The following is a 121,896-nucleotide window of genomic DNA, read 5'->3' as shown; positions in this document are numbered from 1 at the left end:
AATTTTTCCAATAAATCGTGACGAAGAGTGGAAAATTTGACTTGTCCCTACCAGGCTAAAATCGATATTAACCAAAGCCGTTAATTCCGAAAACCATAAACATCCCAAGGGCCACGAAACGCTTCGGTGACCCTAGTCACATAACCCGGCATTTATTACGAAAGATTCTGGAAATCCATCGAGCGCTAAGGGGCATCGTACCCCGGCATAGGCTAACGCAGTGGTTACCCTGGACCGTACGAGAGGCATCCATTAACTAAGCCTGTAATCCCTCCAGTTAAGTTAGCACATGGTGCGACGGACCATCGTCCATCGTACTCACACCAACACGTAAACCCTCCTGTCTTACGAGCAATCTTACCCTCTCTATTTTCTTCGGCTTCTTTGTAGATACGTGATACACTCATTGCTAGTGATTCCCTTATCCCATTCTTTATGGGCTGAACCGTGTAAAATACTCTATTTGTCTAAATCAGCACCTTTGGCTATCTTCCGACATAAATGGTAAAAAATGTGCTCTTAGCACGACTGTTTTTTAGGAAAGGTAAATTTTGCAGAAATCCGAGAGCTTGTCCGAGAGCACACACCACCGCGATAACTCATCAGCTGCCTCGTGTCATTTCTAGGTACGACGGAAACGAAAGTCCCGGATAAAGGAGAAAATTGTTTAGCAACGCGTTCAAATCTGTTACGAATTAACAAAGCAAATTAAATTCGTTAGACAATTTAAAAAAAAAAAAACATATTGTTGCTCTACCTTCACTCGAAAGATATCTGAACAACCGATTGTAAATAGTTTTTGTTTAATAGTTTTGTTTAAGTTTCTATCACGCATCTTTAATGTAATTAATATTTCATCGGATACGAGCAACGCGACGCCAGAACAAGGCTTAACGATTACCTGTACTCTTAATGATGAAGCGGAGTGTCACATTCTCATAGTAAGTAAGCCAACGATAGGTAAGATGAGCCGTTTTACTATCGGATGAGAAATTATTCGTGAGGGTGCACTCCCGATGCGTGCATACCTTATCCAAATGAAAAACAAAATAGGAAACAAATTCGTGAAAGCAACGAAATATTTCGACAGTTTATACGTTAATCTCATTAACAATTCAGGAATGTTCACCACTTCATATTACGAACGGCATTAAAAGCTTTGACACCGCTTGCCTGTATGTGCCGCTTGAATTAATTATCATGCAATTTATTAAGAGGATTTACGCGATATGTTGAAGTCACCCGACGTCCTGATTAATTTTGCATTATCAATTAAAAAATAATTGCTGTGGATTATGTAGAGGCTCATTATTATGCCACTTTAGATCAATAAAGGGCTATGTTGAACGCCCATCACGCGCCAGTGACAAGAATTTGCATAATATTTTGAAATTAATCGACTTTTCTGCTAATTTTCAATGCCAGATCATAAACCAATATAACCCTTTGTTACTGACGGTATCATCTAATATCGATAATGACTATCTCATCATTTACGAACATTTTGTTACATCAATGAAATAATTTGTCATATCATCTTGCTATTATGCATCATAAATATGTTACTACAGCTACTAACTACAAGCTATAGCACAGGTTTATAGTATTCGTGTACCTCACGCAAAATAAATTAAAAATATTATTAACAGACAAAACGTAATATTCAATAATGAAAGTTAATGACAGCGGCTATTACGATATAATTAACTTATCAAATTTCTATAGATTTTATATTCATTTTGTAATTTTTTATGCAGGTATTCCTCCGCATATGTTTACAATTTGTATCTTATTTAACAAATTTTTTAAAATTTATATTTTATAATTAAAATTGAAAAAGTGTCGTGATTTTTCAGTGTTTTAATATTCTCGTGTTTAGCAACGCAGTCCAATTGCGTCGTAAAGCATTTAAGCGGCGGCTCGTACGATCCTGGGGCATTACGTACAATTTTCTTCGCATTATACCTAATTGACCAGCTGATGTCAGTGCGTCCCGTCTCTTTCCGTCGTATATCGATCTCGAAATTATAGGGCGATTATACGGTGCAGCCATATTGCTAGCACGATTTAGTGCTGTGCTTCGTTTGTTGGTTTTGATGGAGCCAAATTACTACGAGTCGATGAACGTCGTCTCAACTTGATAAATAATGCATGATAGTAGCGCTCGCTTAGCAATTGAATATTTCTCTCCAGGGGATAAAAAATTCAACGTTTAAAGGTTTCAAAATCAAGTAGCTTTATAAATAACGAATTCAGAAAGATGCTTATAATAAATGATATAATAGGGATACTGTGCCAAATACGAAATTCAAAATTTAAATAAATTTATTTGTTTGCATCTGCTGATTATAAGCAGAGAGACACTCTAAATAATTTAATTGGCTCGACGAATAAAAGTTAACGACATATCTGCGCTTTATGTCACGCATACACACAGCTCATATCGGCGTCTAGTCGCGTGTTTATGAACAATTTATCATTAGCTCCTGAGACAAGAGAGAGAAAGCAAAAAGAATGTATTTGAAGGACAAATATTCTCCACGTAGCTTATATAACCTTAATTAATGAAGTACGTTATATATATTTACGATACCGTATACGACGATAATGTCAATATAAAAGATTGAAGACGAGAAAATGAAAAAAAACTTCATTAGTCATAGCATCGTTTCGTGACTTCCTCGTGACTTCCTTCTCCATGGTACAATTCGAGAAATCTTGAGGGTTATAAGCGGAAGAGATTAGAAATAATTTCAGATCGCGTAAAAATCTATATAATCACCATGTAATAATGCGACATGCTATTGTGATAGATTATTAACTGAAGGCTGGAGAAAATCGTGACTCACTAGTTTTACATCTTTTAACATAAAATACGTAATTAAAAATTACGGTGCTCACAAAGGCGGGTCAGATCTTAAAAGAGGTGTGACAAAGTAACTTTACTTTATGCTTGTTCATTTACCCTTGATTACATTGTACTTGCATGCCCGCGTGGTGCGATACCACTAGTAAAATCTAATTAATCGAGTATAAGAATAGTCGCGTGTGAGTCGCTTGTCTGAGAACGGATCGCCAGTAACTTGATTGCGATTGAACGCGCGCGGCGTTGAAAGCTGGCGAAAATAAAGCGTATGGTAAACACGATCGCGAACAAAACATTGCAATTGCAGTATCGTTCTCGCATGTATCTATATCCATTTTAATCGGCGTGCCGCAACGCAAAGCGAACGCAGGGCGCGTTTGGGATATTGCAAGGTTATTTCAGCGTCTCGCATGGAATACGGCGAATGCTAGCGGACGGCAATCGGCAGATGAAACTGCAGCGTGCGCAATCCGCTATACTCCTGTCGATATATTCTTCTTCATAACGACCGGGAATCAAGCGGATAACGTACCCAATACCGACGGCTCTCCCCCTCTCCCCGTCTCCAAAAAGGAGGAAAAAGGTGGAATGCAAAATGAAGCCGCATAAATCGAGGAATCTATGTTCCCTTAAAAATTTTGAAAAACTTCACTATTATGAATTGAATTATGCCAAGAGAAAATGTAAAATAGTTAACATTGGGAAGAACATTTGAAAGATAAAGATCTGTGCAAGATTAAATGAAAAAAAATAAGACTTAAATGAAGGAGCTTTGAATAAGAAAGGGCTATTGTAATGTGTTATTTAAATCATAATTTCGACGTTCCTATAGTAACATATTAGTAAATCTATCCACGATTCGTGTTTGTTGTTGGTTCTTGTTAGCTATGCCCAGTATTGAATTCGTCCTTGATAGACGATTATCGTCATCGCATCGATCGACAATCGTAACGAACGAACTTTGACATTAGTGAACCATTCAACGCATATTTGGGGTCAACCGAGTATAGTGTCTTTTTAGAACGCAGTTGAAATAAAATAAAATCAGTCGAGACTATTATAAATATATTCTGTAATTTGACAGAAATTGATATTTTGAACAAATTTGAATATAAACTTTTTTTCATATAAATCGATATAATTGACCTTATTCTATACCGGGTAATACTTAATACTAATCAATATTACTTTGTATTGGAACGTCGCATATTTCAAATAAACTTTAAATATACTGGTGAATAAAACAACATTTATTGCCGTCACAATTTTTCAATATTTTATGACAAATGTCAACATAAACCAAAACTCATTACAATAACTAAATAATAAAACAAAAATACGATATTATATACATGGAATCGTGAAAATTCAATATGAAATTTTAGGATATGTAAATACTTGCACAAATTCTTGCATTTTAACGTGCAGAGCGCAGGGGAGATCGATACTAGTTTACATATATTCTTCTCATCGATATGTAAAGCAAATTGTCCGATATATTAAGAATAATTACATCATAGAAAACAATAAAAAAAAAGTAGTTTATCTAAAAAAAAATTCATCTCTTCGAAAATATTTCGAGAATTGTGCGTTAATGGCGTCGGATAATCGCGAAGTGAAAAGTCCAAGTATTTCGCAAAGAATGCGAAATTGTACTTTCGTCGTTATTTGAAGACAAAGAGCGCACGTCGATGCCGAGAGAAAAAAAACTCAATAGGATACAATGGATATTTCCGTCGGAAATCGAAGCAAAGTACTCCCAGAGTTAGTGGCTACCGTGCGTGCCTGGTCGGCCACGCGAATCACTTACGCGGGGTGTTAACCCTTTTTGCTCCGACGCGGCCGGCAGTCGCTCGGCGGAGCTTATCCCTGACACTTACCACTCGCAGTAGTCACCGGCCGGGAAGGCGATACGAGCGCGTACAAGCCCGCTCGCTTGGCGCGATGCGCGTACAGCCTGACTATACCTCTCGTCGCACTCCTCATCCTTCGATTCACCTGTCTGACGCCAAGCGTCCGTCCCTACTACGCTCCACGGGGCTCCCTTCTCCTCGCCCGTAGTCCTGCCCCCTCCACCGAAATCGATGCTACTCGCGGATCGCGAGTTCAGTCTGCGACTGGCAACCGCGCGTGTAACGTCGTTCCTTCCTTGTCTCTCTCTCTCTGTCTCTCTCTCTTTCGCTCTCCCGTCCCTTCTGCTCTCGTCGCACGTTGCATCGCGCGAGTTTTTGAGTTACGTCGTCGGGAGAAAAAGCGGACAGTTCCCTTCGTCGTTACGAGAACTTGCGGTGTAGGACTTGCGATTAAGACGGTATTTTTTTGCGAGGAGAGAGAAAAGGTGAGATAAGGTGGATAAGATGCGAGCTGATATCGTGTCGGTGACGATCTCCCGCTGTCAGATGCATCGCCGTCGCGCATTATCGGAGCGATCTTGAGGCGGTCGGATGTGCAGCGACGTGGGGGATAACGATTCGGAACGGACTCTACTTCTACGCCGGCAGAACTGCTGATTCGGTGAGTATAAGTCGATGAAGTCTCTCGAAATCTCAAGTGATGCGTAACGCATATTTAAAATACGCAGACTCGAGATATAATAAATGTAAAAAGGGATAAAAAGCAACTCCAATATAAATATTTCTTGCGTATCAAATCTACAACGAAATTGTATTTTGATTTTATATACTATCGTTCAAATGTTAAATTTTCCGCGAATTTTTCCTTCTATTCTATTATGATACGACATTCATAAAAATATGAATATTTTTATGAATGTATTTTTTTTTCAGATTTAGATTATCTTTTTCCGAGTAAGATAAATTTGATAATCTGAAATTTTCATAAGTTTAGAGAGAGACAAATATGTTTTACGTAGCCAAATTGCAAACGCAGATTTATCGCAATATTTTATCGGTAAAGAGAAGATCACCGTGCGTATCAGTATCCGTCGCAAGTAGGCAAATGCGTGATTGGTCAGCCTGGTCGGCTTTACCGTGGACGTTTCAGTGACAGTTTCCATTACGGCTCGCCGTAATACTCCGACAGGTCCACCCATGGTGGTTTCTCTCGTACGTTCCACCGCAAGAAATTTCATTCCTCCCTTGCCCTCCCTCACACGGCCCTGACAATCTCGCTCTCTCCTTTGCCCGTGATCTCCGCATCACCATGGTCCACAAGTACGGTCATACGAGTACGATACGGACATACGCGACCCGCCGGAACTTTGTTAATTAATTGCTTCGGAAATATAATCCACGTCGAGTGTAACTAATCAGCGAGAAACTCGGTCGGACGTTGACGGGCATGTTTGCTGCACCTATCACGTAGCGGGATGGAAATGTAATTTGCCAGGATAGAGTTAGCCCCGTTGAATGCCGCGGCCAACCTTCAGCCTGTTTCTCCACCCCCTTCGGTGCCAGTCCCGCTCCGAACCAGAGAGCCCTCGCAGCGGCGTGCCGCTCATTGATCGCTATTCTGGATTTCGCATGTAAGGATCCAACGGAGCAGTCCGTTGCGGAAGCATCGCTCTGTGCACGCGCCCGCCTGACTGCTGTGTTTCGACGAGGATGCGCAAATCGACTGGTAAACGTTACGATGCAAATACGCGCCATCGTACTCCGCATTGGCCTGACGTGCGCTTTAAAAATCACGATCCCTTCCAAAAGGCATTTAATAAGCCGCAGATTGTCCCGTGATATGATAAGTCTGTATTTTTTTCAGAGATTTATTTTTACAGATTTATTACAATCTTTTTTCTTGGAAACGTCGAAATATCGATGTCATTAAATATCTAATGTAATTGAAAAATATTGAAATTTAACAAAGAATCTGATTTTATAGCTTTTATGAACTTATTTTTTAGTTTACGTTTCGTAAAACTTTAATTTTCATAATTATTCATAATTCAGAAACTTTTAGCTCTTTTGATATTTTTTTATAAAAAAAGTTAATTTTAAATTGATGAACAAATTTATATATGCAAAGAGATATGTTGTATAAAAAGAATTTTGTATCTTGACTTACATTGCATATAAGAAATTCTTTATTATAATGTACGGTAATAATGCATCAATTAATAATAACATAATATAAATATAGCATATTTAATCTAAGAATAACGAGCTGCGAATCTTAAAATTTCAAATTAAAGTTTGCTTATAAACTGGAGAAAATCCAATAATATATCGCGTAAGGGAATGATTAAAATTGCCAACTGTTGCAAAGCTGTCACGATTCTCATAAACGCTATTATATGTGTTAATATTCATTTAATATTCAACATCACTCGTATTAATTACGCACATAATTAGTTCTCTTATGAAGATTCTTTCGCTCTCGGCGGGTGATCGTTTTTGCATTTAAACCGATATTAATAATCAAATCGAATTTCATTAACTTTAATAAAAAAAGAAAAGAAAGAACAATAAGACTTTATTGTGGAAAATTTTGGAAAATTTTGGAAATGAAAAATTTAAAAAGCGTTTTATCAATCGTGAGATATCGCAATTTATTTAAGAAAAGGGAAAATATCTAGATGAATGAATTGTAAGCGGTAAATAACTGGCGACAGGCGATGGGAAGTAATCGGACGTGCGTATAGAATAAGCGAGGGGAGAAGGGGGGGGAAGGGGGTATGGAGTTTCGAGGATTACATGAAAACGGTTTCAGTGTCGGATATGTCGACGAATTCACCGGATGGTTAAGCCAGCAGTTACGATTAAAAGCCGCGGGCTTCCATTGTATCGTTCATTCGCATATAGGGAGTTCTCACATAAATTGTTTAAAACGTTTACTCGATTGTCACGAAGAAGGTACAAACGGAAACTGCGAAACTACAATTGGGCATTTAGTCGGCGCGATCGCCCAACGCAACACGGCAGGACAAACGTATTCAAATCCCGCGAATTATTACGCGCGCGCACACATGCGCGCACGCGCGCACCAACACACACACACACACACACACACACACACACACACACACCGCGCGCGCGCGCGGTACGGCGTAATAATAAATAATAAATATAATACGCGTTTCGCGACGATACACGTGGATGCCACGAGACGTGTGAGTGATCAAGATGTCGCATTCGCATCATGAAGAATAAAAGGCACTTCCGAAATACGTGGAGTTGAACACGATATTAGATTGCGACATTTGTACATTCGTGACTGTACATATGTCTAGCCTTAGTATGCGGTATGCACTATGGCTGTGCGGTACGGTAATACAAATAGGGGTTGTTCCCGCGTGCGACGCCTGTACGGCGTAGCTTCACGCATCGCTTACTCATTGCTGAACATCCAGTCGTAGTTGGTGCCGCGCTCTTGGGACACGCGAAATTTACTTTAGCCGCGAGCATGACTTTAAAGCGGTGTTTCGAGGACACCGTCTACCGCCGGCAAATAATCCGTTTCAATCCGTGTCACAGAGTCAACGACGTCCTAGGTGCCTGCATACTCGTGCAGGGGAGGGGGGGTGCACACACGCGAGTGGCAGTGCACTTCGATGGCGTTTAATGCCAATGTCACGCCACGGAATGCGCAAAGTTTCAAGCCTGTTTCGAATGCAATTTATTGTCATGTACAGCCACGAATTGTACGGTCGTCTATTTTAGCAAGTCTGAAAGCAGTTCTGTTGAAAGGACAGCCGGAGCGTTGTGCGCGACGATATTAATAAATTTCACCGGATTTAGAATTCTTTTTATTTGTGTAACAGACAACGTTACGCTGACACAGATAATAACAATCATTAATAGTAATTGATTGTTATTGTTATTATTTATATACATTATTTTTTTTTTTTCATACGGATACATATGGGCGCATTACATTTTATCATTTAGCAACAGGACTGATTGCGCAGTTTTTTTACCGAGTTTTAAACATGACTGTTAGAGTGCGTTACACGAAGATACAACATGATAACATAATGCCCCGCGCAGCGGAATTGCTTTAAAAAAAACTGGGTCATATGCTACACGTTTATTCATATTCTCCTGCATAAATACGTCTCGCATATGAGAAAGCATACAAAATTTGTTTTTTATATGAGAAACGTTTCATCTTGTTTGTGGATATGCATAGATATCATTTTACCTGTGAAAAAATGCAATTCGGCAATTGCGCGGCTTGAAATGTGTTCTATACATCATGTGTTTTATCAACGTAAACACATGCTGCTGATTATTCGAATATTGCCGCACGTTAATGGAAAAATTGGGGAAAATCAGTAAAATCGTAACGGTCAAAAATTTTCAAAAAATATATCACTAACTTTATTATTACATGGTTTTAATTTTTAATTTCTCAATTTTTATCATATAGATAAAATCAGTTATCATAGATAAAACAAATACGAAATTCAAAGTAAATATTTTCGTATTTGTTTTATGAGTTCGATTTCAGATTAATTAAAATAAGATCAACGATTGTTTTATTTTGCCATTAATAGTAGGAAGTGACATTGGCAACCAATTTCGGCATTTAAACAGCTTTTCTAGCTATAACGGGACGTGATAGTTTGTTACTGGCGTGTCATTTAATTATTTTCTCTAAGTGTTACACACAGCCATAGAGTAAATTTGTGCACGTGCCAGTTTGGTTTAGGCAAAATAATTTTGGTCATCTGTTGCATCTATTGATTTGTAATGTCTGCCGATCATTACTGAGGAGCACGCAGAATGTATTGCTTTGTAAATAAAATTCAACATCGGCAAGTTGCGGTGACAGTGTTTCGCCAACGTTAACTACAATCAATAATTATAATATAGCGAAATTCGTTGAATTTGCGACATGTATCGACTGAATTGTCATTCTACTCGCGCATAATTGCGTCGCGCACTTTTGTTTTCGCCAAAACAACAATTAACAAGAAACGTCCGCAAGAGTTCACGATTGTGTAAATAACTACGTGAACAAATACTGCTCGACCGTGACTAGTGCACTCTACCAGTCTGACAAACATGATCCCTAACTATTGCGATAACTGACGTAGTTCATTTCGTTTGAGCGTAAATATCCAGGTATTGTGCTTGCCAATATAATATACGGAACACGTATCTCGTTCTAGTCCCCAATTATTAATATCACCTCTTAATATAAGATAATTACTATTTTCATTATACAGAAGTCATCATCGTATAATGAACGAATTATTGCTATTTATATTAATAGCATTATCCTATATGTCATTAAATTAATAGATTAAATTAAACTAAAAATTAAAATCATTAATAAATATTATTAGTATAAACTAAATTATTTCTTAGTATTATTGTATAATTTTAAGAGTTTACGCAAATTATCAATCAAATTGACCGTTATAAAAAATGTTTGAATAATTATATAAACTTAGATCTTAAAAACATTAATTTAAGCCATTATACATATTACCACGCGATTTTATTTAAGTACAAATCATAAAAACCACGTGTAATACTCATTATATTTAATACGATCAAAAGCATATTTTAGTACACTCTCCCTCTATACGAATTAAGATAATTAAGTTTTTAGTATAATTGGACATTTCCAATGCAAATGATTAATAGGAAATGTTTTGTTCCCCGTAGTTAATAATCATATTGATTCTCGATTTCCGTCCATATTACTTCCTTAGCCATCGATCAATGGCCTGACGATGATTAGTCCGACTCGCGTGTCATTAGTCCGCTTCGAGGCAACAAGCAGTCGAGCTTTTCCATTATTCGCAACACGTACGGCTGCTCCTCATTGGTTTTCATTTTCCGCGATCTATTCATCGGTGTAGTTCTCGTCAAAAGTTTAGTGTGAGAAGATTAGACGGCTAAAAGTTAATAAACTCCTCTTACTCGTTTGCCGGCAAATCCATTATATGCCAGCCTTTTAAATACTATCATGCGATGTTGCGTGTAAGATTTGCGTATTTAATAATTGAGTCATTGTTACGATTGAGCGATTTTACAAAAATCACAACGTTAATAGTGAAATATCGTGCGATCCTCCTTCGTACTTTTTCATTTATTTGTATTGTAGGTTATTTAAAAGTTATCGATTCCATTCTTAATTTTTCAGTCTTTTCTTTACGAGAATGAGTTATATATATTTACACATATAAAAAACAAATTAAGTAAGTGAGTTTCAAGTGCAGCAATAGTAAGAAAATGAGAATAATTTCGCGATCAAATATAGTACGGTACGCAAAAGCGATTTGGCCAGTAAGATTATGGCCGACTGAATGGATCTAACTTGCTCTGTGCTCGACAGATAAAGCCTTTGTTCGAGAGGTCAGACTTTCGAAAGCTGTCTTACCGATGTACGTGTACCGTAATAAGGGTTTAAGATCCGCTAGAAGCTCGCTCCGAGGTTGTTAAACTTCCCAGCTTGCGAACTAGAAGCGCCTGTCTACGTCGTTAATATCGTTCCACGATACCGACTATCATTCGGGTCTCTCGTAGATCAACGCGATGTTTCGGTAAAACGATCTGCGAAATTAGTCAGAGGTCCCTTATCTACATTATTTCCCGTATAATGTACATTCGGTGTCATCGTCGAACGATGTCGTCATATGTCGTCTTTACACTATCATTATTACCGCTCGTTATAGCGAATCCCTGTCTTGAACCTGATCTCACCGCGTTGCGCGCGAAACAAAAACCATACAATACGATGCAACATCGTAATCGTTATCGTGACAATTTGGCCGGTCAATTGCTGAGTGTCACGACATATATGATGTGATAAGACAGGCTTCTGGACGGAATGGTTACATGGAATCAACTCGTGTTCCACTTTCCACATAAGTGGACTTAGAAGCTTCGTGTAGGGCGAATCGAGTAATAGCGGCTTAAGACAGGCTTCGAGCTCGCTGGAGTATGTCGAACTTCCGTACTTCGGGCCAGCGATCGTCTGCCTCGTTAAAGTCATTCGGCGATATCCCTGGTATCCACTTATGTCGGAAATCGAAATGGCACCTTGTAACCAGCGGAACGATCTGCGAACTCATATACGTGCCCGCACGGTTCGAGGTCTGTGAAATGTAAAATAAATGTCCATGCGTAAGCGTCAGAATATAGAACTGTAGAAAAATACGTTGTATATCGTTCGTGAACATTTCCGGTGAACAAATTTTGATCAAACGGACGTGTTTATACGAATTATTTATTTTAAAAGTGATATGGAGAATCGAGTTGTCGAACTATTGTTAAAAATGATATTTGTGAAATCTATAGTGCTTTAAAGCTTTATTTTAAAACACTAAACCTTTACTATATTTTCAAAATAATTTATTATTTTAGTACAATTTTAGTGAAAAATTTTATCTTTGAACTATCGTTGGAATACATTCATATTGCTTCTAATAAATTTTTACCAGCCACGCTTTTGGCAAGTGCTTTTTGGTAAATTTTTTTAAGTTATCGAATGCTATTCGATTATAGCGTTTCTTAACAATAGCTTCAAACCGATTTCAAGGGTCGTTCAAAAGTGCTTAATTTCTCTCCTTGTCGATCCCGATCGTTAGACTGCTCACGATATGCAAACATCTATTAAAGTTAAGGTTTTTATATACGTAACAATTAAAAGACTCAAGATTCAATCACTAAATATTCAGGTGCAATCGGAGTTTAAATCCTAATTTTGTCTAATTATATAAAATGCAATAACAAACCTACGATGCTTTAAAATTAGTACTCTTTCAATCTTTGTATCTATAATAATAACTTTGATCAGGTTAATTAAAATAAAAAAAAATTTTATATTTTTTATCGAAATAAAACTTTATTAATTAAAAAGTTAATTTTTTAATGCTTTTAATAACAGTAATTTATGATATCATATGAATTAAATATTTATGCAATAATTTTAAAATTATTAAATATTTTATATAATATTTTAAAATTATTTTGTATAATATTTAATATTTGATTAACATAAATTACATAACACAGTTTAAGAGAGAAAAAAGAATGTGAAAACACGACTTGATATCTTTGGAATAAAATTCAATATGTCAACTCGCTTGCGAGCGTTCAATCCATCACATCTAATCGTCTCGGAATATTGCCTTCTATTAGATAGTAGAATAGCCAATTGCTTCTATTAAATTGTTCTTTAACATAGACACGGTCATATGTCCTCTTTCAAACGAGAAGTAGCATAAAAGAGATCAGTGTAGCATAAAAGAAATCATTCTTTTCTATTATGTATGTTGACAGACATTACAAATACGTCTCAATTTGATATCGGTAATGGCCAACACTTCCAATATTTTTGACTGTCCATAAACATACACATACATCACACTACATACAGAATAATATATAAATTTAGAGATCCATATTCTGAATTCTATTTTACCGATAAAAATGCCCCTAAAATTGGCTTATAAGATTTCTGATTGGCTATAAGCTACTTTTAGAGGTACTTTTATCGATAAAAGTGAGTTTAGAATATGGGTCAGAATCTTTTAAAGCAAATTCTTTATATATAATGATACATATTAATTAAAATTAAAATAGATTAAAAATATCGTTTTAATTTAATATTCGTAAATTCGTAAATTCGTTATGTGATCATTTTATGAGAAAATATGACATTATATTTTACAAAATTTATATTTGTTAATTTTAATTCAATTTTATAAATATCTCGATCACATTTTGTAAAATTTATTATTATTATATAAATTTATTATTTAATATTAAATTAAATTCGATCAAATTTAATTAATACAACAACATAACAATTCTCAATAAGGAGTCGGACCGCGCATAAGTACGTTAGTTATTGAAAACTATGTGCAAGAATATTTGCTATATTTCTATACAATTTTAATGTTTTCAATAATAAGTAGAACATACAAAATAAAGTGCTTTTATCTTTGTTCTCAAGAAAAATTGCGAGTAAAAGTAGCTTTAAAATGTTCATGTATTATGTAATAATAAGAATTCTTTTAATAATAACATTCTGATCGATAGCACATATTTATACACGATAACGATATTATATAAATAATTCTCAGCTGCCGGTTAATGTAATAAATTAATTAGTCGGCGCGACGTGGACGAGCAAAGGATAAAAGCCTTCCTCATAAGTTTAATGGGCAATGACGCGCGATAAGATTATCGGAATAATGTAACGTGAAATTGCATTAAATTTAACTCGATATTCCTCGTGCTGAAAAATGCTTGAATCATATCGGTGAATCGCGCAACGCTAATGCCCCTTTTTCCCATCCCCTCTGGAAACTCGGCGCAAGGAAATATTTCACGGCTGACGCGAAAGTATTGGTCGGCGGAACTTAATTTTATTAGCAATCTAGAATACGCTATGCTGGCAAAAACGCACACGCAGCCGCGGAAATCGGTGAGCATGAATCTGCATTAACTAAACGCCGAAGCCGATTTAATTTTAGTTATGAGTGCAAAATAATTGTTTTGCTGGGGTGGAGACGAAATATCCGATACATAACTGCTCTGAAAATGGATAAAGAGAAGTAAATATATTTTATGCTTTTCTCTTATTTTTCTCTTAATTAAATTTTGTCTTGCAACACGTATAGAATATGATCAAAAAATAAACAACAGTGACATAAAACAAAATAAAATATTACTTTTAACTAACACAGTTAAATTTTTATAATAATTCTTATGTTAATTTATCTTATTGTACAAAAAAAATTTATGTGTGTTATTATTAAGAATAAAATTTATGAAAACTGCAAAACTTCTCAGATATTTAATATATAATTACATTTTTTCGATATTGTTATATTAAAAGAAATTTAATTTATTATTTATTTATTTAGTTTATATTAAACAGAACTTAAATTATTTTTTGTAATATGAATATTTTTTTAACATAACATGCTGTTATATAGGAAATCGTTTTTACAAGTCATATAAATTGTTATATCAACAAGATTTTTTTTTTTAGGATGGTTAAAATTTTGTTACGAAAATTCTCTCAAACAGTTACGATAAGGATGAAAAACATATCGGTTGCTGGGCAAATATAAAAACCAGACCGCGCCAGCCGGCAAACGTAATAAAAATAATCTATTTACTACTAGCATTAAATCAACTGCATTGGTAAATATAGCAATACAAGATGTATAAAACCATTGTTTGCGGACTAAGATAATGATACAAATTATTTATTATATGTGGTCCGAATAGTCCACGAATAAAATTCGGTAATTATATAGAAGCTAGTTAATTAGTAACTCGGTAAATTGCAAAAAAAGAAATACCGCGCGTAATACGTGACCTCTTCGCAAAGTAAATCGTCTTCGACGTTATATGCTCTTCGAGCGTTTCTGGAAATCCTCGTAAAATCTCGCGCGAAACGTTCTATATACGGGGCAAAAGCCAGCTCGGTTGCTCTTCCGAGTTCTTCACGCCCGAAGAAGATGGATCCGATATCATCCTCGGGCAATCACGCCGCGGCACGAAATCTGCAGCGGCCTTATCGGTACCAATATCTATCCGCCGAGGCCAAAGAATCATAGTGGGATACGATCGATCGCGGACTGGCAATCGGAAACAATCTGATAAAGGTACGGAAAACGTAAAAGCCGAATGGTGAATGAAATTCCTCGGCATGCGTGTCGGATTTTGTGCCAGCGAGATGCATTTTAATATACCTCGATGACAATCAGAATATAAAAATATTGTTAGGCGCCATATGCCGCGAGATAATTCCATCTTTTATGCATTGTGTATAATACGATTGGGAAAATGTATTCGTATAAGAATTTTTACGAGTGCAAAGTGTCGTGTGCTTAAATACGAAAATTGCGAGTTTCAATTATTTTGTGCTTAATTAGTATCATTCTAATTCGAAATTTAAATTCGAAAGCAAATGCAAGAAGCTGTGATGCAGACATTATAAAAATAATTGTAATTTCTCGGATGTTATTTCTAGATGTAATATAATTAAAAAAAAAAGTACAGGAAAGTATTTAGCGCTGTTTTTAAAGATGCGAAGTTGCATAAAAATCTTTTTTACGTGATTTTACGGACGACCGAATTATGAATCTAGAAATGAAGTATATTAAATTGTTTTACTCTAGTCCGTAAAAGTCAATCCATGAGACAGCGTTTCGATTGATGAGACAAGTTCAAAATCGTACTCAAATATGGAACAGCTTATCCAGTCCACGGAACAACAATTTTTCCGAGAGAACCGTCGAGAGAACGGTACAAATGTTACCGCAGAAAATATTTACAGTTTCATGTTTCAAGAATCCCAGGCAGACTTTTTTCAAAATAAAATCGCTCTAAAAGCCATTTCTCTGCTTGCGTCCTAGAGAAACGAAATGATGATCGATGCACTGAAAATATGTTTTCTTTAATAAGTATATATATATATATATATATATATATATATATATATAAAAACATTATATATATAAAATTTATATATATATATAAAAAATTGTATAAGTTGTGTTCTCTTTGTGAATTTTTTTAGCGTTACTTGCGATATTTTACACCGGAGAACAAGAACAAGAACAAAATATCCTGTCTCACATGGTCAGAACCCCGATAAATTTTTTAGAAAAATAACCTAGCGGCCTAATTGACTGGAAAACGCAGGTTCGCTCGTACGTTACGCGCCTCTGACGTGCTGGACGGACAATGGGATTCGCATCTATATGTGCATTATTCCTGTTGGTGCGCACGACTATTGTGGGTAGTTGCCTGCTACGAAAAGTAACACGAAGGTAATTCGATGTCTCGCAACGTCGCTAATCCGACATGGACGATGACGAGGAAACGTCGCACCTCTTACTGAAGTTCGCGCCTTAGGCGAATTTAGCATTTGGAGAAGTTCTCCAAACTTTAAATTCGATGTACCGGTAGTATCCGTCCGAGAAAATGTAATAATATGCAATAACGAAGTTCCCTCGACCAGCCGCCTGACACGAACTGCCGCCCGCACTGTTATGGTGGTGATATAAATTTTCTCGAATATTCTCAACCAAAATAAAAAAGAAAAGGAAACTTGTATCTCGCACGATTATGCTGATATAATGCGGCACAATATCGCACAAATGATAGAATAAACAAAAGAAAAGACAAGACACAGATCTTACTATAAATCTTAATATTTAAATATAAATTTGATTATGTTTGAAATGAAAAATAAAAGACTTATGAACGCAGTTTTATGAGTGTAGGATAAGCGTTTTATTTTATTTATTTTTTTATTTATTTTAATTCTGGTCGTTCTCACGTTTCTTTTTTTTTAGTTTTAAGATCTCGCGTCAAATGGAGTACTGCGTGGCACCTCGAGGCCTTTCGGGCATATTCGAAAACGAGCGAGCTGGCAAGCGGGTATCAAAAAGAAATGTGTGTCATAAGTTGTATAAGTTTCTTTTTGGAAAATATACTTTTCTTTCTTCTTCTATATTACAAAGAAAAAAGTGAACATTTAATGCACTCATATCATTTCCTCTAGAGAGAACGACCACATAAGTCTTTTATTTTTAACTTTTATATTTATCTCTCGAAGTTAAAGTAAATTCTGATCTGAGAAACATCGATAAGTTCCTCATTATTATTTTATAAACATGAAATCCATAAATGACAGATTCAGTCTTTGTATAAATGAAATATTATATTTAATGTAAAATTTGTGTAAATTATTTCAAATCATCGTATTTTCTATCTTATCTTTTTTGTATTCTTTTTCTATTACAATTTTCTTAATTGTAATTAATAATACATCACGAATAAAAAAAACAGCTTCTGAAATTTGAATAGATTTAGATCCTAATATATTGTAGCTTCTATTTTCGATAATGACTTAATTTTTATTTATTATAACTATAAATCTGTAATAATTAATTTCAATCAAATATTTAAATTCTCAATTAGATATTTAAAAAATACACTACGTTTAAGTATTACTAATATTATTATTCTATATTATCATTTATATAGAAAAGAACGTATTTATTTTTTATATTTACAATAATGCTAAGCCAAATCCGATCTTAATACATAAAAATAAAACATTTTAAATAGTCTAAAGTGCTTATTAATATATATGAATTTGAATTATCGACAAAGAGACGATGATTTTAATTTAATATTTGTACTAAATTTGAACTTTCTCGCTTGCCCCTGTTTTGCACAATTGCAGAAAATTTTAAAATTAGATATGTATATAAAATAAAATTATAAAGATATGAGGTGAAATTTTCCGTGCTATCATTTAATAATCGTATTGTTCATTAAAAATCTAAATCTAATTTTTTCAAAATAAAATACGTATAAACGTATTTTCATATTTTAAATTGCATAAAGAACAAAATTACATATATAATTACATATATAATTGGATATATTAAAAAAAAATCTACTTGTAATTACGTTAATAATATCTAAAAATGCATTTTTTAAATTTTTGTTCTTGTTATATGTATTCAATGTTATATATCATAGTATATATACATATTTTTGCAACTTTAAATTAAACTCAAATCTTTGATTCAATTAAAATTTTGATAAATATAATAATTGTGTAATCATATCAGAAAATTCTCTCAGAAAATGTAGGAAACTTATGACAAAAATAGCAATTAGCAATTAAATATATACGACGGAAACATATATAAAGTATTTACCATATGCGTAGTGGGTAACGTGGAAACTGACGGGTTAGTAATTCGATGTTTCATAGCAACTCTAATCTGACGGAAGGAAGAGCCGTCGCGCCTTCCGGGAGTTAAGCGCCAGTTAGACGTACTTAACATCCGTGGGACTACTCGTCGAAACTTTAAACTCGATTTGAACCACGCTAGTCACCGCGAAATTTGTTCGCCGATCGTCTTTCGACTAACTCGAGCTCTGCCAGCGTGATAACGATCGATCGATGTCTCCCCATTTCCATGGGTTTCTCTCGGAAATATAAATTTCCCTATCATAATAGTCATAATAGTAAATGTTATAATACTACTATATATAAAACAATTGCAATTAAAAGTGATGTACGCGAGAAATGGTGCCATCTCTGTAACAAATCTGTAACACATTTTGTTGAATTTTATTCATACTTTTTTATAATAATTTGCACATTTATAATTACGTATAATATAACGTTACTGTGCAATAATTACTTTTGAGATATAAAGAAAATACACTAGTGCACTTGCGGCTGCATAATGCGTCGAATTAATTATACGTAGGTAGAACAATATAATGTACACTGTACGCTTTTTTTATCAGATGAAAATATTTAAGCATACTCTGGTCAACTTTACATTCAAATTATCAAATTGCATTTTTTCTCTTAACGTTATAAATTATTTCAAATTAATTTTAATCGTATTATCAAATGTACTTTATGATATTTGAGCAATAATAAAAATTAATTTACAAACATTACAAATTTACAAATTAAGATATAATATACGATATATGAACACATGCTATGATACTCCTGCTATTTAACTTGCGAGGGCTTTTTATTTTTTTCTCGATATTGCCGCTGATCATCTATCTGACTAAATTTCGAACGATTAAGCCTCTGTAAGTGACGGGCACAAATTGAGATCCATATTTAGAGGCGCATAACTCCCATGAGATTAATCATCTGCGCACGGACGTGGAAACGCTGGAAAAGTGCGTGGGGAAAAGTAAATAGTCATAACGGGATACTTTGTACGAATTACGCGACTTCTGACGTGAACTAATGGCACTAGCGAGCGCCGAACCATGCAGACCCTTCCGCCTCAACACCGGCGTATATACCGCCTTTCTTCCTCGGTTTTAATCTCGTAGACCCATAATGACGTCTGAAAAGACGTAATGTTCATTACTACTATGGAGGAAAATACTTTCAGACGCGGCAGCCGGTACTTTCAGAGCGATACTGCTAGAAAAATGCGCGAAAATACTTATCTCCTCCGAGAGCGCGGCTCGTATTTCTCTCTCAATCGTGATATTGTAAGATGCAAAGGTGCCTAAGTTACGGGACGTTGGTCACCATTTTAAAAATGTTATTTTCGAGACAAGCAACACCATACATCCCAACGCAGTAACAATTATCGATTGATATATAATTTGATACCAATGTTACTTAAATTGGAATATTTGATGTTATTATTTTTTCCATATGTTCATTAATCTTTCTCAAAACAAGAATTTCTTTTATGCAATTGATGATTATCGTCAAAAGAAATATTCATAAATAGAAATTACTGCAACAAATACTAATTTGTACGCAACATCCATAATATTTTCATACATATTTTCTCATATATGCTTACCATATGTATTAATTATATAAACTATGGGAAATTGGCAATACTGTACAGTTAATCAAACATTTTACTAACATTTTACTACTTATTTTTAAAATTGGAGGGGAGAATTCCGGAGATAAATATTTCCGTTGATTACAGTCGTGCCACTGACACGCGCTATTACAGTTTATGCTAGCGATTAGCAAAGTAATTCCCGAAATTAATTATACCAGGCTGGAACGGGGAATTGTGCGGCGCAAAGGAGGAGGGAGAGAAAAACATTGGGAAGAGCGGGGAAAAATTAATGGCCTCGGTATAATCTGCGGTTTTTGCCGCTGAAGTTATAGGTCAGTTTTGTAATAAGAACGCGACGGTCAATTTAAGAAAATGCGCTACATCGAAAATCCAGTATTAACCATCCGATAATGGTCGGTGGAAGGAAGATTACTCCTCAGTGCCGACCATATCCATTGTTTAGGAAACAGGAAAAGAGGAAAAAGAGGAAAAAGCTGCTAGCTTTATATGCGTACTCAAATGTAAACCGAAACCGATGAAAATTTTTTTCGCAAACTCAGCAAGATAGTTTCGTTGTTTCCGAGAATTTTCACCGATGCTTGCGTAACCAGTGCAAATAACCTACAGCTCTCATACTTACTTCTGATATTACTTCCCTAATTAATTACGTGGGTAAAGTAAAGTAGAAGTGGAATAAAAAGCGACAAGGAATAGTTAAATGCGGTTAGAGACAAACAAGAACAATGAATTTCTCTGTTGAAGTCAGAGCAGATTAGATAGTATAACACATGATCTTGTTGTCTAATGGATATTTTGATTATATTATTGATTAATTAAATTTTACAATATTCTCTAATATTGAATATTTTATAAAACATTTCTGTAATCTTTATAATATCGAAAAATAATCTAAAAATAATATATTCCAAATATCCGGACGAAAAATGAATAAGATATGTAAATAGTATAGAATCAGAATTCTTTCTCTATTTTAAATCACTCGTCGAATTGATTAGCTTCTCTGAAAGAAATAATTTCTATATGTTTTTTTCGTAGAACGCACGGGTTTCCGAAAAACTTAAAAAATAAATGGACCTTCAACATTTCAAAAAATGAGGATAGCGATTCTTTTTAAAACTGATTGGAATTCTATAAAAAAGTCAATTTGTATGCATTTTTTATAGAACATCAATGTAGAACAAAATATACGGTAACAAAGAAAAAAAAAGTATTTACGATAATATCGCGTATATATAAACGGGTAGTTTAATTGCCGTGTTAAATTATGATTTATAAAATCATGTATTTATATATTAAGAAGTCACATAAATTATAGTATACACAATTTACTTTTAGACAACAACAAATAAACGTTTATGGATTTGATAAAATCAACTTTAATTTGCATCGTACATAATTTTATTTTTCTCTACATAATTTATTTTATCTATCTTTCATCGCGCGCTTTTATTTTAGGGGATCTATCTAAACTTTTCGCATATCTGATCTTGGTATAAAAGCATTATAAATTGCATGAGCGAGAAACCACGTTGAATGAAATAATGTAGGCATTGTTTAAGCGTGAAACATATTATCCTCTCTCATGAGTAAAAAGAGCATATAAATATTTTAAATATGGTTTGTCTTACCATGCTTTTTTCATCTCTCTTTCTGATGCCGCGGATACATCTTCTGCTTGCATATCTTCTATTCGAATTTCATTCCCGTAATTAATCACGGTTAGAAATATCTATACGTCGGAGATTCCTAAATTTCATGCACGTTTCCGTTGGCATAATGAGAAAATGACCACAGAATGCTTGGGATAGTTGGCGAATTCCTTGTGGACCTTCGAGTGAGATTAATTGTTGTTATCATTGCACTGACATATTTTTGTTTAATTCAAATTTGTGCATTGTGATGAGAGAATCTGACAAATTGTTGCATATTCTAACCGATCCGACCACTCCCTACTCATTTGGCTAAAGTTACGTTCAGCCACTGCAAAGTTATCTTAATGACTTTTTTATTATTATGTTCGCGTAAGTTTCGAATATCCCCGCTTAATCGGGTTAGTTGACCCCTCGGCACTGAACCCAGTGTTTTATTTGAGCATATCGTGCACATCAAGGCATCGCAACACGAATTCTTCCGTCGGGACACGAATTTTAACTGATGGCAATTACACTAATTACACACGCAAAACTCGTGAAACCGATGCGAATCTAAAAAGAAATGAACGAGCGATGTCAAAATATTATTCTAACCGCATTGCCGCTGCGATCTTTGGTATCTCGTCTTGTCTTTATTATATCACTTTTACAGAATAAAAATGTTTGCCTGTGTTGCATAAACGAATATTGTATAATAAAAATTAAGTATTGATTATTTATTTGTTTATAATACAACAGAGTGCGTGTGAAATAAAAAGGAAACACAACGCGAGTATGAAAAATGAAGATTTTTTTCCGCACAAGTGAACCTTTAATTCTGCGTAACAGTAAAAAATTAATCGCGTGAGGGCTTGTAACCTGTCGTGGATAAAATGTGGGGTGGAAAATGCGTAGGTAGAAGTAAATAGGATCGTATTCGCGACACCATTTGCACTACCAAAGCAGTGCTTTACGAAAAGGTACGATTCGTGACGTTGACGAATGACATGAGAATAGGAATTCCTACACTCGTTGGTGTCTCTTTCGTATCTCTTCGTAACTTTTCCTTTGTGTTTTTCTCATCGTGGAATAAAGTCGCGCGGGTGCCAACACCGGCAACTGATTCTTATTAATGTGCATAACATAAGAGATAAATATATTTACTTTTATAAAATTCTAATTGATATGTATACAAAATATTTTTGCGTGCGATTTAAAATTTGCGATAAAAGACAAGGAATATTAATTTTTATATCCAATAACAGTTAATAAGTAATAGTTACGCGTATAATTATAGAAATTTTAAAAGTTATTGATTTGAAGTGCTATTAATCGCCCTCTAAACATTAAGATCCTTTCCTCGCACCTGAAAGAATTACGTAATTGAACGTGAAGAATCTGATGGAAAAAAACGCATGAATAAAAATAAATAGTACTGAATTAAGGGGATCGCTTTAACCATTATTGTGATATTCTGAAAAGAAGCGCGGTTCGCGACATTGACGAATGGAGCAGAGAAAAGCGCTTCTGTGCCCTTCGTTCTTTCGCTTTCTCCCTCGTTTCCTTCCGCGGCTCCTGCGTTCTCTCTTCGTTTCACCATTATGCTACATAATTTAGTACTAACGTGGTGGTGGTGGTGGTGGTGATGGTGGTGGTAGTGGTAGTGGTGGTGGTAGCTACACCACCATTGGCAGCGGCAGACCACTGCCACCCCACCATCGGGTTTAACCGCCAAGAACCGCGACCAGGAGTCGGCGAAAGGGAGGAAGCTTGAGGTCGACGAAGGAACCTTTGATCCTGCAACCCTCACGGACTCGATCACTGTATTTGTATTGCCGTGAGAAGTGGGACACCGGAAAAAAGCTCCTCCTGCTCTATTTCACCCTCCACCAGTCTCACAACACCACAATTGTGGGTTTGCTTTCAGCTCCCTTGATATGACTGTTTCCAACCGACTTCACATTTTATTTGTTACGAAAATAGGATGTCTTATATCTGTATGTTATTGCAAGCGTGCCAGTTATTGCAACCAGTTATTTCAATCAACCATAAAAAACTCCGTCATGATTTGCACGTCATTGCATAATTTGTATATCATCGCTGTTATTTTCATATTTGGCTCTTCTATAAAATATCAGTAAAAAGCAAATTTAAAATTGCAAAAAGTAAAACACGTGTGGTTATATCCAGTGCTTGTTTTGAAGGATTTTATATGCAATACTCATATTTCAACGTAACGCTTTTTACAAAGCTTTTACATTTTATGTAACAATAATTAAATCCAAAATGATAAAATATTAATCTTTTTTAATATCTCGTAATGATTAAATTTATCATGAATTTATTAATATCAATTTTGATATAGTAATACACATGAATACACCCCCCCCCCCACACACACACACACACACACACACACACACACACACATGCGCGCGCGCGCACACATACATATTATGATTTAAAAAAATAATATCATAATTAAAATATTCTATATATTTATTCTCAAACATTTTCATAAATCGTCTGAAGGCATAGTATCCTTCTCATAAGATGAAAATACCCATTTCTATTTCATAGGGATGAGAAATTTATCTCGCGTATATATATATATATATATATATATATATATATATATACACCATGTGTATCAACGATAAAACTAATCATCTGAAACGCCATAACAATGGATCATAAAAACGTGATAAACGACATTAACATTCAAGCACCTACTTCAGTGCTATGCTGAATTTGACATACATGGCAGATAAACGACTTTTCCTTTCTAAAAAGAATATATAAAATGCTGTTACGCAGGCAAAACGCCAACATTACAAGATTCAATTACATAAAAGCAAATTTACCCTGATTACAATAACGTGAAATATGTTGGAATTAATTTTCGTATTAACATAGTGTCATTCAGTCTTCACATTTTTAATAAATTAAACATCTTCTCAAGTATCATTTAAAAGGACGCATATCTTTGTCTATTTCCGAAAGCAATATTTTTCAACACATCTACTTTTTTTTACTAATTTCGTGAATTTGTTCAACCGTATTAATCGAAGATCGCGTGCCACAACGTTATGACTAAACGTGGAAAATATTGGTCGATTTTCAGCGGGAATATTTAGTGGTCCTTCGACCGCTTACCGAAGTTTCCTCGCAGTTTGGGGTTGTGGCTGATACTTTATCGTGTAACAAATGGCAGTCCGATCGTACGTAAACATTTCAACCTCCCACGCCGCAGAATTGATAGTGTTACAGAGTATCGCGGTCGCAGCTGCGCTCTTCGCCTCTCGAGATACGGAATTAATAGAGCATATAGTAAAATATTCATGAAACCATACTAACTTGCTATATTCTCACTTCTTTCACTTTCATCATTAAATTTGTACATATCTAATGATCGAATGACCAATTTCCTTTTATTTTATAAGTTTATAATTAAAAACAGCTTATTCGTCATAAGAAAACGAAATTCCTTAATCAATTTCAACGTATGAGCAACATTGAATATATCACAACTTTATATTTTAATCGTGGGAAAAGTAGCGCGATTTATGTTACTTTTATAACACTTAATTGCCTATACGTGACTTTCCGTAACGCCGAACCGCGATTTAAATTCGAATTCGAATAGGATTTATTAATTATATCGGAGTCGCAACATCTCGATCATGTTCATCCTTTGTCACCCTTGGAGAGAAAGCTCGGCAAAACGGAGTTTCCTCCAATATCGCCGTTACTACGCGATGAACGCAGAGAACGTTGACCGTACGGCGTCGCTCTTTCCCTCTTTCGTTCATGTTTCTCCATGGTGGATATAATGTAACGGTGTGAGCGCCCGCACTTACGCGTTCACGCGTGGAACCGAGAAACAAGAAGCAGCGCTGAACCGATTTGCTCGATCGAATGTAAACAATGTTCAATCGATGTGGCTCGTCGCTTCCTACCGCCGTCGCCGTATTCGTCCTCATCATCGTCGTCGTCGTCGTCGTCGTCGCCGTCGTCGTCGTAGTTGTCGATGATTATGCATCTCCTCCTCTCCTCTTCGATATACATTTCTCTCTACCTTTTCCGTGCAACTCATCTGTAAAAGCAAAAAAAGGGAACGACACGACGTAGTCACAGGCGCATTTGTCAAATAGTCGCCCATTTCGCGCAAAGAGCTTGGAACATTTATCATTATTCGATGTAATAGCGGCACACTTTTTTTGCGACTAGCTCGTAGACGTGTATCGTTCGGTTTCGGTATGATTACAATTTGTCAAGCATGGAATTATTCAAAATTTTGTTTAATTCTACATTGAAATGAGAAACTAATTTGTACGTTCTCTCTTACAAACAATAAGCGATTCTTAAATACTTGATTTACAGAGCTCGCTCGCACGAATGCACAGAGTATTACGTACAGCGTAAAAAACAGTTGTCCGGAAGATAGTTAAGAAAGCTTTTGAAATACAATATTTAAAATTGTGATATCCATATATGTGTCTACTAATTGCTAAGTGCATTTGTGCAACCACGAGAGTTTCAACGAAAAAGTTCTAGAAGGCAGAATGTAAAAATGTGAATAACGTTGATGGAGAGGAAAAAGTATGAGAGAGAAAAGAAACAAAGAATAGAGAGAGAAAGAGAGAGAGAGAGAGGGGGGAGAGAGAGAGGGGAGAGAGAAAGGAAAAATGAATGAAAGAGAGAAAGAGAGCTGGATGGAAGGGGGACGCTGGGAAACAGAGAAAGAGAAAGAGGAATATTGGACTTTTAGCACCGAGTGGTCCTTAAAAAAGAGCTAGAGCCATATACGCGATGCCCACTTGCTGCGATGAAACGTCAGAAGCCGAAACTGCAGCTGCAACTCGGGGAAAAAAAGCGTGCGCGATGTACTCGTAACTACAGCGACGATAATGCCACTCTACGAATGCATCCAAAGAGAACTGACGAAGCGTCAGAATTTCAAAAGCCGCTTCTGACTGAAATACATTGCGGGGAATCGCGTTCCCGTTTTCTTCTTCCCCCTCTATTTTTTTTTTTTTTTTTTGTGAACGCTCTTCCTATACTCCTATACTCCTCGTCGTACAGCACGCCCTGCCACCTGCGTCGCGCTTTTTTCAAAGTGGAAATGCACTTACACGTGTGTACGCTCCGCGCGAACATATTGCATGCTCGACCGAGTGACGAAATGGACACAGGAGGAAACGGAGATACGGAGGTACCGGAAAGTGGTATGCTGCTTTTATTTCGTTAAATCGGAACAGATACCTTTCCGTCCGTCCAATTTATTCCCAGAAAGAAATCTAGTAAAGGAAAACTAGGTATTTCGATAATGAGACAAAAGCGATAGCTAGACGAATAATATTTTAATAACTATAACTGTTTTAATATTTTTATAACTGTACTCTCAGTATAACACGATTTTCTTTGCAATTGGGCAAATATTTATTTGCGGGAATCAACAGCAATTTGGAAGACACGACAAGACGTAGAAATACAATCAGTTGGAATTTCCAACTTGTTTCTTCTTATTCGCATTATGTCCCATTCCCATCTACTTACGGCTCGCTACATAGCTCTCTTGAGCACGCAGCAATAGTTTTATAGATAAAAATAACAACGGGCGTATTTCGCGCTTCTCACTTTTGTAGCGTTACAACGAGTTTATTCGTTTCGGCGTGAGAATACTTCAAACATCCAGCGAAACTTAATTCTTTTCCTCCGCACACATCCAACCTTCTATAAAGAAAAATCGCGCGGAAATGGTCGCCGTTTTTGTAAAAATCTACGTGAGACGTGCACACAATGCGCTGGCGTTAATGTGTTGACTTATGAACAGTTTGAAGAAATAAATATTTGCTAGCACCGACAGATAGCGATGAAATGAAAACTTGGAAAAAAGAGTAGATAAGGATAGAGAATGAGAGCAATGTGCTCTCATTTGAGGAAAAAAGAAATGAGGGAAACTAAGAAATAAATTTATTAATATAAAAACGAGGAAAAAGGAAAGATGTAACTTTTTTTAAATCGCATATACATATGAAATGACGCAAGAAATAAAAAAGTGACAATGTCAATTATAATCAACCCCGAGTTATCACTTGTAAGATATGTTGAAAAAACACATTCACGCTTAGACATACTCAAGTAGCATTTTATGTCGGCAATGTTGTTTACGTTAATTTCTGAATTAATACCACTATTGTCGTTTACCATAATCTTCTTTCTCATTTGCGAGCTTAGATCCTGCATCTCATTAGCCTGCTACTGAAATTCTCTGATAATACAAGCGTCTCGTAACCGCGTCATAACCGCGACATGTTTCAAATAGCAGGAGAACGTAAAGCTCCAATTATAACGATTAAAGCGAATCCATACACTTTGACCTAAATCTAAAAAAAATTGGAAATGACTACTTAACCTATTTCCACCTCATGCATACGTACAGTGACTTATACAGTAATTTTCTATACTACAGCGATTTTCTATCTACAGTAAATCTTATTATAAAATATAAGGAAAATATTCTCTTCTACATTAATAATACAAATAATTGCAAAAGTTTTTTAGAATTTTCTGAAGATATCAATTTAAATAATTCAAGACAGAAAGATTTCAAGTAACGATGTCAAATATATTTTATCGACTATTTCGTTATTGATAGACGTGTATATGCAAAAAGAAACGAAAAAGAAACCGAAGCGAATCAAAGAAGCCATCTTTCATAAATTTAATATTTCGCCTTCTCTCGCTATCTCATTCATAAGGATGTCCGGGGTCACTTATTAAACTCGTAAATCGAAAAATCCCGATATAATGCGACAGGGAAATTATTCCGAGATTTCATATAATCGCGCAACATACAAGTTAATCATCATTCCCGTGGCAAAGGTTTCGAAACTAAAGCATAATATTTCAAAGGCGTCCTGTCGGAACCATAATTATGAAACGAGCGAGACGAACTAAGCGGCGATCCTCGGACTTCGCGTTTGCAGCGCTTTGTTTACGTTGCCCGATGTACGGAAAAAAAGGAGCCATAATTTGTCGCGATGGAAAAAAGGATTTGCGTTACGAAGAGGCGTTTTTTTCAAAGCGCGAAAATTCACGAAGGGAATAAAGAGCCATCAAGCTAAAACAGGCGTAAAAAAGAGCGCAACGGTGGTGGCCAAAACGTACCGAGCATATTTTTCATATCTTATCGTAATGGTCGCCTCATGCCGAGAGAAATTCCCTCGTTCGGAGCGACGAGTACAGCTGATCAAACGTCTTGTTTGGATGATAACTTATGGGCCACTTTTGACAATGTTAGACGCTAAGGACGCGCCAAGATACAACGACGTTCATTGATGTTACGAGGCACGAAATAGCTTCCAAGAGCGTTTCATTGTCGGTGAAAAGATATTTGCTTACACTTGATTTAATCCAAAAGGATTGTTATCATCTGTTAGATAATGTTAGAAAAGAACGTATACATAAATCGCTATGGTTATGAATAATTTATACAAGATTCTTTTCTTTAAGACTACCGTTTTTTTCCTCTAATAATAATTTCAGGACGGAATTCGTGATTGCTTCTAAGCAAATAAAAATTTGCTACATACACATAGGTAAATAAGATTATATTTATTAAAGTAATGAGTATTGTCTTTAACTTTTTTAATGTTATAACTAAATAAACTTATAAGGTAATTCTTTGGATATCATTTTGATACAAATGTCTGTAAGATAAAAATAAATTGGTCGATCGATATCATTTCGGAATGGTACGACATATTATATCTTTGCTGCTATTATTTATGCACATTGACGCTGTTGTGTTATCCGATTCGTACATCTTCAACACATATACGCCGCATTAATGATTAAATGTAACTGTAGTAAATTACACGTTGCTTCCGGCAGTACTGCCGTCTAACAGCGCAATGACACGAAACTCAACGCACGGAATATCTCGCGTTATTTTTAAAATTTGTTTCTCATTACGCACACGGATGTTTTTCGATTATGCAAATGGTAATTACGTTCATCTTTTAGATTGCCTAGCAATTATTATTGCAACGATCATCATGGGCAACACATTTTTCAATCGATATACAAATCTCTCTGTGATATATATATATATATATATATATATATATATATATACATAAAAAAAAATTCGAAATGCAGATTAGCGGGCGTTTTCGTTTCTCACGTATGCGACATTATTAATCCGATAACGTCTACGTGATCTTCCGTTTCTCTCTTTCGCAAATTCGTAATTTGCTTTCGCGCGTTGTAAGCGCGACCGATATCTCTTAATGATCGGCTCTAACACGACCAGGGTCGCCGACGATTGCGATAAAGCATGGAAGATAGGGGCGCGAGGGGGCGAGACGCGGGAAGGGGCGGCGGAGGGTGCAAGGTGGACAAAACGCAACGGGCACGGCGGGCGAAACGTGTCGCACGCGTTTCTCGCACTTTATCATAACTCGGGATCGAACGGTCAGAGGTGCCGCTGGTACACGAGTGGCCGAACGATAACGTATGCACGCTGCTTCCGACTACGCCCGGTCGGATACGGCGGTCAGACGTATCGGCGTCGCTGATAAGCACCGTTCGATTCTGCCTTCTACTGGAAAAGGCGTACACGCATACGCAAACAGGCACACCGCCTCGTTCCTTCGTCCAGCGGCGCGAGGGATTTATCGCGTGGCTTTAATAATTTATTAACCATCAGGAAAAATGAATATTTTATGTGTGAAGGTTAAGGAAAAATAATATACAGGGGAAAATAATATGTGGAAGCTAAGGAAAAAAAAAAAAAATCCCGCAACGTTAAAAATATATTTTGATGTTACCAGGATGTAATAACGTATTAAACACTCGGGGAGAGTATAAATATTCTATATATATGAAAGGAAGTCAAAGAGAAGTTGAATGGAGTTAAAGAAAGTAGTTGAGTACGCGAAAAAATATTTTCTGATGTTGCCGATTTATAAATAAACTGCACTTGCATTTTATTAAAATGATAAAAAGTTGGAATTAAGCTTTTGCTTATATGTTAATTGATATATCAATGTAGAACGGCTCATTTTTTTCATTGTTCATTTTTCATGCTAAATAGATAAATTCTTGCATGCGTATCTTTTAATCAATGATTTATACATCGCATGCACTAAATGATTTGCAAGTATTTTAACTTGATTCATTATCATGTTCAGTTGTTTTCCTTTGATCTCGAAAATTCAGTATTCTTCCCTCGTGGATTTTTTTTCGAAGTAGACGTGCTTTGGGCCACAACATCCTGCTTTAAGCGCCCTAATTAAACACGCAGTTTTTATTAGCGATACCGGAGAGGTAACCATCTCGGATGAGATCTGCGCGCGATGGTTTTAAAGTAATATCGCCGCCGCAAAATCCTCGAAAGCTCCTTTCGCCGTGACGGACGTATCTGTGTGACGAGGAAACTCTCGTCTCCGCCAGAGATTTATTAGATACCTTCCGGTTGGAGAATTCGTTGACAGTCGCGGCGGTGCCCATAGCAAGAAAACAAGATCTCCCCGAGAAACGTGAGCCGTGCTTTGTGGTCCATAAAAGAATGGCGTATATCCGACGTCGTGGAAGAACAACGTACGATGTACAGACGCGGACGATGACGGTGGTGGTGGTGATGGTGGTGGTGGTGGTGGTGGGTGGTAGTAGTAATGGTGAAACGTGTATTACGCGCTCTTATCGCAATGACATACTTCGTACGGAAGAAGGAGGAAAATTGTATCCCTTGAAACGACGCGAGGTTAACTGAACAATGTAACGATGCCGCGTGTATCGTTTCTGATGCCGTCGCTGCCGGTGGTGGCGACGTTATCGGTACGAGAAAGCATTGAATGCACCACGGAAATGTGAGAGTGACGATGATAATACCACGGCGACATCATCGTCATTTCGTTTCCGCGCCCTGTCCGTCCGCGTGACGCGCCGTGAAAAGTTTCGACACGCCGACACGCCGATGAATCTATTAAATCTTTTACGAGCCCTTAAGAGAGAATCGCTGAAAGTCGGGCAATTAAAAAGTTGTAACCGACAGCTTTAACACCAAAGCGCGTTTTATGTACGCAACGGCACGAATACATTAAGGACCGCGTTAAGGTGAATCGCCGCGTATCGAGGACGTTTCCAGGCGATGTAAGGACGCGATGAAGAAACATTCACACGATGACGTATTGGCAGACGGCTTATTATTATATACGTTAACGTATACACGCGAGTTCCAGCAACTCCGGAACGAGAGCAGACTGACGCATCGAGGGTATCGTTTAACGATACACTAGCCATTTGGGACGCACGTTAGTTCAATGGCTCGCGCAACAATGAACCATTCTGACGTGTGTTTGTTACGCATCGCGCAGACAACGCGAGAGCTCCTTCTCTACATTTAATTACACCATCGCGCCTCAGTCCACGGAATTTCTTCGTACCTCGACCCTAGGCGTCGGCCCATCGATCCTCCGCGTCGGGCGTCCGAAAAAAATGTAGCGCGATGACACGCGAAGGTGCCTTGAATATCTGAACGGAGCAGATGCCAGCCGGCCGCAATTTCGTTCGTATCCGGGCGCGCGCATGCGGAAATCGAATTAAATAAATTTCGCGCATTGAATTCACGATGAAGTTCCGCGTCCATTATGCTTCCTTTTACGGCAGAAAGTCCTTTTATTCCGCGCTTCCGCTTTACGCAGATAACGCTCGAATGGTACGTGCAATATACGATAATGCAATGTTCCGGGGACGGTTCGATGCGCGCGCGCGCGCGCGCGCGCGTGCACCCGGTATGCAAACTTTTCCGCTGAAATATTTATAAGCAGGATGTTCGTTACCGCTCGCACTCTTTCAGAATAATTAATTACTCGATGGCGCGGGATGTATGGCCACGCGGCAGATGATTCATTGGTAGACGCGCGGTAGCGGTAGCACTAACGGGGACCATCCCCGTTGGGAATACGATCTCTTTTTTCCAGAGAAAAATCCGGTCGCGTTCGGACAAGCGCGCCCCGCCGGATAATAACGCATGCTGTACCTTACGCTACGACAATTGAAGCGGAAACAACGGAACTTATCGAGGATATCGTTTATCGATACTTTTCAACGCTAGGCATGCGAGGATGCATCAGCGATAATACTTCGACATCGCCGGGGGGGGATGCCGGGCCCGCCGCGGGGATGCAAAGGACCGAGCGGCGATGCGACGCGACGCGACGCGATTCGACGTGACGTCTCGCTTCTCATCCGTTATTAATCTATCAGAAAATGACGATCATCCTCGTCAGTCCACTGAAGTATAAACTTGATTCGCAATTTATCCGCGAGGAACTGATGCGCGATATTATGTGATGTAATTCATATCGAAATTGTCAAACTTTTAAACATCACCGATACGAACCGGTATTGACAGCAAATGACATTGTTAAAGGAATTGTTGGATGTGATGGATATCATGAAATATATTTTATGTATGAAATGATACAGACTTTTATGAGATGTTCTTTGATTATTATTAAGTCACATATCTACAATAATGCAATATGCATTATGTGTAAATAATAATTTTTTATTGTAATAGCATTACCTACAATGATCTATCTATCTTTATTTAATTCTATAGTACTTAATTGATGTTTATTATGTAGAAAGGATATTGGCTGTTCTCCAAGCTACACATATATATATATATATATATATATATATATAATTCGTTATTAGAACTTACAATTATAAAATGTTTAGATCTTTGAGAAAATACATAAATTTGACATGGTATTTATTTCTGAATCTAAAAATTTTAATTTTTATATTTTATTTAAAAAGATAAATTGCTTCTCTTGTATAACACAAAAATTGTATAGACAAAATTCTGTATCTAGGATTTTGTAGGCAATAAGTCATGTAATAGCCTTAACATCACGACTGTGAATACCGACGCAAAATTTGCATGCGTGAGTGGCACAGTTGTGCCGAAAAAGGGGCACAAGGTAATGCGGATTGTGCAAAAGTGCCCGATGTAAACCGTGTGATTCATATCGCGATATAAATATGCATTACGCCAAGGAATATACAGCGTCGAATATTGCAAAAATCGCTGGAGCTTGTGAACACCATTATTCTTTCGGAGCGTAATACCTGACGCTAGCCAAACGAACACCGCAAAAGTAACCATGGAGATGCCGTATGTACATTTGTATTTTCCTCGTTGGAAATCTTCCGTGGAATATAACACTGAAATAAGAAGACATTTCTCCGACTGTACGCGACTCGCGAAATAAAATAAATGGGCTTGACAGACATGGCTTTGTCCCGTATAAGCGATGTCTCGTCGCCGAAAGATATATATATTGGACATATCGTTTAACAATATCGTACAGCACGATTGCAGTACACAACGAGCGACTTGTGTCATGCAGTAGTGGAACGAGAATAACGTAGATATGCGAAGCCGAGAAGTCGTCGATATTGTGACACGTGGATTTGAAACTGCACAATCGGTAAATAATTGCTCGGTTAAGAACGGAAAAATCATTCATTATTTTTAATCATATACGTTACGTTACGATGAGTCCAGGAAACGCTTGAAAAAAGGTTACACAAACGTTTCCGAATATTTATGTCTTTTTCTAAAGACGCTAGTTTACATTAAATCGATGCTGCGGGGGCAATCTATTGTGCCAATACCGTATCGACATCGCATGAAATAATGAAGTCCGTTGCGTTTACAGGTGTCGATAAATGTTCAGCCAACAAATTTTTTCAAAGTGCTGTTTTGATCATGATATAACGCGTGAAAAATGAATTTGCTTGAAGAAGGTCGTTACGCAAAAAATAGTGACGTTTCCGAATAAATCGACGATGCATTTATCATCGCCCGGAATATCTTATCTAATTGCCTAGATATTCGTGTATTGTGAATTAACTTATGCTGAGACACAGAGACGAAGATTAATCTTACGCTCGGATACACAGAGACTCTCCGAAACTCCGGCCTCGGAATATATGTCTTAGCTGGCCTGGATGTAGTTCAGGTTGAACCGTGAACGCGGCTAACCACGTGAAATATTACATCGTCTCGGTCTTTGGAATACGTCCGCACGCCATATCGGTAAATGCCTAACACCTTGTACAAACAGGCTAGCGTTATCTCGGCCGGGACCGTAGACGATGGAAGGCTGCAGGACATGGTGGCACCGGCGGTTAGAAGATCCTGCACGATGTCGGAAGATCCCGGATATATGCTGTGAAGGCATATCCCATGAAGGGGATAGGTGTGGGTGGGCAATACCATCAGGGAGGGCCAAAAGTTCTCTTGGCACTCTTACGTGCCGCGATAGCTTAAAACCGCAGGGTATGCGATAATAGCCAGCGATAGGTCCACTGGGATAGGCGGCGTTCCACCGGCTATTCAGGACGAAGCCTCCTTTGGGATTGCGTCTTTACATGCGGACAACCATGAGAATCAACTCTGTCCAATATATGCAGAGATACATGTATATATTGCGCAACATCTCCGCGTTCCGATCGCGCACGATTCCGCGCGGCGAATCCGAGCTTCCGAGATGATATCGGGAGAAAATATTCTTATGATTTCCCGTACACGTACGCCGCGGCACACCATTTCCACACGCGGAAAACACTTTCCGTTATTCTTCCGATCGAGTCCTTTCGAGTATCCTTTTACGGGAGCCAGCGTCAAGAGTTTCTTTACCTAACTGATAGCTTTCACAAAACTATATCTGAGTGATATCCTTTTACGTTGCTTATTTTTATTCTAGTCGTGGATGGACAGATAGATTTTAAACAAACGATTTACTATTTTCAATTTTCTTTAAAATTCGTTGATTGTGATTACACGGAAAAAACAATTTTGCTGGCAAAAGCTAAATCTGAAAATAATTTTGTTGAACCTTTAAAATTATTATATAATACAATATTCAAATTGATAGATAAAAAATTTTCGCAGTGTTGTTATCATATTTAACGTTCTACATAATAGTTTTGATAATCAAATAAAATTATTTTCAGATCTGTGTCTGTGTCAAATTTTTTCTTCAGATTTCTCAGCAAAACTGTTCTCTCCGCATAGGAATTTGATATATATAGACAATTTTGCAAGCGCGTTTTGATTTTTTTATTTTCGTTTATTAAATATAATGTAAAGCGAAATTTGTTTAGTTCATTGCGTGAAAATACAATAAATCAAAGATCGTAAGTGTACATCGAGATGTTACATGGAGAACAGATTCCGTACACCGCAGCAGCATTAGAATAAACGAGCACTGAAAGTCTAAATGGGATTCTTATGGGAATTATGATAGTTTTAGATAGCTGATGGCTAACTAAAGTTAAGTAAGTTATCCTCGCCTACAATTTTCTACCGCACAAACTCATATCAATATTAAGACAAGCGATTCATTATTTTGTGGGCGGCCAAGTTATAACGATGACTTAGTATCATGTTTTACTAAACTTTCTCGATCAGAGAAGAAAGGGGTTTGTTATTTATCAATAATTATTTGTATCGAGGAAATTTATGCCACAGACAATATATTATATTTATATTCGAAATAAGATAGGAGAATATTTAATCGTCAATGATTATTAAATTGCGTATAATTTAACTAACATACAACAGTAATATAAATCATGATGAATCGTACGTGAAACTGATAAACCTTAAATGTTTAAAGCAAACATTCACCTCAACCTCGTCTTTTGGGATTTCGAACATTCGCCTCATACGATCCGCAAGTTTCACTGACTCTAGCTATCGAGGTCCATAAAATCTCGAATGTATTTTGCAACGGCAGCAGGAAGAAATTGCCCCAGAGTTCTTGTCATTACGGAAAAGTCCTTGGAAAGTACTTCTGAGTCTTGAAAAATTTCACGAGGTCCTCCTTGTCATTTTCTAATGACTAAACTGTTTTGCTACGACCGTCAGTTTAGCAGTTCGTAGAGCATAACAAAGTCTTAGATCTTTTATTAATTAATAGTATCCCATTCTTTAATAATTTAATACTACGAAATTGAATAGAAAATTATTCGCAAAAGATATTCGAATCATTTAATAAGCCATTAAGTCATTTGATTTCTTATAATGACGAACAAATTACAAAGAAACGCGTAATTATAATCAGCAACCATATATCACCATTAATTATTTATTAAATAAAAATAACGTTTAAATTTTATTTATACTTACTGTCACTTTTTTTTTAGTTTCTTTTCCTAGTTTCATTAGGCAATTTGGCATTTACCAGGATATCGCGTTTAGTAATTCGTCGCAATGGATATGCGTAAAGGTAATGTTTAATCACGAAATCCGGGACGTCCAACCAGCATAGCTAATGAGGCAAAATGTCTTCAATTAAGTGTATCACAAGGTATCGACATATCGCGCACAAGATAACGAGGCACAGCCGTCATATGACGCGATCGATATATTGCACTGCCAGAGATCCCTTTGAGCGTGTATGCATAGGGACACGTATGTGTACAACTGATAGAACGAATGAGGTGCGTATTAGCAAACATCAAGCGGCCTAATTTAAAATTAACTAATCACTCGTAGATGCAGTTATGGCATCACGTCGATATGTAAATTAGCATTAAGTTGCTAATTGCCTATGCGCGGATTAGACAATTATGAGGTTAATTATGCAATAAACTAAATGTAATAATAGATGTAAATATTATTATACTATGTATATAGGAAGTAATGAAAGTATCACGTTGCTCATTAAGCTTTTTTTCCCATTTTCTATAATAGAAAAGTAAGCTCTTAGCACGTAAAAACGGAGAATTTTATTTTATATTTTTGTGAGGATATTTTCATGGTTGTATATAATTGTTATTTTTTGCATTTTATTAATACCGAGTATTCGCTTGATATTCCTTCGAAACAATTATAACAATTGTTTCCGCGTTCAACGTAAATTGCAGCCATTATGAAGTAATTAGCAGCGTTTCTACGATATATACATATATATATATATATATTAATACGAGATCACGATTTTCGAGTGATATGTTTATCAATGTACTTTAGGTGGCTCACTATACACACAACACACACACACACACACACACACACACACACACACACACACACACACACACACACACACACACACACACACACACACATATATATATATATATATAAATTGGTACCGATTTAATTATCAGGTCTCTGCTATTGGCAAACGCTTGCACACTCAGCTTTGATCGAAATTCTCTAACAAAGCAGCCGCTTCGCCTCTGCATCTTAGAGCATAAGAGAGCAAATAGCGTTCTCTGCGACGCGTACAGATCGATATGGATGCACGTGTGTATACACATATGTCAATAATCAATTAAATTATCGGCAAACGCGTCTGGGTAGACGCCGTCCTAATTTGCGCCTCCAATGTCCAAATCGCTATAGCGGCGTACAGTTATAGGGCCAGCCGTTTGCTAATTATTTGCGGCAGGCAGAAAACGCGGTCTAAATGGGCGACACCGCGTCGCGCGCTCCGTGCGAGGACCGTTAATGATATTTCGGTAACATCAGGTCGCAAGTGTGCACTAATTAACGCTGTGTCGATAGCAATGCTACATGTCCTGGTACGCCAAGAAACACACGGGCGTACGGCTATAACCGTGGCGTCACATTGCGTTTACAATCTATCAAAATGCGATAAATCGCTCACGAAATTATTCGTAAGTCGCAAAATCTTTGTTTGATAACACTCTATCCTACAAAAAAAATCAATATTATAAATAACATATTTATTATGGAAAAAGAATATATACGAGGAAAAAGTCGATAAAATGCATAATATCAAGTATGAGCCAAATTTCAGAAAATTATACAGAAAATTATATTTAAAATTTTGCATTACACATTAATACTTTGCTAAAGTTTGTTGTTTGTTTGTCAATTTATCAAAATACAAAAACAATAATTACCAAAATGATATTTTTAGTAACCTACAGTCATAACAATTTTCATACGAAAATATGGCGCGAAATTGTCATATATTAATATTTATTGTTTCGTCGTTTAATTCTTTGTCTCGCGCATTATCATTAATATCCGCTTCTCTAATAGAATACATAAATAAATATCTCTAAATACGTAAATACGGCGATTCGCAGTTGCGATTACATCCGCGGTTTATTCGCGTCTGCATGCACACTCATGCAAAATCCCTTCGTGTTCGCATCAGCTCTAGTGTAAGCGGATCGATTTTAACCACAGAACTTTCCTACACACAACACCTATTTTTGTTCTGAAATTAATTTTTATCCTACCTTTAGACTAAGATCGCTCGAGTTTTCGTTTATTTTCGCCCGTTACCGATTCGGATGGTAAATAATAGTAACTAACTAGAGCGCTATTTCCGTGTCGTGTCGTGTTCCCGCTGGGCGCTGGACCAAAAAATTCGAGATATTTATTATGGGTAAATTGCCAGTTGAGTTACCCCGCGAGAGATATTAAATCGCGTGACGGCGTAACATCTCTTCCGAGCGAAAGCAATTAATTAATGTCGATTGATGCGAATTCCTTTCGCGTGGACATTTACGACTCAGTTACGGTATAAACGCAGTCAGTGCCATGGACGCTGGGTAGCGTCTAGCAAGTTAGTTTCGAATCTTCTATCTGCGATCAATTACTCTTCGTGCAGTTAATTACTCTTTGTCTAGCTTCTAGCAGTACGTTACTCTCCTTACTCTCCTTACTCTCGCCACATTAGGAAAGCGTTACCTTACGATCACATGAATTTTAAAGCACGTTTTCGTTGGAAATAACAATAAAACGGGAAGAAAAGAAACTCTCTTATCTTATCCGCTTCCAAGACTGCTACGTGATATCAAATAATCATTGCTTATTTTCTTCTTTATAACGGCAAATCCATCAAAGATCTTTATACATGGAGAAAAAGAAAATATATATATAATATAATAATATAATGAAATTTTATTCTACTTGAAGTTTCTTACGATCCTTCCTTCGTGAACTAATTTAATAATTCTTAGTATTACTAGCCACGCTCATTCAATTTCTTCAAAATTGGCTAAACACAAAAATAATATTTCTCTTTTTTCCTCAATCTTTTTATAATTCTTATCTTTTTCTAGTTAACTAGAAAAGTTTCCTAGCAGCTTTATTACTTTTACAATACACCGTCGACTTATATTGCTTAACATTCTTAAAGTTTTTTCCGAAAACATAATAAGTCCTTTCTTCCATAAGTCCTTTCTTTTCCTCTTATCGCGCTTTCTTTCGGCCCTTTCCATCGTGAGGGACACGCGGACGCAAGGTTGGGCTAATTGAGCGGGGACTCGATTTCGAGTGGATCTCTCTATGTTTTCTCTAGGCGACGCACGTACCGCGGAAACCACCGAGGGCTGACTGGTCGTCCAGGATTGTGCCAAGAAAAAGGAATACGTAGACGCGTGTAGTTTTACTCTTAAGTCGATTAAGTTCCTTTTTACTTGACCCTCCGCCTCAGGCGCTGGGATAGAAAATATTTCGAGAGGCGGTTTTAAAATCTCCGGGGTGCTTCGTATAGAGACGTGACCGAATAGCGATCGAAGGTTTTATCCGGACGGAAAACAATGGCAGCAAATTGGAAGACAGGCAATATCACGTGGACTTCCGAGGCACGAGCAGCCAAGTCTGTCTTCTCTGCTTTAAATATTGATCCCGGAGATTGGCGAAATCAAACTGGAATTCTTTCCCCCTTTCTTCCTTTTTGGAAAATCTGTTTTGACTACTGTCTCGCAAATACTGAAATATTGTCTCGCAACGGCAAAAATGTAATTGTATATAAATGTTAAAAATTGGAAATGATATGCATACCCTAATATATCTCATAATTCTGTTTACAGCTATTTATGGAATGCTCTGATGAAGTCATCACTCAACGGAGAACATGAAGGCCAATTATTTATCGATAATCGTTAGATTCTGTACGTTGCTGATACTATTTGGATCTGTCACAGATGTCCATTCACTCGATATACGTAAGTACAATTCGCAATAATAATAATTAAATAGATATATCCAGATAGAGACACAAGCATTGCATAATTTAATGATTTGTAAGTACAAAATACATATTACCTATACGTAAAATGTTTCAAATTTAAATTTTCATCTTAAAAATTAAGCATGGCATTTTATAAAATTGCCAATAATACGACTCAAATACTTTCGCTTCTTGCATTGAGAACTTCCACGCTTCGTTCTTATTTATAGAATGCAACATTTAAAGTGCAGCAATCGCTAATTGTAAAATGATATTTTTACCGTTACAAAAAAATTGATAAAGCATTCTTCGGGCTGGGATAACCGTGCAGTCGGGCGGGTGACAGGCAATAATAAAGAAAGTCTCGTGCAGTCAGCTGCGCGAGAAGTCAAACGATGTGTTTCCGAGCGAATTCCGGGCTATTGCAGCTGCGGAAAGCTCATTCTGCAGAGGTGCTATCCTTACCTTGCCCCATACCGCATCCCGCGGCTTTCTCTCCTTCTCCTTAGCTCGCTCCTTCTCCGCTGTCAAATTTTTCATCGGGAGCAGGTGATTTCCGAGTTTTTATTTTCCTCCGGCCTGCTACTACGATGAGGGTGCTATCACTCTGAAGTAATGACTCGCTATTCTCCATCCACCCGGGGGATCAATTATTTTGAATCTAATGCGACAGGATAAATTGCATTCCCGCGGAAGGCTCCTTGCGCCGCCCTCTCTTCTTCGATTCCTCGCAACCCCTCCACGGATCGTCGGCGATGGGAGCGGAGCAATTTTGTGCTAAAAGGCACGCCGCCTTCGGAAAACAATTCCCTCATTACCCCGAACCGAGCAGGCCGCCATGCAACTCGACAAATTCAGAAAGCAACGTATATTGATTGTTCTACTTGCTTCGTATATACTGAATATTTAGAATTCTTTCGAAATCTTATGATAAAAAAGTTAATGAGAAATTTTATTGTCACGTTTAGGCGATATAAAAATACGACGACTATTTAATACGTCATCTAAATCTATTTATTATATTTTTCTTTAACATAATTTTTATTGTGTTTTGACTGAAAATAATGATAAAATTACCATTTATTTTTGATGAATAATATTAAATAGATTAATACGTTATGTTGTCAATTTATCACATTATTTAGTTTCATTCATTTTATTCGATATCAATTTGATATACCTAAATCTTTCTATGCCGCGCTACATAATGTTTAAATGATATTATTTGTAACAATAATGTTATATTAATTACATTATTTATAACGAGATTGTAACGTTTATGCGTAGAGCGGTACATTGAAAATCATGTATTGATTTATCAACAGAGATATATATGTCAATGCGATGATTCTTGACTTTAAAATCATAAATTTGATATTTTTATTTAAATAAGATTATGCAAAGAGAGAATATATATATAAGGAAATATCAGACACGCTGAAAACATTGAAAAGAAGAAGTTTAAATCGAAAAGCTTTCCGGAGTATATTCAACATCATCCGAGTTGGAACGCTCCGATGATTTTGATCAAAGACGATCGTTGATTTGCGTTGAGATACTTGAGCGGAGTGTCTTTTTTTGCGGCATGAAGCTCAGCGAAATTCTTTCTTCGTCAATCGATTATCGGCATATAAAGCGCTATGGTTTCCGAAAGAACGTTCAAGTCGCTTAAGAAATTCCCGAGATTATTGATGTTTCCGCGAAGCTCGCAATAAAGAAGCTCGTCTCTATTTCCGCTTTGCCGTGTCTGTGTAATACGATCCATGATGATGTACGTGCCTAAAATATCGTTACTCCAGAACGAAGCACGCGAGTTTGTGTAAAAGCGTCATTTTCGCTCGAACGTTATATAAAGACCTATCCTCTTTTCTTCTCAATTTTTGATTGTCCGAATAATACGTCTTTGTAAACCATCTGGTATCCTTTAAATTTATATATTTATTAATCGAGCGAGAGTACCAAGTCCCGTAGATCATCCTAAATGTGGAAAATGCATGTACACTTGCGTCATCGTTACATGTACGACTACGTCATATTTTACAAAAGGTCAGCGCCATTACTCTTACACCTTCTTCGTGGTAACGACTTCCTCGAGAGACGACTTAATGGACGAAAGGTCGTAGAAGCGGAGGAAACGACGAAGGAACACCTAGCACGTAGAGCGCCGTTGACACAAATGCTCCGACTATGATTTAAGGATGTTTTCCACTTAGGTCTATTAAAATAGTTACCCAACTTTAAAGTGTGTGCATAGTTAGATAGTAATACGTTTACCAATAAAAAATTACGCTGACGGTGATTTGTCGAGATCGAAGTTTTAACGTCGTTCTAAGGCTTTTGCCAAGTGTTGTATTAACGGAAATAAGATTCAAAGAAAAACGATAAAAGGCAGATCGTAAGCAGATATGAGGGGTAAGTGTATAGGACGGTGGGGGAGTGGAGGGCAAAGAGAAGGGTAAACGGACGACCATTGTTGCGAGCTTTTGTCGGTGTTAGGTTCTGCCGGCGTTTTCCTCGTTATGGTAAATGGTCTTGTCTTCGTGGTTGGGCAAACAGTTACACAACGATAAGTGCTAGCGTCGGGTGTAGTCGGCCGCCGTCTCGAGACAGTTTCGAGGACCTCTGCTCTCTATTCTTTCGCCCTTTGAACGATAGTTTCGTGACTGTCATAGCCGAGATTCTCGAAAGGTGTCCGGTGTGAGCTCTAAATGACTGCTAAGGATGCACAAAGGTTTCCATTATCCGTGAGCAAATCATTCCGTTTTACGTCATTGAAAAGTACACGAGTACACGCGCATTATTACTTCATGAATATACCTGTCTCGGCATACTGATAGAACGACGAGATAGGCAGAAAGAGAGAGAGAGAGAGAGAGAGAGAGAGAGGAGATTAGAAATAACTATTAAACTTATATTAGAATATTAAACGTTTGAATATACATTTGAATATACTTCTAATGAAAGTTTGTAGATTGAGAAATCCAAATGAAAATTTTTTATTTTTAATTACTTATTTTTTTATTCAAATGATCCAAAAAATTCAGTAATTTTGTGACAAGTTCAATTTAAATAATTTAAATTAAATATTATCGAAGGATTGATTCAAAATAGGCCAAAGGATACAGAAAATGGTTCAACAGATAGGTTACTGTACGAGTATATACTTTATACTATTACGAGATCTGTCTCTTCACCGAAGAAAGTTATGATACTTATGATACAAACTCATGATTTGAATATGCAAATCACAATAAGTTATTTTAGCAAAGATATGCAAGCGTGTAATAAAACTTTTTAATGAAATCCTTCACAGTTTTTCTTAATACATTAAAAAAAAATTCCATGTAAATATGTGAACGATCGTAAACCTGTAAAATAATCCAGCGAAAAAATGTTTTACGTCCTACCGTAAAGGACAAAAAACCGGAAATCGAAAAAGTGTCCCGAACTCTTGCATAATGATTTACAAATTTTCTTCCAAGTCATTATAGCTCGTAGTTCTATGCGATTTAATATTCGACTGCGATGTCAAATATGATCGTTTAACTTCATTCCAAAGCGCTTCCGAAAAAACCCCTTTATTATTCCAAACGCCTATTTTCATGCACGAGAATCCGTTCGAGGGTGATCTATATATTTTCTTCAACGGGGCTAGTCTCATAAGTCGACCAGGGGCGTTTAACAACGTTATAACTTCGGTAACTAGGGCAAATTTGCCGGCAAAGGAGATTTCTACACGTCGTTCTACTTTCTCGCCGATAACAAATTAGCCAAGTTCAATATTTGACTTGGTAATGATTTCGGCATCGCTCGCATTACTTACATGGCCTATCCATATAGACACATAGCGCTCGGTGACAATTTACCTAGCTTGCAAGAAAATCAATCACAATGAGTATCATCAGTTCATAAACGAGACTTATAAATTACGACTTATAAACTTTATCTGTTTGTTATAGTTCAAAGTCAATATATATATATATATATATATATATATACATATATATATAACAAAATACTATTAATTTTAAACGTTGCAACGTAAAAAGTCTTATAGCGTCAAAAACATTAATAAATAATAAAAAAATTAATTGAATTATTTTGTTAATTAATATTAATATTTTTGCTAAAATATTCCGTATATTTAATTACAAAATTACTCTTCAATGATTGAATGATTCCTTCAATATTATATAACTATCAATAAGCCACTTTTATTATATGAACCAGCAAATGCAATGATTCCACGAATTAATATTAGCCGCTTATAATCGTTATTATCCTTTGTAAAATTTAATTGATTTCATTATCAGGAATTGCTAACAGAGAAATTGTATTTGTAATATTCAACGTGAGCATTCATTTTTCATGCACGCGATTATATTATAGAGGATAATTTAATGAGTGATCAAAGAACGATTTAACTGTCAAACAATTAGAGATGATTCGCTACAGCAAAATTATAGATTAAGATGAAATTATCAGAAAGGTAGTATCACTCCTATTGTTCCTCATGTATTCCTTCGACTTCGTTTAAAATCCAATTCTTCTTCGCCGCCTACCACGTCATTGCCGATAGATCAAATTCGCTACATCTTGGCGGTGACTTTGACGCCCCGAGTAAAAATTCCTATTCTCCTTCTCGTAGCCACCCTCGCTTTCTCACGTCACCCCGTTTAGCCCGATATCGCGTTCGATCTTTTTCCCATTTTCCACTAGACGATTCTTCCGCCTAGTCTTTCAATTTGAAATGTAGAAGAGTTCCAAGCATTCCCGTCTAAATCCGGAATCGTGTTGTCGTCGGTTAATTCTCGAGTGTGCTATTTTTCGCGCGCAACATCGCTTTTCCACTGTCAATTTTTCCTGTCACTGCTAAAAAGACATCAGTCACGTTACGAAGAATACCGATGGTACCTTTTTTTATAACTGAATTTAACATTTAGCCTTTTGTTTCAAATTAATGATATTTCAATGTATTGTATTAATACAATATAGTATCTATTTATATAATATAATATCTATTTCAATTTCAAGAGATTTTCACTAAAGTGTTCATGCCATTTTCAAAATAGACAACTTGGTCGATAAAATTGATTAAACAGATATTAAAAGATTTTCTATTAAGTTTAATACGCGAGACATATATAGACATATATATTATATATTTATGATATATAAAATATGAAAGAGACAAAGTATGTTATTTACATGCTTATGTCCAATTTGCGTCCGTAGTCACATTTAATTTTCAGATAATAAGCGATAAAATATATTCCATGACATAGCAGAGTCAATGTAAAGACATTTTCTCAGTTTCCGTTTGTCCGAGCGTTCTCATTCTCTTTTCTCCCACCATCGTTCAGCTGAATCGACCATCTGCGACAAGAAGCAGCCTGGCTTTCCTCGGATTTGAAATGCAGAGCAGTTTTCCTCGAGAATGAAAACCCACAGTGAGGTGGAAACATCGTCTTGTCCAAGTCTAAGTTGCTTCGTCGGTTAATATCTTCGAGTCTTATCTCCAGAGAAATAAAATAAAACTTGCCCACGATGTGGCTCATTGTCTCCTTGGTCGGCATCTTTATTCGCGATTACCTATGCCATCGCATTACCTATACCATCTTTTTACCTTGAAATCAACTATTCCGCCCCGGAATCATATTAAAGGAAAAAGAATTTGTAATACCACATTTAAAATCTCAATCCGGATTTAACAAAAATCTTACAATCTCGAAAATTATTCAAATATCAAAATGTGCTTATAAGTTTTATAAGAGATCAAAAACAACGAAGGCAAATATTAAATACGTTTATAATATCGCAGAATTTGTATAAATTTTTTAAAAAGCATTTATTAAATTAACATATTTTGTACTCTTTATATTAAATATATAATTTTCGTTTCGTATTAAACAAACTCAATTCAAAACTTTTGATATTCAACTTTTGATAATCAATTTTATTTTTATTATTAAAATTTATCAAATCTTTTGTTATAAAGATAACAAAACGCTCTGATTTCAAAAATCTTATTTATTTGTATTAAGCAGGTTGATTCTCTTTGTATCTTTTTGTATTTTTAAGAGAAAATCGATTTCTTTTACAAATAAGTATCAGCGGATGAACAGGATATTTCTCGTAGATCAGCCTTCAACTTCTATCTCTGCAGGGTTGAAAAAAAACGTCACGCCTCTAGTGGTTCATTGTCTTTTCAACTCATTCTCGTTCGTTTTCTCTGTCTACCGTCCAGTTTTTCTCATCTAATCTTCGTCCAATACGCTCGGTAGCTCTTTCCTAGGCGAAGCAACTTGGAAAAGAGAATTCAAATGAGCAACACGATGAAAGCCAAGTTATAGTGGCATGGTTGCAAATGAAAAAAGAAAGAATTAAAGCCATCCTTTAAAATGAAAAGATTTGACCGAATTTATCTTTGAAATCCATTGAAATATTAAACATTTCTTTTTTTTATTTCATATACAAACGAGAGGAAAGTAAACGTGTTCATTGTATTAAGATAACTCGTGTTTCATGCACCAAAAAATACCGCTTACATTATGCAATAAAAATACCTGCAGTGGAAATCTCAAATTAGCAAATTATTCGCGGTAATGGGAAAGCTCTCTAAAGGACGATAAAATAATATATAAAACAAAGATAATATTACATAAAGTTAAGGGAACAATAACTTCGCGGATTCAAAGAAATTATTACTTTTATTTTTACAGCACGAGGAATATTTTTCTTTCGTAATTTCGAGCAAAAAAATGTTTCAGTTCTTTGCTAGCCAAAAATTTCGAAACCAGGCAGAATGTAGATTTGACTGTATTATCTCTTGAATACCAGAAATACGCGGAACATATTCGAACCGAGCGCAGTTCGCTACATGTCGATGTAAGTAAACGCGATGAAATGTTCGCGGGCGACTAGCGAAGTGCAGCCGGAGTTCGGAATACGAGTATGTTGAAAACCCGTTCTATTTGTTGCGTCGCGAAAAGCACTCATCCCCTTTCTCACATTCAAAGTTTCGGCCGACACTCCGCACTTGGAAATCGACGTCGGCTTCGATCTGAAGCCGCGGTAAGCGGCTTAATCTTTGATTTTTATCCCAGGATAGATAAGAGGGAACTCAGCTCGGCGTACGCCGATTCCCATTGTCTCTTTAGTCACCATCTTTCTGTCCCTGTCCCCTCTCTTTCCTCCTCTAATCTCATACCTCGCGGACTTGGTTTTCTCAACATGCCCCGGAAAAAGGGTTTATACGACGGCACGGGGTTGAAACGTAAGAGCGTAAAAGGACATCGGGTCGGAGGAAGGGACGATGGAAACGAAGGGGTGGCCGCTGAAAACCATCTTCCGGATAATCGTATTACCCGCTGGCATTGTCTACGGCTAGCCAATTCGAAGTAATGAGACACAGTCGGTTGCGGAGAACAATCGGGCTTCCACGGCGTGCAGGCGCCGCGACGTGCCTTCCTACCTTATCCCGTCTTCCTTCTCCGCTCGTCATCCTTCCCATCCACCATCCACCCTCGCCCTCCACCCCGCGATCCGTTGTCCTTCTACACTTTCGCGTCTGGCTCCTCCGTTAGTATCTTCGCCTCGCCCTTCTGGTTTATAAGGAACACGTCAATCCTACGACCCGTCGTGCACGTTAAGTCTCATCCTATTCCGTTCTCATTCCCCGCCAACAATCGAGCTTCGAGCCGCATGAACGCCTTCTCTTTCTCACTTTATCACGGAATATTCATATTCCGTGCACGTGAGATACACCATACGTATCATGAATGCGTCGACAATGAAAATTAAATCAGAAAAATAAAACAAAAAAAAAAATATTTCATTAAAAATGCATCGCGTTTAAAGTATTAAATTTTATCATATAAATTGACGATTATCATTAAAAAAAAAATTTTTTTTAAACGAACGTTTAAACATGATTTCTAAGAACTTCTCAAGTTCTTGTGTAAGATTTAACATAACTGAAATGGGAAATATAATATTTTCTGATCTCACAATAACGACATGGTAGTCAGGGGAATATCTTGTTTGTGCTCCTTGCTTCGCGTCAATCGATTTCTTCTCATCGCATTTTTCAATTCTAGCTCGTAAGAGACATGTCAATCCCGCGACCCATCGTACACGTTAAGTCTTTTACAAAAGCAACCACCTGAGGATAATTCCTCTTTTTGTTCCATTTTTCTTTTCCCTCTGCAGCACACCTTTTTTCTCTTTTAACGCTTCCTACCCTACGTTTGTAAATCTCATTTCATCGTTCCAAGACGTCTGATTGTAAAATAAGATTAGCGTATTAAAACTTCAATGACTTAAATGCGTTTAATTTTAATAAATAATTAGTACAATTTTATGAAATCCTGTGTTTTCCAGAATAACTTGTAGTGGCAGCGGTATTTACACTCCACGCATATTCGCCTTCCGCTGTTTCATCAGTACGGTGTGATATCTGTTAGTTCGTAAACTCTCCCAACATGCTCCCCTTTCCTATTACTTTCCTGGCTACTGATTTCATCCGGGTGTCGCTGCTGCTAATTAAAGTACACGATAGGAAGTCTGTCATTCTATGATCGTGAGTCTTTTAATGTCATAATAAACTACACGGTACGTGAGTTGGTTGCTACCGATATGTGGTGCAGCAAAATAAAACGTAACGAAACATCAGATTTGTTAATAATATTTGACACGGATGAAGCAAGGAGCATACATTCTAGAGAGTAGCTGGCACTACTAATAAGAAACGACGCATGTGTGCATAAATATATTTTGAATTAATTAGTTAAACACGAAACGTGAATATTTGGAATATTTAGCCAGATATAATTATATGATTTGCAAATTTACCCTTTTAATCAGCCCGAGTCGCTTTACCTTCTTCCAGATTTTATGTGCTCTGGCTAATAGAATTCCGTCCGTATGGATCGAAGGAATTTTCTCGCAGTGCCGGTGATAGGAGTTCCAGCTTGAGATTCCGTTGTAAAAGATGTTTGCCGTTTCGCCGAGCCATTATATCGAAGATTATTTTTCTTATCACGCACAAAGAGAGAAGACAGAAGATGAGAAATACGGCGTGCGTGCTTAAACAAAATCGCCGGCTCAGGGGTAGTAAATCGAGGGAGATTTATTCTATAAAACTTCGAAGAGACACCACTTTCGTCGAGGCATTACACTTTTTAAATCTCGCGTTACTCGCAATAATCTGCGGTAAGCTATGAGAGGGAGTGAAAGCTTCGAAGCATTTCCGAGAGTGGACCGTACGTCCATTTCGTAACTTTACGATTTACGATGTGCGGAACACGTAAACTCGCGCTCGCTCGTATCCTCCATATGTTCGAATACTGTATGGGTACTACCAACCAGAAACTGTGCGTGAGATTGGGAGGCGCGGAAAAGCTGATACACACGGCAAAATATGCAAATTGCGTTATGGATGACACGTTAATGTACGATGTGTGGTACATGAGGAGTTAAAAAATACTGTTTTATCATATATACGTATATCGAATCACAAGCTATTTCATTTGTGCACAAAAACATTTTTTAACCGAACGACGTCACCTATTACTATTTTTTCATTTATTTTATATTTTTTTCCCTTTATTTTAGTCTATTTATACAGCTTTTATTTTCAAGGGACGAATTAAAAATGATAATCTTACATTTTTATTTTTTAAGAAAATCCTTCTTGAACCATTTACAAAAGTTTATCCCGGAGAAAGATCTGAAATCTTGAATATACGAGGTATACCGTTCGATATTTGTCGCTTCTTCGAGCTCCCCAACTGCGAGATTTTATGAATACGTAGGTAATAATGACAACACTCGGTCGAAAACCATTTCTGCAGTGCAAACATAATGCCACGTAATCCGGGCCATTCTTCGCGAAAGAACACGAACATTAACTGCGAATAATGTTAATAACCGGCCCTAAATTAGTGTCACCCGTTTAAATTTAACTGCCCCGTTGAAAACTGGTTCGGAATTGCTATACGACTCCGTCTGGAATTCTATTGTAGTTCCTCTGTAATACACAGGCGTGCATTTGGTCTTTAACTTTACGACGTTCTTCCGACTCGCTCATTACAATAAACACGCCGTTACGATGGACGCCTCAGAAGCCACTACTGCACAGACTCCCGGCCTTAATATTCCGACAAAGTAGCCGGGAACAATTTCGCGACTAACGCCGTGACATATTAAAATGTGCGCTACTGCTTTCGCGTAGCTTTGAAGTTTGGAAGATTCGTTAAAGGTACTGGCATACCTTGAAAAGCCGCGAATATGAAACTATTCGCTTTATGCGCGCAATAATACAAAATGTTTAATGCATGTTTTAGAATGGTATTGATTAAACGCGGTGCAATTAAAAAAATCCCCAATTAGCTTGTTATTTTATTATATAATATGCGATTGTTTATTCATTTTATTGTAACCCGCGTATTTCAACTTGATTACAATTATTCGTTGGCTTCTGAATCTGCGTACGCATTACAATGATAATTCGGCAAAATAAATAAAAATGGTAGCAGGTAATAAAGGGAAATTCCACAAAACTCCGCGGAACGCTGCCTGCTGCGTAACACAGGAGACATGTGATATTTTATACGTGAAAAACGTAGAGCACGTACGCGGTATAATAAAAATCCTGACGAACCGGATGCTTGCATATCCGCGAACTATAGGAATATACGTCGCGTTTCCCATCCTATTCATCGATATCCCCGCGGATCGGCAGTTGATATCACGTAAGAAATTCACGTTCGGCCAGACACATCCATTTACGAGGTAAAATATAGCCTAGTAGCGTGATGGTTTTCCGAATGGCGTCGTCCCCGCGACATCGGCGAGAGCCCAGACCCGATGTGTGGATGTGTGTGTGTGTGCGCGCGCGCGCGTGTACGTGTATACGTACATAAAACGCGGCTTTATGTATTATTATATTTACATACGTATATGCGTTTTCGTCTTCAAAAACTCTCGCACGGACGGGCCCATCCCTCCCGTAGTGCCACGCAGTGCCTGTCTTCCTGTCGAATTGCCGACGGGCGAGGGTGTGCGATGGGTGGAAAACGGAAACGTGAACGTGTTTCGTGTTAACGTTGCCGCAAACACACTCGCAGATGGCGATCTACGTATCTCACGGCACGTAAATCCGATCCCCTACCACCGGGCGACCAAGGGCTGTTGCGAAGTTCTGTCGTGCATTTCTGATGGCTATCATTTGGTATTGTAATCCAGACACCGGGACGAGAGCATGTACGCGATGATAATGGACGAATAATCGTCCAGTCCATCGACGTACACCGCTAACACGATTTTCGAATTGCGCCTCGGACTATGCGATAACGAGCCGATGAAGCGACTACCAATTATCTTGTAATAAGCTTGATGAATTTTGTCCGTAAACAGAACGATAACGCTCGATCCAGTGTATTCGTTCTACCGTTCCACCCTTAACGGTGTTTATTAAGCCGGTCGATGCGATACAATCCTTGAAAAATTATTCGGCAAATCCTTAGTTCTTTACGCACCGATCCCTTTGATCATGAAGATAAATAGAAATAGAAATCGATTAAGTCTAAAAATGACAGGTGGGTCAAGTGCGGTTCGGAGAAACATGGCCACGCTGTCAGCCAGGATCGGACTATCCCTGCAGTTCCATTCGTGTTTAGCTCGGAGGATTATAGGCGGGACACCTGACGTACTCCCATCGGTCCGAATCGAGAAGCAGATAGAAACAAACGGGAAAAGATAAAGTAGAGAAAGGGGAGAAAAAAAAAGATTTCGCCCTACCTACTAGTTGTGTTCGACCAGGTAACATCGACCCTCCAATCCGGAATCCTTATTTCAAACGAGGACAAACAGGAGGGGTCGCCGTGCAAAAACGAGACCCGTCGGTCACCGTATGCCGTTCATCCGTGCGAACAAACGTACCCGAAGAACGGAGAAAGCCGATTGTGCAGAGAGCATCGCGACAGGAAAGTTTCCAAGCCGGATTTTCATTCGATAGTAACAGGAGGCAAAATGGACCAGGTGACGCGGAGAACACCTCGCAGGGAGCTTTACGATATTTGTGTGAAACGTTAACGTGCGCACGCGTACGGAATTAGCTTGACGAGTGCGTTCACCTCGTAAAACGGGGTGCGATACGGGTTGGCGAAACTTGATTTTTGGAAAACAGTTGTTTCGTACGAATTGGCAATAAAATTAAAATGGAACAAAAGCTCTCATTTTTCTACGAGATTTTTAACGAGAAAACGTTGTTCTCCGCTGCGAAACAATAGCGGCAAGAGACAAACACGTTGAATGCGATATACCATGGTTCCGAAATGTTGCAAGAGCTAAACGATAAAATAAATATAATGTGTATAATTTGAATTGTGTATTACAATGATGTAAATTCCCTCGGTACGACGTCGTACGGATACATTTAACATTGCGAGACGCCGAGACTCGCACCCGCGCAGTTCTGAAGGTGTCTTCGTGGCGCTGACTGTGGCCGAAGGGTGTCCGGATTTCCGACTGTCGTGTCCCCGGGTTCGCCAAATTGCACGCCACCTAGCAAGACGAATAGTTCGACGTGGAATGCGTCGCAATGAATCCACGAAACCCCTCGTATACCACCGACCTCGCCTCAGGATTCTCCTATCTGGACAATGGCGCGAAGGTTGTTACTTACTGAGGCTCAAGAGAGGCGCATGGGCGTTCCGACAAGCGAGATTTGAATTATAGAAAAGACTGATTCTGGAAGATTATACTTGACAGATGTAGGCGGTTTAACAAACGGCTTGCCGGATTCGTTTCCCCGAATATCCGCTCTCTCCCCCCTCCCTCCCTACCGATATCGATCTACTTACTTTATTCGAGGTCACTCGATATTCTGAATACTTCAGAAAAAACGAGTCGTACATCAATTCGAAGCGTAATATTTTAATGCGCCCTCATTCGTAATTCGTTCGTCGACGTTTTATGGCTCCCGTGTCATTTCCCATGCGTATGATTTTCTTGTCGCTCGCAAAGTTATCATCTTCTCGTTGCTTATTCTGTTACACAGTTTCGCGTGAAAACAATATAAACGACAAATGGCAGCAGCGTATCGCTTCTCTCGGGGTTTACGTTATTTCACGTCGTTTTGTGACTGGTGCGTCGGCTTCCACTGTTTTCGATCGAACGTTTGACATGTGTTTCTTTTCTCTTATCCGCTCTATTTGTGGATTGGAACAAAGCGTGAAGCGGAAGAATATTTGCGCAAACTGGTGGGAAAAGATGGAGCGCGAGAATTCTATGAATACGTTTCCAAGTTCAAATGCCCATGCGATTTCCATGTGTCTCGCAGGTGCAGCCTGCATTTGTGGAGTGGTTACAAAATGCCCCTTGTTGCTACTCTTCGTAACGTAAAAATCCGAACGCATAAAAACTTCGTGTAAAGTCATATCAGAGATAAAAAGTTATGATAAATCGCGTGCACTTTTCAAGTCTCTCTTACACAATTTTCTTTTAATTTAATTTAATTTTTCAAATTAATCTCGCATCGCGTCACATGTAACGTATTATTTCTCTCGATGCCGAGCAATTGCGACGACGATACTGAATAAATCGATAAACATTTTAACACTTGCTTCCATATAAAGATAGAAACTTCGCTCGATGCGCGCTTCATTTTCTCGATTATCGATTATCGTTTCATCACTCTTCACAGAGCGCGTAAAAAAAAGGAAAAAAAAAAACAATTATAACAGACGAATACAAAGTCAACGGCACATCACGGGTCAATGTTATTAAAATACTTCCGCTGTAAATAGCCGTCGTCTCGCCTCGCAAACTAGCCGGTCAAGCCCTCGTGAAAACGTTTCTCATAGCGACCCTTTGTCATTTTCGCTTTCCTAACACCGCAAAGCTCTCTCCCACGAATTTTCGACTTACACCACTGAAAGATCTATGAAGTTTTTAGTGGATTTCGTTGTAACGACGTCTAGTAGATTTTGATAGAGGCACCCTTTTCCATGGCGTTGCTTTCGAACGAGCCATGGCAATAACGACAATCACAATGTTTATTGCCCGAGTCCCTGATTTTACCTTCGTGAGAAGAAATTCCTCGCCACTCTCCCCGGCTCGGCTTAGCTCGATCGTTTACTTCTCGGGGGTTTCTCTAAGAGGGTTGCCGAACCAACATAAACCGTAGAGCTGACAGGCATGCGAAAAGATTTAATCGACCATACGCGCGCTCACGTTCGATTGTACGCTGCTTGAGACCAATAAGAACAGGCTCGTACGCGAACGATTCTTCCTGCTCGTTGATTTGAGAACCGGAAGATACATTTCTGCGCGTTCTCCTCCTCTTCCCCCTCCCCCTCTCCCGCCTCGAACTATTCTTTATTCCGCGTAGATGCCACCGGATACCACCGCACACCCGAGAATAAATCGCACGACTTTAATGTTTCCTGCCACTCGATTGTATCGGAAACATAAAAAAACGAATATAATCCTAATTGTAATCAATATATACTGTAAATGGAAATAGCATAATCTCGTTTCTCGATCGATGAGATTTCGAAAGGAAAAATTTCTGAAAAGAGCCAGATGAATTTAATCCGTATAATAAAACAAATATATATATATATATATATATATATACAGGTTTGATCTTTTCTTAATTGCAAATAAAATCGCGAGGTAGATGGATCGCCGCTCGATCTCGTAGAACAAATTTATTCAGGGCGATTGATCCTCGCGCGGCGGTATGAAGTTTTCCGACGACGGACGGAGCTTCGTTCGCGCGCCTCAGCTTTTTGTTGTCTAACGAAAACTTTAATGGAAAGATTACAACCGAATGACAGTAAACGTAACGCGAATTGAAACGTGAATGAGATCGCTGAAAGACTAATAAGTATAGTGATTGGATAATATCCCGGCGGCGATGCGCCTCGAGGCTTCGAATCATTTGCCACTTATCCTAACTTCGCGAACAGCGATTGCGACGACGACGCCGTAATTGCTGTTTACGTTCGTGATTCCCGCGGATACACTCCAACTTTAAAGAGTTCTATCTCCTGGCAGAATAGTGCGGGATATCACGCACTATTGTTTCTTTTGCCCCATTGTCTTTAAAAGACCTCGCATCGGGCGATGCGTCGCTTTTGCGGAACGTCGAGATTACGAAGATCTACGTAGCCATAGAAAAACATCATTTGCATTTCAAATAGCTCGGTCATAAACAGTTTTTAATGAACACTTGATATTAGCATGAATAATAAATTGCCAATCAGATCCTGCGAATTCAAAATAAATTCCGATAAATTCATTTGTGTGGAATTTAATTGCATAAATTACAAGATTACCTCTGAAATTATTACGCATGTATTACGTTACTAAAAACCTCATTATGTTCCAGGATCATGCAACCAGTCCTTGGGGATGGAATCAGGTGACATACCAGATTCAGCTATCACTGCGTCCTCATCGTATGTGACGAATGTTGGGCCGCGAAATGGCCGGTGAGCACATTACTTTTACGACCAACTACTATCCGCAACGTTAAAAGATACGCCACTACTATGTGTTTTTAATGTAATTTTTTTTTAAGAGGACAGATCCAATCATTTATCGAGCCGCGAGTTTAATGCACTGGTATCATCCAGCGAATGCGCCATATGTCATTTTTCGTCCCTCCACGTATCTAATCCCCTATATTTTACGAGGCTGTCGCGTGCGTTCTGTTTATAACTCAGCGATCCTATTCATCCATCTATCTATTGCGAAAGTGTTTTTTCCGAGCAGCGGCGATATTGATTCAACCCACGCCGGGATTTTAACTTATTCAAATCTAATTTCCTTGAAGTTACATGCCTAAGTTACGCGCCTGTGACTATCAAGCGCGCAATCCGGTTACGAGAAATTGTAATCACGTTTTATGGAAGATACAAGACAGCGTAACATTTCTGCGAAGCAATCGTCACTTGAAAATGATACTTTCTAAATGAACTATGAAGAGAGAGAATCAGCTCGAGAAAATTATTTAATTTGATTATTACATCACATTACTTAAAAAGTAATAAATATAAATGTTTTGATAAAATATATATTCTATATTAATTTTTTTATATTTTTAATTAATCGGCTCATTCAATCAACATAAAAATTAAAATTACACTTTCTATTTGCTACACATAATAAATATTTTATCGACTCGTGATCGATTGTGTAGTAATGAAAAAATAGGAACGAATAAGCTATTTAATTTAAAAAAAAAACCGTAAAGCCTCGACTGCGAATTGTTCACAGAAAGAATAAAAATTTATTGCTAAGTGCACGAATTGAGCGCACTGTCGTCATAATCAAGTAAGATATATACGTTATATAAATTGAGAAATGAAACCTTTTCGACAGATTATTACGTTCGAGCAGCGGATAATTAAAGCAGTGGTAAAGGCGATCATTGATCAGCCGTCAGACGCGCCTGATAAATGAGTGCTCCGTCTGAAAGTTTAAATACGTCAGATCATCGATCTAAGAAAGCTCATACATATACAAAAGCAGTTCTTATATATTCTTTAGATGTTGTTGATGAATAGAAAATTCCATATTATATAAGATTATATTATAAAATCAATTCTTTTTCTACGCTACAACGTGTGTATTCACTGACTAAAGTTTTGCGCATTAAATCTTTGAATATAATATTTAACAAAGTGAAAAATAGTTTGATATTATACATAATAGCGCGGGAAAGCACTATACGTTCTACAGGTTCTACAGGTTCTACACGTTCGCGGCTCTATGATATTAATAGAGAGCTTTGTTCGTACTTAGTTGACACTCTTCACGCGTACAAAGTTTGCATAAGATCGCAGTTTACTTAATTATATAAAATTTCTATCAACTATGGGCTGTTCGAGACTTGTTCCTCTAGTAATGAAATTCTTTTGTATCAAAGTTACGTAAAAAAAAAAAAAAAAAAAAAAACTGCAAATGATAAGCGAATTAACGTAGCACGAACACCGTTCGGGAATCGTTGGCGAAAGGTGGCTGGAAAAAGCGGGAATCTTCTTGATCTACGATGAAGTTAACTTTGTTATTAAGTACGAGATGCCACTCGATCAATCAGAAGTGATTGAGGTAGTAAGACTTTCATTAACGCCATTTAACACAAACGTAAATAATCGACGTATGAAGAGAAAACATAAGTGGAACAGAGTGGAGAGGTAGGTGCGCGAGTAAATCACGGATTCGCTGTTTAAGTATACTTTTAAAAAGGTGGAAGTTCTTAAAACTCAGAAATGATCTCGTGAATTGTTCTTCTTAGTTGAAAAGATAGTAACTGAATTGTACAATATAATTGGCAGACTTTTTTACGCTCGAGAGGACAATAAAACGATAATTCCGCAGCATTTTGGAAATGAAGTCTAACGACCCTCTTATGCAGAGTCCTTCGTTTGCAAAGTATCGTATACGATTCAGTAATTTCGTACATTTTTAACGGTTACATTTTTTGCGGTCTCCCACTCGTAAATTACGGATCACCATTTACGAAATTGTCGTACAAATATCTCTTTTCGCGAATAATTCATTTCATTTCTAAATATACTTCGTTTCATCTATTAACTTAACATTCGAAGCATATTAACTTTAAGCAGAATGAGGTTAAATTTATTGTAATAAAAGAGAAATATTCTTGTATTCGGAGAAGATATAATTTTTCTATAAAACCTTTAGAAAAATCGTATTTTTGAAATTATACATAAGCATCAGTTACAAGGAAAAATTGTCTCTAGCTTGCCAATAATATTTTAGACTCCGAAAGGAGACCGCCGGCGGTGCTTGGTGTCCAAAAAGCCAAATAGAGAAAGGAGTTCGCGAATGGCTTCAAGTTGATCTACAGGGTGCTCACGTCGTTACTGGTGTGCAGACACAGGGCCGTTACGATCACGGCCGCGGTCAGGAATACGTCGAGGATTACACTCTAGAATATCGACGTCCTGGCTTCACTCGATGGCGTCGATATAAGCGTTGGGATAACATAGAGGTAAGAGAGAAGACAGACACGTCTGGTGATGATATCTAGGAAAGGGGACGCAATTTGCCAAGTTCAACGCTCCCTTTTTGTTGTTTCTTAATTAATTAGCATTGAATAGGTTTGATTACTCCACATTTTTTTATAAATTAATATAAAAATTAATTAATATTAAAATTATATATTAAATTTTATAATTTAATATATAAATGAATCTTTATATAAATAGAGAATTTATAATATTTTTTCATGAATATAAAATTATTTAATAATTTATTTTTTTATAATTTTATTAAATTATTTTATTTAAATTTTATTAAATTATTCTATAATATAAACATTTGTTATACCTATGTGGCTAATGTATTTTGATTAGTTAGTACACACGAAAAGTGTTTAAATAATATTGCATAGAAGAGAGTGTTTAAATAATATTATAATTACATTATTCTATAATATAAACATTCATTATATCCATAATGCGGTTGATATATTTTGATACTAGTAGACACGAAAAGTATTCAAATAATACTGCATAGAAGCAAGCAATTACGAAATTTAAATACAACAAATGTACGATTGTAGAAGTGTTGTACGCTAGCTATCAGGAATTTACACTGTGTCTCAATTGGAACAAACTCAAACAAACGCAAACACGTAAACGATACGCAGAACAAAACCAATTGGAATTGCCCACGCGTCTGATGTCAAATTGGAATTTTATTCCGCTGAAAAATGCAAGGGAGCTCGAAGTCGCTTGTTAGCGAAGTCACAGTTAGAACTCTACTTGGCACTCGCTTAACGATGCTTAATTGATGGAACTTTTCCTATGTCAATTAATTATCCGTAAGAAAATTTTATCACGAGTTAAAGTTCCTTGTAAAAGATGAGCATAAAGAGAAATGAATAGTAAGAAGAATTCAAATAATGAAAGAAAACAAAAGCAGATAATGAGTCTTTCATTGCGATCCGCTACATGATTATTAAGCCGGTAATTGCATACAAGTATCAGAATGGATTTATAAATTTCAAGAGGAATTCGAGGAGGCGAATATCCAATATTTTATATATATATATATATATATATATATATATATATATTACAAAATTTGATCATTAATATATTCACAAATTTATTAATTTAATTAATAATTTAATTAATATATAATTTAACTCCCGTTTATATAATGATGGGAAATACAATTTTGAATGTTCTTTTATTTACATTACTACCGTATAGAAAACCAATAATAATTACCAACTATCTCTCAAACAACAGAGTATCCGGTTTAAATGAAACATATCTTCCCACTGTAATATCAAAATCCTTTTGTTTCACGGTCGATCGGGCAATATTCTCAACTTCGATTTCGCGCGGCCCTTCTCCTCACCGTTCGCCGTTTAGATCCCAGAAACAGAAAAGTGAAAAGCAGCAATCGATAAGCGATCTACTCTTGTGAGGGAATTGCACGTAATGTCTTTGCACCGTAACGTATGGTTAAGCGTCGCTAAAAGTGCAACTACTCCCTTTCGAAAGCTAGACGTTTTCATTTCTCCTGTTTCCCATCTCTGCCAGCGCTCTTCTTTTCTCGCACTCTCGAATATCGCGTTCAAGATTGAATCACGCATCGCTGCCTTCGACATCGCGCTCTTCTATCGCAGAATTATTTCTCCCTCGATCTCTGTTTGTATCACGATATCGACGTAGCTCTTGCGTAAATGTGTTTTCGATTATTCTTTCGTTACGCGACAATTTTTCTAACTAGATATATTGGAACAAATGTATGATATCATAACAGATGACGTGATAAATGATAACAATTTTATGTTTCATTTGATGAAAAACATAAATAACTTTTGTTATCTCTCTTTGCGCTCTCTCTCTCTCTCTCTCTCTCTCTCTCTCTCTCTCTCTCTCTCTCTCTCTCTCTCTCTCTCTCTCTCTCTCTCTCTCTCTCTCTCTCATATTTTAATACTTGTATATTTCACATCGCGCAACATTTACCTCATTATATAAAACATTAAATCCTCTCTTATTAATTATTCATCGCGGTATCAATGCGGCTGATCGTAAAATGTAAAATGAAGCGATGGCTAATTTAATGACATAGTTGTTGTATTATATTTACGCTGAATAATCTCTTATCGCTTAACCACGTGCCCATGTGGCACGATAAATAATGAAACTAAGCTGAGATGAATTGAGCTGAAGTGGTGGTACCACGAGTAAGTTTCAGATAGATAATTGAATGCCGGAAATCATAATGCCTCGCTACATTAATGTCAATACAACGGAAGTTTACCGAAACGGGATTCTGTCGAAAAGTTCGTATTTAATGTAATGCATTATCGCCGAGATAACGCGGACTGCCATCGATACCAGATGGATATTCAGATATTTCCAGCCGGGAAAATTAATGGTGCTGCACATTTAAGCGCGCATACATTCACCAATATTACATTAACTCGATCCCAAAATCGAGATGTCTATAAGTGCCCGGAAATTTCTGGACGGAAAGTCCATTTCATGTAATCGCATTAATGCCATATGGTTCTCACAGTAAGAGTCATACCATAAAGAATTCACAGTCGCCTGAAAAAAAAGATTTCATTTTTCTCGTCAAAACTGAATAAAAAAAGCTTCATTATTATTTAAATGGTTGACGGTGTTATTAATCAAATATCGAATTTCACATTAATTGACGCGTAAAAAGTTGTCTAATTTTGTTTCCTCACAGTTGCCATTTTAATAATGTACATGACATTGATCCACAGGTTTTAGCCGGGAACAGCGACACCTCCACCATTGTATCGCATAATTTGATTCCGCCTATCTTCGCCAGTCAAATCCGGATCTTACCGCACTCGGAGCACAGGCGTACGGTTTGCCTTCGTATCGAGCTGAAAGGATGTCGAGACACGAGTAAGTAGTTTATTTATAGAGAAAACGTCGTATTCTAAATATGTTGTTACGTTTTTTAAATCGACAATTTATTATTAATTTTCCAATTTTTTAAATCAATTTTCTTAGCACTAAAATCTTATACAAGATCAATTTAATTTATTTTCTCATAATTTATCGACGCATAGTAAAGTATTCAGTTTTTTTTACTGTATCATCAGTTTGATTTTTACTTAATATATTATTAGAATAAATAGAATAAAATTAAATACATCTACTATTTTACCAACATCATTTAAATAAACGTATTTTATGATATGCCCTTCATAAAGTAAATTGAGTAATTTTAGCGACAACTGGCGCGATGATGACAGTTGTCGATAATATGTTCATCGAAAATTCTCTTACGCGGATAAGCAAATGTTTTCATTAGCCATCATCTCCCGTCATATGAATTTTTGCGTGCAAACCGATTGCTATTCATAGCGAACTCATTTGGATATTAACCAAATTATCATTGAAAATGACATAACTGACGTAATACGCATCGAATATTATTACTAATTCGTGAGTGTTAAAATTGCGTGTGTTGCTAACCAATCAATAGGCACAACAAAAACACGGAACAAAAACAATTAACTGCAATGTTAAATACTTGGCGAATGTTTCTCATTTCGCAGAGCTTATGACGCTTTAATTTTATCAAGAACATACAAAGTCGCGAAATAATTTGAGATTGGAACCATATGTGCAATCGCGCTTGTACACAGCTGCACGAGGATGATGCGATGTCGCTTGGACATCTGACGATTAATTTCCAAATTGCAATTTCATTCAATTTGCCGAGAGACGCCGTTGAGACGGCTACGAGAAGGCAGGGTGCCGTTGAATCTAACTATAGTGTTAGAGCCCATTAACGTTCGTAACAGCGTTATACGGACGAGCTCATTGCCAGGTCGGCTTGGTACATTTGTTTTCGACCTAGTTCTCAGTACTTAATGTCTCTTATATAATCAATGCACCGTTAACGCTTGTACAGTACGAATACACACGAAAGCAATAACCGAGATGCCGTGCAGAGAAAATTTGAAAATACCATGACTCTTCTCAATTTCCTCGACTATTACTCCAAATGGATAAACGCCTTCCCTAAGAAAACTAAGCGAACAAAAGAGAAATAAAACGAGATCGATGTAGGAAAAAAAATCATATAATCTTTATTATTATTTTTATAGACATTTAATTTGCTATTAAAACACATCTGTAAATATTAGCTACAAATAATTCTCTTTACTAATATCAATATCTAATATCAAAATATAAAAATGACAAGTATCATGTAAAAAAGAGATATGTGCAAAGAATGTTTTCACAATTCTTGTAATATTTCTAATATCTTATTTATATTAGCCAAAATTTTTTCAATCTTCAGCTTTCGCTTCAGATCTGATTAATATTTGTAGCATGCCAACATTTCAATTTATTTTCTCTCCAGGTCTCCAGTTTTGATCTAACAAAGTAACGAATGTTAAGTATTCGTGACGCATACGACACCCGTTCTCATAATTTATGTACAGGTGCGTGTGTTACATATAACAAACATGCTGTGCGCCATACCACAATGCTATTTACATAAATTTGCATACAGTTTCTTTTCTCGTCCGCGTTGCTTTACCGGGCCCCTAAATTCAAGACATAATTTTATATAAATTCCACAAAGTGAGCAGAGTTGTAAAGATTAAACGAAGCAATATGTGTCACGCACTAACAAACATTTATTCTTCATAATATAGAATTTTTCTAGTAATATCTCGTAAAAGAATAAATAAAAATTAATCCTCTATTTAAGTAAGCAACATTTAAATTCGATATTTAAGTATATCTGAATTAATCATCTATATAAATAATTAAATATATGTGTATATATATATATATAAAAATATCTTTTTATTACATGTTTTTCTGTTCTTGGGATAATAATAGGACATAAAAAGAAATCCAATGGAAAGTTTCTCATTAAATGCTGACAGCAGAAGTACAGCTGAGCGTTGTCGGGATATGTGCTTTAGGAAGAAGAAACTGTGCAATCAACCCCAGCAGTAACATTACACAAAGCAAAGTAAAACGGAAAATGCATAAAAACATTAAATGAAAAAGGGCTTTGCTTCTTTATTATGTATAAAGCACGAATTGTTATTTTTGCCTTCCGAAAATATGCAAAGCTAGTTAATCGTAAATAAGAGAACGCTCGTGTAAAACTTAATTTTGCGTTAATGTTTCACCTAATAATAAAATTTGAGTTAATTTAAAAGAAAAATTGATTAGCAGAGGATAACAATCGACTGGCTATTACAAAAGCCAAAGATTTCTGCGATTTTGATAGAACCTAATCCTCGATCGACGTCTAATCTGAAGAAGAGATATTTGCATAAATTTTTCTGGGTTGCGAATGTCCGACAATAACGAGGCCGCCACATGTTCGGGCGATGACGTATGTACGGCTAACGCTCCGGCGCGACGGCGGAGTCGGTAAAAGGGCGACATGAGAGCTTTCGCGTTATAAGAAGTATTCGGAGCGTGTGAGAGATCGAGCCCGACTGGGCGGGTATGTCGGATTTATGGCAGCCGTGCACGGCATCTGGTTAAAACAACGCTGATGCCCTGCCCCGAGTCGGTGAACACGAACGATTACCCCCCCGGATCGCGGGCAACACGGCCTACCCGGTCAACGTGGTACAGAATCCACGACATTATCCCGCTGGTATTGACATTCGCGGTCTGACAGAATACAAGTGTGCTAAGCTTCAATTGATAGAACACGATCGGCACGGTCAACGTATCATTTATTAAAGGCACGGATGCTGCTTATAGTTGTGCGAGCGATCCCACATATGTAGAGAAATGTATTCAATGTTTCAAACACGCAAAACTTGCGATCTTAACTCAAATTGCAAGTAAAAAAAAGAGCGAGATCCCTCGCGAATTGAACTTCACAGGGAAAAAGACGAAAAGAAATCCAATTCACGTCTTTCAACTTTGGATGGATCTTTTCTCTTTTAGAATTCTGTTTTGAAGTATGTAAAAATGTTCCGTCGTTAATATTAAGAAGTGAGAGATTCTATATGCCAAATATATAAAAGTTGATTACATTTCGGTTTGTAAGGCAGATAAAACTTATTCTACTGGCAATAGTCCATAATTTAGTCGTTAATATTTCTTTGCGCGTGCATGCGGAAAGTTATATTAACACGAAACTCGTTAAGAATTGCACTTGCTGGTGGGAAATTGCTCTAACAATTCCAATGAAAATCCGCAATAATTTCAAACCGCGGACGTGAAGGAGATTGCCGGCGTAGATTAGATTAGCGGATTGCCAGATTACAGAGTAGAGTCCCTGTAAGAGCAATGTTTCTGACGCGTGCTGAAATACGGTGTCCTTTAATGCGCACCTTCAAAAACTGGCAGGAATATCAGCGACACATCGCTGAAATGTTCACCAGTTTACACGAACGATTCCCGAGCACGTGAAAAGTGCACGCCAGGAGGTGACTCCGTTCGTTCAATTGCGGATTAATTTGACTCGCCGTTTATTCCCTTATTGCGAACACTGTTACACGATGTAATTCCGAATGTATCCACTTTCCCGACTACACGTCGCTACATGTAACGAATGTAATATACTTTATAATGAGCCGTGCGCTAAACCCTTATCACGCCCTTTAACTTATATATTTTTCTCTATTTTTCTTCGGGAGCGCGCAGGTATCTTGATTAAAGAGACGACCATTTATTCGAGAACGAGGTCGGTCTCTTGATATTTTAATATGTACGATTCCTATGGTAGGTGCCAGTAGCAGGCACCGCGTGGCGACGAGGCGTTACGTTGTTCTAAGTAAAATTATTACCTCGGCATCATCCACGTGACACGAAATCAGGCAAAGGTACGTTGACCAAAACTGGCTTGACCACATCGCGTGACAACGACGGCCGGCCGCGAACCGTATATACCGTGAAATATTAAGAGTAGTTAAGCGATTTTGAACACGACATGGCAAAGTGGGCGCACCGCGCCATTTTTGCGGTCCGTTATTAATTTTCTCTGCTACGAAAATCCAGCCGTCCGTCCCTTGCGGACGCCGCCCGCCGACCAAGTCGTTTTAATTAATTTTAATTGATTAATTTTAACTAAGCGCCTTCTCCGCCGCCGCCCTTCACAGCATGTTATTAAGCGCTACTTCATTTTCGAAGTGTACCCGGGAACTGGAGCAAAGTGCTGCTGTTTGCGAAATACACGGCGAATTTCGATGAGAGAATTCGCCAAGTAATTTTTATTTTTATAACTATCACGTTAATAATAATAAATATGTATTAAAAAATGCTACATTAATTGAAGATACGCGACATTCCCAATATTTTCGAGAAACCATTTTCATCGAGGTATATTTTCTGTTTCAGTTTTAAAATCTTCATAATTGTAACTTTATGATTATACTTTGACTCTGGTATTCTTTTTATTTTATATTACTTTACTTTATACTATGCTTTTACTCAGAAAATCCAACACTAAGTCATTTAAAGAAAAGAGAAAAAGGGTACTAACTAGAGACAAAACAGAGCTAATAGTACTACAAAGTCAGGTGTAACGTAGAAGTTTGAGAGACGAGTGTGTTTTAAAAGAAAACTACTGTTGCACAGTAGGTCGTCACGCGAAAACTTTCGTCTGTTTCAGGCGGTGTCATGAGCTACACTATACCAGATGCTTCCCTACCGGAGTTCAGTGACATTTCGTACGATGGTAAGAAGGAGGACAACTTGCTGACCGATGGTTTAGGTTGTCTAATCGATGGCGAGGTCGGCGCGGATAATTACAAGGAGGACATGGGAAATGGAAAAGGTAATCGGTGGGGATGAACACGTTAAATAGTGAATCATAGTTAAGATATCTTGGTAATTTTCTCCAATGACACGATTGTCGGTAAGCGATATCTCTTTATATTAAAAAGAAGTCCGCGATCATTTTGTCACAGATATGAGTTATCGCAATTATTCCTATATATCACATTCAGTATATTTTTCTTTGCTAAACTTTGTCCTCAATTTATTATAATTATGTTTCGTAACTTTATCGCGCGATATTGAAATAAAAAGAGTTTGTCTTTTGTGTTATTGTAAATTTCTTCTGAAACTTTATTTCCTTTCACGTTCCAGCTTGAATGAAGGTAAACTCTTGATATTGTTATCGCGTATAAATCTCTGTAACAATTAGAATATATATTTGTTTGCTGCGATAGAGAAACAGCAACAAAATAGCGCAATTCGTTGCGTTTTGTATGAAAGTTCCTTCTTCGTTGGTTGCAGGCACGCGGTGGGTTGCTTGGCTTCGTGACACTTTCCAAGAGAACTTCGTCGAGCTCATCTTCGAGTTTGAAGCCATCATGGTCTTCGAAGCGGTACACATCTATACCAACAATTATTTCTCACGGGACGTTCAGGTAATCTTCAACTCGCTTTTGCGCGACGTATTTTTCACTCACGTACTTTTATAAACCCTTCGTACGTTACAGTTAAAGAAATTAAACATTTTTAATCGCGATCATCTAACAGAACAAACATATCACGCTTAAAATTTCACAATAATGCGTTTTCCTTTCCAACATGAGATCTTTAAATATATTTTAAAATGTTATCTATATTTTTTTTTAACTTCTAATTGTAAATACAAAAAATGAGTGCGGAATATTGATGGAACATTTTCGAGATACGTTCGAAATTTGATTAAAACTTCCATCAATTGTTTTAAAAGCAACATCATGAGTAGAATTTAAATAATGATTATTGCTTTTTGTCAAATAACCATTTGTCAGGCCGAAATAATTGCGTTACGTATCATTGTAAAAACGTCAATCAAAAAACACCAATGAAACATCCTCAAAGATGAAACGGAATATCTATGGCAAGGAATATTTTCTATTCTGCATTACAGATATCAGTTTACAACATATATTATAAATGACATGATTAACGATTTGCCGATTACAGCGACAAATGTTATCGCGTATATATATTTCTGTGATGTCAATGCCCTCATATGATACTGATAACGTAGATAGAGTTTTTATGTATCAAAGTACATCGACCGTGACAAAAACAAGTTTAAGCGCATCGCAAGTTTTCATTTTTCCGGAACATGGTATGCTCGCTACACAAAAAAAAGCAACACATAGAAATTCTCCTCTTTCTCTTATTGCGTTGATGTGGAAGCAGAATAGCATCGTGTGTCGCACGATATAATTATTACTTTCCCTGTACACAACTCTGCGGTATGATTTATTTAAAATTTAGTTTCTATAAAATGATGATAATTTCATTTTTAAATTTATTAAAGACTTACAAGATTGAATCTTTCTCCGCTCCTCTCGTGCTCGTGAAGAGAACATATACTTCAATCCGATTTTGGTTTGCACAGGTATTTTCGAAAGCGGAGATATGGTTCAGCACCGACGGCGAGATCTACGAAGACGAGCCCTTACCCTACTCGTACATACCGGACGTCGTGCTAGAAAACGCTCGAAACGTTTCGATCGGTCTGCACGGACGGCGCGGGAGACTTCTCAAATTGCATCTCTACTTCGCCGCACGATGGATCATAATCGGCGAGGTGACATTCGATGCAAGTGAGCTTCCCGTATCTCATTTTCCTCTAGTAACACTCTCTCTCTCTCTCTCTCTCTCTCTCTCTCTCTCTCTCTCTCTCTCTCTCTCTCTCTCTCTCTTTTTTACTCGTTCCGATTTTACATTACCTTCGATGTCATCTTGCGAAAAACAATTTGTCACGTTCTTTTAGATTTCCCGCGGGTTTCTTTGGACATCTTGTATATTGCCTGACCTAAATACTGACCTAAGCGACAAGAAAAAATTGCGAAAACAGATGAGCGCATACTTAACTATATAATTTGCGGATCGTAACGCTTCAAGAAATCTTGTAATGAACGAAATTATAATTATCTATTGGATTATCTCACTTCGCCCCGTATACGCATTCGCCAGTTTCAATTACCTTTTAATAATCATGTCGTGTCTTTATCTCGGATATCTGCGATCGCATTTCTTTAATTTTATCGCGCTAATGACCGTTTGAGTTAACGATATTGAACGCGTACGATAATCCCATTTAAATCTTTATGCGAATGTGTGCACGAAATGTGTAATATTCTTCGAGGTAAAGAAATATACGGTAATAACCGGCATAAAAATTTTTATCATTTCTCGTTTTTAACGCGATGGCAGAAATTACATGAGAAACGCTTATATTCGCATGCGTGTATAATGAGATTTTTTTCCTACTTTTCATTTAATTAAATATGATTTTAATATCTACAACTAATAATAATAATGCGATGGTATTTATGGCGCTCTCTAATTTTTACGCAAATTTAAAGGCAAACAATAAATATTTTAATAGCGTCTTATCTCATTTTGATAATTCACGTCTAAAAACATCATCTCCTTCATAAATCTAACAAAATTTTCCCTTGGTTCGAGTTAGCTACAGCTATTTTCCGCTTTCAGCAAATCCCTACGAAAACACTACGGAAGAAGCGGCGTCCGAGTTCAGCAACCGAGAGATTCCAGTCAACCCCGAAGTGGATCTCAACTTACAAACGAGTAAGTAACTTGCCGAGAGTGGCATTTAATTCGTATCAATCTCGTTCTAATTAAGCACAGGCTACTAGAAACTTTTCATTTCTCGTACCGCATGTCTCTAAGTAGGGCGGTCCCAGATTCACAGGAATATTTCTACATTTAACGTTTCATTTGCGCACCTCTCGTATTACTCGCATAAATCTCACGTTTCACTCTTTTACGCGAGCGTTTATTTTAAACGTCCACCTATTTCCAAACTTGAATTGTTAATAGTTGGTAACATTGATAATAAAAAACAATTTCATTTTTACTTATTGAATAAACTATCGCGTGAATGATTGCATGTAAAAGCAATCATTTTTTTATTACATCGCTATTTTTATTTTACCATTTTGATTTTATTACCAATATTATATGTATCTTTTCTATTTCAACTTAATTGCGTTTGAAAACGTAAATCTTGAATAAATTTAATAAGTGAGCATAATGAAAATGAGCTTTCATTTAATTCAAATAAATGTAATTATTTAATAGTATTCTACAAGCTTTATCGAAGATTTAGCGTATATATAAAGAATATTAAAAGAAAATATATTTGATTTGTGTCGTTATGTTTTAAATACTTATATACTTATTTTCTTATATTTTTATTCTTATACTTTTTTGAAAAATTTTCATTCTGTTGAATAATAATGCAAGATTTAATAATGCAAGAAAAATTGATATTATATATATAATATTTACAATTGCATACTTCTGCAAAACATGCGTATTCGGTCCCCTTTGAAAATGCGCGACGTTTTCAGCTAACTTCGTTAGCGAAACGGGGCCGTTATTCTTTACTAAGAAGAAGATACGATTAGGAAAAGTCATTGTCCGACATAGAAGAGAAAGAGATGCGGTTGCACTTTATAATTCACATAGCAACTTCCTCGTAACGTAAACAATTAGTCGGGTTAAGAGGTAGCGCATTTGAGGAAAGAAGAAAAGAAAATGGGAAAAGAAAAGTAAGGTTGACTCTGGCATAATTACGTATATCTCATAGTTTGTGCCAACAACAAATCGCTATGCATTTGCATTTTCCAGGCCGCAAAACAAATTAAAAATATGCATTTTCCGCTTGAATCATTGAATATAATCAAAGGAATTGCTTATCCAGATGAAAAATTAAAAGCCGTGGCGTAAAGAAGAAATAAAGAGAGAGAAATAAGAAATATCGATGGAAATATTCCGTGTAGGTGGTCAAATTCCATGACGATATATTTTTAGTAGGAACACACGTTTCTGTATGCATGTGTAGTTTTAATCCTGGCCACAGTTTTCTGATATGAACAACGAATAATTACATTAGACTTTTTTTCTCTGTGCGATATCCACGTTCCTCCCAATGATAAAAGCGCGCGGAATGCGTGTCGACTGTTAAGAATAAAAAATAAATAGGACATAATTTGTCGACCGGATAGATAGAGAAGCGCACATGAATACAGAGGGGTAAATTACGTTACAAAAGGAGGACGAGAAATGGGAGGGAAATAAAAAAATGATAAAAACTTATAACGCGGAGACAGAGTCGAGGAAGATATAGATAACAGAAAGTGCACGGATAAACGAGGACGCGGAAAAATGTTGGGAAGAATATACTCGACTGTTGTATAATTACTGCTCTCCGATACATCCCGTCACCTACGAATTTCATCCCCCTTTCCTTCCCCCCCCTCTCCTCCTCGCTCCCGAAGAAACCCCCCGTCGAAAAAATAGATTGAGCACTTTCCCGAGTGTTCGCCATTATAAATAAAGGAAACGCGAACGGGTCCTCAAATAAAACAGCCGCAAAATCGTCCGACCGCGCAAATGCAACACGCGCGCTAAAAAAGACGGCGAGGGAAGGGTGACAAAGGGTAAAAAAACAGAGTAACTAAAAACAACATGTAAACCGAGCGTCCGCTTTACGGTGGTCTGAATTCAAAAGGACGCGGCGTGGCGGTGCCGTACCCGCTAATATAGTTCTTGCACGCAATTTTTTTACGTAGTTCACGAGCGGGGAAAGCTAAAGAAAGCATAGCGCTTTCATAATTCAAGCGCCGATATTCAGTGCGATCGATTATGCGGATTAGTCGAACGTCTGATTCGGTAGAGCGGATGGATGGATTAGAGAATTATAAAAGAACGAACGAAATAAGGCAATCAAGAGAAACAGAGACACACACACACACAGAGAGAAAGAGAGAGAGAGAGAGAGAGAGAGAGAGAGAGAGAGAGAGAAGAGTCGACTCCATAATTACATATCTCTGATAGACTGTGCAAATGCCGAACTTTATTCTTCATTCTCCCTTGATTGCAGATATTTTCTCTAGTCAGCTGCAAATAAAGAAGAGGGCGTAATTATCCATTTGGGGAAATAAAGGAAGATGTAGATGAACGCGCGTATTATAAAATTGTTTGTTCAAAATTAAGAAACTCTTTCGTTTATTATCACACCTTGAATATTACTATTCATATCTCGCAGGTATTAATGCAGATATGAAGACATAAAAACGATTATTCCGTTCGCAAGATCAAAAGCGAGTAACTTAAAAGAGTGTGCCACTTCTTGAAATTTTTTTTATGATATAAAAAAACGACGTCCCAAAGAGCAAATGCTTTTATGCCCTTCGTCTTATTTTAATAACAGATGGAAAAAGTTTTTTAAAAAGTATAAATAGTCGTTGAAAGTATGCAGCGTCTTTAAAATTTGCAATGCATCATCTCCGCATATATATACGAATGAATTAAACAGGATAAATAAAAAGATTATAAGATTAAGTAAGATAAATAAGGAAATATGAGAGCAGGACGAAGATAACCGAATGTAACGAATGTAACAACATCGCGCCGAAATAGAGATTCGAAATCCTATCATCCAATATGGGTGATACGAAATCCGCTAAATACGTTTCAATGCGTGGTTGCAAATAAAGCAACGGTAAGCAACAGTAAGCTGTCTGCCACTGTCCGATCGAAAAAGTATAATGGGCCATGGATGTGTGTGGGCAATCAATGTGCGCTGAAAAACCAGAACCAAAAATTCTGTAAAGCAGAAAAAAAAACATAGACGATAATAACAGACTCAAACGCCATACACGTGCATAATAATCATGACCACGTTTTATCTCTTAATACCGTTAACCGTTGTTCCCTGAAAAACAAAGAATAGAATTACGAAAGGAGCAAGAAACGTAGGAAAACGGGAGCGCGAGCGAAGAAGGTACGCGTGAGCATAAAAGTGGGAATTAAAAGCGTTTCCGCGCTTCTCTTGGGGCAATTTTCTTTTTCTATACGACCGACGTTGTACGACCGAGAGGAAACGTCATTTGAAATCCAGATTTTCTCGTTCGCATACTTGCGCGGCGATCCTTCCTTGAATTAAGAGAAAAATCGGTGTTTTAACAGTCATTCGCTACGGTTTTTTAACGGTCATTCGCCTGGCCTATTCTGCACTTGATCGAAGAAAAATCGTCGGACGATCTTGATCATCACGCAAACACTTCCGACGAGCTTATTTATTTCCACGGTAAAAAGTCGCAGTCGTCCTACCGTAGTTACAAAGCACGGACACTGTACAATAAAGAATAAACATAGTTTTTATGACGTCAATTAATAACGAGAGAATCATTTAAAAAAAAAAAGAAGAAATTCAGCTTCTTTGAGTAATAAAATAATTTTTCTATGGAAAAAATTTTTGAATTTTAATTATTACTTTGAGAAAATATAGTTATAGATGAAAAATGGATAGAATGTGTTAGAAAATTTTGAAAAGATTCAAAAATACAAAAGATTTTGGTTGAACTATTTATCCCCCTCACGTTATTCAATTTAACAATAATGTCATGTATTCCGTGTATTCCTATAAATTTATATAGTTACAGCACCAGGAGATGGTCAAGAATATCTCGAGGTACTGATAGGCGTCCTCACTGCCATTATATTGCTCCTCCTGCTGGTATTCTTCATTATCCTGTTTCTAAATCGACGACAGAAATTACAGAGTTCCCCAACGGTGTTAAAAAATCCATTCGGCTTCGCCATAAATATGAAGGTATGCCAAATCACGTCTGTCTAAAGTCCTCAGAATTAAATTCTCAACGCTGACACTTTTACAGGGCCTCCTTTTAAACTTAACACCCGGTGGGATGCTGACAGCGGAAACTGCCAATCATGTTTCACCTGACATGCCGGAGGATGTCAGCATGCATGAATCACTTACGATGGAGCAATTTAATTCGCCACTCGTCAGTCCGCAATATAAATCCACGTACGCGATTGTAGCCAATTCCGGTGAGTAAGCATAAACGTCGTCGTACAAATCGCAGCGGAGAGTAGCCGTGCTGAAACGACTGTTGCGAATGACGTAACGATGACATATTTTCAGAGTCTCCGAAGGATTTCAAAAACATAGAAATTCCGGAGGAGAACGTACGACTGGATGCAAGATCGGAATCCGCAGTCGGTCCATCCAGCTGTTCCCCATCACCGACTAACTCGCCGGCTCGACACTCCCAGCATTATAGAACCCTTCAAAGTTATAGCAGTCCAACTAGGAAACTCAATATCGCGGTTACGCCCAATCACCAAAGGGACGTCGATCAGGTTCACTCGAAACGTTGGCATACAGCGCCAAAGGAAAAGCACAAGGTACACATTAGTTGTACATCATCGTACAATTTGATGGTGCATTTGACTGATTGCACCGCGCGAGGTAAAGGAAAAGTTACATTACCTCACGTCCATGAAACTGGAAATTAAACTTGTCGCTACTTCAAACTTTCTTGATTTCTCGACATCAAACCGCAATTTACATTGATTTGTTGTGGAAAGGAAGTCTATCTTGTAGAAAAAAAATTTGTTTTGACAGTGAGAGTAAGAATCAGGTATAATTAAGAAGATATCATTCGTTACAGATACCAGCACCCGTCGTCAGTTGGAACATCGCACCGAGTATGAACAAGCCGTACAAATGCAAGGAAATAGAGCCAACCAATATACCACGTCAGTGCCTACGAACGACAGAAAAACTTGGCTCGAGAACCATAGGAGAGGTACAACATCCCGATATGAAACATATAAGCAATGTACAAATTACACGTTGCGTGAAAATGATTCAAAACGTTATGTTTTTACATTCGTTACGTGTAAAAAAAAATGTGCATGTCGTATTGTAATAAGAAGAAATTTAACGATAAAAACTACTGAATAATGATAAAAAAACCTATTTAATGAGAAAAACATTTTATTTAACGATAAAAAAACTATTTAACGAGAAAAACACGGTCTTAGTTAATCTCACACTTGAGATATGGCACGTATAAATATGCCCGCAGTTTGCGGCGAGTACGCGTTTCTGATTCCACTTACTCTTAATGACAGTTGCGGGCGGTGGCGAAATTTAATTTACATACTTATCGGAATGACATGTATCTACTCCACAATCCCGTATATATACCTACTTTTCTTTTTGGTAATATTCCATAATTTTCTAAACATGTATAAACAACATAATAATCGACATACTTTTATTTCTATATCTTTCGAGGACATTGACAATCTGATAAAGACAATTGTTTAGCATCGCCTATCATTAAACTTTAAACTCGATTCAAAATATCGATTTGATCAACAATATTGAGATAAAAAATTATTTATTACACATAAAAAGTAATCGAGATAAAGAATTATTAAAGTAAAAAAATCGAAGGATTACTTTTTTATTTGCGATGCTCTTGTATATTGATATAGATAAATGAAGTGAAAAATAATGTTACGTCATTTACAGGCTATAATATGTGAAGCTGTTGGTCTAGACGAGATCATATCTGGAGCTCCCAGATTAGTCGTTGCTCGCGTACCCCTGTGTAACAATGACCTTCGAACCAACAACGCAGTAGACCAGATGAGGGAAGTGCAATTTCTGTCATGTTTATCCGATCCGAATGTGGCACGTATCTTAGGGGTATGCACTGTCGAGCCAGTGCCATGGACGATCATCGAGTACACGGAACTCGGTGATCTCGCTCATTATCTTCAATACAGTGTGCCGCTCACGGGAACGCTCAGGCCAAACTGCAATCTAAAAGCTCTTAGGTAAAATCTCCTTTGGAATAATTCCTTATTTGGCGATCGATCACCGAAGCTTAAATACCTCAGTGCAGCCGCATTGCTCGTTTTATTTATACAAGTATCGTAAACTTTAAACTTTAAATTGTCATATAAAAGTTACGAATTGTTCGTACATAACGTTTATTGGATTGTTTTCAGTCAAAGTTGTCTGCTGTATATGGGAACACAGATAGCGTCAGGAATGAGATTCCTTGAATCGAAGAATCTGGTACATAAGGACTTGGCAGCCAGGAATTGTCTTGTGGGTCGTTCTTATACCGTGAAAGTGACCGATATAGCCATGTGCAGTGATCTTTACAAAAAAGATTACAGCGATATAGGAGGCAGACCGCCCGTACCGATCAGATGGTTACCGTGGGAAAGTATCCTCTTGGTAAGTTTTCCTTTTTTAAAATATCTTTACTGTTCTTTAAAATTACATTGTGCATAATATTCTCGATAATATAGGACATATCATAATTTAGAATCTCCATTTTTGATTCTCCATTTAATTTGTAGTCGCGATATTTCATGGAAATTATATCGAAAAAGATTGTTACTTAATATAAATTATCAATTTACATCTTTTGTTACATTTATCACAATTTATATTAAGAAACTGTTAAAGCGAATTTTTCATATGAAATTTAAATTAGCAAAAAGTCAAAAATGATAGCTCAGTACCTTCACTGAAAAATGATTTTAAATTTTAAAATATCTATTAAAGAATCTATCGTTATAATTAAAAATCGCAATATGAAATTTATGTCTTAATAAAATATTACAATAATAATGAAGACGATGCATGAATAATGATACTATTTAAATACTTAAATTTTCAGGATAGGTATACATGTTCGAGTAGCATATGGTCTTTTGCCGTGACACTTTGGGAAGTAATGAGTTTGGCCAGAGAAAAGCCCTTCCAACATCTGTCAAATGATCAAGTTATTCAGAACGCCGAACATATGTATTACGGAGCGGAGCTACAAGTAAGCGTTTTATCTGATCGACAGTGATAGCTTTATAATTAATCATTTTCAAGCCCATCGATTAATCATTGAGTCTTGCTTGACAATTGAATCTTAATGCATTACGCATATCTTTACATATATCGCATTGGTCATATATTATTATAATGTTAGAAATAATTCTACAGAATCTTAATTGAATTTATATTTCAAAAAAGCATCTGATAATAAAAATTTTTTTTACTTGTTATTTATCTTCAAATATTTGGATTTTAGGTACTTCTACCGAAACCAACAATGTGTCCGGAAGAAGTCTATCGGATGATGTGCTCGTGCTGGAGAAGAGACGAGACGTCGCGACCAACCTTCAAGGATATCTACACGTTCTTGAAGAATATAATAGCGGACTATCGACCTGGTGCATAAGTAATCTCGGTTAACTGTGATACGGAACGGACGGTTAATCTTCTGGAATGTGAACGACATCGTCGGGAACATTCCGTGCAGGACAAAGCGTTACACGAGATCGTACTCGCCGGGCATGACGCCTCGCGCGAAATCAGATTCTCCAAAAATGTACAATCGTTAGTTTTAGACATACGTGTATTACAGGCTCTGGGCCTCGTATCTCCTTCCTTGCGCAGAAAATTCAAAATGCAAAATCGCACTCCGAGTGCAAAGCTCAGCAGTAACCAGAAATGATCTCCCGCGAAGTCTGTCGCGCGTAATTGGTTGTCCAGATAAAAGTAATGGCGATAACGGACGAATGCCAAATGAGCACAAGGAGAAATGTATAATTGACGTATAAGTGTTAGATTTATTTTCTTCCGATAATCAAGATCAATAATTTTACTCTTCTTCAACTTGAGTGTATAATCGTCACTTTTGTCTGGACGTTTTAAGAAAATTTCATTTTCTAGTCAATACGAATCTTTAATTCTCACGAAAGTGCTATCGTGTACAGTATTCTAATTAATAAAGTGTAATGTACGCTACTATGCTCAGTATTGATAAAGTCTATCCATTTGTACATACAAATTTAGGATTTAATGCTAGGTAAATGAGAAATTTTTACGGCAGTAAAAGTTATGACGGCTATTTTTTTCTTTCTTTCCATTGCTTTAAATAATATTACACTTGACTCTCTTTAGTCTGATGATATGCGAAAAATGGCGTTAATAAATTTAACGCTATTTTGTTTTAATTAATTCGCTTATAATGAGTTAGTGTAAAAAGTATTTATAAAAATAGAGTTGAGCGATATTCGGAAAAAATTAGATGTTTAGTCGATTAAATACAGGCGTAAGGTAATTTCATTAGCTTATCGTCTTACTACGCCCTAAAAATTTCGGCTTAGTCAACTTGTACATTCGAAACCCATCAGTAAGTAGTAAGTACTTATTATTCCATTCTTTCTTTAAGTTGGAATTGTGCTATGTTAAGAGGTGTAGATTTCGAAAATGTTCTTCCTAAGGACGTAATATGAACACATATCTTTACTCGTTTTTTGAGAACGGAAGAAAAAGATATAAATATCTAGCAGCGAATATCTTTGGAAGGAATCAATAAAAATTTAAACAATGCCATATATTTGTTGGAATTTCAAATTATGGACGCTTGAGCGTATCGATAGCAATACAAAATAAAAATATTAGTAAAAAGATGAAAAGTAATAATATAATAGTATATATTTATTTTATTATTATAAAATAATTTTATTCATTCTCACAGTTACATAATATCTTTTATAATTCCTTCCATTACTTATTTTCAATTTGTAATTGATTTGTTTTTACATTAATAGTTGTTTTAGAATATATCGTTAAATCGAATAATAATGAAGCGCAGTTTATTATTCATGCAAATAAGAAAATATCTTTAGGAGAAAAATAGAAACGTTCAAACGTCCTATCCCTTACTTTCAAAATATTAAAAGGAACTAAACAAGTTTTCAAATCATTTTTATCGCTATAATTGTCTGTTGATTTAAATTATGTAAAAAAAAATAAAATCGATATCAATCTTGATGAACGATAAAATTATTTGTAGAGTACTTGTTTGTAGAGTGCTTGATAATGAGTCAATCTTTTCAATAATAAATTAATCCATCAGAAAGATCTGTTATCTGATTTCATTAGTTGATTGTAAAATTTAAATTCTTCAGGCTTGTAGAAATACCTTAATTACGTATGTTAATAGTTAATATCAGTAAATACTATCATTGTTTTGAAGAAAAAGTTGCCAAGAAATTCGAATAATAGTAAATATTTTCAAACAAGATATCAAGAATAAAGGTAATTTATTTAGAAGCTCATATTTAATCTCGATCATCATTTTAAGTATTTTTTGTAAAACAAATAAAATGTGTATTACTCGAATAGATATAACTTGGAAACATACAAGACAATCGTCATGTAAACATTTTTAATTGTGTATATTAAAGTTGCTCTAAAATATTATGTCCATATATTAAAAATATCCTGTATGATCAGTAATATAATATACAATTAAGTATTTCTATTTCGTGCTGTCTAAAACTTTTTCTTCGTTTTTAAATTTCTCAGTTTATCAAATTGTCACTAATTCATATTTTTATTTACGACATAAACAAAAATAATTTAATATCGTAATTTTTCCAATGTAATTAATCATCGTTTCGAACAGCACGATGTACGTAGGAAATGTACACTATATTTATACATATTATATTATATTATTACTGCATATAAATTAAATTTAATAATTTTATGCATAATACATATGAAAAATTCCATGAATAAAATGTTGATGCATAATCTGTCATTGAACCAGATAATAAGACTCATGAAAGATTGATTAAATCAGATCGATAAATTTGTTGTGCGATGTTCCACAAATCCGCCGATTAATATTACAGAATAATATTTGTCTAACATGTTAAAGATATGATCGATCGTGATTTTAAATTTAGCGTATGAGTAATATCTATAAGAAGCAATTTCACTGCACTTAGAATTATGTAATAAAAAAATTTACTTATGTTTTATTTAATGTTGATTGACACATTTTTACGCAGCGCTAAATGCAAGATATAATTATTTATATATAAAACATAATGAAAGTATTATAAAACAGTGAAATTTTTTGACTATTTTCTTATCAGAACTATGTTTAACTAACATGAATGATTCTTTTATGACGTAATTGGTTTAACAGACTGTTATCTTCAGTCAACTTATCAATATATTGCAAAAACATACGAAAGAAATCGCGATGCTGGTACCACGTATTCCGGATAAAGTAAATGCAACAAACGCACGAACAATAAAATCAAACGTTTCTCTCAAAAGTTTGATGCAATTCTTTTTCTAAGAACTTTTTTGATTATCTATGGGATGATAAATCGTAGAGGCTCGAAGCAACCATAATCTGATATCATATAATGATAAAAGTAGATAACAGATTGAATGACCGTCGCAACGTATCTCTCGATTGTGTGTAAGTGCCATTTACTCAGACGTGTATGTGTTTGTGTGCCGTGTAACGTGTGATTGCGTTTATATAATGGTAGCGTCCTGACAAAGTGGCACCATTGAATCACCGACTGTCAGAATCACACGACACTCCGTCACATCTATTCACCGAAAGAATGAGATCCTACACGCTTGTATTCGTTGCCCTTGCGATCATCCTCCTTTACACTGGTAAGTGATTATTTTTTATGTAAATTGAAAAATTATAATATTTATATTTTTAACAGAAATAATAATATAAATGTATGTCATACAGTTTCCTGCACATATTGAGATTTAAAATTAGAAAAGGAAAAATTGATGCCATATACATATTTTCTTTTTAAATTTTTAAAATTATATATTAATTATATATTAATTATAAATTAATAATATAATATTATTATATATAATAATATTATATATATAATATTATATATATATATATATATATACCATTGTTTGTTTAATGTAAAATCTTAAATTGTATTTGTAAGATTCTATCTTAAAAATATCCCATAAAAAATATCTGTATATATATATTACAAACTTTATCTTATCTCCAAGGTTAGTATAGTTAACCTTGTATGATTAAATAACATTTAATTGTACCAAACAATATAATTTGAACATACATAGTTTAAAGAATGATATTTCACTATTTAATAATTTTTGATAAACGAAATGCAACAAGGAAAGTTTCAAATTCAATATCAAGACGCAAATTTGCAATTTTAATGAAGTACAAAATTTGTTTCCAGAATATACATATGCAAAAGAAATATGTCCACAAGAAAACTGTGTTACACTTGAACGTTGCGATGAATCGATCAAAGGTGATGTTCTCTGTCATGAACAAGGTACATCATGCTGCAGTGTAGGTAAGTTTGCACATTATATATATATATATATATATATATATATATAATTAATATAATATAATATTATAATTATAATATAATATAATATTATTATATTGCTTAAAAAAATAATATTTGATTATACGGAATAAAGAAATATATCTTCTAAGAAGATTTCGTTATCACGTTGTGGACCTTTACTTTTGATATTTGAGAACACAAATATATCATTTTATATTAATCTTATTCTAATTAATAATTAACGCGTTATACGCATTAATTATTCGATTATTATTTTCGTGACACATGATACGTGCGAAATTTTAGAATTAGAAATAAAATATATACATTTTTATGGAATTTATCTTATCATATTATAAATTTTTAACTTCATCACTATCTTATTATATTATAATTTTTTCCGGCAAATTAATTTATGCGCTATTTTTGGATAGCGAGTTATAAGTCTTATAATTCATTAATTTCTAATAAATGATAATTTCTAATAAATCTTGATATTTAGAAAAGTATTGTTATAATAAAATATTTACTAAATTGTGAAGAACATTAAAATTTCCTTTGTTATAGCAATAATAAGATTTATAATTAAAAAAAAATTGTAATTTTCTTTAATGCGAAGAATATTTATTCTTTATAAGTAATTAATAACTTTTTTTAAAAATTATTTTTTCTTATTATTACAGTGAAAACAGAATTCAGAACTCATTGCCGTCACCATGGTGGAATCTGTATGGACTCTTGTCCTTCGGTTTTAAAACGCGATGTAGTTGATTGCACAGGCAATCAAGTCTGTTGTGTTTTGGTCTAAAACGGACTAAATTATTAACAATGATCCAAAATATTATCTCACTCAGATTACTTACATGTCCTAGTTTAATTATAACAAAATATCAAAATAATAATTTAATGTTCAATATATTCTTAATTTTCTAACAACAAGAAATATATGTAATATAATTATTATTTTATAAAATTTATTTTTCTGTATTAAAAATAAGCATACATTTTTTTTCAATATGTATTACAACATGCCAAAAAATCTTATTGGATTTGTATAATTATAACAAAACTGGATCTAAAAAACGAAAAATTTATAAGAAAATGAAATATGTATCAGTCACAAATAGTATCTTACAAAGCAAATTATGAGTATAATTATATCTATCACTTTCATATAAATCACTTACTTTGAAGATTTCTTAAATTTCTACAAATATTTAAAAAATAGTAATAAGCTGTGATTCTATGTATCGATATTATAATAAACTGTTCGAAACTATTTATATTTTGATTTTAAAGTAAATGCTTCCTACATTTTTCAGTATATAAAGATAAAAATTGAATGTAATTTAATATATATTTAGAACAAATAAGTTTTTAAATTAAAATTGTTTATAATTACACTCACCTAATTATTTTGACTAAATCTATTATTCTATCAATAATATCAGGATTATCAATAATATAGACTAATACATTAATAATAGCATATAAAATTATTCAATAAAAAATTAAAATCTATTATCATCTCAAATCAAATCAAATAATATAATATTGAATTCCAGATTAAGACAAACTGTATTAAGATACCTGATATTATTGACATCAAACGACAAATTTTTCGTCATTTTTATTTAGAAGGTTTGCATTTTGATCTGCAGTTTCACTGTCTGTAAATAAATATTTTCAAACTATCAAATCAATTATCAAATCTGATCTCAAATTAAACTTCTCATCGATAGTATTGTAGAAGACCAGAAGTCATTGTTCAAGTAGAGTATTCCTCTTATATTCCTCGAACAATCATAATTTTAAAGACAAGTCAAGAAGAGGAAAGGGCAAGAAAACAAGGGAAAGGAGAAGGCAAGCGGAATATACCGTGAAGTTTTATCCGGAAAGAAAAGTTGCCCGAAGCGGAGGCGAGCTGAGACGGTTGACAAGAGGTCGGTCAAGGAACAACATGTATAAGAGAGATGGCGAAAAGAAGGACAGATACGAGAGAAGAGAATAAGAGAAAAAAAAAGAAAAAGAAAGAACGTATACGAAGGGAAGAGTATGCTTCGCCATGGGCAATGCGGCCAGAACGTAAGATAATACGTGTATATCTGTGTACCGACATACACAAAACCGTATTGGTTAGCCCTCGACGATCGAGAATCGTATAGAAAAGAAGAAGAGGAAAGGCAAGATAAAATATATCAAACAATAATAAGTAATACGTTCGCCTCATTTTATTTGTGAATAATTTACGCTTTTATCTACGCTTTTATATTTCTTTTATCTTCCTCTGAGCTAAATTATCTTTAGAAATAATGAATTGGAACGAACAGATTCTGAAAAATTGTTAAAAAGAATAAAACGAGACTTCTATGATAAATTATACGCAATCTGGTGATATAAAAAAATCATTTGACTTAATGTAAAGATGAAAACTTTAAAATAAGTGTATAAACTTTCAATGCAGGAAAAGAATAAAAGCAACTTTTGTCATTCTATCATTTTTCATGGTACGCTTGTATACGTATATTATAATATGCTGGGGAATATGTGGCAAATGAGAAAATAGGTGTAAAGTCGAAGCGGAATAACGTGGCAATTACAGCGACGAAGAAGACAAGTTGAAAAATGAAATGAATGCGTTAAAAGGTCGCAGGAGAGTCGTTGACATTTCCATCGGACCGCAATATCGCCATACTCAATTTTGCTTGAAATTTCTCTTTCTATTTCTCTTATAACGAACGCAATTGAAAAATATGCGAAGGGAAGAAGAAAAAGCACAAGAGTTGTGTCGCCGCGGGCGATACGGGGCAGATGCCAATATGACGGTACACGCATTCGCACGTACACGCGCAAGAGCCGTTTCGGCTGGCCCGGGGGTAAAAGCGCATAATATTACGCAGTGGAACAAGAAGAAGCTCATCCCTTCCACAATGCTCCCTGCCCGCAGCATCAGCGGGAAGGACACCCTCAGGGGTTACTCGGCCGAAGATACGGAGGAGCGCAGCAACTTCAACGAGAGTGCGATAACGAAATGGCGATAACATATTATCTCGCGCGACCGCGCGCGCGTGCGCACATACACACACACACACACACACACACACACACACACACACACACACACACACACACGAGCGCTTTAAGGAGCGAAACGGAAAGTACCGGTGAAGAACTTTGAAAGTAAATTTCGCAAAGCGCGCGCGGTAACGCCCGCGGTGGGTAGATTATCCTAATCTCATTATTTTTCTTGCGATAAATGATGCCATCAAGCAAGTAGAATGCGAAGTTCAAGAAGACGGAGGGGGCGGAGGGAGGGGGAGGGGGGAGGAGGAGGGGGTGGCGCAGTCCCGCCGCGAGCAATGCAGGCAAATGCCGGCGATGCGATGTGGTACCACGTATACCTGCTTTGCCTGCCTGCCTGCCTGCCTGCCTGCTCGCCTGCCTGCCTGCTTGCCCGCCCGCCTGCCTGCATGCACGCACGTATGCATACATGCATGCGTGTACGCGCGCGTGCACCCATACGTACGTATTAAAATATGTATACGTGTACGCGAGTCGTTCGGTTGGCCCGCGGGTGAAGGCGCGGGTTCGCGCGACGTGAAAGAAGAAGGAGGACGCCGCGTCTTCCCCTTTCTTCTTCTCGCGTTTACATCCCTATCCGTTGTGCGCGAGAGATGCCCCCGAGGGTAGACGCGCGGTGCTCTACACCCCACCATGAAGTAGAGACACGGTCGTTCCGCTGCGGGCTCGGAAACGAGAGAAGATAGCGGCGAGCTTCGTCCTCTCCACCTTCGTGTCCCAGTGAGAGAGGTGGTCGCGCGAAGGGCGAGCCAGAAGGATGAGGAAAGAGAGAAAGAGAAGGATCTATGTTGCCCCGAGGATATCTAGCGAGACAATGCGCTCCGTGACGCCTCGGGCGACTCCAAGGCAGACCGTAGTTCTCCCTCGTTTTCTGCTCCCTCTTTCCGTCCTGGCCTCTGGCGATTCTTCGCCCTTCCGTCTCTCGCTTCTTCTCCCTCTCTTTCTTCTTCTCCTTCTTCCCGCTTTCTTCTCTTAGGCACAGTTTCTTTCTCTTCTTCGCCCGCTCCGAGGCGCCTTTTTCGCTATTTACATGAACTTTTGCCGATATTGAAATTATTCTATAAAATATCTACATGCAAAGATGTGTGTAATTCCTGGCAAAATTCATTCTCTTCTAAAACTACCAGTAAAATAAAAGAGACATTTATGTTAGACATTAACATATAAATGATTGATTTATAAATCTCCCAGACATCCATTTCAATTTCGTAAATGATCGTAAGTGATTTGTCTTTAGCATTATCCCTCTTCAGAATGTCTGCCCATTAATGACACACGGTCTTTTTAATCTCAGTTTTTTCGCGTCGATGGTGTTCCCTCGCTGCAATCTCATATCTAAATACAGTTGGATTATTATGAATCATTTTCGGTGGCCTTATTCGGTCTTCACTTTGTTTCTCTCGGCATTCCCGGCACGTCATTACTTCTCTCTGAATCTCTGAATCTCCGCGGCTGTCTCTGCGTGTTTCCACGACGTAAAATTTCTAGAATGTCATCCCAATTGCAATAAAGCGTCCTTCTTTACCGCCCGCTCTTGCCTCCCTAACGTAGCCTCCTCCCTCACCTCCTCCGCGACGTTCTCTCTCCTAGTGCACGCTCGCTTGGAGGGAGTAACGATGCCCCGGAGCAGGCCTCCGCGGCGCGGTACCGTGGTAACGATAAGCAACGAAATGAAATATTAATGAAGTACCTGAGCGCACGTCCATTTTTCGCGGGCGTCTCACCACCAACGCCCCAGGTGCCGAAGAAAAAATCAGTCGCTTCATCGGAAGAATCATTGCTAGAAGAATAGGAAAGGAACAGTAAAAACGACTGTGGCATCCTTGTAACATTTAGATTGCAATATTTTTTTGTCACTTTAATAATATTCCGGCGAGAGAAAAGCTTAACTGTTTAATTATTTCTAAAAGCTAGATAACATGTAAAATTTTATACGTGTGTATAATGTTTTTCCGTTTATCATACTTTTCTGATATTATAAAATTATTTAAAAACTGAAAGATAATTGAAGTATTACATTCTAATGTTATGATGAAAAAATTAATAAAAAAAAAAGATACGAGATAAAGAAAAATAATATAATATTTTACTACGATTGGGATGATATTTTATAAATTTCATGTTTATATATATATAAAATGAATTAAAGTATTGTAAATTTAAAGAAAAGTTAGATAATGGAAATATATTTTTGCCTCTTTTATTAATCTATTAAAATTAAAATTTTAGATGTAATTATCAAACTTATTATTGCATTACGAGAATACGCTTAGGCTACGATAGTGGGCTCCATTTCTTGCGAAAGTAAAACGATCACATCCCGATTACAGCTGGCCGATAATAACGCACCGCCTGAGTTCAGCCCTTCAGCGGAATTCGAGCGCCACATTTTCGCGAAACAATGTATAGAAAATAACCCATTGCGCACCTTTGCCGCCGCCGCCGCCGCCGCCGCTGCCGCGGCGGTGCATGTCAGCGTTGGTTGCATTGCGATGAATACGAAAATACCCGGGGCGATTCCCTAATTGCAGTGAGAGGCAAACGAACGGAGGGAAAGAGAAAACGAAAGTAAAACGAGGGAAAGAGGGAGGAAGAGGGAGGTAGACAAGAGAGAAGGAAAAGAGAGAGGACGAAAATTGTGAAGAGAAAGCAAGATAGAGACGGGTGAGGAGAGGAGGAAGAATGATCTATTCGTTCTTTTCAGCAATGCTTCCAGCGGTCTTCCTCTCGCTCTTTCTCGCCTTCGACGCTCTGTTGCCTCCGTGTATCTCCGCGGTGTACCATGTACTCACCTTCATTCCATCTTATCCCGTTTTCCCTAACCCTTCTCTCTCACTCTCCCTCGTATACATCCGTCTATCTCTCTTTCTCTCTCTCCCTCGCCCGATTCTCTTCTGTGTGTCTCTCCTCCGTCGTGTGCGACCGTGCACGCGGACGTGCTTCGAAGCGGTCGAACGCCCCCGCGAGCCAACATGGACCAGCACCTTCTTCGTGTATCGCTGTCTCGCTCGATCTCCACGATCCTCACGAGTCGCCGCGAGACTCGTTGCCTACGAGCGAACTCCGCCGACGAACGAAAGAGGAAAGCAAAACGGCCCGATATACGAACGGCACTTCCTCCTCCCCTCACGATGGTGCACATGGGTGCACTTCTCGATACTTTATGTCAGTATAAATAATTTCGAGATATCGGCATGCGCCACACCGGCACAATATCGTATGCAAAAAAAAAAAAACGTTAAGACATAATATAAATTTAATTTTATAAGCACACACAGGTACTCCTATGATCATCAAGATGAAAGAATCAACGACTTACAAATTAGAATTTTATTAAAAATAATTACGATAAAGTCAAATAAGAGATAATTAGATGTAAACGTGTCAAAATTTATATCTGTAACAATTGTAAAACAATCATAATAATTATAAAATGACACTTTTGTTAAGTCATTTTATTTTCTATTTATTTTATCAGCAGAGCCTTGATTTATATTTTTATATTTTTGTATTTTATCAATATTTTCTCTTTCACGTTAGAAGAAAGTCCGATCTTTCTTTATGCATAATTTGAGCGCTAAGTAAGATTAATTCGAACGTTACTTAATCGGAGGTGGTAAGTAATAAGCGTCACTCAACGTTCGCAATCTTTTTACCTTCATGAACCTGACGTGATTACCTTTCATTGCTTAATAGCACGTTTTCGGCCGTACGGGCGCGATAATGGTACCATCGACATCATCGGCGCGGGATAAATTAGAAAAAAAAAAAGGATGCGTCGAAAGGCAGCTTTGCTCACCGGGACGCTCGCGGGCAGCGCGAGTTAACTTAGATTACCGAACACTTTTCAGACGCTTGTGATTACCGTACGCGAAGAGCGTGCGTTGACTTTTATTGTGCCACGCACCTAGGGAAAAGCAAAAGTTTGACGTTCGCATATAAATTTTATTTGCGAAAGGCGCGCAAAAGTGTCAACGGCATAAAACCGCCGCGGTGGGCCAGCAATGGCACTTAATGGAGCGATTATAGGAGAATTATTAGACGAGAATCCGAGATTAATTGCGGTTAAGCCTCCTCGTTAAAGCTGTCTGAATGGGTTGAAATATAGCCCACGGTGACGATAAAGCAACACTGTATTAATACACTATAATTTCCACACTCGTAAAGAATATTTCTTTATTAAATTGTAGTCGCGCGCGCGTGACTATAAACATCGTTCTCCTTACATTAAGTGTTTCAAAATGATGTCGCGCCTTTATGAAAAGTTTCATCGACAATTGCTGTATCGGGATTTTGTTTATTCAACCTCTGAGTATAATAAAAAAATAATTCGCAAATCGAAATTAAGATGAGTAAAAAGAAGCTATCATCGTAAAAAGGATTTAGATGTCTTTAGACGTATCTATTCTATCCTCTTAATAAATTCACGTTGATTAATTTGTTAATTAAATATCCTGTATTTAATTTATTACAGTTTTTATCCGTTTTATATTTTTATTATAATATGTCTCGCAGCACACGCAATATAATATTGAAATCATGTTCACATTACAAGATCAGTAGAAACTTAATGATGCGTGTTTGCTGCAAAAACATACTGCAATGTGCAATTGGTTAATTCTATAAAATAATTCCCTCAGGAGCGTGGCAAATTACGCCTCGTTGAACATTTAATGCTTTACAATTTCCGCAATAAAATGTACTGATAACAGCAGAACTGAACATTCATAAAATAATTCGGTCAGATAAATTATATATGTATAATTCTCGTAATCGAGAGCAACTTTAATAAAGTTGCCGCAAAATGGAACAGAACATTGAGGCAGTATATCAAAGTTGCATTGAGTCATAAATAGCCATAAATAGCACTATTAGTATAAATGATAAGCGCCTCGCGATGGCAAGGTCGCATTCGATCGAGGAATATCTCAGCTTTTCTCCGCGCAGGCCGCATGTTCCACGGACTCACGGAGGCAGAAAGACCCGCTGGAGACGCTTAATAGGCATTGTTGGTGGAGCTCGATCGCACCTAGGTGGGAGTCGAGGCCCGGAGCACATCCCACGGCCATCTACGCGAGCTGCCTACCTTTCTCAGGGAGCGTTCTCTATCTTATGTAAGTGACGCGCAGGGGATAAAGGAGGACGAACGGCGCGAGAGGGCCGAAGCACGGAGGAAAGAGAGGAAAGTAGAACGAGACGGAGCAGGAGGGAAGCAGGACGGGAAGAACGACGGGATGAACGAGAGGTGGTGGATATAGCGGAAGAAAAGAAAGGGTAGAGAGAAAGAGAGCGCGGCCGGCGGTGGAGAAGGGGAGATGAAAAGTGAGCTATGTCGAAGAAGAGAAAGACCGCAGGGGTCGTCTGGGATCTTCTAAAAATGATTCACAGCCTCCGGTAATTTACATTCGCTTGCGTGGGTGATCGTCGACTCGGGGAGGGTCGTGCTATGGAGCGGCGGGGAAGGATAAGAGGGGAAGGAGGAGAGGGGGGGGAGGGAGGGAGGGAGGGAGGGAGGGAGGGAGGGAGGGAGAGAAGGGGCCGCCGGCTAAACTCTCCTCTCTGCCGACTGCCATCGAAAAGGTTAAACATACACCCACCAGAGGTCACGTAACCATCGGAGAGAAAGACCGCTCAAGCTACCTCCCCCACTTTAGAGCGCAACCTACGGCCGTCGTTGTACGTGTACCTTGCGCGTGTAGAACGATGCATGGTCCGCGAGGACAAAGGGGAAGGAGAGAAACGACAGAAATCCACTTTGGTCCCGGACTGATTGGCGGGTCACGCGTAAGAGGTTTACGGAAATTGATTCGAGCGAGAAGCGGAATTATCGCGTTTAAAGTTATCGATCGCGGAGTACCCTCACTTGTAACCGTACCAATCGCGAGGTTTTTCATCTTTAAAAATTACATTTCCCGCACAAATTAAATCTCAAATAATAAAAGAGATAAAAATTTTACTGCTCAATTAATTTTATTTCTATTATATGTTATATAGAAATTTAATTGATAACTCGTCGTATTAAGATATTTAATATTGAAATTTAAAAACACATGTATTAATAAAGAACAAATTCTCCTCTTCTCCTTTCTTTCGCTAAAGAAGATTCGATAATATAATAAAATCCACACGATTCTGATCCTAAGATGTACATTGTATTTGGTTACAGAATTTCTGCGACGATTCGTCGTCTCCTATATGAGAGAATAAAAGATATGGAAGACAACGAAAAGCAAGCCAGCTCGGGGGAGGGAAAAGGGTGGGAGGGAGGTGAATAAGAGCTGGACGGATAGGTGGAGGAGCGCGAAACTCTCGCCTTCGGCACGGCACGACCCGTTTCAGAGACACGTAGGTTCAAACCGAAGGGGGCGAAGAAGAGTAGGGCGTGGGGGAAGAGGAAGGGAGGGAAGGCTTCACCCTAAAATATGTGGATCCACGGGCAATACTCGGACTCTTCTCGTTACATCCCGCAGGATGCTCCGGGCGTATACCGGTCCGCCATGCCGGCAGAGAGTCTGTATATCGTATGATACAAAAACATCGCATTATTTTCCTCTCTCTCTGGACCGAAGCGCGCAGCCTCTCCCGCCTCCTTCTTACTCTTCTCCTCCGCGAGACGCCCGCGGGCATGTGACCACCATTATGCCCATCCTCCTTCTCTTGTCCCGATCTCCCCCTCAATTCTCCTTCTCGTCCTCCTCCGCAACCTCTTTCCTTCCTTCGTCTTGTTCACTTCCCATTCCATCGCGTTCGGATATCTTCTGCCTCGAATTACGTATCCGCTAAACGAGTCGAGACGAAAGCACTGCTTGCCGGCGACCGGCTAATTAATTGCAACGCGATGTTCGCCTCTCTTGGAATGCTTCCCTCCCGCGCGTGTTTCCTCATTCTAAATTCTTTTTTTTTTCAGGAATTAATTTGCTGCGGCGCGAAAGACGTTTTCACGTTATGATAATAAAGCTTTTGCCTCTACACGAAGGATGTTATTAACAAAGATATATTCAAGAATATAAGTTTAATATAATTTTTTATGTGCGCAGTGATGTCAGATGTAAAGAAAAGCGGATAAATTTATTTAAAATTCAAACGCTGTTAAAATTAATTATAAATGACTTAATTAGTGATAAGTTAAAAGAATAAAGAATAAAAATTAAACACATCATCATGAATGATTGCTTCTTCCTGTCAAGATAAAATTCATTTCGAAATGTGTCATTCTAAAAAAAATCGATCAATCTATCTATCCATTATGTTTAAGCAGTGTTTACTTTGTGAATTGAGTCTTATATCTGTCTTCTAGCACTCAGGTGTAAAATACAATGTCATCAATCATAAAGATCTCGCTGATGTATCACTACATTTCCTTTCTATTCAAATATTTGATAAAATCAGCAAATATTAAATTTAATATTAAAAATATTAAAATTTTTTAACAATATTTCCATTACTGTTTATTTAAATACAAACAAATAAAATTTTACCTGACATTTCTACTTTTAGAGAGAATTTAAACGCATATTAAAAACAAAAAGTTTTATTAAAATTTAATCCATTCTCCTTTCTCTTTCTTTCTATATAACATAATATATATGTGTGTGTGTGTGTGTGTGTGTGTGTGTGTGTGTGTGTGTGTAATCATACACGCCTAGAATTATATGAAAAAATAAATATTTGGAAATGCATTTGCTGCGCATTTGCCAAAAATGGGGAATCATCCAAGAAGATTTGGGATGTCCCGTAATTTGGCCGGCGGCATGTGCCTGAGGCCAACGACAGGAACGAGTCGCGAACGCGAAAATGAGTCTCGAAATGGCAAAGTCGCTCCTCCCCCGTCGCGCCCGTTGGCCGGATCAACATATATACGAGCGTCACTTTGTCCCTGACGAAGTTGGCGTTTACGTATGCGAGCAACATCGTCCGGTGGGTTTGGAAGTGCCCAAGGCATTCTGGAACGATGTTGTCGGCCGTGGCCGTTTTGCCTTCGGGGCACCTCGAATACGACAGAGACTGAGGCCCGAGCCGCGCTTGGTTCCCCTTATATCGGCTCTCGCCAACTGCTCCATTATTCTCGATGGCCGATGGCCAATCGTACGGACGAGGTACCGATTGTAGTTTTACGAAGACGAGATCTCCGGCTGGACGCCGAAATGCTTCAGTTATTCAATGACAATGTCGAATTGATTCTCAAAACGAGATTTCTTATATCGTCATAGCTAAAGTAGTCACATTTTCGAAGCATTGTTCGTGTGATCTTTAACTTTCACCTAATTTAAAACTTTAAAAGAGATGAAACGTAATTATTTCTACTCCCCGGTTACATGGCATTTGTATTATATTTTTGTATTCGATAAATCGAGCTTTGACAATTGAGTCATCCAGAAAAAAAATTATATTTAATTGCCGATGTCGTAGGCGGATGTCGTTTGCAAAGGTCATAGTGAATTAAGAGATTTATCATAGCCATCTATATTTATTTAGTAAATAGCTAACGGTCTTACAGTAACGAAAGGATTTTAATCAACGCTTGAGTAAATTATTTTTTAATAAAAACCAATATTTATTAAAATTTGAATTTTTTGAATAAAAACCAAATTTATTAAAATTTATTAAAATTTGAATCTAAAATATATTTATATCATTATACAATATATAACAATTTATTATTAAAACATATCTATATTATTAAAATAATTTATTTAAAAATAATCTTTAGCAAAGTTAGATAATCGCTGGCTTAACGTTATATTTATATATATATATATATATATATATATATATATATATATATATATAAAATTATTTTATATATATATAAAATTTCGAGGATTAATTGCGAATCGTGGATCGTTAAAAATCGATATTACGAAACCTCCATTCGTAGAGGAAACACGTATAGAAATGATAAACGTGTCGAGTACAATCGCTATATCTTACACAAACGGTCAAAATGCACGATCGGGGGTGGGTTGAAACCTGCGCGCGGCAGTGCAATCCGAGTGGAGAGAATCGTCGCAAGCTCGGGGCGTTTGCCGAAACGCCGCGAGCCCGTGGGACAAAGACGAGTGGATGCGAGCCGGCGGTAAGAACGAGGACGACGATGGATGACGATGGTCGGCGGTGGCGGACGGTGTCTGTGATAGTGGCGGCGATGGCGACTGGTGGTGGTGGTAACGCGAGGAGACCAGCGCGAGGACCGCAACGGCGGAGAGAGTACGCAGTCTAACGAAAGCCGCGGTGGTGCGCGGTGGTGGCTCGCGCCACTTTTGTCCCTCGGCCGAGAAGACACGTGAATGCAACCACGTGTTCCAGTGCGCGACACGAGAGCTGGAGGTACTCGCGAAAATTCCGCTCGGGTGCTTCATAGACAGTGACAAGTTCCCGCGAGCGCGACGGGACTCCAGGGTTCTCCAATTCGCAGCCGAGAACAACCGTCAACCTGGAGTCCACGTGCCAGAAACGGTGAGTGAGTCATGATTTATTATTATTCAACTGGATTCGTGAAATATGTTGGAACGTATACGCGAAATATTTTAAATCGTAGATTTCCACACGAATGGCGTAAATGCCTGTATTAGATTAAAGATTAAAATTGAGATTAGAATTTGACCAAGAATTTCAAACCAAGTTCATTAAACTTGATTGATTTTCTTTTTTTATTGATTAAATTCCAATTTAATCTCAATTTTAATCTGATACTGAGGAATAAAAGCTGCATAGCTTGAAATTTATTCCGCGGCGGGAAATGTCTTTTTCTTTATTGCTAAATTATTAAATTATAAAATATCTTAAGTGATCTTAATAAATCATTGATAAATCTACAACATTATGTATACGGAAATATCGAGGAACAGGTTGACCGTAGGATTAATTTATAATATGCGATTCAAACGGCGATGATTACATCGGTCAGAGCTACGACTGCTTTCTGACATAAACCTTAGATACGATAATTAAACCTCGGAAATTATCGTGAGATCGACAAGGACGTAACTCGTTTTGCTCTTTGCGTTGTCAAGTGAGCTTCGAGAATATAATTGTCGTCGCGTGAATTTATAGAAAGCTTTATCTCAATTATTTGATCATTTGCGCTCACTTGTTACAAGTCCATTCTAATGCTGCTCACCTCAAAATTTTTACGACACGCTTGTTTGTTTTCTACTTCTCGCTGTTATTTTGCCAAACAAAGTCTTCCGGGTAAGGAAACTATCTCGTGATACTGCCGACACGGAAAGTATCTAGAAAAAGCTATTTCTCTCGCTGTTCTCTCGTATAGGATACCCTCGAAACGTCGCGTGACAAACTGATATTCATGTATGGAAATGGTGTACTTTCACGTAGTTAATTATGTCGCTTGTAACCCGCGAGGCGCGGCCAAGAGCGTTCCAGTACGGAACGTTCTGTCTAACGAAAGTACAAATGATTTCAGTAATAGAAACAGACATTTTCCGGATGGGGAACCGAGCGATCTCGGATGATAATTTTGCACATATAGCCTGCTATATATCTCACTTATTAATCTATTTTTATTCACTTTTTCGAAGTTGTACATTGCGAGCGATGCGCATCTTCTCGTTTGTTTATACAGAGATTTCCCTCCTTCTCTTTCTAGAATTGAAATTTAAAAGCCTTTTAAATTTCTTTGCATCGTCTTTGCATCTTTTAAATGTCTGTTGCAATAATTTCCCTACGGGAGAGAATACTACGAGGCTACTACAAATATGGCTAATTATGCACGCGTGTATTTTATATGATTGAGTTAGAGTGAAGTCGATAGAAAGTCAATCTGATCTCACGACACCGCGGGTAAAGAAAGTTTAATCTATGTTAGATATCCGAGAGGGTTGTCGTTGCCTTTAGAAATGCACATGTAGAAACGCAACAGGACAATATGATTGCTCAATCATTCGTTGCATTCCGCCGTCATCGAACAATAGTTGCGATCAATTATGCACCTAACATCGCAGTGCAAAGAGGAGGCATTAGGTGATGATTATATAAAAGTTGCCTCCCCCCCCCCCCCACACACACACACACAGCACACAGACACACACATATAGACATACATACATACATAATACAGACTCGGACATATTAAAATAAATTATCCAATGAATTAGTTAAAGATAGAAATGATGGTCTTATTAAAATTAATGTCAATAAATATATAAAAGATTTTATATAAACGACGATATAGAAAAATTGATTACATAAAAATCTCGATGTTGTTTTCATTATTTTTAAGTTTTAAAACTTATATTTTAAATTGTTCGTAATCACGTATTCTTAAATTATGTTTCTAAGTTACACATGGTTCTTGTGTACTTAAATACATTGGCACGAGATCTGCAATTGCAAGATTCGTATTGCAAGATTTGTCACTGATGAGTCCAATGCACTCCTCGTCTTGACACAATAAGCTATAGAATCCAAAGAATAAATGCACCAGTTTGTTAAGATAGTTACATACTTAAAATAATTAACAATCGTTGAGAAAGAAAGACAGATAAAAAATCAGAGTATAAATAGAATTTAAATAATATATTCTTTTCTAGGATAATTTTACAATCGTAATTGAATCGAAAACGATTAACGATTAATTTTGTATTCAACTACTGTAGTTGACATGGAGAGAGCGAAATTGCGATGCAATTTTTAATCGTATACGCTTCTTCTTAATTTTACCTTTCATTACTAGCTTAGACATCTCGACGTAACGACCACGAATCAATTCGCAGTTGCACTTAACATTCAGTTTACGATGGGGTCCAGTACCACTTAGCTAAGATTAAGATAAGCAATTTCGCGTGTCGAATTAGCATGATACAAATGGTGGCCATAAAAACATAGTCTTACAACCGTAATTTAATTACATAAAACCTCGCGTAATGGCAAAAAGGGAATTCTAATTGGAACTCTATAAAATTCATGCATGGCATTAATAAACGCTCGTCGATTCCGCGCATCGCGTAAGTCGCAAACTTAATGCTCCAATCTGGCAAACCATGTTTACTTCTTCGTAAGCGCGCGAATGTATAGGCGCAGAAAAAAGAAACATATACGTATACGATCGCAGAAACTTTTCAAAAATTGGTTGCAACGTAATAGTCGATGTGCACCTCGAGCTACAAAAGAGAGGGAGTGAGAGAAGGAGTGCACGTAACGCAGAGGACAAACGAGGGAGAGAAAGAAAGAGAGAGAGAGAGAGAGAGAGAGAGAGAGAGAGAGAGAGAGAGAGAGAGAGAGAGAGAGAGAGAGAGTGGCGAGAGGCCGCAGGGGGAGGAGGATTGCTAGCATTTCAGAACGGATGTGGGCTCTGTGGAAATTGTGCTGGGATAGGAAAAGGGAGGTTGGAAACCGGCTGGAGGGATGGCCGGGGGCGCAGACGCGCGCTCTGCAGTTGCCGTAATTAGAACCGTGCGCCCCGAGCACATAGCCCGCGGCTGACGAGTCTCCTGCGGACCGAAATTATTCATGAAGCCGCGCCACCCACGGCGAAATTTTCTCGTAAATATTTTGCCTCGTCCGAGATATCGCCCCGAATATATATGTACGTACGTACGTATGTTTGCGTGAACGAACGAACGAATGAGAGCGAACGAATAAGCCGTGCGCGCGCGCGTGCCCCGATCTACCCTTAACCCCCGACCGGACTGTACCAACTCTGGTCGCATCGAACCGAACGCGATCCTCTCGCGTCATTAACGTGGAAATCGAAATCGAAAGAAACGATCGTTAAGCGGTGACAGAAGCAGCAATCTCGAATGATTATTATCGCGCATTTAACGATCACATATATAGAATTTTACTTGCGTGCATTTAATAAGAGTTTTGCCCTTATTTATACTATAATAAAAATTGCGAAAATAGCAAAAAATGATTAATTTGCTTTTGCTTTTGAATCCTGAACATGCAAATATTTTCGTCGAGGAGTTAGAGTACGACGATTAATTCACAATGCGCTAAAGAAAAGAGCAGGATAAAATTAACATAAGCCACATTAATCATATCAAGTACGTGATTTTTATGCTAGTACATAAAACGTGTAACGTTAGTATATATGTAAAGCTAGTGTATAAAACATTTCTCTTTTATGAAATAATTATCAATTAAAAATAAACGTGTATAGTAAAATATATATTGAAAGGGGACCAATACATTTATGAGATTTGTAAACTATATTGCATCGTTAAAAAATAAAAAAATTGATGCTGAAATTCTGTGCATTGAATGATCCATGCATGCATATTGTTATTGCATGAAATATATGAAATTTCTCTGATCGCTTATTAAGCCTGCAATTACATAGCGATATATGTAGAACCCTTTATGTATATAAAATAAATGTAAATAAAATATACGCAGTGAAACTCGAAATGATCAAACCTTTCCTGAAAATACGTTAGTTATGGATATAGGGCCTACAGCAAAAATAAATTCATAATGATATGTAATTACCTTCCATAATGAAATTAATTAAAATCCTACCTGGCAATTAAATTATAACACGCTCGACATTTAATACTGTGTTTATTTCTGCATCGTATATTTATAAAGAATTAGGTAGCAAATTAAGTGAAAGAATATTTTAATTCAGAAGAATGTTAATAACGACGTAATATAAATTTTATGTGTAACATGCGATATACAAAATATGCGATAAATTAAATCTAACTTTTAATTTTTCAGCATGTTCAGCAACGATCCGCTTTGCATTATTAAGCAATCATTTGCAGCATGCGTTGGTAAACATGTATTATGCAATATAAATCGCAAAAGATATAAGCATTGCAATTACATAATTCTCGCGAGAATATATAAAAATAGGATGTTATCAAATGCATCTCTAAGAGTCACTTATCAATCTGTCAATATTTCTCGAAAGATATATTAATCTAATGATTACATGTTGTCGCATATTGAATACACTTAACATGCACAAAACATACTTGAAATTGAGTGTGCATAATTACAAGTGCAAGTGAGAAAGCTATTAATTATTATTATTAGACTAAGCATATAGTATCTATTTTTAAATATTTTTAATATTGATTTTACTGAAAATCTTTAAATTTTGAAAAAGATTTAATCTACATGTTTCTCGATCTTTCTTAAGTACTGATTCATATTTCCATAATGTTAATGTTATATCCGCAAAAAAAATTGAAAGATTATTCTATCAAAGATATTACATCTCATTTTGCTATGTGTCAATATGCTACGTAATTTTTTAAATTTAATTCTTTTTATTATATTACATTAAATATTCAATATAATTCATAATACTTTGCAATACTGTCAACAAAGTTTCAATGTGAATTTCGTCCGCCTAAAAATAAAAACAAATTTTCTCAGCTTAAAAAGGAATTTTTAATTCAAATATTCTTAGGGAGAAAAAGAAAAATAAAATTTATGGAACATCGCACCGATGCACTTCCACGTGCCGAACAGTTTGATTCGTAAAATCTGTCCGCGCTAAAATGCATATCTGGTCCGAGACCGCGGCGCGGAGTATAATGCGTGTTGCAATATACTCGCGTTGCGGCGCATGAAATTCCTGTCCGTCGCGGCTTATGCACGTCGTCTCGGTCAGAGTTTCCGTCTCGTGGGGTAAGTAGGTGAGTAAGTGGTGGGAATAGGCGAGGATGAAATGGAGCAAGACATGCATTGGCGCGTGTCGGGAGTGCCTCTTTGGCTCCGCGGCAACGGAACAGGCCGCGGGTCCGCGTTACGTGGGCAGGTACGTGCCTACATACCTCGCGTTGCCCGATGTAAGTAACGACGCGTGCAATAATCGCTCGTAGCTAGGTAGATAGGCACATACCTGCCTCGATACATACGAGTCGGTGCCGTCAAGGCACTCCAAGCCGAGAGAGAGAGAGAGAGAGAGAGAGAGAGAGAGAGAGAGGACACAGAAAGAGAGATTTACGCCGCGGCTGGTATACGCGCTTCTCGCGCGCATGATACACGATGTATCCTTTGCGTGTCCTGTGCCCGATGAAATATTATAAAAAGTGCGGACGAACGTATCCGACGAGATAAAAACGCCCACGGCGCGTATGACGATGCATTTAGCATCTCGATTCTTATATCGGCGAGAACACGCCGATATAAGTGTGTACGAGCGAACACTTTACAAGAAATTGCGATCGAGAGGCTGAATGCTCTTCTGCGTCTTCATTCCCGTGTTTTCGCGAACGTCGCATGATGAGAAAAGACACGGGATTCGTAATAATTATCTCCGCGTTCACCGTGAATGTGTTTTACATTTTTCCGACGAATTCTCACGGAACAAGTTCGACGAGCTTATCGCTGACCCGGAAGATAGAAGTACACGTCGTAAAGAAATATGTAGACAAATTGAAATTTACGATTCAATAAAAATCCAGTTATCCGGTTGTAGTCCTGTTTGACCGTAATTTTCCTAACTAACATTGAAAATACATGCTTGTAAATTGTTTACTGTCTGCATCTACTAGAAAACCTGAAACTCTCAGGAAATTTATGCCTTGAAAAATCAAGGAATTTTCAGAGAATATTTTTTAAAATTGCTTTTTCTAATATTTTGTTTTGACATTCTAATTGAGAATACACAATTTTTTGTTTATAGCTTTTGAAAATAAAGTTTGAAAACTTAATGCAATATAAAATATTTATTTTTTAGAATCCCTATATTTCTTTCAACATTTTTCAAATTTGATTATTAAAATTCGAGTGATTCTTAATTTTATTTTATAATTTATAAATTTTCATGGATGAAAATATTTTCATATAACTTTGCATTTGTGCACTTTGAATATTTTGCACAATAAATATATGTATAGTTATGTGTAAAATACATTTAAAAATATATTTTACCTTATCTATAACTTGTAACAAACTTGAAAATCAGGGAATTCTCAAGGAATTTTTTTTCGGGTTTGAATCCTGAAACATCCTGAAACAGCAAGAAAAGTGCTAAAAACGAAGCGCAATTATCGCTCGGAAAACAATAGCCGCGTCGTTAAGGATCGTTTGAGCTCTACTCCGCAGAGCAATAAATGGCCGTGCAATTGAAACGAGTACGCATAATTTCGCGGATAATGATTCTCTAGTAGCCGGGAACTATTCACGTCTGTCTATCGTCTCTGTATCCGACAAGTGACGTTCCGGTAATGAAGTACCAGGTGGTAAATGCGGGAGTGTGTAACGAAAAGGACGCGCGAGAGCGCAGCCGAACGTTGCGACTGAAAACCTTAACAAGGCGCACACAAACGCGCGGTTTACAGCGTGACGACCGCCGTTACGCGAACAGCATCCGATTGGGATAGCAATTAATATTAAAAGCTTTCTCCGGCAACCACCGCGCGGTTACTCGTCGGATTCGACTGTACAAACGGCTTTCAACATATTAGCGATAATTATAGCAGATCTCCGCGAGGCAATTCGGTGATCAATGCGATGACACAAAAGTACAAGAAATTTTTTAAAGATAAATAAACATAACTTGGGAGGGATGAAAAGCAACGGAATATACGAATGACGTGTGCAAAGCCGTGTGCAATTTAGAAGCGCTATTTGTTTAGTGAAGCTCATGGTAAAACTTATCGAACTTCATTACAAACTCTATACCATTACTCAACTGATTTTCAATTAACGGAGTAGATTATTTCCGATAAATAAATACAGAACAAAATATATTTATAATTTCAGAAAATATAAAACAAGTTTTTTTTTTTAATATGTACTAAATTTTGCTCGGAGCAAGAACGGGAGTGAGAACAAATTGAAGTTATTGTAGACGTAAACATTAAGTATTAATGCATCGGGCGTATTATTCCGATGCTGTTTTATGTACCTCGTGTTGTATAATAAATTATTATCGGCTACGCGCTGCATAAAATGTTAAAACAGTATCACGTATGAATATTTATGGAATTGATCCGCGTATTTCAATTTATTTAGTCTCAATGTATTTATGATAAAAGTATCGCATTTCTTTATTGTTCTATGTAACGTGGCGTGCAATAAATACGGCTAAATGCTATTTAAATGCTCCTTTCAAAGTGAAGATTTTATCGCATCGTTGAAATAGACGAGGCATTGTGTTACAAACGCATTTCGTTTATCTTGAGGGAATAGATAACAGAGATGATGGAGCGTCACGAATACGTTTAAAATTGCCAACGAAGTTGTTAATCGCCGCGAAGAAACGAATCGATCCATCAATCAACTGGATTGCGGTAGCTTAATGCATTTATCGGAACGCCACGAGTCTTGCGAATATAACTAACTAATCGAGAAGGGAAAGGTGAAAACGCAGATCCATTGTTTGATTCGTGATTTAATACTTGTTCGTTCAACGCAGAAGAGCTATCTAAACAATCTCTTAATTCGATCTTCACAAATTACTCCGCTCGACACAAATTACTCCGAAATTTGAATTTTGATAATATTTGAGTGAATTTACGGATTATTAAGAGTTTATAGATTGTTAAATAGAAAATATTTCCACGTTGTGTATAATACAAAACAAAGATAAAGATGTAATGTCACAAATTGGAAACAATTTGGAACAAGTCTTGTGAACTCGTTCTAGCAGCGAATAAGTACGAGTAAGTGTCTTCATATAAAGAGCAATATTTTAAAAGACATTTATATCTAAGGCTTCCTATATTTTTAAGTCATCAATATTTGTCAAAGTTGTCTAAAAATTTTACTATCTTTTTATTTCTACGTGTAATTTTCATGAATTTTTAAATGTAAAAAAATACTATAATGCTCAATATACGTGTTACAAATATCACGTTGTTTAAATGCTATATTAACATTGCATCGCTAACATTGCATAAAAGTAATATTTTTAATCAATAACATGTAGTCAAGATTTTTTGAGATTTTTAGAAATTAGGTAGTGTAATCGCTTTATTTTTCCATTATTACAGAAGAATATTTTAGTAAATAACATGATTATCATCTTCGGCATTAAAAACATTTCGTTGGTATTATTCCTCTTTCTCCAAAAAGAAAGCGCGATATTTTAGAATTTACATTCATCACCATTCCCAACTACGCATGTTCTTAATATTCATCGGAATGCAACACTGGCCAAGCCAGTTTCTTTTCTTTTCTCTTTTACATTCGCGTTCATGTCAATGTATAATACGCATGTACAACGCATTCCTTGAAAATGTGGAATTATGGACAAAGAACATGAGTATGTTTATGACGTTGATACTGAAACATTGAATGGATAAATTTCACACGGTTAATCGCATCTGGAAATCTTGATATATTGGCCTTTGTACAAACATCGCCATATGAATACGATAAGCATAATCTATCCATCATAGATTAAAGCCTCCTCGGAATATAAATAAATTTATATTGTTCTAAAAATAAAAATATTAACTTTAAGTAAGAGTTAAATATAGACGTTCGGGAAAAAAACGTCCGGATTAATAATTTGGGAAAGATATTCGCGATATTGAATTATCGAGAAAATTAATGTACTGGCTAGTGCAAAGATTATGTTCTCTAGATTATAACGTTAATAACATTGCGGTTCGAACGTTCGTGCGCGCTCGCAAATGGATCCATTACAAATATTATTCAGAGCCGATCTGACTGGCCCTCATAATGAAATCACCAGAGGGAAATCCGTCGACTGGTCTAAATGAATTCACATGCGGTATCATTTCATCACTTTGTGGTTCCGTCTGATGTCTCTGTTATTTTAGCTTTGTACCTGCGCGAGTATAAACAGACAAGATTTTCAAAAAAATCGATAAAACCGTTTTAATAATTAAAATTTGTCATCTGCATATGGGAAAAGGCAATATTTTGTCTCAAATATATATATAAACCCACGCGTAATGCGATATTCCGCGTAATAAAGTTTCTTAGTCAAATAAACTGTTTCCCAAATAAATAGACGAAAAATGACGTATTTCTCTCTTGCGTGTGCATGCTTTATACACAAGCTTTTATCGCGCGTATTTATCTTTAATTTATTTCAATCTATTTAATTTGATATGTATTTAAATAATTAATATTTATTTAAAATATTTAAGAAAGATTTTCTATCACATACAACTCACAATGTGACATTAATAACTTGGTTTTTCAAATATATTAACGTACATGTTTAATTTCAATCGATGTAATTTTCTGACTGATGCGAAACTTTTCGAACCTTTCGAAAACGGCTCGACGGGTTGACTCATTTTCACGTCTGCTCGCAGGCTTTCCCGATGATACGTCGTCGCACGATGTAACATATCGCTTTTAGATTTGCATACGCCGACGTCCCCGGGCCATTAAACGTCCACGTAAAGTTAGTAGTGCTCTTCTTCTGCGCACGACATCGTGCACGCGCGCATCCTTAGCGCGTGTTAGCCGCCTCGTCGTGTCCTCGGGCTGTGATCACCTTAACGCGAATTTATACGTTTTGCAGCGTGCGTCGGTGGTCGTCCGGGCACGCTCACTCGCTTTCTCTCTCTCACACACACACACACACACACACACACACACACACACACACACACACACACACACACGCACGCACACACGCACACGCGCGCGCACACTCGCTGTCTCGTTGGCTCGTGTGCGTATCAGAACTATATCTGGGCAAGGGGGCTCCGATGGCCTCGGGTACCAACGCGGATATCACGGTGTCGTTGGGAACGACGTCGCATCTCGCATCACCTTATCCATCTCCTATCTCTCCCTCGCCGTCCTTTCTAATTTGACGTTCGAGAGGCGACGACGTTGCACCTTCACGCCCGGAACGGTGAAACGCTTTTCGCCTTCGCGACGTCGGACGCGTGCCTACCAGCACGAACTATTACCAACATCTACTCGTATTTCCACTCCACGTGGCCTACTCCACGTACGATATCATTAAGGTCAAATGGATACATCAAGGTCTAAACGACCTGTCAGATTTTGCAGGTCGTACTTCATAAATTTATAGGCGGCGCGAATCTCACCGCACGGATTTCTAGCGCGATCGAGGCTGACGTATCTGCGAGAGATAAGATTTCAGATACTTCATTCGCGCGATCGTAGTATCCGCGATCGTAGTATTGAGAATTATTCGAATGTGCCGTGTATAAAGTCACATTAACAAAGAACTCAATATGTACATACACGAACAATTGTACAGATAGTACATTATAATTGTGTATCCTCTGTCTCACCTATCTTTATCCGTTCGCGTACACCCGCTGGCGTACACGCGGATGTATGCATGCAATAAAACCATCTGCGTATGAGATACAATTGGCTCGAGGCGTCGCCACGTCGCGGCGGACGTTATTGCGGATATCGTTACGGCATTTGTCCTGTGGCTTCCATATTCCAGGATGTTTTTTCTCTCAACTCGCGACGCGAGTTCTTGAGAACTCTCTATTTTGCGCGCAATTCTACGTCCGGTCAATCGTCGGTCGAGATCGAACATTTTAAATATTGATCTTACCACGAAACGCTACAGCTTGCCGAATTATTTACGTAAATTATTTGTTGCAAACGTAAATACTAATTTCTGTATTGAATTAATTGTCGATTTTACGCATGTAATTATGCATAATGTTAAGCGTCGAGTGGCTTCAGTACATCGACCGTAATGTACATTCGTATACCGACCAATCACCCCGAGGCGCTCGAACGACCATGATGATCATCGCCATTGTTATAGCTATATCGTGCTTCGGGTTCTTCTTTCGTCGGCGCTGCCGGTCATTTCAGCGCTATATTATGTGAGCACACCTGATAACACCGTTTTCAACGAGTGGCTCGAATCAAAACTATATCGCGTCCGCCCTCACTGATGAAATTAAAGTTATTTTTCTTCTCGAATTTTTCTTTTTTCGCTTATAAAATTATGGAAATAAAAATTGGAAATAAAAATACGTAAATACAAAAGGATCAATATTGAACTGATCCTGGTTGAAAAATACTAAAATAATTAAACAGGGTGTTTACTATCTGGATAAATCTAGAATATCTAGAATTCTCAGAAAATTTGTTTATCTTGAAAAATCAAGGAATTTTTTTAAAATCGCTTTTTCTTATCTTTACATGAGAAATAAAAGTTTACTGATGAAATTGTTAATGACAACAATGGAATCCATTCATTCTAAATATCAGAGCGTATTGATTTTATGATTAATCTAATATTCAATATTCGAAGATAACGATTTCATGTTAAGTGCAATTTTTTTAATGAAAATGAGTATGTATTTTAATAGTTTTATAGTTGTGTTGAATTTTGTACGGGTTATATATTGTATAACTTTTTGTTTGTAACTTTTGAAAGTTTGAAAATGTAATATAAAATATTTATTTTTTAAAGTTTCCTTATAGTTTCTTTCAAAATTTATTCAAAATTTAATTGATTAATTTAATTAATTATTAAAACTCGAGTAATGCTTAATTTTATTTTATAATTTATCAAATTTATGACTGGAAAATATTAAAGATTTTGCACAACAAATATATATTTATTTGTGTAGATATATTTAAAAATAAGTTTCTTTTTATTTCACCTGAAATTTTTAATAAATTATCTTAAAATTAAGAGATTCTCAGAGAATTTTTTCGAGTTTAAGTAAACACCTTGATAAAAGAAACTTGGTAAGTAAATGTTATATTTCGTAGTTGCTTTATCTAATCCAATGGCATCGAGTTTTTCATGTCGCCCACGCATCTGCCATTCGAATATGCTTTCAGACACGTACAATATGATTGAAGTGCCGTCAAAACCCATTAATTCCGTCGCGATGCCGTCAGCGGAACGCATCCTGGCACGTGTCGACACGTGTTTCCGCGGAAGCGCGACAATGATCGATCTCTCATCGACGCTAAAGATCGCAACAATAGCGCAAATTAATTACGTATGCAAGTATGCTGCTATTCTATACTCGTAAATGCATGGCTCTACATAAATCTTCCGATTAGCCCGCGGCGCCAGCGCGGCCGTGATGGCCGTTGTTGTGGCTCGTCCGCCCCCGCCGACTCCACACCGTCTCTTACTCTACTCCTTCACCCGATGTCCGACTTGCGATGACCGCCAGGTTCCCCACCTTCGCAAAGGAGCAGAAGAGAGGCATCGGGCGCATCGCCGAGACGACCTCTCGCAGCGCGGCCGAGAAAAGACGCTGCATCGCATTCCCGCGGCGATGCGCCGCTACGGCGCGGGCTGATGTGGGCGAGGGTGGTGGGTAGACGAGAAAACCGGTACCCCCTCACGTGCCGTGTCTTCTGGCGGATCGCAAATTCTTCGCCGGACGGAAAACGAGCACTGCGGCGATTAAACGCACATCTCTTCTCGCGTATTTGTCACCACGCACAGCAGGATTTCACGAGATATCACGTAGCCGCGATAGATTCGTATCTCGATGTCGAATTGTAAATTGTTATAGAAAAACGTGTTCGGAAAAATATTAAATTATTATATTTTTAAAACTTGATATTTGAAAAGCGCAAGAAATAGATCTCTTTTATACCGGCATAGCTGAAATGTCGGTTCATATTGAAATTGTATAACTCTGACTCTCTGTTTCTGTTGGTTCTTGCCAGCTTCTTTCAATGGAGAGAGATCCTCTTGGTTGTACCCGTGGTAAAAGCCACGCATTACCCTATGCAAAGCAGACCTCTGGATAATGGCTAATAATGTGCCGGCCTTTCACGAGCCATGTAGTAATGAAAATTCGAGGGGGTGCCTCTAACTCGTGAACCAAACCGACCCACCCTTTCCACTGGAAGCGCACGTTTAAAAGAATACCCTTGAACCGACCGGTGCCAAATATTGTTTCGCCGCTAATTGCCTTATTAATGCATACGAGAATTTCGCATTAATGTTCCAAGCTCTCAGTCGATTCAGCATTGCTGATGTTTGACCAAAAACAATGGCTCGTTAAACTAGCGTTATCGTCATTCGCGACCAGCCGTGAGGATCGATATGCTAAATCGACACCTGTGTTGCACCGATAAAAGGCATAAGCGTTGAACGCGACGCGGATTAGATATGGAGTCGGTTTTGATTCGCGATAAATATTACGAAATTTGTAATTCAATACGAGATTGGATAGTTGAACAATTGGACTAATGCATTAGAGGACTACGTAGAAAGGTTTGCGTTAATCATCGCAAATGCAATTACATAAAAATTTTGATAAGTCGTACGGTACATCTTACATTTAATTACCGTCATATTTAGACTTCATTTTTATTGACAATGCATACTCATGCCCAGATGTTTTTCATTTCAGACGGAAATGTGAGGCCGATGGGAAGGAGGCGAAAGCGGAGCTGACGGCGCAACGCAATATGTTCCCTAGCGCTCAAATTAAAATGAGGTAAATAAGTCTCTACATCCGAGTTCCAATATAAGTTGTCCCGGAATAGTTCATTCGAGAAAGAGTTACGTAACGCAAAACTCAGTAAAATTCTCTCTCCGTAGACGTCATTTAATTTCATACATCGTAAATCACAACGTTCACGATTTCATAGCTCATGTTCGCCTTCGTTTGATTAACTTCCTGGTCGCGCTTAGAATTGCGTATAAAGTTATATGTAATGTAGTGCTACAACTGAAATCACGCAATGTAAAACGTAGCAAAGTCAATGATTTAATTTATATATATATATAGAGTAGTTAGTTTAAAATGTAACGCGCCAGAAGCAGAAACGGGTTGTCACGTCTCAATCTATGCTGCAACTAATAGTTTACAGATACAAAAAATTCCGTGTTGCTATTCTGAGACTTTTGAATAATGATGATATAGAATTGCAAATTTAGCGCGGTTTTCATTCATTCACATTACCCGCAGGGATCGATATGCAGTTTCAGAAGCTTGGATTAGCAAGCTGAATGCGATCTCATTACGTTACTAATACCAAAGGTGTTTTTTTTTTCAGATTGCTGTCGCCAAGCAGTTCGCCGGCCACCTCGCCCACGATGTCGAACTCCTCGTCGCCAACACCACCGACGCCGGCGGCCCCGGCTTACAACCAGAAGATGACCGGTATTCCTTGCGTAGCGGCCGCTTCGAGGTATACCGCACCAGTTCACATCGACGTCGGCGGCACGATATATACATCCTCCCTCGAGACCTTAACGAAGTAAGAGTACGCTTGTGCATCTCGAATCCTTAATAGGAGAAGCGTAAACAAACGATTCTTCTGTACTTTTTCATAAAAAGTTAATCTCGATTCAAAATCGAGATATGTAAGAAGAATGATCTGTATCTCTTTTTTTTTTATTAAAATCTTTGTATATGTCGAAAAAGGAACATGCTACTTTTTGAAGAAATTGTAGGAATTGTTCGAGGAAAGAATTTAATTCGACGTAACAGAAAAGAAATTGAAATAATGGCGAGAGTCGAGTGTAAGTTTATGTATTAATATCGAGACTGGATATCTTTCGCGGCCTTCCGCGAAAGCACAGAGTGTGACTTCTAAACGGTATGAAGAAATTCTAGCGAGTGAGAGAGTAGAAAGGGAGCGTGATGTCCGGATCGCGGAAACGTGACCATCGACAACGCTCCAGGATGTTCGTACCGGGCAATATCTCTGAGAACATATCGCCCGCAATCAGGCACACCGTTACCGTGCCCGGCAGTGTCCAAAGGCTATTTGCGGTGTGCCCGTGCACTTTATGCATAAAAGAGACGTAACGTGAAAGCACAACTGCACTTTGCTTATAGAGAGGGTTTTAATCTCCTGGAAGTATCACCCTGCAGATATCCTCTCTTTGCCACGGCAAGAAAAATCCATGAGTATTATACTCCATGTGATTCCGAATGGAATAAAGTTAATCTCTGACACTGAGAGTAAATCTGACAATATAAATGTACGGTTGAATTAGAATCGCATGATATATGAACATAATTAGACAGGTACAATCGACGCAAGTATTATTGTTCATAAATTTTATGCTATCTATTTTTCTCTCTCTCTTTTCTTATTTTTTTCTCTTTATCCGCGTTACAATACAAGGAGTAATTATATGAAATTAAAAATATCGTAAATTGTACTTGCATAACAGATCAGATTTTAATACTAAGCAGCGGCAGCGCGATTTAATGGCTACCAGACATAATATCTAAATTGCTAAATGTCACCATGATCTAGCTTCGTGATCTTCGTTCCGAATAATGCCTGTTACGTGAACTTAATACGCTATCTTGGACGCCAGCGAATATCCAACGCGCTTAGCGGCGAGGAAAATCGTTCCTTTCACAAGGAGATCATGAATGCACGGCGTCAGACTGCAGTGAAGATACAGCATCAGCAAACCGCGATAGATGCGTTCGTGAGAAAGCTGATGATAATTGACAGGTGGCCTTATCGTCGACCCCAGTCGTCTCGTTAACTGAATAGGCAATGAATTCTGACTCGTAACGAAGATGTTTCTATCGAGACCAGCCATAATGAATGAGCGAGAGTATTGTAATGGATACCCATGTACTCACCGTGATACTAATATTATCATTTTTATCAAACAATTGAAATAATAAATTAAATTATGAGGAAATAGTAAAAGTTTTAAAAATACACGTAGATATCAAAATAAATTAAATAAAATTGATTTAATCTATCGTTGCATTGCATTTATAGAATATAATACAATAAAAATAATTAAAAAATATTCTTGTATAATACAATCTTTTGTTGCTGAAAAAGGTTACATTATAAAATTTAATTTTACCAATGATTTTCTTTTAATATAAAAAATTTATTAAAAATTAGCAAATATTATCAATCTTATATTAGGATAAAATTATATAATCATAAAAAATAATAAGAAAAATTTTCAAATAAAAAGTAATATAATCATTTATAGTATTATAATCATTTCTAAGTAGTAAAAAATATAAGCTATATTAATTTCGTTGTCATTTGATCAATTCAATTTCGATGTTGGTATAACGCAAGCATGTATTCTATTTACGTATTCTATTTACGTACCTACTCTACAACGAAATAGTTCAAAATCAGTAACCAAGCTAAGCTAAAACTAACAACAATACGTGATGGGCAAATTTACACGCGATGCATGGATTATCGTTAGTCGAGTTAGTGGAGCGCAGGTCCGTTTCCTATGAACCGTTACGGCGCGCATCTCGAACACACCCGTGATTTAATCTGTGAAAACGTCGACAGGATAAGTGTCGCCGGCGTATCAAGCAACCAGTAAGAGTGCAAAATGAATATCACGTAAAATCGACGAGTTGCCCGCCCCGCTCTGGCATCTCCGTCGTCACGCTTCGTTGCACCTTCTTCTCTCATTACACGATGTGACCTTATTGCTTTGTCGAAAGTATCGGCCGATAACGCTCGGCTGCATCGTGCGTCGCAAATGAGAAAATCGTATAAACAGATTTATATTTATATCCATGTCGTGACAAATTATTCGGTATCATTCGACAACGTACGTTTCTCGCAAAAGAATCAGAGATTTGAGAATATTTCAATTTTTTTCTATTCTGTGTTAGAAATCAATTTTCTGAAGTGCACGCTAGTGTACTCGATCATTTCTTTTTTTTTTTTGTTTAAATGAATCGCAGAGATTTTTAATTAATAAAATGACGCACGTGGTTCCGCTCATTCGATTCGTATTGAGAATGGAATTATCACAGAAATAATGCCGAGACTATCATTTGACAAAGCAGATTTGCAACCTCTATATTACGCAATTTTGTCTGCGTTTGATAATCATTGCGTCACATTGCTTACCCATTAACATGCATTTAATTATCTCCCAACGGAACAAACGTATCGATCGGAGCTTTCGCTCGCGTTAAAACAATATTAAAATCATTTCACAAGAGAGAGCATATACTTTAACATGATATTACCTGCAACTAATTTATAATGGTTAAATCATTGTTGTCACTTAATAACATTAACGCAGTTTATATTTAGAATAATCATTCCTAGAGTCGAAATTTCTAATGCCGGTATTTATATGTCGATTGACGATGCGCTCCAAAAGCATGTTATGATAGAATAAAAAAGAAAACAATAATAAAAATAAAAAGACGAAAAATATCATAATAAGTTCAAATGGAAATAATAAAATGCATTACTTAAAATAATTGAATAAAGACGGAAATGTTTGACATTAATATTTGAATATACATAATCGTAAAAGTAATGTTATTTAAATATAATGAAAAGCCTAAAAAAACTTTAGTTAAACGTGGATCCTAAAATATGCCATGAATAAAATTATTCAATGTTTGTAAATAAAAATAGAAATCTTTCATTTTTAACACAATAGAGAAATTAATAATTTCCTGAACGAAAAATGAATTCTATAACAGAAAGAAAAAAATACCAGCTAAATATGGAATGTAGAATATTGGTTAATAATATATACTTGGAAACGTTGTATATAAGCGATTAAATATTTGTGATTCATTTGCATTAATAAACGCGACGGATAGAACAGTTTCTATTAGACTGCGCATATTTAGGTGCCTCGTTTATACCATACGACGTTATGGATGAAGTAAACAGGTCAATATAATGCGCTCGAATAATAAATTCATGTCGCTGATTAATTTAGTCCAATCGTCGGTGTATAATCGGTAATTTCAAAATAACGCCAAACGTCCATATTATCCCGTAACAACCTACCGAGCAGGATGTTAATTAATAAATGTCTATTTATGCGATAACCCACAGCTTTGTATATCGAAAACATAAAATTTACTTAATATAACTCGTTTTTATTTTTAGTTAACAAAGTTTCATTGTTATTGCAAAAAAGAGCAATTTTTATACTGTATATTACACATAACCAAAAATTTATTAAAATTCTACGGTGCGATAATAAATTTTCTTAAATTATTTTGTTAACCAATCTATTGATAATAAATTTTCTTAAATTATTTTGTTAACCAATCTATTGTTAACATGTTTAAATTAAATGATCTTAATAAACTACATTTTAGAGCAGTTATCTTTTAATCGATATTACATATTTAACAAGACATGTTTGCTAAAACAATTATTTATTTACACTAACTATTAATTAATAAAATTATATTTTCAGCATTATGATTTTTCTAAATAATTTTGCAATAATAAAAATTTTATTACATATAGAAACAGATATTATCAAAGATAATATCTACTTACATATAAACGACCTTTTGATAAAAATTATAATGATTGAATTATAATTAAAAAATTTATGAGAGTTATGTTTGACATCATGTGTAATTCTTCTAGTAATATCATCAATAATATGGACTCAGACAGATTATCGTGGGACTCCACGTGCCTTCTGAAAGATTAATCATTCCGTATCGACATTTTCTACCAAGCGTTTACAGGAATGACGTAATAGCCGATCATTAGTCCACGCTTCCGGTATCACATAATCCCTAAAACATCGTCGATCATTCTGCCGGTCAGGAAGGCTGCACAGGGCCTCGAGGGTATCTCATGGTGAAGTACCAAGTCGTCATTTCCTCGCCCTCTAGTCCGACACGTGCAATTTAGCGGGATCTAACGGAATGTCTTGGCGGACGTGTCTCGTTCACGAGCTCACACATATGTTTACATATGCATCAACCATATATAAATACACTCGCTTATCTTTATTTTCATCCATAAAGTGCGATTTATTGTGCAAAATTTCAAACTGATAAAAACGTTTCTCGTCGACAAGCAGTTGTCAAAGGAACTAAAACGATTACACATAAATAAACATAAAAAATATCTGTGATAAAACCATTCTTAATTATTAATTAAACATTATCATTAATGAAATTTTATTAAGGCGAAATTCGCCTGATTGAGAGGTAGACTCTTGTTATGTTTTTGTAGCTTTTTATATTAATTTATCATAATTTAATAAATCGCAACTCGTGAGGAATATTCGAGGAAAAGACAGTTTGAAATTCATCGAGGAATCTATAACCGGTAGAATGCATACTTTTTCATATCCTGTAAATATCGAAAGCAGAGCGGAATCTGAGTGATGTGAGCCGATCGTTTAGTGTTTTCCCATAGCGAACGGATCTGACCCGGGATCGGACCTCGGTGGGCCCAAGAAATCGCCGCGGGTAATCACGGTGCTCGTCCTCCGCCCCCGGTACCGTTTCCTCCCCCGCTATCACCCCCTTTCAGTCGCCTCGACCTCCACTACATCACTGTGTAGGCCCTTGGCCTACGAGTGCACATATCTCATTCTCGCTTCTCTTGGCAATATCGCTTTCGCACTTTCTCTCTTATTTTCTCCTTTCAACGCAAATTTTCTGTTCTTGTCTATTTCTATTTCTATGAGTACACTTTTTTGTCTAGAAAATTTTTATCAAGAATATCAAACGTAAAGATTCAGAGGATCAAAAATAAAATTAATTCTAAAAGAAAGATTAAATTCGGATTGTCACTTCTTAAGAATTTAAGTTTATATATTAAAACGCTTTCATATAAAAAATGTTCGGAAATTATATTCTGCATAAAAGATAAAAGAAAAAAGGCACACGACGTAATATTCATTTAAATAGAAAGTATACCATTTTTACATCTTCACTGACCGAAATTACAGTGTGAATTTTAATTTACCCGCGGCAATCGCGACGAAGAAAAAGAAGGGGTTTGTTCGCCGAGGAAGAGTGAAGTTTCCCTTACAATAACTCGCCTCGATATTCTATAGAAAATTAACTATACCGTATAAAATTTCGCGCACGCTTTGAGGTAAAATCCAGCGATTTTCATTTCCCCGTTCTGACAGCGCTGCGATTCTCTCTCTATCCTTTTAGGCCAAAGTATCAGTGGGAAGTCGATAGAAAGCGAGATCACAAGAGGGAAAGAGAGAAAAAGGGTGAAGGATGAAAAGCGGGAATAAGATGGAGAGAGAGAGAGAGAGAGAGAGAGAGAGAGAGAGAGAGAGCTTCTCCATATCTGTATATATGTATACACCTTCGTATCTACCCTGCGGTGTCTTCTCTTCTCTCTTCCTCGCTAAAGTCAGATCGCCCACAGGCTCCATGAGGCCGTCGTTATTATATGTTATCGCCATGGAAGGTATGGGAACCGGCCCGAGGGGTACCAGGTACCAACCTCGGTATTTCCCCCTCGTTGTACCATAACGCACAACGGCGAGATACACGGAGAGGAGAACCGATTCTCTCTCTTTCTTGTCGCACCATGATCCTCAGAATCAACCGTCATACATCCGTCCCTTTCCTTATTACAATCCCCCTCCTCCCTCCCTCTTTCCTCTCCTCTGAGTTCCTCTTCTTTCACCATGTCCTTTTCCCAGAGCATTCGTCTATTATATGCTAAATTACGACGACCTTCGGCTGCGCACGCAGAACACGACACCGCTTATGGCACGTCCGTGAGCACATACGAGCAAACGCGTGCGTGAAGCTGATTGACACCTATTCCATCAGTGTGATTTGTTCACGGGGTCGTGGCATTATTAACCCTTTGCGGGTACAACAGGATGTTGGGTAATTCCTGCATATGGAGAATTTTAATTTTACATAAAATGTACAGGTCGAAAACGTGAAAAATTAATCGACCTTTGTCATTAATGGTAATAGAATAGCAAGCATTAGAAAAGTTAAAAATATAATAAAATAAAAAAATATCGTAAAATTTAAGAAAGATGAAATTAATTTTTCAATATTAAATCGATAGAATTAAATTAAAATGATTGTTTAAACTATAAATAAACAAATTCTAAATGTAATACAGATATCAATTTTTTTTTATGAAATTTGTAATATTCCAGGTCGTGGTTAATAAAAATATTTTCAGACACTTAATTAAATTTATCTCCCTGTATAAAAAGATAAGAGTTATAATTCTCCCTTGCCTTCTTCTCTTTTGTACCTTCGTTGCTTTAATTTATAGCGAAATTAAATGCGTAATGAAATGTTACATTATCCTTATTATCCTCGAGATATAATTATGAGGCGCGAGAAAGGGGTATCTTAACGGCAACGGTAGCGTAAAGATATGTAATAAGAAGATTAGCTGCAGCCTACTTTGAATGATGCTGCATTCGCGGACATGTTGTGAAACACGTTCGAAAATGTCACGGGCACTTTCTAAAGAAGCCGGAAAAAGTGATACATACGGTGCATGGACTTGCTGCTACAAGATGCATACGTACACGCGTGTATCTGCATATCCGGTAAAGTAGATTTCATACATGTAAATGTCTTGTGCTAATCTGCGAGCCTACCGTTCTCTCATTCACGCGTGACAATTCCAGTACAATCCTACCTCACATCTCTTCTCTATTTCGTTGCTTTCTTTCAATAACGAATGACACTAAATCGGATTAAATTGAATCCTTTCAATAAATGGGTTAATGGATTTTATTAATGACTAAAATTCTTTTTGACTGGAAATATTATTTTTATCCCATATTCGCGCGCATTTCTATCCGTACGAATATCTAATGTCTATTTTTTGAGTATCTTAATATCCTACGATATTCAAAATTCTATATATTTATTAGAATATTTATTTTATATTGGTTTTCTTATTGAGAGAAAGTTCTATATAAAAATATATTGTTATGAAAATTATCTATAAAACATAAAAACATTTTTTATTCAAAATAATTATTTTGTCATATACTTATACTATATACTTATCAATATACTTCTCAAGTCTTCGCAATATACATAATTTATTGAATTTAATTAAATAGTGTGCGTTAAATTGGAAATTTATTAAATGAACAGCTGCATATACGTAACCATCATTTACTGAAACTATGTACAGCTACCTGAAGCGATTTTGGCAGGTGACTAAAGTGTCAGCACCTGCCCACACTTAATAAACAGTTAACCGATAGAAAGCGCAATTTCCACGTCGTTACATTGAATATGCAATCCATATACATCGAATTCTTAATTCTGATAATTCCATTTTTTATAAGTGAATCAATTATTATTACATATATATATATATATATATATATATATATATATATATATATATATATACGACAGTCATATAAGATGTACAATATATTTTCCGAAGTTGAAATTTTATAATAGAACGCAATTAATCGAACAGTTTCTCTCATGAGTTTTCTCTCATTTCCTCATTTACTTGCACTCCCAGCCAATAATCAATGATCGATGGTTATAAAATACGAAAGTTTCAGCTTTCACATGTGACAATTTTATTTAAAAAAAAAAACATCTTGGAATTTTTTCAGATATCCGGAATCCAGACTAGCGAAATTGTTTAACGGGAGCATCCCCATTGTTCTGGACTCGCTAAAACAGCACTATTTCATCGATAGAGACGGCGGCATGTTTCGGCACATACTGAATTTTATGCGAAATTCCCGGCTGCTGATACCCGACAACTTCGCCGACCTAGATTTACTGCTAGAGGAAGCACGATACTTCGATATTGCGCGTAAATTGCCTTACCTCCACTTATTCTTTTATAATTTTAATGTCTTGCAGTTGAACTGTTTACAATGTAATGAGAAAGATATGGAAATAGGACTTCAATTCATTCAATCTTGTAAAAAAAACAAGGCTGTGACCGCTTTAAAACATATCTTTCGTTATTAATATAAATCGCGATATAATGATATATTATTCCATCCTAATTCTCTTGACCGACTTCCAAACAGCCTACGCTCAATACTCAGCTGTAATGGAATAATAATAAAGAATTCTGAAGTAACGATCAAGATAGTGATTTATTCGATTACAGGAGTAATATAGAGCTCAATATTACCAAACGACAGAAGTAAGATGATAAAAATTACTCTCTCGAGGTGCTAATCAGTATATGTACATTTCAATAAAAATCAAATATTTAACAAAATTTTCTCAAATATTTTAATTTATTAAACTTCTTTTTATCAAAATAGAAGAAATAAAATTTTATGAAATTTCCATAATCTAGTTTACTGATGTTGTAAAATACAATTACATACAATTACATTTTCATAATCGATAAATTCATCGTTCGAAACAAGATTATTCTTTTCGTAGGCAACTGGAGCAGAATACTCTCCTCGGACGTAACGTATTTCTTTTTTTTCTTTCAGCCATGTGTAGGCAACTGGAGCAGATGAAGAAGGAGCGCATAAAAAACGGTTCGACAACGACAATGACCACGAGCTCGCCGAGCCCCCCGCCGACCGGTCAGCTCGGCGGTCGCGGCACCGCCTGCACCACCGCGCCCTGCAACCGTGATCCTGAAAAAATACGCGGCAACGACGGCAATTGCAGCTACGAATGCGTGGCGTTACACGTGAGCCCGGATCTGGGCGAACGAGTGATGCTGTCGGGCGGACGTGCGCTCCTGGATGAGGTGTTTCCGGAAACGACGCAGGCGGTGATCGATGCGCGATCCGGGGTTGCCTGGCACCAGCAGGACGCCCGTCACGTCATCCGGTTCCCGTTGAACGGCTACTGCAAATTGAACTCCGTTCAAGCGATCACGAGACTGCTGAACGCCGGCTTCCGGGTGGTCGCGAGCAATGGCGGCGGCGTCGAGGGCCAACAATTCTCGGAGTACCTGTTCGTCAGGCAGGCCGTCAACACTTGACGGAGCACGGCGCATCAGCGCAAAACGATCTCCAAGTCGATCCGTTGCCTGCAACGCGACTACGACTTGGAGTGAGTGCAACTGTCCACAGGAGAACGCCTCAAGACTGCATCGCGGATAATTTGATTATTCAGACAGAACAAAACGGAGCATCTTGGTATAGGGACAGCTGGCTGGCAAGCGCAAGTCTGATGCCGAAATATTTATAACGAGTACGAAGATCTCGTAACGTACGTTAAACGTTCTCGACGTCTCTTGCGTCAGGTATCTTGAATCACATAGAAGTGAATAAGTGAATAAATGCGAATAAGTTTTGCAATTGACGTCAATGTATGTTTATCAAACAGCAAACAATCTGTTTTGTACGTACACATAAGTTACAAGAGTTATTTGCATATATATCTGACGTTATAATTTGAAATGGCTGTTATTGAAGGTATTTCATCGATCATTTTAGCAATAACGAGATTATAAAATCGCTACACATATTGCAAATAAAGTTAATTACAGACTATTTTAAATTTTGTAATAATAAATTTTTAATAATCTACAGTATACAATTTGAAAAGCCGATTTTTAGTAACAAATTTGACGGCAATTACAATTATTGGTATAGTTCGAAATATTCGTCAAAAAATATATATATATTATATGTATATATAATTATTATATTTTTATACATGATATAGTAATTATATATAATTACTATAAATGTATATTTTATGTAATTACATATATAAAAATTATATATGCATGATAATATATATACGTATATATTGAGTTTTATAAATTTATAAAAAATTTGTGCAATACAATTATTATAAACTGTTTTTGAAGGATCGTTCAAGTATGCGGCATTTACCTGCAGTTGCAATGATTGTGAAACATTATGATGACATTACGATTTCTTGCTTAGACATGACTCAAGCGGATCGTTGTTAATCGTGAAAAAATATTGAATAAATTATTGCAAATATTTTTTAAAATAAGTATATAATTAAATATATAGATAGTTAAGTATATAGATTTTATTTGACTCGATATGCTTTGTGATAATGATGATCGCACTGAGTCACGTCTAAAAAGTTAACGGCAAGTCAACGGCGTATAACGAGCCTAATAATGGCAACGATGTATCGTATGACAGCTAAAGCCTAAGCCACAATATTAATCGTATATACAGTACTCCATATCCTTTTCTCCCATTCATTGTAAAAATGCACATGTCACAAACAAGAGATGTACCTATTACGCAACTTGAAAAATCAACAATATGTCATACTGTCTTCTGCATGCTTTTAACGCTATTAGGAATGGAACGCGCAATTATAAACATCGTTGTCCATTCCTCGTGTTACGATCTGCGATTTGCGTTTGGGAATATCAGATGCGCCGATTTTTAACATTGTTATTATTTAATAAAGTGTACCTATATGTATTTAAATGCCATACTAATTACTGTAAATACCGCGAATAAACGTGTATATACATACACATGTAGACCTAAATATACCAATCTACAAATGTAGCATAAACACGAATATGCTTAAAATATATGTTATTTAAGAAAGAGCGTTAAAGACAACGAAACGAAACACACATCATATTAAAAATCAGTTTAATTAAAGTCTTCATCAAAATGATCAAATTATAATTCATTATGAAGACGAAAGGATAACAGAAAAATATTAAGTTCTCTCGAGATAAACATTGATAAAGTTATACGTGCTCTTTAAACAACATTGCTTATTAAGAATTAATGAGCGAACTATATTAACTGCTAAGAAATCTTATAAGCATGATTACAACTGATTTAATAAAATATTTATTTTACATTTCAGGAAAACACAATGATCTTATTGTTTCACTCGCATACTCCTTCAACATTCAAGGTGAAATTAATAATGATAAATATATGTTAGTATCATTTTTTTTCAACGCGCAATTCATACTTCATGAATAGTCAATTCATCAATTATCATTATTCATGTTCCGATTGAACGTAACAATATCGCTAACAAAATGATTCAGACTTTTTTCTAGAATATAGACAATAGCTACGCAAGTCGAGAAACGAATAAAAATACAGACTGCAAAATTATTGTCACTCGCAATCAATTCTCGATTGCCATGGACGTTGCATCGTGCCCGAAGCAAAAGAATTTTGGCCAGTACAATAAAATTATTGTTGAATAAAATTGCTAGCATAACGTGAGGATCAGAAAAATTTATTATTAGATATAACAGGATTTTTAATTCTTAATCAGCATAATTACTCCTCTATCTAATAATAAATTTCTAATTGTCGAACAAAAAAATTAAAAAAAAATTTGAAAAACGAAAATAAAATCTCAAAAAATATATGTATATATATATATATATAAATTTTAAAAACATGAAATATTCACTTAACACATCAAGAATATCTGAATTAAATTATCTAAGCTGATTTAGGAATTATCCAATCTAATTTAAAAAATACTATTGTAAATAATTGTCATTAATCACTAATATTATTATATTTCTGAAAAAATCTGAAATTATCTGAAATTTACAAAATTAATCCGTAGAAAATTGGATAAGTAACTACGATCGCGCGGAGTTCACTTGATGAAACTGTCGCAAGTCCATATTATCGACGCGAAATACTTTATTCAACGGCAAAATTTTTCATCAGACACAGCCAGGATGATATTTCCGCGACGCTTTTGACATTGCCGACGCCAATCATACGCGCACTTGACATTGACTAAAAATGATTACGCAGAGGTATGACATCGATTACGATCTACGAATAAACACGTTCCGCGAATAAATGCGATAAATGGATCTAAACATAAACTGGCTCTAATATGACGGACACAATTTACGAAAGATTCTCGATGAATTTTATGTCAGGATCAATTATCGAAATGATACTACACCTGTTGCTCCCGGCTGCACTTCACGCACTATCTGCATTTTTTGTCCGAACATTTCGCTTGTGCTTTAAAATCTCATTAGTCTTGATTGAAACTTTATCACACAATTCAGTATCTATTTATACATTATATGTGTTAAATTCGACATTAGAGAATGTAAAATAAAATAATGAAATATAATCTTAAAATAATTAAACATAATTTTTCTTAAAAGTTTTTTCCATTTTTATTATAAATTTTCAGAAACATTCTAATAATCGCATTATAAAAATACAGTTATGATAAATATGCAATGCATGACTCGGAAATAATTATCTGCAAGCAAAAAAGCTAAATGACATTCGGCGCAATGTGGAACGTATTCTACTTTAAAAATTAATCAATCACAATTGACGTATGAAAATAGAAAACAGAGTCAATCTTTGGATTTTTTTTTTATATCGATAAAGATATTATTAAGTCAATGAATCAACATTTTTGCTTTCCAAAGATTCAAAAAGGAACTTAAAAAATAGATACAATTCGCCATCAAGATGACAGATGTATCGATCGGTTATAATTTGTAATGCATTCAATTCATATCAACGTTTTAATTATCATTATTATTTCAAGTAAATAGATTATGAGTATAGTATTCGCCATAATGGCTATTCCTGTTTCCGTGTAACGTAGAGTTTACAATACAAGCATTATCGAGTTTTCTCATCAAACTCGACTGAATAGGGCTGTCTTCTCATCAAGCTCCGTTGAAAGATCATTCTGGTAACACGTGCTTGCGTTTGGCAGCGATGAGGGACCATGAATACCGCGTGATTTCTGATGAAATTGCATCCGGCTGCGATATATCTGGACGATCGACCGATATCCTGTCCGAGAACGTGCGCGATAAACGGCTGCGAAGGAATCCTGGAATTCCTGGATCTCGCCCAAACCGATCAGAGACCGAACAATTTCGTTAAAGACAAGCCGAAATAAAACTGAAAAGAATGCGGTAAAAGAGCATAACTATGGGACGTAAATCGTTCTGCGTCGCTCAAAAAAAATATTTATTAAAAAAAAAATAAAAAAAATTAGTAAAAATGTAAATTTTCATTTTGAAATTCAAGAACTGGTTTATATTATTAATGCTAACAAGACCGAGATTCTCTCGTTTATGATACATTTTTGCGTATAACGAAAAAAATAGCGAAAATACGATAAGCGTACCGGTTTTAATAACTTTTAATTATTATTTCATATTGGAGAGAAAACTTCGAATAGAAAAATTTACAGAAAGATAAAAAGATAAAAAGGAATTATAAAAAAAATATACATATATATCTCAACCAATCTAATATCGGCTATGCAAGGACGAGACGTACGTGAGAGACGAGGTAAGAGAGCTCATTGGGACCGCGTTGATCATGTAACCGCGGGAATAAGGGATAAAGCGCACAAACGTCGTGCCCTCAGGCCCCGTCTCCATGGTTACCATGAACTCAATATCCGCGTCGCCTGAGGGTTTCACCAGCCCG

The 121,896-nt window shown here is 36.7% G+C and overlaps 3 protein-coding genes across 4 annotated transcripts; all 3 read left to right on the top strand.

The window, feature by feature from the left end:
- The first annotated feature begins 4,772 nt into the window (after positions 1–4,772).
- Positions 4,773–78,988, top strand: LOC105430269 (discoidin domain-containing receptor 2). Of its 2 annotated transcripts, none has more exons than XM_011643759.2 (17): positions 4,773–5,380; positions 40,661–40,795; positions 56,201–56,303; positions 58,600–58,831; positions 61,595–61,742; positions 66,451–66,615; positions 67,080–67,213; positions 68,188–68,395; positions 69,291–69,386; positions 73,271–73,440; positions 73,505–73,679; positions 73,774–74,036; positions 74,303–74,440; positions 75,175–75,482; positions 75,657–75,891; positions 76,340–76,489; positions 76,745–78,988. In XM_011643759.2, the coding sequence occupies exons 2-17, from the start codon at positions 40,705–40,707 to the stop codon at positions 76,892–76,894; spliced, it is 2,766 nt and encodes a 921-aa protein (XP_011642061.2). In that variant the 5' UTR covers positions 4,773–5,380; positions 40,661–40,704; the 3' UTR covers positions 76,895–78,988. The 2 variants fall into 2 exon arrangements, with proteins under 2 accessions (XP_011642061.2, XP_011642060.2); XM_011643758.2 differs by having other exon boundaries at positions 4,776–5,380; positions 73,265–73,440; positions 76,745–78,924.
- Positions 78,989–79,993: 1,005 nt separating this feature from the next.
- LOC105430271 (uncharacterized) lies at positions 79,994–82,119 on the top strand. The gene is made up of 3 exons (XM_011643760.3): positions 79,994–80,151; positions 80,721–80,840; positions 81,524–82,119. Exons 1-3 carry the CDS (start codon positions 80,097–80,099, stop codon positions 81,646–81,648), a joined length of 300 nt encoding a protein of 99 aa, XP_011642062.1. The 5' UTR covers positions 79,994–80,096; the 3' UTR covers positions 81,649–82,119.
- Positions 82,120–92,954: 10,835 nt separating this feature from the next.
- Positions 92,955–119,312, top strand: twz (BTB/POZ domain-containing protein twz). Its single transcript, XM_089077515.1, has 5 exons — positions 92,955–93,377; positions 107,171–107,257; positions 107,820–108,023; positions 116,107–116,312; positions 116,959–119,312. Exons 2-5 carry the CDS (start codon positions 107,229–107,231, stop codon positions 117,459–117,461), a joined length of 942 nt encoding a protein of 313 aa, XP_088933641.1. The 5' UTR covers positions 92,955–93,377; positions 107,171–107,228; the 3' UTR covers positions 117,462–119,312.
- The last annotated feature ends 2,584 nt before the right edge of the window (positions 119,313–121,896 follow it).

This window comes from Pogonomyrmex barbatus, unplaced genomic scaffold (genome assembly GCF_055798465.1).
Source record: "Pogonomyrmex barbatus isolate J1 unplaced genomic scaffold, ASM5579846v1 scaffold2, whole genome shotgun sequence".
Lineage (NCBI taxonomy): Eukaryota > Metazoa > Arthropoda > Insecta > Hymenoptera > Formicidae > Pogonomyrmex > Pogonomyrmex barbatus.
This window is presented reverse-complemented; position numbering and strand designations above follow the sequence as displayed.

Coding starts and splice junctions, on each gene's coding strand:
- twz (XM_089077515.1), top strand. CDS start 107,229: ATGTTCCCTAGCGCTCAAATTAAAATGAG. Junction 108,024..116,106: donor TCCCTCGAGACCTTAACGAA/GTAAGAGTACGC, acceptor GAATTTTTTCAG/ATATCCGGAATCCAGACTAG. Junction 116,313..116,958: donor ACGATACTTCGATATTGCGC/GTAAATTGCCTT, acceptor TTTTTCTTTCAG/CCATGTGTAGGCAACTGGAG.
- LOC105430269 (XM_011643758.2), top strand. CDS start 40,705: ATGAAGGCCAATTATTTATCGATAATCGTTAGATTCTGTACGTTGCTG. Junction 61,743..66,450: donor GAAAGGATGTCGAGACACGA/GTAAGTAGTTTA, acceptor CGTCTGTTTCAG/GCGGTGTCATGAGCTACACT. Junction 75,483..75,656: donor TGCAATCTAAAAGCTCTTAG/GTAAAATCTCCT, acceptor GATTGTTTTCAG/TCAAAGTTGTCTGCTGTATA.
- LOC105430271 (XM_011643760.3), top strand. CDS start 80,097: ATGAGATCCTACACGCTTGTATTCGTTGCCCTTGCGATCATCCTCCTT. Junction 80,152..80,720: donor GATCATCCTCCTTTACACTG/GTAAGTGATTAT, acceptor ATTTGTTTCCAG/AATATACATATGCAAAAGAA. Junction 80,841..81,523: donor TACATCATGCTGCAGTGTAG/GTAAGTTTGCAC, acceptor TTATTATTACAG/TGAAAACAGAATTCAGAACT.